This window comes from Salvelinus namaycush, chromosome 33 (genome assembly GCF_016432855.1).
Source record: "Salvelinus namaycush isolate Seneca chromosome 33, SaNama_1.0, whole genome shotgun sequence".
NCBI lineage: Eukaryota > Metazoa > Chordata > Actinopteri > Salmoniformes > Salmonidae > Salvelinus > Salvelinus namaycush.
The window spans coordinates 29,340,959-29,485,137 of record NC_052339.1 but is presented as its reverse complement, the minus strand read 5'-3'; the positions used below and the strand labels follow the sequence as shown (position 1 = coordinate 29,485,137).

The window sequence follows — 144,179 nt, the reverse complement described above, 5'->3', positions numbered from 1 at the left end:
CTATATCTCTGTCTATATTTCTTCATCTCTGTCTCTATCTCTCTGTCTCTATCTCTCTGTCTCTATCTCTCTCTCACACACACACACACACACACACACACACACACACACACACACACACACACACACACACACACACACACACACACACACACACACACACACACACACACACACACACACACACACACACAAAACTCAAGGTCAATGTTTCTGCTTTTCAACCAGGTCAATTAGGCTTCCTACACAGCCTCTGGTAATGATATACTGTGGTGTCTGTGAGGGGTTCTGAGCTTGCACTGACGTTGGAATACTAAAGAACTATGGTCTGGCGGAGACACTCACTTTATCCTGAGACAGCGAAGGAACACCTTCATGCCCAATCAGTCTGGGCTAATGAGACATGATGGGGCTGGATGTAGAAACAGCAGTACCAGGCTAATGAGACATGATGGGGCTGGATGTAGAAACAGCAGTACCAGGCTAATGAGACAAGACGGGGCTGGATGTAGAAACAGCAGTACCAGGCTAATGAGACAAGATGGGTCTGGATGTAGAAACAGCAGTACCAGGCTAATGAGACATGATGGGGCTGGATGTAGAAACAGCAGTACCAGGCTAATGAGACATGATGGGGCTGGATGTAGAAACAGCAGTACCAGGCTAATGAGACATGATGGGGCTGGATGTAGAAACAGCAGTACCAGGCTAATGAGACATGATGGGGCTGGATGTAGAAACAGCAGTACCAGGCTAATGAGACATGATGGGGCTGGATGTAGAAACAGCAGTACCAGGCTAATGAGACAAGATGGGTCTGGATGTAGAAACAGCAGTACCAGGCTAATGAGACAAGATGGGTCTGGATATAGAAACAGCAGTACCAGGCTAACGAGACATGATGGGGCTGGATGTAGAAACAGCAGTACCAGGCTAATGAGACATGATGGGGCTGGATGTAGAAACAGCAGTACCAGGCTAATGAGACATGATGGGGCTGGATGTAGAAACAGCAGTACCAGGTTAATGAGACATGATGGGGCTGGATGTAGAAACAGCAGTACCAGGCTAACGAGACATGATGGGGCTGGATATAGAAACAGCAGTACCAGGCTAATGAGACATGATGGGGCTGGATGTAGAAACAGCAGTACCAGGCTAATGAGACATGATGGGGCTGGATGTAGAAACAGCAGTACCAGGCTAACGAGACATGATGGGGCTGGATGTAGAAACAGCAGTACCAGGTTAATGAGACATGATGGGGCTGGATGTAGAAACAGCAGTACCAGGCTAACGAGACATGATGGGGCTGGATATAGAAACAGCAGTACCAGGCTAATGAGACAAGATGGTGCTGGATGTAGAAACAGCAGTACCAGGTTAATGAGACAAGATGGGGCTGGATGTAGAAACAGCAGTACCAGGCTAATGAGACAAGATGGGTCTGGATGTAGAAACATCAGTACCAGGCTAATGAGACACGATGGGGCTGGATGTAGAAACAGCAGTACCAGGTTAATGAGACATGGTGGGGCTGGATGTAGAAACAGCAGTACCAGGCTAACGAGACATGATGGGGCTGGATGTAGAAACAGCAGTACCAGGCTAACGAGACATGATGGGGCTGGATGTAGAAACAGCAGTACCAGGCTAATGAGACATGATGGGGCTGGATGTAGAAACAGCAGTACCCGGCTAATGAGACAAGATGGGGCTGGATGTAGAAACAGCAGTACCAGGTTAATGAGACATGATGGGGCTGGATGTAGAAACAGCAGTACCAGGCTCAGCAGCCTCCTGCATCTTCTTTCCTCACACAGTCAGCATTTGGAGAGAGATCATGGAGAGTGTAGCGATGGAAGAACTATCTAGAACAGGGTTTGATCCAGTCATTGTGGTTTCAGGGCAGGTGCATTTCCTCCTCTGCCATAAAGGGCCAGACCTCTTGACTGAGTATGTAGTACACTTTCATAGAAGTTTAAAGCGGCAATCTGTAGTTCAAACAATAACAAAGAGGCCACTGATTTGGTAAATAGCTGAGTGATGGGGCTGCAGAAATGTAACCATTATCAAAATCATAGACAGAGCTATGGATGGAAGTCCAGGAGGTCACAAAATTATTGTGTTTTAAGGCTATGCAGTGTTTGTTTAGAATTATATTGTTTACCAACAAGGTAAACAAGGTAAAGGTCAAGCTTATATTTGGGGTTCTGATCGGGTAATACATTTTAACTAATGAGGCATATATAAGTTATATTCTTCAAGAATCAATGGATATATATCTGTCCCACCGTGATCTGTTTCACCTGTCTTTGTGATATTCTCCACCCCCCTCCAGGTGTCGCCCATCTTCTCCATTATCCCCTGTGTATTTATACCGGTGTTCTCTGTTTGTGGCCCCGTGTGGCTCAGTTGGTAGAGCATGGCGCTTGCAACGCCAGGGTTGTGGGTTCGATTCCCACGGGGGGCCAATACAAAAAAAGTATGAATGTATGTACTTGTAAGTCGCTCTGGATAAGAGCGTCTGCTAAATGACTTAAATGTAAAATGTAAATGTCAGTTTGTCAAGGCAAACAGTGGTTTTTGTATCAGCTCCTGCTTTTCCCCAGTCTCTCTTTTCTCGCCCTCCTGGTTTTGACCCTTGCCTGTCCTGGCCCTGAGCCCGCCCGCCTGACCACTCTGTCTGCCCCTAACCCTGTGCCTGACTGTTGTCCTTTACCTTTGCCCCATCTCTGGATTACCGACCTCTGCCTGACCTGACATTGAGCCTGCCGTCCTGTACCTTTGCCCCTGTTGCTGTAATTAACATTGTTACTTCGACATGGTCTGCATCTGGGTCTTACCTTTTCCTGATAATATCGTTCATAAAAAAATGAAAAATTGGACGTAGCCAACGCACATTGCCCCTTTAAGATGTGTGAAATATCTTGAGGGGTCTAATGACACTTTCAGCTCTTGATGTTTCCTGAAGGGATAATGATGTTAATGTATTACATTTCTATAGCGTTATTCATTACAATCTCAAAATGCTTCAAAATTTAAAAAATGAACAACCAATACATCATCATGAGTAGCCTAGCTATAGTAAAGGTCAACCAATAGAGGTCAAGTCTTTGAGTGCATGCATCCCCCAAAGATGGAAAGGGACAGTTCATGGCTTGATCAGAGGAAGTTGGTCAGGGAGATGTCTGGTGATGATCTTGTAGAGGGCTACTCTAGGAACCAGAGTAGTGTAGCCACTGGACTTCTTCACAATGTATGGCACCCACTTGGGTTATGCTTCAGCAGCTCGAGTGGCCAGAAAGCTCACCACACAGTTCATAGTTGTAGCCAGTCATCCTCACTACAAGCCCTCTGCCTCAGCAATTCATTCCTCTACTGCATATCCCATTCCCCTCAAGCTTCAGGTGACTCTTCAATTTATGTTTTTAAAAGATCCGGAACCAGCAGCCAGGTAAAACTAAAAAGCTGGTATAGTGTCCAGACACATCATTAAAAAAAACAACAACAATGAAATTATACAAATAAAATAAAGGAACAAAACTCAATGTTATCCAAAACAAAGCAGCTGATAAAAAAGCAGAACTAAAACCACTGTTGCGACTTTGTACTTGAGGTAGTAAAGGTAGTCAAGCACAGGAGAGCAGAGATGTCAATTTAGCGTCTTTAATAGGCAAGTCCAAAAAATGTGTCAGGTACAATACCAATAAACGCCCAAGACATAGGAACACACAGTCACTAACGGAAGGAGAAAAACAACTCTCCTTACTATTCTACAACACTGTACACAAGAGAATAAACTGAGGAAAACCTCAACGAGCAACATGAAAATAATCCCGCACAAACCTAAGCGGGAAACAGGGGTAAATATACACACAGAAATTAAAGCAAATGAAAATCAGGTGTGAATTAACCAAAGACAAAACAAACGGAAAAAGGAAAATGGATCGGTGATGGCTAGTAGGCTGGCAACGCCGACCGCCGAGCACCGCCCAAACAAGGAGAGGAACCACCTTCGGTGGAAGTCGTGACAGTACCCCCCCCCCCTTGACGCGCGACTCCCACAGCGCGCCGACGCCGGCCTCGAGGACAACCCGGAGGACGAGGTGCAGGGCGATCCGGATGGAGGCGGTGAAACTCCCTCAGCATCGATGGGTCTAATACGTCCTCCACCGGCACCCAGCATCTCTCCTCCGGGCCGTACCCCTCTCAATCCACGAGGTACTGAAGGCCCCTCACCTGACGCCTCGAGTCCAGTACGGACCGAACTGCATACGCCGGGGCCCCCTCGATGTCCAGAGGGGGCAGAGGAACCTCCCGCACCTCAGCTTCTTGAAGCGGACCAGCCACCACCGGCCTGAGGAGAGACACATGAAACAAGGTGTTAATACGGTAATCAGGGGGAAGCTGTAACCCATAACACACCTCGTTTATTCTCCTCAGGACTTTAAATGGCCCCACAAACCGCGGACCCAGCTACCGGCAGGGCAGGCGGAGGGGCAGGTTTCGGGTCGAGAGCCAGACCCGGTCTCACTGCGGTGACGGTCAGCGCTCGCCTTCTGCCGCCCTTCGGCCCGTTTAAGGTACCCGTGGGCTGCCTCCCAGGTCTCCTTCGAGCGCCTCACCCATTCGCATGTATAGTCATATATTTCAAGCAAATTGATAGGGAGGCCCTGGAACAGAGCCTCAATTTCAGATTTTTCACTTTCTGACAGGAAGTTTGCTGCAAAATGAGTTCTGTTTTACTCACAGATATAATTCAAACGGTTTTAGAAACTTGAGAGTGTTTTCTATCCAATAGTAATAATAATATGCATATTGTACGAGCAAGAATAGAGTACGAGGCCGTTTAAATTGGGCACGATTTTTCCCCAAAGTGAAAATAGCGCCCTCTATCCTCAACAGGTTAAGAAAAAAGGTAGGGGCATGGATCAGAAAACCAGTCAGTATCTGGTGTGACCTCCATTTACCTCATGCAGCACGACACATCTCCTTTGCATAGAGTTGATCAGGCTGTTGATTGTGGCCTGTGGAATGCTGTCCCACTCCTCTTCAATGGCTGTGCGAAGATATTGGATATATGCAGGAACTGGAACATGCTGTCATACACGTCAATCCAGAGCATCCCAAACATGCTCAATGGGTGACATGTCTGGTGAGTATGCAGGTCATGGAAGAACTGGGACATTTTCAGCTTCCAGGAATTGTGAATCTCTGTGTATTCAAATTGCCATCAATAAAATGCAACTGTGTTCGTTATCCGTAGCTTATGTCTGCCCATATCATGACCCCACCGCCACCATGGTGCACTCAGTTCACAACGTTAACATCAGCAAACTGCTCTCCCACATGACGTCATACTGCCATCTGCCATCTGCCCGGTACAGTTAAAAATGGGATTGAACCCATGAGAGCACACTCCAGCGTGCCAGTGGCCATCAAAGGTGAACATTTGCCCACTGAAGTTGGATACAACAACGAACTGCAGTCAGGTCCAGACCCTGGTGAGGACGACGAGCACAGAGATTAGCAGTTTGTGCAGAAATTCTTCAGATGTGCAAACCCAAAGTTTCATCAGCTGTCTAGGTGGCTGGTCTCAGACGATCCCGCAGGTGAACCTGGATGTGGAGGCCCTGGGCTGGCGTGGTTACACATGTTCTGCGGTTGTGAGGCCAGTTGGTCGTACTGCCAAATTCTGTAAAACGACGTTGGAGGTGGCTAATGGTAGAGAAATTTAAATTAAATTCTCTGGCAACAGTTCTGGTGGACATTCCTGCAGTCAGTATGCCAATTGCAAGCTCCCTAAAAACTTCAGGCATCTGTGGCATTGTGTTGTGTGACAAAACTGCACATTTTAGACTGGCCTTTTATTGTTCCCAGCACAAGGTGCACCTGTGTAATGATCATGCCGTTTAATCAGCTTCTTGATTGGATTATCTTGGCAAAGGAGGAATGCTCACTAACAAGGATTTAAACAAATTTGTACACAATATTTGAGAGAAATATGCTTCCTGTGCGTATGGACTATTTCTGGGATCTTATCTTTCAGCTCATGAAACATGGGACCAACACTCTACATGTTGTGTTTATATTTTTGTTCAGTGTATATACAGCACCTGTCACGCCCTGACCTTAGAGAGCCTTTTTTATTCTCTATTTGGTTAGGTCAGGGTGTGACTTGGGTGGGCAAATCTGTTTCTATTTCTTTGTTGGCCTAGTATGGTTCCCAATCAGAGGCAGCTGTGTATCGTTGTCTCTGATTGGGGATCATACTTAGGCAGCCATTCTCCCACCTTAGATTGTAGGATCTTGAGTTTGTTTAGTTACTGTGTAGCCTGCAGAACGGTGCGTTTGTTTATATATATCTTTTTTTGTTGGTATTTATCAAATAAAGAAAGATGTACGCTTACCATGCTGCACCTTGGTCTCATTCCAACAACGGACGTGACAGCACCAGTCAAAAGTTTGGACACACCTACTCATTCAAAGGTTTTTCTTTTTACTATTTTCTACATTGGTAAATATTAGTAAAGACATCAAAACTATGAAATAACACATATGGAATCAGGTAGTATCCAAAAAAAGTGTTTGTCATGCCCTGACCATAGATTGCTTTGTATGTTTCTATGTTTTGTTTGGTCAGGGTGTGATGTGGGTGGGCATTCTATGTTGTATGTCTAGGTTGTCTGTTTCTATGTGTTTGGCCTAGTATGGTTCTCAATCAGAGGCAGGTGTCAGTCGTTGTCTCTGATTGGGAGCCATATTAAGGTAGCCTGTTTTTCATTGTGTTTTGTGGGTGATTATTTTCTGTTCAGTGTTTTTTTGTATTCACCGTTCAGGACTGTTTCGTTCTCGTTATTTTGTTTTGTGTTCATGATAATAAATTATCAATATGGACACTTACCACGCTGCGCATTGGTCCTCCTCTTCTCATTCCAACGACGAGCGTTACAGTGTTAGTTAAACAAATCAAAATAATGTTAGATTCTTCTAAGTAGCCACCCTTTGCCTTGATGACAGCTTTGCACACACTTGGCATTCTCAAAACCAGCTTCACGTGGAATGCTTTTCCAACAGTCTTGAAGGAGTTCCCACATATGCTGAGCACTTGTTGGCTGCTTTTCCTTCACTCTGCGGTCCAACTCATCCCAAACCATCTCAATTGGGTTGAGGTTGAGTGATTGTGGAGGCCAGGTCATCTGATGCAGCACTCCATCACTCTCTTTCCTGGTAAAATAGCCCTTACACAGCCTGGAGGTGTGTTTTGGGTCATTGCCTTGTTGAAAAGCAAATAACAGTCCCACTAAGCGCAAACCAGATGGGATGGTGTATCACTGCAGAATGCTGTGGTAGCCATGCTGGTTAAGTGTGCCTTGAATTCTAAATAAATCACTGACAGTGTCACCAGCAAAGCAACCCACACCATCACACCTCCTCTTCCATGCTTTACAGTGGGAACCACACATGAAGAGCTCATCCGTTCACCTACTCTGCGTCTCACAAAGACACGGTGATTGGAATCAAAAATCGCAAATTTGGACTCATCAGACCAAAGGATAGATTTTCACCAGTCTAATGTTCATTGGTCGTGTTTCTTGTTCCATGCAAGTCTTTTCTTCTTACTGGTGTCCTTTAGTAGTTGTTTCTTTGCAGCAATTCGACCATGAAGGCCTGATTCACACAGTCTCCTCTGGATAGTTGATGTTGAGATGTGTCTGTTACTTGAACTCTGAAGCATTTATTTGGGCTGCAATTTCTGAGGCTCTAATGAACTTATCCTCTGCAGCAGAGATGACTCTGGGTCTTCCTTTCTTGTGGTGGTCCTCATGAGAGCCATTTTCATCAAAGCGTTTTTGCGACTCCACTTGAAGAAATGTTCAAAGTTCTTGACATTTTCCAGATTGACTGACCTTTATGTCTTAAAGTAATGATGGACTGTCATTTCTCTTTGCTTATTTAAGCTGTTTTTGACATAATATGGACTCTGTCTTTTACCAAATAGGGCTGTCTTCTGTATACCACCCCTAACTTGTCACAACACAACTGATTGGCTCAAGTGCATTAAGAAGGAAAGAAATGTGGCAAAGGGTGGCTACCTTGAAGAATCTCAATTGTAAAATATATTTTAATTTGTTTAACACTTTTTTGTGACTACATGATTCTGTATGTGTTATCTCATAGTTTTGATGTCTTCACTATTATTCTACAATGTAGAAAATTGTTAAAAATTACGAAAAACCCTTGAATGAGTAGGTGTGTCCAAACTTTCGACCGGTACTGTATATATATATATATATATATATATATATATATATATGCAATTCACCCACAAATCAAAGTTTGTCAGAAACCTTCATACCTCAATAGTGGACCATAGTAGTCACTATTCCAGTTACACACAATAGGTACAAATTCAGTCTTCAGACTGTGTTTTGGTTTTGTCTGCATCCTCCAATTGATCACTCTACATCGACTACTAAGTAACTGTCATCTCACACACAGTGTTTCCTTTGCTGAGGGAAAACCCATTGCCAATATTTTTCTCTATCTCGTTTGAGTCTTACTGTAGTAAGTAATGTCTACCACAAGGTGGAAGACAACACCTAGTATGAGGACAGCTATGTTTTTAATGGTGCAATGGTGAATAAACCACTGGAGATCTTAGTAAGAGTAGACATGTTTAGGAATTATATAAATCCGACATAATTCTATGCAATTTAGAGGAGATTGAAATTCATGAATGGACAATTGTTTAGTTTGCATGATTTCCCAACTCATGAACTGAATTATATTTCACTTCCTCAATGTTCTGAGTTGAAATGGAACTTCTGGTGTCCAGCCATGAATATCAATCGATATGTGTTAATACTTATTTGATTTTTTTTTTATTAAATCACTTTCATATCTGTTGTGTCATCCACAAATGTTTTGTTGCATGGCAACACCATCACATAAAGATATTTATTTTGTATTGATTAGCAATTTCCCCAAGTGGTCACTTCAGACCAATTACTGTTTGTGCTTCTCATCTTAGAGGAGGTCATGTTAGGTCAGTGGGGCTATTCTCTGTGCCAGGTCCTGCCCTGAGTGCAGGGCCTACAATAGCCTTTTGGTGGCCCTAAGTGAGATTTGGTCGTGGATCCCCCCACCTTGAGGCAAAAAAATCAGTGGATTACTACAAGTTTAGATAGCTGGCTAGCTGACATGGCTAATTGAGTGACTGTCACTGACTGACACAAAGGAAAAAGCTGCTGATGCACAACAACATTTTGAAATTGCACCTGGTGTTTTCTACTATTCTTACCCATCAATAGTAAGTTGAGACCACGACTGAGTTACAATATACACCACATGACCAAAAGTATGTGGACACCTGCTTGTCGAACATCTCATTCCAAAATCTTGGGCATTAATATGGAGTTGGTCAACATTTTGCTTCTATAACAGCCTCCACTCTTCTGGGAAGGCTTTCCGCTAGATGTTTGAACATTGCTGTGGGGACTTGCTTCCATTCGGCCACAAGAGCATTAGTGAGGTTGGGCACTGATGTTGGGCGATTAGGCCTGGCTCACAGTCGGCGATCCAATTCATCCCAAAGGTGTTCGATGGAGTTGAGGTTAGGGCTCTGTGCAGGCCAGTCAAGTTCTTCCTCACCGATCTCGACAAATAATTTCTGTGCTGACCTTGCTTTTTGGACAGGGGCAAGAAAGGGCCTTCCCCAAACTGTTGCCACAAAGTTGGAAGCACAGAGTCGTCTAGAATGCCATTGTATACTGTAGCATTAAGATTTCCCTTCACTGGAACTAAGGGGCCTAGCCCGAACCATGAAAAACAGCCCCAGACCATTATTCCTTCTCATCAGACTTTACAGTTGGCACTATGCATTGGGGCAGGTAGCATTCTCCTGGCATCTATCTGCCAAACACAGATTAGTCTGACGGACTGCCAGATGGTGAATTGTGATTCATCACTCCAGAGAATGCGTTTCCACTGCTCCAGGGTCCAATGGCAGCGAGCTTTACACCACTCCAGCCAACACTTGGCATTGCCCATGGTGATCTTAGGTTTGTGTGCGGTTGCTCGGCCATGGAAACCCATTTCATGAAGCTCCTGACAAACAGTTATTGTGCTGAAGTTGCTTCCAGAGGCAGTTTGGAACTCGCTAGTGAGTGTTGTAACCAAGGACAGACCATTTTTACCACTTCACAATAACAGCACTTACAGTTGACCGGGGCAGCTCTAGCATGACAGAAATTTGACGAACTGACTTGTTGGAAAGGTGGCATCCTATGACGGTGCCACAATGAAAGTCACTGAGCTCTTCAGCAAGGCCATTCTACTTCCAATGTTTGTCTATGGAGATTTCATGGTTGTGTGCTCGATTTTATACACCTGTCAGCAACCGGTGTGGCTGAAATAGCCGAATCCACTCATTTGAAAGGGGTGTCCACATACTTTTGTATATATCGAGCACACAGCCATATTGTAACTCAGTCGGGGTCTTAACTTACTATTAAGAGTAAGAATATATATAGGCAATCTTTATGTTGCTGAGGTCATTCATAGAGGCCCATTATTTTCTACAGCAGTAGAATAACCTAAAAGTTCTCAGGAAATGTGCCATTATTTTCTACAGCAGTAGAATAACCTAAAAGTACTCAGGAAGTGTGCCATTATTTTCTACAGCAGTAGAATAACCTAAAAGTTCTCAGGAAATGTGCCATTATTTTCTACAGCAGTAGAATAACCTAAAAGTTCTCAGGAAATGTGCCATTATTTTCTACAGCAGTAGAATAACCTAAAAGTTCTCAGGAAGTGTGCCATTATTTTCTACAGCAGTATAATAACCTAAAAGTACTCAGGAAATGTGGCATTATTTGCAACACCCATACATTATACACCAGAATGACTACAGACCAGGGCTGGGATCAATTCAGGAAGTGATTTTAATTAAAAATTCGAAAATTGAATAACTTTTGAAATAAATGGCTTCTACTCCTTAGTTTATTGATAAATCATTAAAAATATATTTTTTATTTTTTATTTTAAATGGTTATTTAAGCTACCTTCCTGAATTGCCTTCAATTCGAATTGACCCTAGCCCTGCGAGAGATAACCCAGTATATGCTTTTATATGACTATCTGTCTACCACACTATGCACAATCTATTTTTCTTTCTTTGTTCCCTGCCTCCATCCCTCCCTTTCTCTTGTCTTTCTCAGCCTCATTATAATGACGTGTGCAGTGTCTGAAAACGTATCAGCCAAGATCCTGTTATTTCCTACTGCTGACCAAAAGAGTGGGAGGAATCCTAACTTAATTCAGGGCAAACCACTGGTACCCAAGGGTAGTGAAATGGGTATTGCATCACCTAGGAGGGCCTTCTCTTCTTCCTATGGTGCTTTGTGATTGTCAGATAAAGATACAGCTAACTTAAATTCTGATTTAAAATGTGGATACTGTATACCTATAGACCTATCAAATACAAATTCCCACAGAAAATTCTGATGAATTGTGGTGTATATTGTTTGCTAGTGATTACCCTGAAACCTTGTCAACTTCATAAAAGGATTCGACATGAACCATGTATGTTTACCCTCACTCACTCTGTGGCGTGTAGCCTACAGTGGTATACAATGTATTCAAGCCTGCCCATGTATGCAATGGCCACCAGGTGGCAGAGCAACCCTATGGGAATTATTGTAAATCTACAAACAGGGAAGAAACGATTCAACATAGACCTAGATTTGATTGAATTTGAATAAATGCTTTTGACCAATGCATATCAATATCTATTCGAAATTGTGGAGATGCACTATATATTTGAATCTGGATTATCTGTCCAGATTCTGAGTCAAATGATCCTAGAATGGACGGTTGAACATGCTGGCCTACGGATGAGTGTATGTAGGTTAGGACTATCCCGTGTTTGGCTGGCTACAAATGAGTTGGTCGTTACATTAGGCTATGTTATAGAAAGAAAAATGCACTGCTTGCAAATGTCAAGTAATCTTGTTCGACTAGGCTTATATCATTAAGCTTACACGTAAACCTCAGAATTAGACACGATGCAATGTAGAACTGTGGCTATACATGTTCCTACGTGCATGCTTGTGGCGTGTGTGTTTCTGTGCCTGTTTGTGAGTGCTTATGCATGCATACAGTGCCTTTGTGTAAATAAATCCGGTTGTGCCCTACTTTCGTGTATTCAATAGAATGAATTGCATTTGTTTGAGCTTACTGTATATTTCGTGTATAATATTCTTCTGGAGCGTTTGCATAGCGCAGGCCTACTAAAACAAAGGGCTGCTCGTCTCGGCGGCTAGCTGGTTTCAGCACCAGTAGAGGTGGATAGCGCCTTCAGAGCAGGCGGTGAATAAGCAAGGCCTCTGCCAAAGGTCAACATTCATAGACACTCGACCACAGCGCACGTTCACAACATCATCCCACCTATTTTAAGCTGCATATGTTTCAGATGGATGTGTTTAAGCATATCATGTTGCATATCGACCGTCAAAAAAGTAAGACATGAGCTGGTAATATTGGGTACAATTTCTTTATTCTGAAAAAAGAAAACAATACAAAATAGAGGGCAATTTACAGACAACAATTGCAGACACACAAAGCGTTTCCGTTATCCCTTTAGCGTGTTGTTTTAATGAAAGCTGTGTGCTCTCGCGCCGACGATAGCAGGCTCCGCTCTTGGCATTCACCGCGTGCCTTAATTGTAAGACATTAAATCAAGGTCCGCTGTGAACACGGAAAGCCAGAACCAGAACTGTGTGTGTGCGTGTGTGTGTGACCACTTCGACTCATACTATTCCTTGTTCAATGTACCCACCCGTTCCTTCAGACCTTCAGTGCGAATAGTTATGTGGATATACATCTTGTCAATGTCGATGTCATTGTTCTTTGAAGTTGGACTCCCAAAACAGCCAATCATTCTGTAATGGTAGACAAAGTTGCTGATAAATGTATATACATTACCCCACCGTGAAAACTGAATGTAATTTGGCAAAATTTGAAAAATGTTTGCAATAGGCTAAGCCTATTGAAGGCCCGCGGGCATTGAACTTGGTGCGTAATGGGTTAAAGTCGTCACTAGCGCTGTTTTTTGGTGGCGAGTTTCAAAATGATGGTTAGTCCGAATTCATCTCGGGAGGCAAAAAAAGAGAGCCGGGCCGTTTGATCGTCTCTTCAAAAAAGCTTCGGACAGATGTAGACTTCAACCTCGTCGTATTCCTCCATCAAATATCTACCAAAAAAAGAAGAAAACACAAAATGCGTCACAAACCTTCTTAGAAAGTCAATACTGCAATCATCTTATTTTTTTAAATAATCTTACAGAGATCCATACATGTCGCTGTCTGCGTAGAAAAAAATGGATGGCCCTTTACAAGAGAACGCATAGCACCGCACACGTCTAGTCGCAGGTCAAGTTAAAAAAAAGAGAGATGCCGCAAAGCGCGAGCGGTACAATTGAAAAGCTTGCTTCCCTCCCGCATACCGTATTCCATCAACGCACCGTGGAACCACCGAAGGCAAAGGTATATAGGCTCCTCTCCTCACAAATCCATCTGGGACCGAGGACGAGCTGAGCTGAGCTGTACATGTCCCGTTTCCAACACCGCTAAATGTGACTGATCGCCCTCAGCCCGGTCTTTTCCACTCGCTGGATAACTTTAGGATTAATGGCGCTCTAGCCAAACAAATAAGGCATCTGCCTTCAGCGCAAGAGGATTGCATGGGGGGCGGTGACGTCACTGGGCAAACAGATGTTCCCTCTCTCTCTCTCTCTATAGCCAACGTCCCCGATCAGCTTCCTGTGCCCTTGAAACTAAGGAAAAAGCACTTCAATCCCAGTTTAAACCTATAATCTCCCTGTTTCTTAGCTGTTGCAATTAGGCTACCCAACGCACCCAGTTAAGATATAATGGTGATGGACATAATGGAAATAGAGGATTTTAAATATTGTTTTGGCATTTCAGTGCACTGTGATCTGGATGAGTAGTTTGATAATATATAGCCTAAATTAAAGGTTTGACACTTATACAATGTTATACTATTCTAAAAATGAACACGCACACACGTACACACACGCACACATTCCGATTCCGAGTTAAGCAGAGAGCGAGAGGTATTTTCTTTTTTTTACATTTTGCCGAATTGTTTCATATCTGTCAGCCATTGACAACAATTTGGTTAAACAATTTGTTTAAGTCCAATGCAATGCTGGAGCCTATCTGCTGTTGGTGGTTTTGAAACAGGTGCATGCACCTTGCAAACTATTTTACATTTTCTCTTGAAAGCAAGATAATGTGTGCATTAATTAAATTAATTGTGCACAGCAGGCTAGCCATGTGCATAGCATATCAAAGGCATAGTGTTTATAGCGCATTATAAACGCGTTTGAAACTGCATTCCAATAAGCTATTGGATGTAATCTCTGGTTGTGTTGAATTCAGTCTTTATGTCCATTAATTTACCTCATGAACCAGTGCAAAGTATCCTGACATTTCAATAATCAATGATTGAGTCATTGCTACAATACTGCTATTACCTCCGCCACTAATATTACGAGTAGCCTATCTACTACAGCAAGTAGGCTACTGCTACAACAGTGCTTCTAAGCGATCCACTAGACTTTGGAGGCTATTTCTGCCTTTAGACAGATTATATTCATTCATAAACATACGCTAGGATGCAGTGTGGATCCTGAAGGTTACCGAATATGATTATTGAACTGCATCACCCATTCAATGGAGAAACAAAGGGAAACGCCATTTTAGATGGGGGGAAAATCCCCTCTATCATATGAAATATCTAAATGAAGCCGTCCTTTATGAACCGATATTTGGAGTGTATGACAAAACCGTATGACAGTCTTCGCATCCGTTAACCATTGAGAACGCAACCCAGTTGACCCAATGTGCGCGGACCTATTGTCTTCAAGCGCTGCGCGACGAACAAATAAACAAGTGCATAATGACCATGCATCCATGCCGTCGTTGTTATCGATTATATAACTCTATTCATATGTGTCCAGTTGCACTGTAATGTTTTCTGTCTCTTTGTCTGGCTCTTTGTCAGCCTTATTCATATCCATGAATACTTTAGGTATTTTTTTCTGAACGCCCGCAATAACAATGGCAAGTGCAACGTGGGAAGGAATGTCCGTTATCTTTGAGCACATATGCCTAGAGCGAACCATGCCGACAACACGACCCCATACAGGCCTAGTGCATGGTCCGTTTTTATGTTACACAGTGACCAGACTTAAAAAGCACATTTATTTTCATCTAATTTATGATATAAGACACGGACCTAGTCGAAACATGGACCATACTCACCATCTCTCGCCATATGGTCCATCTTATAGTCTTTTCGTGTATCCATTCGTTTGTGTTGTCTTTCACGTCACTGTATGGTGTAGTTATTTTTGGTTTTAGCAAAGCAACTTGTATTCCCGGTTATTTCGGTGTAGCGATGGACAATCGGACGACTCCGGCAGGCGAGTAGTGGATACCAGTATGAGCAATGCTCTAGCTTCTGCAAAGCATGGCTGCGTTTTTTCCTTTTTTTCAAGAGGGCAGGTCGTTCTGTGCATTACAATGAGTTAAATCCCCCTCTCTCTCTCTCTCTCCCTCTCTCTCTCTCTCTCTCTCTCTCTCTCTCTCTCTCTCTCTCTCTCTCTCTCTCTCTCTCTCTCTCTCTCTCTCTCTCTTTTTAATATCAAATTTCAATATAACATGTAAATAATTTGGTTAAGTTTGTCATCTGCCCATGTTGTTCGTCGTGTTTGTATCTTTCATGGTGTTAAATATAGCCTAGCAGTGCACTAAATCATAATGGACTAGATATATGGAATCAACTATAATCTGAACCTAGATTAGGAGTGTGTGTAATAACGGTACAGCATTGAATCGTCGTCTCCATGTGCTGGGCGCAATTTGTCATGTTTAATACCGTTTGTCCTGAGAGCTCCATTAGTACGTTATAGTTATGCCTCTGGACCGCAGCTCAATCTCACTGCATTTGATCCTGTGAGATAGATGGTGAGCCCTCAGACCGCACGTGATTCATGGGCCATATATAAATGTAATTTTATTACACGACCTTAAAATAAGTACAAATTCATATTTACAACTTCTAACGATTGTAGATGTTTAAGCATACCCCTCGACCCAGAGTATCGTTATGCACTTAACCTATGCATGAAGGTCTTCTAGGTAGCCTATTGTAAATAAAGGTAGGTAGCCTATTTTAAATAAAGGTAGGTAGCCTATTGTAAATAAAGGTAGGTAGCCTATTTTAAATAAAGGTAGGTAGCCTATTGTAAATAAAGGTAGGTAGCCTATTTTAAATAAAGGTAGGTAGCCTATTGTAAATAAAGAAGGGCCTTATTCACGCAAGTGCATTTATTTACATGCATACCATTCTTCATATATTTCTAAAACACTATAATGTTGCATAGGCTTGCATTTCCTCTGGATAAGCCATGCTTAGCACCATGTTACAAGCGCAGATGTCATGGATATTTTGGCGCATGTAACTCTCCAGTGTAGAGTTAGGCAAACTGCTGCAGCTTTCCTAATTAGGTCAGATGAGATAAGGTGGATTCAGCACTTACAGTACCATCAAATATGGCAAAAGGCTATTTCTGCTTCATAGCACACCAGGTTTTTGAAAATGTCAAATATTGTAGACCCAAGGCCAGTAAAATGTGAGGGAACATAGGCGACTATAATTCTCCAAACGCGTCATCAGTCAATGTCTGACTTGATATGAAAAACGCAGAGACATTAATATCAGTCACATTATGGATAGTAGCTAGCCTACTTCTAGGTCTATAGGCTTGTGATTTTGGTTAAACAAATTTGAAATGGGTGTGAAAAATCCACTAGGCCTATACAGTGCGAGCTATTCAATATCGAATGAATAATTAATTGAAGTAAGTGCCACCCATGTGTTCTGTGCTACTGGTTTGTATTCCCTGCAGTTCCTGTGGAGGTCGACGCAGGGGCAAAATATGCAATCGAAAGACAACACAGTATGGATCCCCACACTGGGCCCCATGGAAAGATGATGTCACCCTAGCCTGTCTAAACTCACTAAAGCCCTATAGGCTCAATGAAATGACCCGCGTACACAGTGAATCACACACACACACACACACACACACACACACACACACACACACACACACACACACACACACACACACACACACACACACACACACACACACACACACACACACACACACACACACACACACACAGAGAAAAGCAAATTGTTACATACAAATATATTTCAGTTGACTTGATTTGAACATCTGATATGTCACTAAAGCATGTGTGTCCTCCACTTGCTCTGAATACAGAAGCTGCTGCATGTTCAAAATGCACCAGCCTTTAAGAACAAAACACCCCCTCTATTTCTCTGCTTCTTCTCCCTCTGCTTTCCCTCTGTTCTCTTGACGCCGTGGAGGCTGCAGGCCTTCTCCTCTCCATCCACAGGACCTTTACCTCCCAGCCTGCCCTCTATAGAATTGTACTATAGGCTACTACTACATTATATTACAACGGGCCTTTAAACACACGATTGCTGTGAAAATTCAATTCTCGTTTGATGATGCCACATTGGCGGATAATGCATGCCGCTACAAATATTAATACCGTATCTGGAAGGCATGGAATATAATTAATTTGTTTCTACAGTTTTAGTATGGATTAATCAATATGTGAAAACGCATTACTGTAGCAGCAGTGGTATAGTGCAAAACAGGTTATTTAAAGCTAAATGGACAAAGCCATTCAGGCCAAGCTACATCAGGCTACATATCTGGATAGCTGCCACTTCAGAGCGACATTTTAAAGCCGCCTATTTTATCTGTGAGGGCGTAGAAAAAAACTATTGTTCCTCCTGAAACAATGGAAGCTGCGGGCGACATGCAGCAGTGCGAGCATTGAATGGCGAGGCTACGGGATGTGCGCGGGTCAGTGCCCGGGGTCCCCCTCCCAAAGCCCCTTTCCCAGCGCGTCACAATGAGCCAGCGCGAAGTCTGGGCTCTGCGGGGTCACAGGCCATCCCTTTTGTCCTGCACTTCAAAACAGACAAACATTTATTAACCAATGGCCGAACGGAGGGTCAACACAATGGAAAGGGTAAAAACAGAGAAAACAATACCTAGAGGGGAGGGGGGGACTACTCCTTAAAATGACTACTCCCTGCAGATGCAAATTCCACCATCAGTTAGGCCAGAGGTGGGCTTGTAAAGTTTGAAACCTTGCCCAAGTCCAACAGTCGGTGTAGAGAAATTTCTGCAGACTGATCTGGCTATTAATCGGAGGATGGTGATACTGCTAAAGCACGGCCTCTCAAGTAAGACAGAATTTCGACTTTTAGGTATTTTTTTTACTTTTTACATTTCGTTCAATTTTACATTGGATTGTGTTGTGCAGAATAGCCATGGTCAAGTCGGTGTGAGGTTGTAGTGCTCGGTTTAACTATTTGCTAAGGGTCATTGTTTGTGTAACCTAGACTAGATATCAAATGGGCCATAATGGAAAGTGGTGCTTTGCAATGTGGCATTACCCTGATTCACACGTCATTCTTCTCAAATTTGACGGGATTGTTTACAAAATACTCGAAAATATTACTTGAAAAACATTGGTTTAGGTTGTGTATAACTAGTCATGTGCAGCTGAAATTGGTCGCGACATATTCTGAGTGACACAAAAAAGAGCTATAGTAGCCTATGCCAGTTCAGTCATTTACAATTATTCGTTAAACATAAACACAATACCATGAAAGGCTGAATTAAATCAAAGTCAAGTGGTTTGTCAGGCTATTGGTCATTAAATGTAGCCTGTCTCTAAATGAAGTAACCTCTAGTTGTACTTGAATAACATTTTATCGGGCATAGAATATTGATGAATTATTGATTATTTCAGGAAACCGTTACTATGGGTTATACCGGCACGCACAGTAGGCATATGTATCTTTCGAATTGTAAGTACTTTACCGATTGTGGTCTATTTGTGTAACAATAGGCTCCATATAACATTCGTTTGTAGTAGGCTAAAGCATGTTAATAGGTATGTAAATAGGTGAAAATCTAAACAAATCTAACTTTATTTAAAGTGGTGTTATCAGTCTGAGAATATTCATATTCAATTTAATAGCAATCTACCCGGCATGTTCCAGCCGAAATGTGGGGACATTTTCTGTAAATTAGCAACATCCAGACACAACTCTCTCATGTAAACAAATTCGTTTGTTGTCTGATGTAGTATGATACATAGACTACGATAAAACAACGGACATGTCAAATAGTCGCGGTGTAAATGTGCTGTTATTAATGCTTATAGAATTCTTCTTATTACAGTCGATAAGCGTTGTGGTTTTCTGTATATCGAATTGAACAACGGGGTATATGTAGCCTTTATGACCCCTCCTCCTCCCTAGCCTATACAGACACAAAGACCCACAGGCTTCTATCCCCTAACCGTGTAGCATCAGAGCCTCACTGAAATACTTGACACATACAATAGGTTACCTCAAAGGTTGTAGAAGCAATGGCGTGGATCTTATCAATACCAATTTGATTGGCTAATTCATATTATCAATAGCATTATCCATATTAGCATTGATTAACCCCTCAGTAAGAACATTTGACTGCATCAACCCATATCATAATCTTTTGATTTCAGACATCAATCTTTCAATGAGAAACTCATTGTCAATATTAGCAATATGATTATTAATATTTGCATTGATCAACCACTCAATTATATAATGGAATTTGGATTGCATTATTGTACAAATCATAATGTAAATATTTGAGACCCAGAGATGAGCTTGAGATTCCTGTTGTTTGATCGCTGAGAACGTTGATCAGTAGGAAGTGGGGGATGAGGTGTCTGATTATATATGAAGATATATACAAATAAATATACTTTCAAAATACATCTCATGTTTTGCTTAAGGAATACATATCCATTGTAATAACCTTATATTTTATATTTCAATATACTAATAAGATACAAACACATTCAAAGCTAAATTAATGGAATCAGCCCAGTGAAGCTCCATTATTCCATTTTGCTATTCAAATAGAGGTAACAATTATTGTTAATAATTATATTGTTGTCAATGATAACCAAGATGTATCCACCATGCTCTAGTTTAGTGAGTTTTTGATTAACAGAAAGTATGAGATTGTATCTGGGAAATACTGTATGGAAGCATGATCAAATCGTCATGGTGGTCATGATACAGGTCAATGGCAGGATGAGGTAGTGTTTCAGTGAAGTCAGGTAGATTGCTGCAGTCATCACATCAAATTGTATTTGTCACATGCACCGAATAGAACAGAGGTTGACTTCACCATGAAACGCTTACTGACGAGCCCTTTCCCAACAATGCAGAGTGAGTAAAAATGAGCAAATATATATATTTGTTAAATTAATCTTATTGCCTGACATGTTCAGTTCTGTAGCCATGACAATGTGATCATCGGTATATACAATCCTTCTTGAGGTTGCTCTGCTATTTGTGTTTATGCATTTTGTTACTACCCATAGATGGTATTTCCCAGAGCCATATATGGATGGCTATACAGATGTAGGATCCTCATTTGACCTATACTGTCACAGCAAAATGCATCAACAGAATTTGAACATTTAGTCCATAATGTTGCTTGATCGGTGGTTAGGCTATTAGCTGGCCAAAAGTAGGCTACATAAAAAGTGGAATACTGTTATTATAACCATGTGTTAGTGGGGGTTTTCAGTGAACTCATGTAAATCACCAAGCTCCTATGCATTTCCTGTGATGCACAAACATTCTCAGCAACAAAAGAGTGGTCAAACGAAGATCCTATATATGTATGGCTCTGGTATTTCCTAGAAGATCATTGTAATGAATGGAGTAAATATTAGTATACAGACTATGAGAGATGGCTTGTCATGACCTGGTGTTTTCATTTTTTTATTACTAGGACACATAATGAGCAGTATTCTCTCCACTAGCAATGTATGTATGCTTCATGCTCATCATGTAATTACATAGGTCAATATTGCACTATAGTTAGGCCTACTCTACTCTAATGAAATGTATCATTATTGTACAGTACTGGCATCCAATCTCACCAGTTGTATTCTGTTTTGTTTTGGGTGATATACCTAGATGGCTTTCTTATCACAACTGTATTTCAATGAAATTCTGATCTGAGTTGTCCCCCTATATTTAGCCCAGATAGGCCTGGATGTTATCCCAGGCAGGGCAGTGTAGCACCAAACACCAAACAGTTGTTGTGTTGTTGTTGGTTGCGTGCGAGCAGAACCAGGTCATCTGCAGTACAGACCTTCAGGCTGTGTTTCTACAGATGTATGATCTTAATTTGAGCCTGTTTGCTACAGCATGAAAATGATCCTGTAGCAACAGGAAATGTTGGATTTTAATTATGTGGATTTTAATTAATGGACCTTTTTGTAGGGGTTGACACATTTTTCGTAAGGGAAAATTAAGTCTGATATTTCGAAGTGAAAATTACAAACCTTTTTAAAACAAAAAATATAAAGTTCTCCTGCAACAGAGTGATCAAATTATGATCCTACATCTGTAGCATCCTCCACGTACCACCACAATCACAATCATGTCTCTCCTCCGTTTAGGACTGCTTTTTAATGCAAATTAATCTTCAAATACAAAGTTGAATGGTATTCAATTGTTAATGCTAAATACAATAGCTTGAGTGCAAAGCCATGTGCAGATGTTTATTCTGAGTGGTAAATCATTTGAACTATGAAAAATATTTTAAAAAACATATAAATCCATGTACTCTAGGTTAAAAGTAATTAACGGTACCAGTTCCAGCAACCCACAATTTGTGCCATTCATTAATTTTGTTTCAGCCAGCTGTAGTTTAAAGGGGCCATTCTTAGCCTGCTCTAAAAAGCATGTCAATAATTATGTCCTCAAAGACAATTGAATAGCACCATGATACCTTCAGGGGCGGACACTCTGGAGTCGTTTAGTACATATATACACTGAACAAAAAATATAAACGCAACATATAAAGTGTTGGTCCCATGTTTCATGAGCTGAAATAAAAGATCCCAGAAATGTTCCATACGCACAAAAGGCTTATTTCTCTCAAATGTACAAATGTCTTTACGTCCCTGTTAGTGAGCATTTTATTCTTGGTCAAGATGATCCATCCACCTGACAGGTATGGCATATCAAGAAGCTGATTAAACACCATGATCATCACACAGGTGCACCTTGTGCTGGGGACAAGAAAAGGCCACTCTAAAATGTGCAGTTTTGTCACACACCACAATGCCACACATGTTTCAAGTTTTGAGGGAGCGTGCAATTGGCATGCTGACTGCAGGAATTTCCACCAGAGCTGAATTGATTGAATGTTAATTTTTCTACCAACGTCGTTTTAGAGAATTTGGCAGTACATCCAACTGGCCTCACAACTGCAGACCATGTGCAACCACGCCAGCCCAGGACCTCCACATCCGGCTTCTTCACCTGCGGGATTGTCAGAGGGGGAGGGTGGAGTTGCGGAGGTGTATTTCTGTTTGTAATAAAGGTCTTTTGTGGGGAAAAAATCATTCTGATTGGCTGGGCCTGGCTCCCCAGTGGGTCGGCCTGGCTCATAAGTGGGTGGACCTATGCCCTCCCAGGCCCACCCATGGCTGCGCCCCTGCCCAGTCATGTGAAATCCATAGATTAGGGCCTAATTTCGTAGTAACACTTTACTTGACACCCAGTGTCAAAACATGTTATGACACGGTCATAACCATGTCATAATATGTCATAACAGCTGAAAACTTGTCATAACCTGTCATAATATGGTCATAACACTGTCATGACCTATATATTTACACCAGTTGTGACATATGTATAGCATTATGTTATGGCTGGTTATGACACCTACATAAGAGTGTCAAAACCCACATTTATTCAAATAAGTTTTCCCCTACCGAGACGTTTCCTTTCGTTTGAATGTTTGTTTCTTAAATCCTTTGTTGTTGTTGTAATGAAATCTTTACAGTCATGTTTTTTTATCAGATTTTAAATAACTTGCAGAAAATACATTTTATGACACTGTCAAGAAGCATTATGACCATCATGATCTTGTAAGCCAGATAGGCCAATCACGTACATGCCCTTAGATCAGTCATCAGTCTAAAAGAGGGTGTCTTGTCCTGCTCCTGAAATCTGCTCCTGCATTCATCCCAGTCATCAGCAACAGAGCATTGGGGTAGGCGCATGTCTGACATCAATGTGTGCGCAATTACAATGATAATTTAATATGGTCAATTAAAAGAATAAAGTATATAACATAAACATACTGTTGACAAGTAGGCTATAGTGTAATGGAATGTTTTGCCTTGTGTGGGAGGTTTATATGTCACAACAGGTATAAATATATGCCATTACAGTGTTATGACCATATTATAACAGGTTATGTGTGACAAGTTCTTCTTCTTTTTTTATTATTATATATTTTTTAAATTCATGATACAAAGTAATCCATCAAAATTATCCATCAAAATTATCCATCAAAATTATCCAACAACTTCCAACGCTACATCAAACACATCTAACAAAGCAAAACACAGGTATAAACAAGAAAATACAAAATACATACAAGAAAGAAAGTACAATTCTTGTGCAATTGTATTCACTTTGAAAAAATCTCATGATAATGATTCAGGAAGATGTTATTCTTGTTGTTATTCACTAGGGATAATGTCTTAACAAGATGATTCAATTCAATAAAAAAAACTTGGAATTTTTGGTATAGAATTCTGGAATTTTTGTTTCTGTATAAAGTATTTGGCAACAAGAATTAAAAAAAAGGTTATGACAAGTTATGTGTGCTGCTATGACATATCATGACGTGGTTGTGACCATGTCATAACATGTTATGGCGCTGGGTGTCAAGTAAAGTATTACCGGATTTATTTAAATCGACTGATTTCCTTATATGAAAAGTAATTTAGCAAAATCTTTGAAATTGTCGCATGTTGTGTTTAGATTTGTGTTTCAGCATATATTGAAACATATACACTGAGTATACAAAACATTCTCTTTCCATGACATAGATTGACCAGGTGACTCCAGGTGAAAGCTATGATCCCTTACTGATTGTTAAATCCACTTCAATCAGTGTAGATTAGGATTTTTCAGCCTTGAGACAATTGAGACATGGATTGTGTTTGTATGCCATTCAGAGAGTGAAAATATTTAAGTGCCTTTGAAAGGGGTATGGTAGTAAGTGCCAGGCACACCGGTTTGTGCCAAGAACTGCAACGCTGTTGGGTTTTTCACACCCAAAAGTTTACTGTGTGTATCAAGAATGGTCCAGCACCCAAAGGACATGTAGCCAACTGTGGGAAGCATTGAAGTCAACATGGGCCAGCATCCATGTGGAACGCTTTCAACACCTTGTAGAGTCCTTGCCACAGCAAATTGAGTCCGTTCTGAGGCTAAAAGGGGTAGTTGTGCAACTCAATATTAGGAATGTGTTCATAATATTTGGTATTATGTATCATTGTACACCGTAGCATTATCAATGGGCTGAACTATTATTTTATAAAGTCATAAAGTAGTTATTTAAGTATAGGCTACATAGACGATGTAGTAAAGATAGACCTATTTGTTACATCATTAGCCTATTCAAATGCTTTATACATTTGGAATCTTAATGAATTGCTGTTCAAGATACCCCACCAAATACCAATCACACCGATAATATTTCACTACCATAACGTAAATGGATTTGAAAATACAAAAAACTGCCTAGAGTAGTCATAAACAGTATGGTTTCTATTTCACCCTGAAATAAATCATTTTCTCCACTATTTCTCTGAGAGACCCAGCCCAGGGCCTTGCGTTTGGGACCTTCTCCTCCTCTTACAGTACATCAGCGGGGGGTCAAACGTGCATGTAAGGGCACCTGGTCCCCCACCACCTCCTCCTCCTCCTCCACCTCCTCCTCCTCTCTCTCTTTGTGATGCTGAATGTCAGCTGAACCAGGAGAAACCCTGCTCCCTTCTACTGCTGATGTGGAGAGATGATCACATTTGACTCCCTAAGCCGTTTTTCTCTTTAGTAGGCCAATTAAAAGCCAGGGGGAAATGAAATGTTACACGTTACATGAACTCTTTTGGTGTCATACAGCAGTTGGAGAAATGTAAAACATTTGACTGTAAATGCTGTAATAGTAGACTCAGCATTGTGTCAATCTTCCCCATCAGAGAAACCTGTTCTTTACCGAGCATAGTTTAAATGACAGCATGCCCTACAGGAGGTTTCTACACCTTATAGTTCAGCTATATGTACTATCACCTTCCTGCAGCCACACATTCATCTTGTTGTTCAAACAAAGTTCAATCATTTCATTAAACAAATGGATGAATTCCTTGTGCACCCAGGTGCTCGTATGTGAGGTTGTTCTTCGTGCTCTAGTAACGATGGTATTTTCAGACTGCAGCACTCCATTGGCTAAACGCAGATGCAGTTTTCAGCAACACCAGAGTCATTGGTTTTGCGCTGAGTAGTGTGCTTTGAAAGTATTTAATATCACATACTTATTCAATTGATAGTGCAGTTTGACCCCAATATAATGTAGTGTTAATGTTCTGCTCAGAGGTGGTGTGTATAAAAAATGCCCATCTGAAACAAAGTATTTACATGAGTTATTACACCGTATTCTGGTTTAATAATACTGCTGGAAAGTTATGTAGATTGGACATTTGCATGATCGTCTTGCAATACTCTTAACAACTCAAACTGCCACAGTTCAACACCTAGAACTTCCACTGTGTCTATTAGTGTCCATTGAAGCCCAATTAGTGGGGTTGATGTGTGTGCGTGTTCGCGCGTGCGTTCCCGTCTGTAAGTAGATCTCGCCCATATACCCCCAAGGGTTGTGAAATGGGGGTCAACAAGTCTTTTATTGTTTTTCACTGCCTTTATCCCAGCTCTTCTCAGTGATGTCAGCTGTGAAGTGACACAGAGAGAGAGAGTCGGAGAGCCCTGAAAACCCAGAAAGGAAATACCTGTTATTAGGATCTATCTGTGTGTGTGTCTACTCGCAATAGAGAGACTCTGTACAACAGGGCTGTGATTGTTCCAATGAGTATAGAGGGGTGTGTTGCATTGCATACCCATGCAAAATTTGGAAAGAGGAAAATATCAGTTATCACCCACAGCTTTTGAAATGAAAGGCTGCCACAGAGCTCTGTAAAATACTGTCAGGAAGGATATGCTTCAAGCTTATGCAAAGAAGATCATTTCGGTTGAAATAAGTGAGCAAGATGATTGACTCCAAATTTCAGTTCAGCTCTGAAAATAATGCGTTGACATTCTATATGGAGTAGTGTTGGTAAATTATGTAAAATGTTTTTTAATATAGAAAATGGTATTATGTCCCATGATCTCTTAAAACCTGATACATAAATATGTAGTTATTCAATACTGTTTGGTTTATATCAGCTAAACAGATATGCCATTATGAAAACCGGGTCTATTTATCATATGGACTAACCTACACCTTTTTAACTGAATACCACATTTGACTAATATAAATGTGCACCTATATGCATTGAAACTCTCAATGTCAATGTATTTTTGAAGGCATCACCCGCCCTTGCATGCAACTGCATTTCTAATGCATACAAATCCTTGACTGAATGTAGGGGTCCGCCATAAAGAGGGGAGAGGATGATATGCTGCTGCTGGCTGCACCAAGCACAGCAGTACATTTAAAAACTATTGAATTGTATTAAGGCAGCGAGTAATGGATGACAATATGTTTCACACTGATTACTATCCCTCTCTGACTGCAGTGTCCTACTTGCCTTCCGCATCCCCAGCCCCAGCCCCTTCCCAATCCCCCCCCTCCCCCCTTCCCTTCCCTTCCCTATCCCATTCCCTCCCCTTCCCCATCCCATCCCTTCCCTATCCCTTTCCTTCTCTTCCCCTCCCCCATCCCCATCCCCATCTTCATATCTTCTCCTTCCCCTTCCCCATCCCATCCCCCCTTCCCCATCCCTTCCCCTCCCCTCCCTTCCCCATCCCATCCCTCCCTTCCCCATCCCATCCCATCCCATCCCTTCCCTACCCCTTTCCTTCCCTTCCCCTTCCCCTTCCCCTTCCCCTTCCCCTTCCGCATCGTCGTATCTTCTCCTTCCCCATCCCACCCCCTCTTCCCCATCCCATCCCATCCCTTCCCTACCCCTTTCCTTCCCTTCCCCTTCCCCTTCCCCTTCCCCTTCCCCTTCCCCTTCCCCTTCCCCTTCCGCATCGTCGTATCTTCTCCTTCCCCATCCCACCCCCTCTTCCCCATCCCATCCCATCCCTTCCCTACCCCTTTCCTTCCCTTCCCCTTCCCCTTCCCCCTCCCCTTCCCCTTCCCCTTCCCCTTCCCCTTCCCCTTCCCCTTCCCCTTCCGCATCGTCGTATCTTCTCCTTCCCCATCCCACCCCCTCTTCCCCATCCCATCCCATCCCTTCCCTACCCCTTTCCTTCCCTTCCCCTTCCCCTTCCCCTTCCCCTTCCCCTTCCCCTTCCGCATCGTCGTATCTTCTCCTTCCCCATCCCACCCCCTCTTCCCCATCCCATCCCATCCCTTCCCTACCCCTTTCCTTCCCTTCCCCTTCCTCATCCCCATCATCATATCTTCTCCTTCCCCATCCCATCCCTTTCCCCATCCCTTCCTCTTCCCCATCCCATCCCCATCACCTGACTATCGGAATGAGAATATGTGCCTTGAGTTAATGCTGATTGCAGCAGCTGCCAACACATGAATCTCCATGGCAACAATAAGGGGTTGCCAGGCAACCCTGTTCTTTTAGGGACACCGAAAGTGCCCAAAGGCTTGCTAAAAATATATAAGGGGTATAATACTCCATCAACGCCTCAGCTGCGCTCATGCTATATATGCCAGCAAACGGCAAACAATGGAAGACACTGGCAGACACACATGTGTACCAATTGGAATGAGTGAAATGGTTTCTTTTGTGGTACCTTGGCATCGGTGTCTATATGGTGGAATTTCTAAACCACTACATCAAATAAATATGCCATTCATGAGAGCAAAAATACATACTAGACAAATGAGTCAGTGCTTTCATAAGGGAGTGGATTGTGGAATCAGGTCTCAGTGAGCTGCCTATCTAGCCACATCAGATACGTTAGATACAGTAGCAGTGGGTTTTTTAGACTCCAATAACATGGCAAGGAAAACTGTCGTCCATCTTGGCTCCCGCAGCGTAGCTCCCTTCTCCCTGCAGCTCCCTCAGCCTCAGACCCAGGTGGCATGTGCACACGCTGTGGAACAAAGCATTCCATCAGCACCAAGTGACATCACTGCAGTCAGCTCAGCTGTTTCTGCCCAGTCTATAAATAGTATGGCAGAAAGAGAGAGAGAGGGTGAGAGAGGAAGCGAGAGAGGGAGAGAGAGAGCGAGAGAGAGAGAGAGAGAGTGAACTGCCTATGCAGAAAATATTTAACTCCCTGACCCCATCAATGCCTTGCGAGATGCTGAACAGTTTTCTCCTGTGTTTAGGAGATGTAGGGATGTAGCTATGTGCACTAATCATGAGTGTGTTTTGTCTGTGTTTTGTGTATATATGTATGTCTTTTGGATTAGTTCACAGGTTTAGGAAATAGTGCTGTAGATTGTGGTATAAATATCAGGTATATGTGAGAAGAACACTGAGAATCATGCAAATAAAGGAAGACATTTTGAAACATTTTGAAACATAAAATGACTAAAGGCTTATTATTATGCTGTTGTCTTATTTGACTTGTGTTTTGTGTGGTATTGTACAGCAGTGATGTTTAGCCTTGCAACGATACAGATTATGATATTGTACAGCAGTGATGTTTCGCTTTGCAACGATACAGATTATGATATTGTACAGCAGTGATGTTTAGCCTTGCAACGATACAGATTATGATATTGTACAGCAGTGATGTTTAGCCTTGCAACGATACAGATTATGATATTGTACAGCAGTGATGTTTAGCCTTGCAACGATACAGATTATGATATTGTATAGCAGTGATGTTTAGCCTTGCAACGATACAGATTATGATATTGTACAGCAGTGATGTTTCGCTTTGCAACGATACAGATTCTGATATTGTACAGCAGTGATGTTTAGCCTTGCAACGATACAGATTATGATATTGTACAGCAGTGATGTTTCGCTTTGCAACGATACAGATTCTGATATTGTACAGCAGTGATGTTTAGCCTTGCAACCATACAGATTCTGATATTGTACAGCAGTGATGTTTAGCCTTGCAAACATACAGATTCTGAGGATATAAAACATGTATTATAGTAGTATTCACATTATGTTTCATATGAATATGTGAACCAAATGTGATTAGAGTAATGCAAAAAGATTAAATACAGGAAAGGAAATGTGTTATAATCTATTCTATATTGAACCACACAATTGTACATGTCTGAAAAAATTATAGTTCCTCTGCTAATTTGATTTGATTTCAAAAGAGCTGCACTCATGCAGCTGTGATACACGTAATTTTATGAATAGCACAGACGAGCAAAGGCGACCATAGGACTTCAAGATGATGGCCGACTTCCCAGGATGCCTTGCAAGATTCCTATTAAAGTGGTGCACCTGGTTGGTGGCTGATAACAGCCTGGTGTGTGTCACAGACAGTAGTCCTCCACAGAACCTGTCTACCTATAATTCATAGGAAAGTCACTGCAGGTCCTACATGGTTCCAAAAGTTCCAAAGGGGTTTTGCGGCTGTCCCCATAGGAGAACCCCATAGGAGAACCCTTTTAGGTTCCTTTACCTCTGTGGAAAGGGTTCTACATGGAACCCAAAATGGTTCTGCATAGACCCAAAAGGGGTTGTTCAAAGGGTTCTCCTATGAGGACAGCCAAATAACCCTTTTTGGTTCTAGATAGCACCTTTTTTTCTAAGAGTGTAACTAACTGTTTTATTATAGGCAGGGTGAAAATAAATACATTTCTAAATAGGATGTACAAAGGCAAACAATGGGAGGTTGTCTAAGCATGGGAGCATAGGAGGTAGGAAAATTGTTCTACACTCTTAGAAAAAAGGTTTCCAAAAGGGTTCTTCTGCTGTCCCTATAGGATAACCCTTTTTGGTTCCAGGTAGAACCTTCTGTTGTTTCAGGTAGAACCCTTTTGGGTTCCATGTAGAACACTGTGAAAAGTGTTCCACCTGGAACCAAAAGGGTTTTACCTGGAACCAAAACAAATTCTTCAAAGCATTCTCCTATGGGGACAACCAAAGAACCCTTTTAGGTTCTAGATAACACCTTTTATTCTAAGACCATATCTGACACAGAAGCGGGTTTGAAGAAGAAGAGCGTTTAACCGACGCATGCACATACAGTAGTATTTAGGAAAACAAGGATTAACCAAAACATTGGGATGGCTTCGAATGAAAAAAAGGAATGGGTTAATGGACACATTTAGATGGTTTTAGTAGAGAGGGAGGTAGAAAATATAGGATGTCTCTAGTAGAAGTGAGAGAAGCAGGAAGATACGATGGGTGTAGGAGAGAGGTTTTAGCGGACAGGGAGGAAAGGAAGGGATTATATTCAGCAGGCGTAGCAGCTCAAAATGCAGAAACAGTGACTGCAGTGACAGTACAGTTTAATACAGTTCAGTACAGTTCAGTACAGTGACAGTCAAGTTCAGTACAGTGACAGTACAGTTCAGTACTGTTCAGTACAGTCCAGTACAGTGCGGTACAGTAACTGTAAAGTTCAGTAGAGTTCAGTAGAGTGACAGTTCTGTACAGTTCAGAACAGTTCAGTACAGTACAGTGACAGTACAGTTCAGTACAGTGACAGTACATTTCAGTACAGTTCAGTACTGTTCAGTACAGTCCAGTACAGTGCGGTACAGTAACTGTAAAGTTCAGTAGAGTTCAGTAGAGTGACAGTTCTGTACAGTTCAGAACAGTTCAGTACAGTACAGTACAGTGACAGTACAGGTCAGTACAGATCAGTACAGTGACAGTACAGTTCAGTACAGTACAGTACAGTGACAGTACATTTCAGTACAGTTCAGTACAGTGTGGTAAAACTACAGTGAAAGTACAGTGACAGTACAGGTCAGTACAGATCAGTACAGTACAGTTTAGTGGCAGTACATTGACAGTACAGGTCAGTACAGATCAGTACAGAGACAGTACAGCTCAGTACAGTACAGTTCAGTACAGTACAGTGACAGTACATTTCAGTACAGTTCAGTACAGCGTGGTAAAACTACAGTGAAAGTACAGTGACAGTACAGTTCAATACAGTTCAGTACAGTGCAGTACAGTGACAGTACAGTTCAGCACAGTGACAGTACGGTTCAGTACAGTGACAGTACAGTTCAGTACAGTTCAGTAGAGTTCAATACAGTTCAGCACAGTGACAGTACAGTTTAGTGGCAGTACAGTTCAGTTCGGTACAGTGACAGTACAGTTCAGTAGAGCTCAGTACAGAGACAGTACAGTTCAGAACAGTTCAGTACAATGACAGTACAATTCGGAACAGTGACAGTACAGTTCAGTGCAGTTCAGTACAGTGACAGTACAGTTCAGTACAGTTCAGTACAGTTTAGTGACAGTACAGTTCAGTACAGTTCAGTACAATGACAGGACAATTCAGTACAGTGACAGTACAGTTCAGTACAGTACAGTACAGTACAGTGACAGTACATTTCAGGACAGTACAGTATGATAGAAAAATTATATATTTACCTGATTCGTTTGATACTAATAGTTAGCAATTAATGCTTAATAGATGGATATTTCTGTCCTGCTAGTGTTTGTGTTTTCATGGGCTCCACTCTAGATCCCTGCAGCTAATCTGGGCATATGGTCACTGGAGATGGCTTGAGCTGACAAATGGATTTAAGACTGCATTACATAGACAAGAATGTGTTTTACTAGAGATAGCTTAGGAGTAGAACAATCCCTCATTGTCTCAAAATCATCCTTGCATCTTGGAAACTAAGTCAGAGTGGGGTTAAGACAACAACCCCGTGCAGATAATGACAGGATGAAGCCAGAGTGGCTTATGATGCCCCAATTTGCATGAGGGGGGGTTGAACCAACCATGACTGAGCATTGTTAGTGTCAGCTATATATAGTACTCTGTGTTTGTGTAAAGGTTAGGTTACTCGGTCCAACACTCAAGGGTGGGGGGTCGACCAGCCTCATTATTACAAAATGTAATCAATATTAAATAAAGATTATTGTTTGAAGAAGTGACCAAATCTCTCTCAGTACTGAACTTCCACTACATTTTTGGCGACGAGGATGGGATCTACAAATTCACCTGTTGACCGCTCTGGAAGATCTGGGTAAACTGTGCACAGGGGATCAAAAATTGGGATCTCAGGGAAAACCACGCTTATTATTGAGCTGCTGGACCTGCCTATGATCTGAGAGGTAGCGGGCACAGGTGGATACCAGCTCTCGGGCATAGTACTGAGAGAGGTAGGCTTGGACAATCTATCAATATGTGTTTTTTTATTATAAAGAAGAAAAAAAAACAGCCCCTATTGAGGGTGCGCTCGGAGAGAGGTCTTCCTTAACCTCTCTTGGGTACGTGAGACGTTAGCGTCCCACCTCTTCAACAGCCAGTGAAACTGCTGGGCGCCAAATTCAAATACAGAAATACTCATTATAAAAATTCAGAAAACAAAACATATTTTACATAGGTTTAAAGATTAACTTCTTGTGAATCCAACCACGGTGTCAGATTTAAAAAATGCTTTACGGCGAAAGCATACCTTACGATTATTTGAGAACATAGCCCACTAGACAAATCCTTACAAACAGTAACCAGCCAAGTAGAACAGTTACACAAGTCAGAAATAGAGATAAAATTAATCCCTTACCTTTGATGATCTTCATATGGTTGCACTCAGCAGTGCATAAAGAGATAAAGTCTCTTTATATCCAAAAACCTCAGTTTTGTTCGCGCGTTTTCTTCAGTAATCCACAGGCTCAAACGCAGTCAAAACAGGAAGACAAAAAAAATCTAAATTGTATCTGTAAAGTTCATAGAAACATGTCAAACGATGTTTATATTCAATCCTCAGGTTGTTTTTAGCCTAAATAATCGATAATATTTCAACCGGACAATAACGTCGTCAATTTAAAAGGTAAACAAGAAAGGCACTCTCTCGGTCGTGCTCATGAAAAAGCTCTGTGACACTTTAGGGTCCACTCATTCAGACTGCTCTTTTTTCCTCATTTTCCAGGATACAAGCCCGAAACAATTTCTAAAGACTGTTGACATCTAGTGGAAGGCATAGAAACTGCAATTTGAGTGGATTGCAGTTTCCAAGTCAATGGATACTGTAATGGCATTGAATAGAAAACTAGAAAACCAACAAAAAAACTACTTCCTGAATGGATTTTTCTCAGGTTTTTGCCTGCCAAATCAGTTCTGTTATACTCACAGACACTATTTTAACAGTTTTGGAAACTTTAGAGTGTTTTCTATCCAAATCTACCAGTTATATACATATCATATATTCTGGGCCCGAGAAGCAGGCAGTTTAATTTGGGCATGCATTTCATCCAAAATTCAGAATGCTGCCCCCTACCCTAGAGAAGTTAACTTCTCTAGGATAGGTGGGACGATAGCGTCCCACTTGGCCAAAATCCAGAAAAAATGTAGCGCGCCAAATTCAAATATATTACTATAAAAATCAATCTTTCATGAAATCACACATGAAAGACACCAAATTAAAGCTACACATGTTGTGAATCCAGCCAACATGTCTGATTTCAAAAAGGATTTACGGGGAAAGCACACCAAACAATTATGTTAGCTCAGTACATAGCCACAGAAAAACACTGCCATTTTCCCAGCAAAAGATAGTAGTAACAAAAACCAGAAATAGAGATCAAATTAATCACTAACCTTTGAACATCTTCATCAGATGACACTCATATGACATCATGTTACACAATACATTTGTTTTGTTCGATAATGTGCATATTTATATCCACAAATCTCGGTTTACATTGGTGCCATGTTCAGAAATGCCTCCAAAATATCCAGAGTAATTACAGAGAGCCACGTCAAATAACAGAAATACTCATCATAAACTTTGATGAAAGATACATGTTTTACATATAATTAAAGATACACTTGTTCCTAATGCAACCGCTGTGTCAGATTAAAAAAAAACTTTACGTAGAAAGCACACCATGCAATAATCTGAGAAGGCGCTCAGATGTAACAACATTTCTCCGCCATGTTGGAGTCAACAGAAATACGAAATTACATCATAAATATTCCCTTACCTTTGATTATCTTCATCAGAATGCAGTGCCAGGAATCCTAGTTCCACAATAAATCGTTGTTTTGTTCGATAATGTCCATTACTTATGTCCAATTAGCTAATTTTGCTAGCATGTGTAGTACACGTGTCCAAACGCTCGCGCAGATGCAGGCAAACGTCGGACGAAAACTTCAAAAAGTTATATTCCAGGTCGAATAAACTGGTCAAACTTAGTAAAGAATCAATCTTCAGGATGTTGTTATCATTTATATCCAATAAGGTTCCAACCGGAGAATTCTTTTCAGTCTCTTTAAGTAATGGAAAGCAAGACGATATAATGAGGAAAGCGCGTGACCAAGAACTGGCAATCTGCCAGACCACTGACTCATTCCCCTCCCATCCGGTCCCACAACACAGTATAAGCTTCATTCCACGTTCTACTGACTGTTGACATCTAGTGGAAGGCGTATGAAGTGCAAACAGATCCATATATTACAGGGAATTGAATAGGCGATGACTTTAACAACGACCACTCTCAGAATTTTCACTTCCTGTTTGGATTTTTTTCTCAGGTTTTTGCCTGCCATATGAGTTCTGTTATACTCACAGACATCATTCAAACAGTTTTAGAAACTTCAGAGTGTTTTCTATCCAATAGTAATAATAATATGCATATATTAGCATGTGGGACAGATTAGGAGGCAGTTCACTATGGGCACGAAATTCATCCAAAAGTGAAAATGCTGCCCCCTATACCAAAGAAGTTAAGTGAGGTATCCTTGGGCATAATTGTTAAATAGCCAGTTGCGGGCAACCAAAAGTCCAGTCCGTGGTACTGACTTGATCTCAGTAGGAATTGGTGAGGTTAATGTAGAGTGAAGGACTAGAATGCGTGTAATCTTGCGAGAAAACTCTACTTGGTGAAACTCATTGAATGAGGGACTATAGCGCAGGTGACGCATTGCGAGGGCATCTGACTTGAAGTTCAAATCTTAACGTGTATGTAATTGATCAAATGTTTTGTTAAATGAGGTAAACAGGTATGTCCTGGGTTACTATTGTTAGGTGTTATTGTAAGTGTTTTGTTATTCCTGATACTTAGAAAATAAGACTTTAGTGCGAAAAATGCAAATCAATCCCAGAACAACAGCAAAGGACCTTGTGAAGATGCTGGTGTCACGCCCTGACCGTAGAGAGCTTTTTATGTCTCTATTTTGGTTTGGTCAGGGTGTGATTTGGGTGGGCATTCTATGTTCATTTTCTATGTTTTGTATTTCTTTGTTGTTTGGCCGGGTGTGGTTCTCAATCAGAGGCAGCTGTCTATCGTTGTCTCTGATTGAGAACCATACTTAGGTAGCTTTTTCCCACATGGTTTTTGTGGGTAGTTGTTTTCTGTTTTTGTGTCTTCACCAGACAGAACTGTTTCGTGTTGTTACATTTTGTTATTTTGTCTCAGTGTTCAGTTTTTTAAATAAATAATCACGCTGCGCTTTGGTCCACACCTTCTTCATACAACGACCATTACAGCTGGAGGAAACAGGTACAAAAGTATGTATATCCACAGTAAAACTAGTCCTATATCGACATAACCTGAAAGGCCGCTCAGCAAGGATGAAGCCACTGCTCCAAAACCTCCATAAAAAAGACAGACTACAGTTTGCAACTGCACATGGGGACAAAGATCGTACTTTTTGGAGAAATTTCCTCTGGTTTGATGGGAAAAAAAATACGCATGTTTGGCCATAATGGCCATCGTTATGTTTGGAGGAAAAAGGGGGAGGCTTGCAAGCCGTAGAACACCATCCCAACCGTGAAGCACGGGGGTGGCAGCATCATGTTGTACACATGCTAGCAAAATTAGCATCATGTTGGCATCATGAGGATGAAAAATTATGTGAATATTGAAGCAACATCTCAAGACATCTGTCAGGAAGTTAAAGCTTGGTCGCAAATGGGTCTTCCAAATGGACAATGACCCCAAGCATACTTCCAAAGTTGTGGCAAAATGGCCTAAGGACAACAAAGTCAAGGTATTGGAGTGGCCATCACAAAACCCTGACCTCAATCCTATAGAACATTTGTGTGCAGAACTGAAAAAGCGTGTGCGAGCAAGTAGGCCTACCAACCTGACTCAGTTACACCAGCTCTGTCAGGAGGAATGGGCCAAAATTCACCCAACTTATTGTGGGAAGCTTGTGGAAGGCTACCTGAAATGTTTGACCCAAGTTAAAAACAATTTAAAGGCAATGCTACCAAATACTAATTGAGTGTATGTTTATTTTATTTATTTTATATCACCTTTATTTAACCAGGTAGGCTAGTTGAGAACAAGTTCTCATTTACAACTGCGACCTGTCCAAGATAAAGCAAAGCAGTGTAACACAAACAACAACACAGAGTTACACATGGAATAAACAAACATGCAGTCAATAATACAATAGAAAAAGTCTATATACATTGTGTGTGAAAATGAGGTAGGTTAAGGGAGGTAAGGTAATAAATAGGCCATGGTGGCAAAGTAATTACAATATAGCAATTAGACACTGGAATGATAGACGTGCAGAAGATGAGTGTGCAGGTAGAGATACTGGGGTGCAAAGGAGCAAAATAAATAAAATAAATAACAGATTGGGGGATGAGGGAGTTGGATGGGCTATTTACAGATGGGCTATGTACAGGTGCAGGGGTCTGTGAGCTGCTCTGACAGCTGGTGCTTAAAGTTAGTGAGGGAGATATGAGTCTCCAGCTTCAGTGATTTTTGCAGTTCATTCCAGTCATTGGCTGCAGAGAACTGTAAGGAAAGGCGGCCAAAGGAGGAATTGGCTTTGGGGGTGACCAGTGAGATATACCTGCTGGAGCGCGTGCTACGGGTGGGTGCTGCTATGGTGACCAGTGAGCTGAGATAAGGGGGGGCCTTTCCTAGCAAAGACTTATAGATGACCTGGAGCCAGTGGGTTTGGCGACGAATATGAAGCGAGGGCCAGGCAACGAGATCATATAGGTCGTAGTGGTGTGTAGTATATGGGGCTTTGGTGACAAAACGGATGGCACTGTGATAGACTGCATCCAATTTGCTGAGTAGAGTGTTGTAAACTTCTGACCCACTGGGAATGTGATGAAAGACATTAAAGCTGAAATAAATAATTCTCTCTACAATTATTCTGACATTTCACTTTCTTAAAGTGGTGATCCTAACTGACCTAAGACAGGGAATTTTTACTAGGATTAAATGTCAGGAATTGTGAAAAACTGAGTTTAAATGTATTTGGCTAAGGTGTATGTAAACTTCCGACTTCAACTGTAAGTGTCAATCTGAAGTTTGGAAGCTGATTTTTTGATAATAAGTTTTGATATGGAGCGTTATCTTGGGGTTCCGTTCAACACTGCCCCTCATAGAATATCACGGGTTGGTATTATTAAGTGCTAGATGTTATTCTATAATTTCTGGAAGACTAGAGAACCGTTGAGCATTATTCCCATAGGTCAGCGTCCCAACGTTTTTGGGTTCCGCTGGGAGTGTATGAAGAGTTGTTGGAAACGGAGTGATTCATTAATGTGAGTACCTAAGATTTCCTACGTTATATATTGATTCTGTGAAGACATAAAACTATTTTTAATGAGAAATTGTATGTGTGCATAATCGATTACTAGAGATTTTTATAAAGTAATACTGGAAATATGAGATGCAACTTAAACAACCCATACGTAGACGTACGTAGAGTTTTTATGGATAATTTGATAGAGATAAGGTTAAAGCATTATATGACTGTCTACAGGATCTGGGAGATAGTCTCAGAAAAAGATTGACATATTGTCACGTTCTGACCATAGTTCTTTTGTGTTTTCTTTGTTTTAGTGTTGGTCAGGACGTGAGCTGAGTGGGTATTCTATGTTGTGTGTCTAGTTTTCCTGTTTCTGTGTTTGGCCTGATATGGTTCTCAATCAGAGGCAGGTGTTAGTCGTTTGTCTCTGATTGGGAACCATATTTAGGTAGCCTGTTTTCTGTTGGGGTTTGTGGGTGGTTGTCTTCAGTCTTTGTGTGTCTGCACCAGACAGAACTGTTTCATTTCGTGTTTTTCTCGTTTCTCGTTATTTTGTTTGTTTGTTTAACGTATTCAATTAAAATGGATACTTTTCACGCTGCGCCTTGGTCCTCCTCTCTTCCTCCATACGACGAACGTTACACATATATTTAAACCGCGAGGAGAGAGGAGTGGAAATAAATGTATTGAGGTACACTATAGCAAAGCCACAAATACACTAATAGAAGCACACCAGCATTATACCAATTAGGCTCGAATATGAAAAAAAAAATGCTAATATAAAAATAAAATTCTGAATGTGAATTGTTTGGATTGATTAAGAATTGGCTGATGTATTTTCTGCATTACAGGTTAATCTTAAAATAATAGACGTTTAACGAGTGTGAAGCAGAAAGGAAATATCCAGCAGAGGTTGGTATTCAAAATATAGAATAATATTGATAAGGAGGATTGATGTTAACTTAGTGATTGTTGACAGTATGTGAATGGTAATATGTTATTAGTGTTTTTTTGTTGTTGATAGCACTCTAATGGTGCGATATTTTAGTAATTCGAAAAACGGAGGTTTCAATACAAGGCTAAATGATGAGTAGAGGGATTGAGCCTTGAGATTGTAACAAGATTAGCTGCGGTTGAAAGCGAGCAGGCAGTGGGACATTTGAAGTAGAGGTATGAGAAACATTCTTTGACAGTTTCTGATTATTGTTGCTTGGTTTTATAGTTAGGTAACACCAGTGAATTTGAGCGGGAAGTTAATGTATTCTAAAATTATAATCTGTTTAATGTAAATTGAAATGACTATTGAATATCCAGGCTGTATCACATCCGGCAGTGATTGGGAGTCCCATAGGGTGGCGCACAATTGGCCCAGCGTCGTCTGTGTTTGGCCTGGTAGGCCGTCATTGTAAATAAGAATTTGTTCTTAAAACTGACTTGCCTAGTTAAAGAAAAGTTAACAGGAGCAATCTAAGGTGAATCAGCTATTACATATGTTGTTGGACATTGGTCTAGTAATGATACCAGGATAATTTGACACGCTTATGGAAAAGAGAGACCATTCATATAATACGATATGGGAGTGAATTGTTAGACTCGGTGGCGAGATACATGTTGCATGCTAAATTAAGCGCACATAAACATTGGGGTACATTAAAACAAACGATTAATGATTTGAGGGAGTACAATGGACTTATCATTATCATGTTTTGTTTGAAGTTAAAACCTTTGGGTTGCTGATTATTATATTAGTATAGTGAAAGCTTAAGAAATTAACATTTCTCTTCCAAGAGAATGGGGATTGTAATTTTCTCTCTATTTGAAATGTTTCCTGTGGCTATGGTCTTGGGAGAGGGGTTAGTGAAATTCAGCAGTTTTATAGGTATAAAGGTATCCGGATTCGGTGGTAAAGAGGAGTTACCAAATTAAATAAGACCTGGCCATTTTTGTTTGTTTTTGCCATATGGTTTACCACACATAAACCAGCACGCACACACAACTTACTGGTTATGAGTATGGGTTAGTACCGAGGTATCTTAAAGGGGCACACACACTTATGGAATTTTCAGAAGTTTTTATTTTCTCAGTTTTAATTGAACACGTGAATTATTTTGATAAAAAATGTACTGAAGAAACTTACTGTAAACCTGGGATACGAAATGTATGAAATGTTTTACTGTTTTTTATTAATTAGTCTATTATAGTAAGAAACATGGGTTTGAATGACCTCTGTTCTGACTTTCTAGTGTGGTTTGATCACCCTCACTGGAATGCCGAGAGACATTGGATGATGATTTTAATACTGATTTGAAGGTCATTCGTAATGCTGATAATTACGGAGAAGTTGTATAACTAATAGGACCACGAGAAGGATAGACCTGTCTCTAGTCTATTTTTACTATGAAGTTATGGGTACAAATATTTTTTGGTTGGAGTTATTAAGAGTAGTAATTTGAATTTGAATTTGTAGTATTGTTGTTTTTACACATTAGTCACTATGTGAATCGTGTCAAAATGGGGAATTACCAGTTTTTTTAGATTTTTGGATCGAAGTTTACACATCTTGAGTGATATATGGAAATGTATTGAGTGATATATGAAGGAGTGTATTGTTGCGTTGTTCGTTCTGTTTCATTTTGATAAATCTCGCCAGATTGGATCTGCTGGATGATCGGGATAATTTCCTGATCCTATGAGGTGAGGTTGACCGTGTGAGGTTCACCGTGTGATAAGGTCAACCTCAAATAAGCTAATTTGGGAAAAGTTGTTTCAACAGAACGTGTTGTTATTTTCTTTAACATGTGTTTTAGAAATGTGCATGAAGAATATTGGTAGAAGTAATAATTTGTCATATAGTCAATGCTTGTCTTGATTTCCTGGATCAGAAATGAACTGAACTGAATTGTTATTTTGATTTGTCTTCTTGAGGTTGTGGTGGAGATGGTATCTAGATGCATGAAAGGGATCATTTGACCAAACAGGGTGTGGACCTCAAAATCCCCTCTAACCGGCTAAAGAAATGGTGTTCACTACGGGTCTGTCCTGCACCACTTCTATCGAGAGACCTGAGTCTGAGCCAGCAACCAATGTACAGCATCCAGTTTTCTCATGTTGCTGGAATACTGGTTGGCAAATGGACAAGACATAATAGGAGTTGTGGTGGGGTTCAGGTGAGACATTGAAATTGGGACATTATCATGGGCCATCCACTTTGAACTGTGAAGCTATCTGAAGAAGAAAAATGAAGAAATGCCAGAAGATTGAGTGCCGGAGAAGGGTAAACTGTGCCCGTAATTGACTTAGACTTGTCTAAAATTGTTATTTGGGGTATCAGGTTGATGGGGGAGGTCTACACTGCTGAATTTATAGTGATGTAGGCTAAAAATGCATTGAGATACTGATCTGTAATTATAAACCGGATGAGAGTTTTAATTGGGTTAATTATAAGGTGAAAATATTGTATGTTAATATGGATGTACATTCTGCCAGTGTTAATATATGTTAAATTGAGGGTTTTCATTTTGAGTGATAGAACCAATGTGAATCACAGAGCAATGTCATTCTACATTTTTGGTAGGATAATTAATTGGGTTTTGAATTATGGTTTGTAAACGGAATGATTTTTAAAACTGACTGATTGATTTGAGTAAGTTTTAGTATGTTAATAACTATATGAGTGGAGCAATGAATGTATTATGGCTTGATTGTTTTGATTGTTGTTATGCTAATTATGACATGGATATAGAAGGTGTGTACTATGTTGAGACTATTCTCAGCATGCCTTGGTGAATGGAGGGGTGAACTCTGATCCTGAGAGTGAAACTGATCCTAATCTATTTGATTTATATCCATTACCAAATGTAAATGTTTAATGATAATGCTCAGGAACTATAGCATGTTAATGTTAATGGCCAATAGTCCATAGGCGATGCCTTATACATAGTGGAATCATGATGCTCGTCCTGGGTCATGTTCATTAAGATCTAAACGGAAGAAATGTATTTTAAAACCTTGTAATTTTACTTTTAAGTTGAGAGACCCCCCTCAAAATGGGGTTAAGACAACAACCCATGTGCAGATAATGACAGGATGAAGCCAGAGTGGCTTATGATGCCCCAATCTGCATGAGGGGGGTTGAACCAACCATGACTGAGCATTGTTAGTATCAGCTATATATAGTACTCTGCATTTGTGTTAAGGTTAGGTTACTCGGTCCAACTCTCAAGGGTGGGGGGTCGACCAGCCTCATTATTGCAATAATTAATCAATATTAAATAAAGATGATTGTTTGGAGAAGTGACCAAATCTCTCTCAGTACTGAATTTCCACGACAACAGTACAGTGACTGTACAGTTCAGTACAGTGTAATGAAACTACAGTGAAAGTACAGTTCAGTACAGTGACAGTGACAGTGACAGTACAGTACAGTGCAGTACAGTGGAATATAGTGACAGTACAGTTCAGTACAGTTCAGAACAGTTCAGTACAATGGCGGTACAATTCAGTACAGTGACAGTACAGTTCAGTACAGTGAAAGTACAGTTAAGTACAGTTCAGTACAGTGACAGTGCAGTTCAGTTCACTTCAGTACAGTTCAGTGACACTACAGTTCAGGACAGTTCATTTCAGTGACAGTACAGTGACAGTACAGTTCAGTGACACTACAGTTCAGGACAGTTCATTTCAGTGACAGTACAGTGACAGTACAGTTCAGTGTAGTTCAGAACAGTGACAGTACAGTTCAGTACAGTTACAGTACAGTTCAGTACAGTGACATTACAGTTCAGTACAGTGACAGTACATTTCAGTACAGTTACAGTACAGTTCAGTACAGTGACAGTAAAATTCAGTACAGTGACACTACAGTTCAGGACAGTTCATTTCAGTGACAGTACAGTGACATTACAGTTCAGTACAGTGACAGTACATTTCAGTACAGTTACAGTACAGTTCAGTACAGTGACAGTAAAATTCAGTACAGTGACACTACAGTTCAGGACAGTTCATTTCAGTGACAGTACAGTTCAGTGTAGTTCAGAACAGTGACAGTACAGTTCAGTACAGTTACAGTACAGTTCAGTACAGTGACAGTACATTTCAGTACAGTTCAAAGGCTGTACATTATGCAGCTCCCTCGGCTCTGGGCCAGGGATCTTTTCTTTCTCCTACTGCCTGTTATATATGATCCTTATACCGGCCTTTCCTGGGCTTGGTAAGACTTAGCTGGTCCTTATAGGGGCCTGGGCTGGGCTTGGTAACACTTAGCTGGTCCTTATAGGGGCCTGGGCTGGGCTTGGTAACACTTAGCTGGTCCTTATAGGGGCCTGGGCTGGGCTTGGTAACACTTAGCTGGTCCTTATAGGGGCCTGGGCTGGGCTTGGTAACACTTAGCTGGTCCTAATAGAGGCCTGGGCTGGGCTTGGTAACACTTAGCTGGTCCTTATAGGGGCCTGTGCTGGGCTTGGTAACACTTAGCTGGTCCTTATAGGGGCCTGGGCTGGGCTTGGTAACACTTAGCTGGTCCTTATAGGGGCCTGGTCCTTGTCTTGGTAACACCTAGCAGGTCCTTATAGCGGCCTGGGCTTGGTAACACCTAGCAGGTCATTATAGGGGCCTGGGCTTAGTAACACCTAGCAGGTCATTATAGGGGCCTGGGCTTGGTAACACCTAGCAGGTCATTATAGGGGACTGGGCTTAGTAACACCTAGCAGGTCATTATAGGGGCCTGGGCTTGGTAACACCCAGCAGGTCCTTATAGGGGGCTGGGCTGGGCTTGGTAACACCTAGCAGGTCATTATAGGGGCCTGGGCTGGGCTTGGTAACACCTAGCAGGTCCTTATAGGGGCCTGGGCTTGGTAACACCTAGCAGGTCATTATAGGGGCCTGGGCTTGGTAACACCTAGCAGGTCATTATAGGGGCCTGGGCTTGGTAACACCTAGCTGGTCCTTATAGGGGCCTGGGCTTGGTAACACCTAGCAGGTCATTATAGGGGGCTGGGCTTGGTAACACCTAGCAGGTCCTTATAGGGGCCTGGGCTTGGTAACACCTAGCAGGTCATTATAGGGGGCTGGGCTTGGTAACACCTAGCAGGTCATTATAGGGGGCTGGGCTTGGTAACACCTAGCAGGTCAAAATAGGGGGCTGGGCTTGCTAACACCTAGCAGGTCAAAATAGGGGCCTGGGCTGGGCTTGGTAACACCTAGCAGGTCATTATAGGGGCCTGGGCTGGGCTTGGTAACACCTAGCAGGTCAAAATAGGGGGCTGGGCTGGGCTTGGTAAAACCTAGCAGGTCATTATAGGGGCCTGGGCTGGGCTTGGTAACACCTAGCAGGTCAAAATAGGGGCCTGGGCTGGGCTTGGTAACACCTAGCAGGTCAAAATAGGGGCCTGGGCTGGGCTTGGTAACACCTAGCAGGTCATTATAGGGGGCTGGGCTTGCTAACACCTAGCAGGTCAAAATAGGGGCCTGGGCTGGGCTTGGTAACACCTAGCAGGTCATTATAGGGGCCTGGGCTGGGCTTGGTAACACCTAGCAGGTCAAAATAGGGGCCTGGGCTGGGCTTGGTAACACCTAGCAGGTCAAAATAGGGGCCTGGGCTGGGCTTGGTAACACCTAGCAGGTCATTATAGGGAGCTGGGCTTGGTAACACCTAGCAGGTCCTTATAGGGGGCTGGGCTGGGCTTGGTAACACCTAGCAGGTCCTTATAGGGGCCTGGGCTTGGTAACACCTAGCAGGTCCTTATAGGGGGCTGGGCTTGGTAACACCTAGCAGGTCCTTATAGGGGCCTGGGCATGGTAACACCTAGCAGGTCCTTATAGGGGGCTGGGCTGGGCTTGGTAACACCTAGCAGGTCCTTATAGGGGCCTGGGCTTGGTAACACCTAGCAGGTCCTTATAGGGAGCTGGGCTTGGTAACACCTAGCAGGTCATTATAGGGGGCTGGGCTGGGCTTGGTAACACCTAGCAGGTCCTTATAGGGGCCTGGGCTTGGTAACACCTAGCAGGTCATTATAGGGGGCTGGGCTTGGTAACACCTAGCAGGTCCTTATAGGGGCCTGGGCTTGGTAACACCTAGCAGGTCATTATAGGGGGCTGGGCTTGGTAACACCTAGCAGGTCATTATAGGGGGCTGTGCTTGGTAACACCTAGCAGGTTATTATAGGGGGCTGGGCTTGGTAACACCTAGCAGGTCATTATAGGGGGCTGGGCTTGGTAACACCTAGCAGGTCCTTATAGGGGGCTGGGCTTGGTAACACCTAGCAGGTCATTATAGGGGGCTGGGCTTGGTAACACCTAGCAGGTCATTATAGGGAGCTGGGCTGGGCTTGGTAACACCTAGCAGGTCATTATAGGGGCCTGGGCTGGGCTTGGTAACACCTAGCAGGTCCTTATAGGGGCCTGGGCTGGGCTTGGTAACACCTAGCAGGTCCTTATAGGGGCCTGGGCTTGGTAACACCTAGCAGGTCCTTATAGGGGCCTGGGCTTGGTAACACCTAGCAGGTCATTATAGGGGCCTGGGCTTGGTAACACCTAGCAGGTCATTATAGGGGCCTGGGCTGGGCTTGGTAACACCTAGCAGGTCCTTATAGGGGCCTGGGCTTGGTAACACCTAGCAGGTCATTATAGGGGCCTGGGCTGGGCTTGGTAACACCTAGCAGGTCCTTATAGGGGCCTGGGCTTGGTAACACCTAGCAGGTCATTATAGGGGCCTGGGCTGGGCTTGGTAACACCTAGCAGGTCATTATAGGGGCCTGGGCTGGGCTTGGTAACACCTAGCAGGTCATTATAGGGGCCTGGGCTGGGCTTGGTAACACCTAGCAGGTCATTATAGGGGCCTGGGCTGGGCTTGGTAACACCTAGCAGGTCATTATAGGGAGCTGGGCTTGGTAACACCTAGCAGGTCATTATAGGGGCCTGGGCTTGGTAACACCTAGCAGGTCATTATAGGGGCCTGGGCTGGGCTTGGTAACACCTAGCAGGTCATTATAGGGGCCTGGTCTTGGTAACACCTAGCAGGTCATTATAGGGGCCTGGGCTTGGTAACACCTAGCAGGTCATTATAGGGGCCTGGGCTGGGCTTGGTAACACCTAGCAGGTCATTATAGGGGCCTGGGCTTGGTAACACCTAGCAGGTCATTATAGGGGCCTGGGCTGGCCTTGGTAACACCTAGCAGGTCATTATAGGGGCCTGGGCTGGGCTTGGTAACACCTAGCAGGTCCTTATAGGGGCCTGGGCTTGGTAACACCAAGCAGGTCATTATAGGGGCCTGGGCTTGGTAACACCTAGCAGGTCCTTATAGGGGCCTGGGCTTGGTAACACCTAGCAGGTCATTATAGGGGCCTGGGCTTGGTAACACCTAGCAGGTCATTATAGGGGCCTGGGCTTGGTAACACCTAGCAGGTCATTATAGGGGGCTGGGCTGGGCTTGGTAACACCTAGCAGGTCATTATAGGGGGCTGGGCTTGGTAACACCTAGCAGGTCATTATAGGGGGCTGTGCTTGGTAACACCTAGCAGGTCATTATAGGGGGCTGGGCTTGGTAACACCTAGCAGGTCATTTTAGGGGGTTGGGCTTGGTAACACCTAGCAGGTCCTTATAGGGGGCTGGGCTTGGTAACACCTAGCAGGTCATTATAGGGGGCTGGGCTTGGTAACACCTAGCAGGTCATTATAGGGGCCTGGGCTGGGCTTGGTAACACCTAGCAGGTCCTTATAGGGGCCTGGGCTGGGCTTGGTAACACCTAGCAGGTCCTTATAGGGGCCTGGGCTGGGCTTGGTAACACCTAGCAGGTCATTATAGGGGCCTGGGCTTGGTAACACCTAGCAGGTCCTTATAGGGGCCTGGGCTTGGTAACACCTAGCAGGTCATTTTAGGGGCCTGGGCTTGGTAACACCTAGCAGGTCATTATAGGCGCCTGGGCTGGGCTTGGTAACACCTAGCAGGTCATTATAGGGGCCTGGGCTTGGTAACACCTAGCAGGTCATTATAGGGGCCTGGGCTGGGCTTGGTAACACCTAGCAGGTCCTTATAGGGGCCTGGGCTTGGTAACACCAAGCAGGTCATTATAGGGGCCTGGGCTTGGTAACACCTAGCAGGTCCTTATAGAGACCTGGGCTTGGTAACACCTAGCAGGTCATTATAGGGGCCTGGGCTTGGTAACACCTAGCAGGTCCTTACAGTGGGCTGGGCTTGGTAACACCTATCAGGTCAAAATAGGGGCCTGGGCTGGGCTTTGTAACACCTAGCAGGTCATTATAGGGGCCTGGGCTGGGCTTGGTAACACCTAAAAGGTCCTTATAGGGGCCTGGGCCGGGCCTGGTAACACCTACCATGTCATTAATGCGGCCTTGGCCGGGCCTGGTAACAGCTGCCAGGGTTGGAGTCAATTCCAGTCAATTCAGGTAGTACACTGAAATTCCAATTCTCTTCAGTACTTTTCATTGAAGAACATTTCAAAATGGAATTTGTTTACTTTCGGAATGAACTGGAATTGAAATAGAATTCACCCTTACCCTGACACCTATACACTGGACTAGTACATGGTGTGGGTATTGGTAAGGTGTTCAGTATATGGTGCATATAATGAGATAATACTATAGTCAAATATACTACAGTATTACCAATGCTATCTGTAACAGAGTTTGCTAAGATTTCTCTAAACAGTGTCTTCCATCTCCTTAATACACACCACCAGCCATCCATTTTAGTCATTTGAAAGACACTCTTATCCAGAGCAACGTACCAAAGCAATTAGGGTTAAGTGCCTTGCTTAAGGGCACATCAACATTTTATTTTCACCGAGTCGGCTCGGGATTCAAACCAGAAAACTTTTGGTTAATGGCCCAATGCTCTTAACCACTAGGCTACCTGCCAGACAGGTAGGCAAGCAGAACCAGAGCCAGGCCATGGTGGATTGGAGGGTGATTCTGTCCTGGCCAGGTGCCAGCAGGACATGTGCAGGGGGGTATGGCATGGCCAGGGCCCTGCAGGCTGGCAGTATTGAGGAGCAGTGGAGGCATTCAGCTGGTAGTGAATGTGCCTTTGTCTAGGAGCGGCGTGCCAGGCTAGCTCTAATGAGGAAACTCTTTGTGACAGGCATCTCAACATGAAGTGGGCTGGTGGACTCATTAACCTGACTACCACAAATAAAGCAGGCAGGCACAAGAGACGCCTATGATAGCACACTTAAGGCTGCTATGCTGTGCTGCTGTATCCCCCGCTTCCTCCCTCCTCTCTCCCGTTCCCTCGTTATCTCTCCCTCTCTCTCCCTCTCTCTGGTCTCCCAGGCTTAGGGGGATGTGCAGCAGGAGTGGATCAGACTGGCCTAGTTCAGGTGTCCCAAATACAGGGATGTGGATGGTGTTAACTATCTGTGGTGCAACCTGGTCCTGTTGGAACACAGGTTGATCTGATGTGGCAGGTGATCATACTTCACCTTGGCAGGTGTTGACATCATGCATCAACAATATCACTGTGACACTTGCAGTTACTGAGTCTCACAAAAAAATGCTTATTTCTGTTTGATGTGTGTGTGTGCGTGTGTGTGTGCGTGTGTGTGTGCGTTTGTCTGAGTACATGCACATCTCTCTGAAGGCAGAGAAAGCTGACTGTCTTGCAACACACATTCCCATAACGTGACATGATAAACTGTCAGGAGCCAACTCTGCTCCGTCTCCATAGAGACAGTATGAGGAATGAACTGTGGTTCGACTTTAGCTGTACTGTAGCGCAGTAGAGAAAGTCACATATAGCCACTGAAAAATTGATTAATCATAGAATGTAGGCCAGAAGTACACTGGAAAACAGGCAAGGACAGGTCAGGCTCCAGAATGTCATCTAACATTACCATGTACAATGCTGTTTTATACTTGTTTTGATTATTTATCTTTGCATTAATAACCCTCTTGGTTATTAACGCTACTGCATTATGGCTTATGGGCGTAGACTGTCCCGATATTGATTTGATGTTAATGTCATGTAGTGTTTAGATGTATGTTCTTTGAAGTTGCCCAAGCATTTGATCAGGTCGCTTTTATGGAGATTAACTCATTAGATATTCCCTTCACTATTTTTCACTGTGTTTCCTCCACATTCATTTTACCACCCCTCATTGTCCTCGGCCACAGGGTAACTTATTTTAATCTGGTTATGCTGTACAGGCTGCACTCGTTAAGCCCTGAACAGATTCATACAGCGAGAGGGAGCGAGGGGGAGAAAACGAAGCTAACGATACAATGAGCACTAATAGTGTCAGAGAGGCTCATTGTCTAAAAAGGAATATTCATACCAACATCAAGGAGTTGCGCTCCTGACACTGAAAAATTGCAGACGAGGTTTCATTAATTAAGTAGGCCGCTAATGTTTATTTAAATAAAATGTACTGTTGTATTATTGATTTGCTGCTGCAAAAGTATCTGACACAATGCACATGGATTGCGAGCAGTGGCTCTCTGATGGTTCGGGCAGGCAGGAAGGCAGTGGGGTGTGTGTGTATGTATGTCGCACGGGTAGAGGGGAGGGGGTCTAGGCACGGTAAAGGCCTGATTTGAGAGGGAGGGGCGGGGGCGGGGGATGCGTGTGCACCTCCTAGGCCCCAGGATGTGTGGCCCCCAGTGTACATAGCTGGAGAGCAGAGCTGGGGATTGTGTGCTTGTGGAGGGACAGAGTCGTTTGCATTTAAACTGCATATGACAGGTTTGGGATGTACAGAAATCACTGCTGCTGCTATTGTTGATTAAATCACTGCTGCTGCTACTGCTGATTAAATCACTGCTGCTGCTACTGCTGATTAAATCACTGCTGCTGCTACTGCTGATTAAATCACTGCTGCTGCTACTGCTGATTAAATCACTGCTGCTGCTACTGCTGATTAAATCACTGCTGTTGCTACTGTTGATTAAATCAATGCTGCTGCTACTGTTTATTAAATCACTGCTGCTGCTACTGCTGATTAAATCACTGCTGCTGTTGATTAAATCACTGCTGCTGCTACTGTTGATTAAATCACTGCTGTTGCTACTGTTGATTAAATCAATGCTGCTGCTACTGTTTATTAAATCACTGCTGCTGCTACTGCTGATTAAATCACTGCTGCTGTTGATTAAATCACTGCTGCTGCTACTGTTGATTAAGTCACTGCTGCTGCGTCATCTGATAAAATCACTGCTGCTGCTACTGTTTATTAAATCACTGCTACAATTGATTAAATCACTGCTGCTGCTACTGCTGATTAAATCACTGCTGCTGCTACTGTTGATTAAATCACTGCTGCTGCTACTGCTGATTAAATCACTGCTGCTGCTACTGCTGATTAAATCACTGCTGCTGCTACTGCTGATTAAATCACTGCTGCTGCTACTGCTGATTAAATCACTGCTGCTGCTACTGTTGATTAAATCACTGCTGCTGCTACTGCTGATTAAATCACTGCTGCTGCTACTGCTGATTAAATCACTGCTGCTGCTACTGCTGATTAAATCACTGCTGCTGCTACTGTAACGGTGTTCCTCCTCCTCTTCATACGAAGAGGAGGAGTAGTGATTTGACCAACGTGCAGCGGGTTGTGAATACATCATGAACTTTATTTAACACGACGAAACTAAACACACGAAGAACACTTGATAATTTACAAAACAACAAAACGAAGTAGACAGACCTGAACGAGAGAACTTACATAAAACATGAAGAACGCACGAACAGGAACAGACTAATACAAACGAACGCTACAGTCCCGTGTGGTGCGCAGACACAGACACGGACGACAATCACCCACAAACAAACAGTGAGAACAACCTACCTTAATATGACTCTCAATCAGAGGAAACGTCAAACACCTGCCTCTAATTGAGAGCCATACCAGGCAACCCAAAACCAACATAGAAACAGAAAACATAGACTGCCCACCCAAAACTCACGCCCTGACCAATAAACACATACCAAACAACAGAAAACCGGTCAGGAACGTGACAGCTACTGTTGATTAAATCACTGCTACTGTTGATTAAATCACTCCTGCTGCTACTGTTGATTAAATCACTGCTGCTGCTATTGTTGATTAAATCACTGCTGCTGCTACTGTTGATTAAATCACTGCTGCTGCTACTGTTGATTAAATCACTGCTACTGCTGATTAAATCACTGCTGCTGCTACTGCTGATTAAATCACTGCTGCTGCTACTGTTGATTAAATCACTGCTGCTGCTGATTAAATCACTGCTGCTGCTACTGTTGATTAAATCACTGTTACTGTTTATTAAATCACTGCTGCTGCTACTGTTGATTAAATCACTGCTACTGTTTATTAAACCACTGCTGTTGCTACTGTTGATTAAATCACTGCTGCTGCTACTGTTTATTAAATCACTGCTGCTGCTACTGTTTATTAAATCACTGCTGCTGCTACTGTTGATTAAATCACTGCTACTGTTGATTAAATCACTGCTGCTGCTACTGTTTATTAAATCACTGCTGCTGCTACTGTTTATTAAACCACTGCTGCTGCTACTGTTTATTAAACCACTGCTGCTGCTACTGTTTATTAAATCACTGCTGCTGCTACTGTTTATTAAACCACTGCTGCTGCTACTGTTTATTAAACCACTGCTGCTGCTACCACAGATGTATTTACTGAAGGCCTTAGTAGTGAAATATAGCAATGTGCTGTTTATTGGTAGTGAAGGAAATTGCTGACATCGTTTACATTCACTCGTTATCTCCAATTGTTTATTATCTTGTAGCTACATTGTCTCCATTTCATTTTCAAATCATCCTCCCTGTTTTTCTTTCTTACCTGGTACCTGTTCAGATCTTTAAAGACATTTTGTAACATGACATCTATTATTACTCTCAATTTCTATTCTAAATATGAGAAGAGGGTGTGATATATTCTATTGAATGTGTTTCTAAATATGAGAAGAGGGTGTGATATATTCTATTGAATGTGTTTCTAAATATGAGAAGAGGGTGTGATAGATTCTATTGAATGTGTTTCTAAATATGAGAAGAGGGTGTGATAGATTCTATTGAATGTGTTTCTAAATATGAGAAGAGGGTGTGATAGATTCTATTGAATGTGTTTCTAAATATCAGAAGGCATTTGACATTATGCACGGTGCAACTTTATTGCCAGGATTTAGAATGCATTCTCTGCAAATCAGGAGTAAAAATATCTATGTGTTTTTACTATACTGTAAAGCGGTTTAGTGACATTTTTATCCCATTGTTTCCAAGGGCAGATCAATGATACGAGAGCAGTCTAGCCATACATCCCTGAATGCCAGAGGGCCCTGCTTTGTGTGTGTGTGTTTGTGTGTGTGTGTTTCTGTACGCTTGTGTATGCAGTACAATACTATAGCAGGGTTAATATGCAGCAACTTGTCCACAGAACAACTAGATGAATTGGTTTTCTAGACATGTACACACGACACACCATGGGCTACAGAGAAGACCCAATAAAAGTGAAGGATAGCCTTGTTGGGATGCTCGCTCTTTCTAATTTCCTGTAATAGACTTCTTTGCTTTACAACGACATATAGGTTGAACCACTATGGTTCAGCACTCTGATAGTACCTTTGCCCATCGCTCCTGTCTGTCGCATAGTTGTGGAGCATAAGTCACACACACACGCACACGCACACGCACACGCACACGCACACTGCTAGTTTGAGTATCCAAGCTGTCAAGGTGAAAAATCTGTCGAAGCGTCCTTGAGCAAGGTACGTAACAATACTACTATGGCTGACCCTGTAAAACAACACATTCCACTGCACCTATCTGGTGTATGTGACTCTCAAACACAGGACCATGGCATAACTCAGGTTGATACTAATAAAAACCAGTATCACAAGTACTACTGCCCTCCACATCTCCTACCTGGTTTATCTGAGCCTCAAAAACAACCTTTTATTTTTATGAAACTATGGGGATGAGATTCTGTGAGACGTAGTTCATAGGGATTTAGAAAAATGAAGTTGAGTCAGTGTTTCCCCTACATGTATTTAGCATCCCCCCCACGCTAACTCTTCCAGTGTAATGGCAGGCAGACAAGCAGGAAGACAGACAGGCAAACAGTTAGACAGGCTGTTAGACAGGTGGGCAGGCAGGGTCCTGTGGAAAGACAACCTGCCATCTGTGCAGGTATTCTGCTCCACCCCTGAGCACTCTCTCTCTCTCTGCAGAAGTGTGTGTGTATTTCTCTCAGTCAAAGCTGTCATCGAGACAGTCCTGCTCCCCTAGTCTTACTCCTACAAACACATACACACACACACAAACACACACACACCTGTTGAACACCTTATCTGTCCATCATAAAGCTACCCAAGGCCTTGGTATGCACAACCTGTCCCACTGCCAAAGGATACGCCAGAGTGTGTGTGTGTGTCCCTTTGTGTGTGATTCTGGAGAAAGAGAGTAAGAGAAAGACAGAGAGGTAGTGTGGTGGCATGGGGTGGGCAGTGGATGACGTTGTGAGAGTGTGTGATTATGAAGAAATAGAGAGAGAGAAAGACAGAGGCAGAAGTAGAGAGAGAAAGACAGAGAGGCAGAAGGAGAGAGAGAAAGACACAGAGGTAGTGTGGTGGCGTTAGGCGGGCAGTGGATGACTTTGTGAGCCAACAAGCAGAGGTCACACTCACTGGGCACAGACCCAGGCTGTATTACCCACTGGAGAGTAGACAGCCTGCCCTGCTGTGATGCTGCTGTTGCCCACATACACTACCACACACACACACACACACACACACACACACACACACACACACACACACACACACACACACACACACACACACACACACACACACACACACACACACACACACACACACACACACACACACACACACACACACACACAGGCTAAGGAGCCATCAGTAGCCGGCCTCAACTTAGTCACTGTCACTCGCCAACTACCACCCGGTTACTCTACCATGCACCTTAGAGGCTACTGCCCTATGTATATAAACATGAAACACTGGTCACTTTAATAATGAAACACTGATCACTTTAATAATGTTTACATACTGTTTTTACAAATGTCATATGTATACTGTATACTGTGTTCTAGTAAAGGCCATCCTATTCAGATATTGCTGTATACATACTATTCTATCCTATGTATTCTACAGATATACAAAATGTTCTATCCACATACTCTCCATAATGTCTATACCTCCCATCACACATATAAGTACAATAATGGAATGAAGAAATATATAATATTAGGACGGAGTCCGGAGTATAAATACAGTACATACAGTACCAGTCAAAGTTTGAACACACCTACCCATTCAAGGGTTTTTCTTTATTTTTTACTATTTTCTACTTTGTGGAATACTAGTGAAGAAATCCAAACTATAAAATAACTGGAATGACTGGAATCATCTAGTGACCAATTTTTTTTTCAACAAATGAAAATATGTTTTAATTTCTTAAAAGTAGCCACCCATTGCCTTGATGACAGCTTTGCACATGCTTGGCAGTCTCTCAACCAGCTTCATGAGGTAGTCACCTGGAATACTTTTTCAATAGTCTTGAAGGAGTTGCCACATATGCTGAGCACTTGTTGGCTGCTTTTCCTTCGCTCTGAGGTCCAACTCATCCCAGACCATGTCAATTGGGTTGAGGTCGGGTGATTGTAGAGGCCAGGTCATCTGATGCAGCACTCCATCACTCTCCTTCTTGGTCAAATAGCCTTTACACAGACAGGAGGTGTGTTTTGGGTCATTGTCCTGTTGAAAAACAAATTATAGTCCCAATAAGCGCAAACCAGATGGGATGGAGTGTCGCTTCAGAATGCTGTGGTAGCCATGCTGGTTGTGTGCCTTGAATTGAAAATAAATCACAGACAGTGTCACCAGCAAAGCACCCCCACATCTCCTCCACCATGCTTCACGGTGGGACCCACACATGCAGAGATCATCCATTTACCTACTCTGCGTCTCACAAAAACATGGCGGTTGTAACCAAAAATATCAGACTCATCAGACCAAAGGACAGATTTCCACCGGTCTAATGTCAATTGCCTTTGTTTATTGGTCAAGAATGTTGGAAAAGCATTCCAGGTGAAGCTGGTTGAGAGAATCCCAAGAGTGTGCAAAGCTGTCACCAAGGCAAAGGGTGGCTACTTTGAAGAATATATAAAATATATTTTGATTTGTTTAACTTTTTTTTGGTTACTAGATGATTCCAAATGTGTTATTTTATAGTTTCGATGTCTTCACTATTATTCTACAATGTAGAAAATAGTAAAATAAAGAAAAACCCTTGAATGAGAAGATGGTCCAAACTTTTGACTGGTATTGTATATACAGTATACACTGGATTTATACTCTGGACTCCGACATTCTTGTACTTTTAGATTGGTGTGTATTGTTGTGTATTGTTAGATATTACTGCACTGTTGGAGCTAGGAATACAAGCACTTCTCTAAACCCGCAATAACATCTGCTAAATATGTGTATGAGACCAATAACATCTGCTAAATATGTGTATGAGACCAATAACATCTGCTAAATATGTGTATGAGACCAATAACATCTGCTAAATATGTGTATGAGACCAATAACATCTGCTAAATATGTGTATGTGACCAATAACATCTGCTAAATATGTGTATGAGACCAATAACATCTGCTAAATATGTGTATGTGACCAATAACATCTGCTAAATATGTGTATGAGACCAATAACATCTGCTAAATAGGTGTATGTGACCAATAACATCTTCTAAATATGTGTATGAGACCAATAACATCTGCTAAATATGTGTATGAGACCAATAACATCTGCTAAATATGTGTATGAGACCAATAACATCTGCTAAATATGTGTATGAGACCAATAACATTGGATATTGCTGCCATACTAACCCTCTTTCCTGAATCCAGCTACTTAGATTCAGGGTGGAATCTAAACTTGTTGGCTAGTAATAAAAATATGTATTGTATGTGTATGTGTGGTTGTTTTTCATAAAATAACAATTGGTTCCCATTTTGAATTTGTCTGTTCTTCCCCTCAAATCATTACAATAAATGTTAGTTTTTTATATTTATGTCACAGTAGTGTATAGCTGTAAAATAATCTTCTTTGACAGTGTGCATCATATATTTAGTCATACAGATATGTCACTCGGGTCACATGCCTCTTTCATATGGTAGAATTATAAATAATGTTCAAATAGCTTAAATATATAAAAAATTTCTTTGTGTATCTATTGTATGGTAGAACCATATGTCATGTTCAAATAGCTCAAATCTAAGAACATGAATTAAATTGTAATGTGATGGGAAGTCTTCAGCATTGTCTTGTCCTTTTCTCTATCTTCCTTATAAAGCCAGAGAATACTCTTCCGACGCGTAGAGATGATTTTGCAGCAAGTCATTCCTCATCCCAGGAGCACGGTAAGACTTGACCCACTTTACAGCATCACAGGCTCACCGTACGTTGTCTCACAGTAAACCATGTTACCATGGCTCAGTCACATAGAACAGAAGCACATTGATACAGGACATACTGCTACATTGATATAGGACATACTGTTATATTGATATAGGACATACTGTTATATTGATATAGGACATACTGTTACATTGATATAGGACATACTGTTACATTGATATAGGACATACTATTACATTGATATAGGACATACTATTACATTGATATAGGACATACTGTTACATTGATATAGGACATACTGTTATATTGATATAGGACATACTATTACATTGATATAGGACATACTGTTACATTGATATAGGACATACTGTTATATTGATATAGGACATACTATTACATTGATATAGGACATACTGTTACATTGATATAGGACACATTGTTACGTTGATATAGGACATACTATTACATTGATATAGGACACACTATTACATTGATATAGGACATACTATTACATTGATATAGGACATACTGTTACATTGATATAGGACACATTGTTACATTGATATAGGACATACTATTACATTGATATAGGACATACTGCTACATTGATATAGGACATACTGTTACATTGATATAGGACATACTATTACATTGATATAGGACATACTATTACATTGATATAGGACACATTGTTACATTGATATAGGGCATACTATTACATTGATATAGGACATACTGTTACATTGATATAGGACACACTATTACATTGATATAAGACATACTTATATGCTTACAACCAAGAATGACAATGATGTGGCATTCACACAATCAGGAATGATATTTTTAAATTATATGATTTTTATTCACATAATATTTCACATCGTCTGTCTCTGAAAAGTATTTAGATTTATAGTGCATTATAATATCACTGAAATCCTACATAGTGCATATGATTGGGTTTATACAGAAGAGTAAATACCGTACCAGGCAGACACATCTTCCGTATTTCCTGATGTATCACATGCTGATCACCGCTAGTTATTTGCCTCCCGCTCTGAAGCAGAGGGGGTCACCAGATCTGACAGGAACACTTTATGATGTTACCCCTGGCAAGGACTCCTGCAGCACACACCACTGGCTCCATGGCCTCACCAGGAATCCCAAATACATTCAGGATAGGGGAAAAGATGGAGAGAGGGGGGAAGGGATGGAAAGAGGAATGAGAGAGAGGGGGATGGAGAGAGGGGGGGGTGGAACAGCTGCTGGCTTTCTTTTTCCTGTCATTATCCTCGGTCTCTGTCTCACTCAGACCCGTCTGATGAAAGTCAAATAGTACACAAGCCCTGATTATGTGACGAATGGAACTCACCTACTTAACTCAGTTAATCCTGAGTCTGGGGTTAGATTTCATTTAATTTCTCTCTCTGGTTGCTCCGTCCTCTCAGGGTGTGTGTGTGTGTGTGGGGGGGGGGGGGTCTTATGGTGGGATGGGAGGCTGTATGCTGCTGTGTGGGGGGGGGGGTCTCATGGTGGGACGGGAGGCTGTATGCTGCTGTGTGGGGGGGGGGGGGGGGGGGGGGACAGTATGATGAAGAGGATGGGGGAAGGGATGACATACATACAAAACACAGAGAGATGGAGAGAAAAAAAATGCCGGAACAGCAAATTCAAAAAGTCCAAACAAGGCATCGAGATTGTATTCCTTCAGTGACAGAAATTGTGATGTCAGTGTAACAGAAATATTCATCTGAATGGACAAAGCGTTGATAATAAGATGAAGATCACTTTAAATTGGACGATTACACACAAGGTCCAACTGAAATGTTACTTCCACTGTTAACACAACCTCTCCAAAAGACACACAACCAGGTCTTTTGGAGAGGTGCCGGGGGGCTGCCACCCTGGGTGCCTCGGGAGCTGTTGTTTGGGGGGTGGGTTAAGTGCCTTGCTCAAAATAATAACTGCGGGCAATGGCATCTAGGATTTGATACCAGCAGGTCTCACACACACTCTATAAAGCTACATATTGATCAGGTCTCAGGGCCCTTTTAGGGGATCAAACCACCCAGGTTGTGATTTTCAACCATTAGTTTTACGAGGCTGAGGAGACTGGGACTGGGACTGGGACTGGGACTGGGACTGGGACTGGGACTGGGACTGGGACTGGGACTGCATCCCTCCATAACAGCTGAGGCTGAGGCTGTTACACAGAGGGAACAGGGAACCATGCTACTCTATCGTATGACCTCCTGCATTTCCCCTCCCCTAAGACTCTCCCCTTCATCTCTCTCTCTCTCTGTCTCTCTGTGTCTCTGTGTCTCTCTGTGTCTCTCTCTCTCTGTCTCTCATTCTCTCTCTCGCTTTCTCTCCCCCCCTTTCTCTCTTTCTCTCTCTCTCACTCCTCCCCTCTTTCTCTCTTCCTCTCTCTCTTACCTATCTGACATTACTTGACATTCGTCTGAGGAGCTGAGATAGAATCTCCTCCCTTGTCGTCATCGCCATGGTAACTCTTACGCCATATGGCGTCCGGTCACACTCAGAGGGGGAATGACAGGCAGAGCAGAGCACCGGTGTGATGCATTATTGCACATCCATTTCTGAAATGAGAAGGTGAATTTTAAAAAGCCCTGGGTACAGCACAAGTCACCTCTATTTCTGGCCTGGTATTTTCTGTTATTGGCTTTTTTTATAGAAGGTGGATTCCTATTGCACTGGGATTATTTGCAAACTGTCTTTTTTGTTTAAAATATGTTCATGTTAAATCATCTACATTTCCCAATAATATGTAATTACGTTTTCAAAGCATTTAAGCTATATCCATTATTATTTGCAAAGTCAATTAATTATAGTACACTACATTTTAATAAGGTAATTCAAATGTTTTCCAGTGGGTAAGGGAACAAAAATGTCTCTTAAAATTCATGTAGGAAAATTCATTCATTTTTGTGTCGGAATTCTTATTGTATTGAGAATTGGTTTAAATTAAATTAAATTCCTTTCTGCGCCATTAAGACCTGCATGGAAGAGCAGTAGCAGGAATTTAGTCATTTATTGTAAAACATTTACCCAAGATTGAATTTAGAAGACTGCATTAGGAGCTAGTTTTATTGGTCTCATTTCACTTCTTTCTCCACAACATTAAAACATCCACACTGGGTCTGGATTGTATTTGAAAAATTCACACAGTAATGTTAGCCTACTGTAGAAAATGGATTCTTCTTCTTGCACTCAAAAACATGCTCATGTTTTAGGTTAAAAATATACTGTATATATTTCCGGCAAGCCATCGTTTCAAACTGACACATGCATTACGTTGTCACTTTGATCATGCGATACAATAAAACAAATATCCCTTGTTAATTTGTCAATGAAAGCCACATACTGCAGTAATACAATATTGCATTCAGTGCAGTATCTCGAGTGGAAAAACTGGCACAATATTGTGAATCTTATTTGATATGTACTATAACTATGAATGTCTCCTCACTGTGTACTTCTCTCTGTATATATTGGAGATATTGTATTCCTGCAGTGCTTTCTTACAATGCCACGGTGTATATTGTGTCTCCGCTACGTAGTGTTTGATTGTTTTTCTGTGCCTATGTTCAATATACCATATTTTATAAATAGTATCTCCACAAAATTAGTAGTTGTATTATGTCCGTCTGTATCGTTATGCTAACAAACAGTCAGTCTGTAAAATGTACTTCCTCAGTGTAACTGAGAACATCCATAAATAGAGTTGTCTAATGCTGCCTGCTGAAGCTAAGGAAAGCTAGGCTACGTGGATCTCCTGCAGAGCTGCAGACAGACTCCTTGCCCTGCCTGGGCTGTGATTAGCATGGTCGGGGATGTTGCTGTGGTGTAAATGAGGCTAGCACTCTTATCCTGCGAGCCCCTAATCTCATTTAATCTGTAAAGGACTATGAGTCGTGGATCTTCCTACTGCAGCTTTGCCTTGCCTGGTCTTAGTCTTAACACTTCCCATAAAAAGTCCCTTAACAATTGTCCCTTAATAATGTGGCTTTAACCCGGCCTCTGCTGTCTTGTCGTGTTCTATCTGGCCAAGCTCAGCTAATGTCCTCCCAGCACTTCTCTCCACACAATTAGCCAAATATTTCAGATCTATTACAGTTCAAAGACTATAATCTCAAACACTCAAATTCTGTGTGTGTGTGTGTGTTAGTGCACTCCTGTAATGGCTGCCACTGCCATCCTCTTCCTTCTCCCCCCTCTTCCTCCTCCTACTCCTCCTCTTTGGTGAATCCACCCTGTACAAACATGCAGCACAGCACAGGGTACACATGCATGGATTCCCTTGTCCTCCTCCTCTGCCTGCCTCCTGCACCACTCTGGTTGCTATTTCAAGGAAAGTGCAACCTTTGCCTTGGGCCTTAATTATGTTCAACGGAAAAGATCTCTGACCTATTTATCAATACAGCTTTCCCTTCTCTGCCAGAGAGAGAGCTTTATAAACAGATTAACAGAGAAGGGCTGCAGCATCGTCTGACTCAAAAAATAAAGAAAATAGTGCGTCCGCATCAAGAAATGTTCCAGATGATTCCGCATGAGGCAAAGACTGCACGATAACTGACTAGTCTTGTTGTCTGAATGAGAAACATTTTAAACTGCAGTGATATCCATGTAGTGTCTAAATTGAATAGGAGCATTCTGTGTGAAGCGAGAACGTGAGCGCATACATGTCTGTGTGCTTACCGTGTGTCTGTGTGCTTACCGTGTGTCTGTGTGCTTACCGTGTGTCTGTGTGCTTACCGTATGTCTGTGTGCTTACCGTGTGTCCCGTGTGTCTGTGTGCTTAGCGTGTGTCTGTGTGCTTACCGTGTGTCTGTGTGCTTAGCGTGTGTCTGTGTGCTTACCGTGTGTCTGTGTGCTTACCGTGTGTCTGTGTGCTTACCGTGTGTCTGTGTGCTTACCGTGTGTCTGTGTGCTTACCGTGTGTCTGTGTGCTTACCGTGTGTCTGTGTGCTTACCGTGTGTCTGTGTGCTTACCGTATGTCTGTGTGCTTACCGTGTGTCTGTGTGCTTACCGTGTGTCTGTGTGCTTACCGTGTGTCTGTGTGCTTACCGTATGTCTGTGTGCTTACCGTGTGTCTGTGTGCTTACTGTGTGTCTGTGTGCTTACCGTGTGTATGTGTGCGTGTCTGTGTGCTTACCGTGTGTCTGTGTGCTTAGCGTGTGTCTGTGTGCTTAGCGTGTGTCTGTGTGCTTAGCGTGTGTCTGTGTGCTTAGCGTGTGTCAGTGTGAGCAGGAGGCTGCAGTTGTGCTCTCTATCCCCTCTGGCTCTTCCTCCTCTCATCCCTGCTCCGTCGTCTTCCTCGACACATTTGAGGCTTGCTCTGTGAATAGGGCTAAGTGAGCTAACGTATCAGTTATTATATTTAAATAAGGCCAGAGCCACAAAAGCATAGTGCACTCAATGGGGAATAGGTGGTCATTGGAGCATAGCCAGTGACATGGCATATCGTGCTGTTTCACCTTTGACCAGCAGCTTTGCTGTTTTATCTCCTGAGCAGGGCTGTGCTATTTCAATAGGGGCTGGAGGAGAGAGCTTCTTCAAACTACATTAGTGGACGCAAACACTGAGGAGGCCATTGACCTTTCATTACAGCTGTTGAAAAGGCCAACTCTCTCTCTCTCTTCTCTCTCTCTCTCTCTCTCTCTCTCTCTCTCTCTCTCTCTCTCTCTCTCTCTCTCTCTCTCTCTCTCTCGCTCTCTCTCTCTTGCGCTCTCTCTCTCGCTCACTCTCTCCCTCCCCTGTCTCTCTCTCTCTCTCTCTCTCTCTCTCGCTCACTCTCTCTCTGTCTCTCTCTCTGTCTCTCTCTCTCTGTCGCTCTCTCTCTCTCTGTCTCTCTCTCTATGTCTCTCTCTTCGTATCGGCATAAATGTCAACTCACTGTATGTGTTACAATTAAACTGAAAGGCTATTTTCCCATTTTCTAATTTTTCTCCTCTTTACATGTCAATGCAGGGAGCAAACACAGCCTTCTAACACAGGTGATCAGAGGAATATGTTGTGTGTTTCTTACATTTGGCGTCTCTAAAGTCTTGTTTCTATAACGTTAGTGTATGTTTAAGTTGTATCTGAAGGCGGTGTAAACAACACATCTTCACCTCCTTCTACAGGCTGAATAATATGTTCTCATTAAGATGTTTTCCCTGGGACAAATAAACAAATAACCTAATTATTTCCCCACACAACACATCCAGGGACTCTGAATATTCATAATTGACCACAAAGTACAGCAATTATGTAGGATTTTGTAGTAATTAAATGTTATTTGTATTTGCATGTGTATTGTGTTATGTTTATTGAAGCACATAGTCTTTTTGAAATCGTTTTTTTGAAAGTGTAACCAATTATCCACAGAGAGTGAAATGGTAAGATAAAAATGTAGTTTTATCATGAAAAGGAGTTTCTCTTCAAGTAGAGATTGTTATGAAGTGTGTTCTCAATCATAATAGGTTTTTATTTCATTTGTCTATAAATCGTATTGCGGCCTTTTGTCATGGTCCGTTCTTCAAGTCATTTTGGAAAACACTGTACAAAGCCGAGAGTCACATGGGAGTATATATTTAATTGTGTTGTGAGAGAGAATATCCAACGTCCCTCCAATCTTTCCCTATAAAAATTAAATGCTCTCGAAACATTGACTCAAAGCTCCTATATTTGGGTTCCATTGTAATTTGGTATGAAAGCATTGTGCATTACTAATGCAATTAGACTTGGTGGGGCAATTGTGTTGATAGGCCCATTTCCTTGAGAGGCAAGCTAGGCTTTTAAACTGTCACCTCACACTCTCTCTCTCAGTTCAATTCAAAGGGCTTTATTGACATGGGAAACATGTTAACATTGCCAAAGAAAGTGAAATAGATAATAAACAAAAGTGAAATAAACAATTAAGTACTAACAGTAAAAATTACACTCACAAAAGCTTCAGAAGAATAGAGACATTTCAAATGTTATATTATGGCTATGTACGATATTATGGCAATGTACAAAAGGGGAAATAAATAGACAGATAAATATAGTATGTATTTAGAATGGTATTTGTGCTTCACTGGTTGTCCTTTTCTTGTAGCAATAGGTCACAAAGCTTGCTGCTGTCATGGCACACTGTGATATTTCACCTAACAGATATAGGAGTTTATCAAAATTGGATTTGTTTTCAAATAATTTTTCTTTTTTTCTTAATAAATGTATTTTTAGAGGAAGGATCAGCTTTAATATTGCAGATAGATTGTTGTTTCCATCAATGTAATTGTTTGCATCATTTCCAGTCCCCCATATAGTTTTGGGGTAAATATATCTATATGTATACATACATACTGTACAAACACACGTGCACATACCCACATATATACATATATAAACATGCATATGTATACACATACATACACACATATACACATATACACATATATACATATACAGTGATCCCTCGCCACTTCGCGGTTCACTTATCGCGGATTCGCTATTTCGCGGATTTTCATAATGCATTTTTTTTTTTTTTTTGGTGCATTGTGCTCTGCATTCTGATTCGCTAAAAACTCACTCCCGCTTCTTGTATCAAAACATGCTACGAATTGTGCTATCATTTTGTCGTCTCGTGCAGTTATGTGTACGTACATAAAACAGCTTGGCAAATTTACATTAAGTTGGCCAAATTATCTTGTAATTTCGAACATCTCCTAAACCCATAATGTCGACGAAACGGCCTGGACCGACAAAAGCACCTGCGGATGGGCCCAAACGGCGGAAGATGCTACCTATCTCAGATAAAGTTAAACTTCTGGACATGCTAAGGGAAGGTAAAAGCTATGCAGCCGTTGCTCGCCATTACGGAATCAATGAATCTTCCGTTCGTTACATAAAGAACCGCGGGCTTCAGAAGAAGAGAACACTGCAGAGCGCAGTCAGGATGCAGCGGCCCAGTCTGAAGAGCAGTGAAACGGCCTACACGTGAGTCACTGTATTTGTATACATGTAATAGTTGCTAATTGTAAAAAAAAAAAAAGTTTTCTATTTCGCGGATTTCACTTATCGCGGGTCATTTTCGGAACGTAACCCCCGCGATAAACGAGGGATTACTGTATACATATATACATATACACATATATACATATATACATATATACATATACACATATATACATATACACATATACATATACACATATATACTTATACACATATACACATATATACATATATACATATACACATATAAACATATATACATATACACATATACACATACCCACATATATACATATATAAACATGCATATGTATACACATACATATACATACATACACATACATATACACATATATACATATACACAACTTTTTAGAATATACCTTCCTGTATTATTCCCCAAACCCTACCACCCCTCCCCAACTGGAGTAAACGAATTAACAATAACACTTTGGCTTCTACTTCCAGCTTATACAGTACATTCTATACACATTTTACAGACACAATCTATTTAACCATAGTAATGTTTTGTTCATTTTTAGTCCTGGCCCTCCTATATTTCTGATGTCCATCCAGTGTGATTTCTATTAGCCATACATTTGTAACTGTGCTATTTCACAAACGTTCTGAACGTACAGTTGAAGTCGGAAGTTTACATTCACTTAGGTTGGAGTCATTATTAAAACACGTTTTTCAACCAATCCACAAATTTCTTGTGAACAAACTATAGTCTTGGCAAGACGCTTAGGACATCTACTTTGTGCATGAAACAAGTATTTTTTCCAACAATTATTTTTACAGACAGATTATTTCACTTATAATTCACGGCATCACAATTCCAGTGGGTCAGAAGTTTACATACATTAAGTTGACTGTGCCTTTAAACAGCATGGAAAATTCCAGAAAATGATGTCATGGCTTTAGAAGCTTCTGATAGGCTAATTGACATAATTTGAGTCAAATGGAGGTGTACCTGTGGATGTATTTCAAGGCCTACCTTCAAACTCAGTGCCTCTTTGCTTCACATCATGGGAAAATCTAAAGAAATCAGCCATGACCCCAGAAAAAAAATTGTAGACCTCCACAAGTCTGGTTTATCCTTGGGAGCAATTTCCAAATGCCTGAAGGTACCACGTTCATCTGTACAAACAATAGTACGCAAGTATAAACACCATGGCACCACGCAGCCGTCATACCGCTCGGGAAGGAGACGCGTTCTGTCTCCTCGAGATGAACGTACTTTAGTGCGAAAAGTGCAAATCAATCCCAGAACAACAGCAAAAAGACCTTGTGAAGATGCTGGAGGAAACAGGTACAAAAGTATCTATATCCACAGTAAAACGAGTCCTATATCGACATAACCTGAAAGGCCGCTCAGCAAGGATGAAGTCACTGCTCGAAAACCGCCATAAAAAAGACAGACTACGGTTTGCAACTGCACATGGGGACAAAGATCGTACTTTTTGGAGAAATTTCCTCTGGTCTGATGAAACAAAAAAATACATGTTTGGCCATAATGACCAAGGTTATGTTTTGAGGGAAAAGGGGGAGGCTTGCAAGCCGTAGAACACCATTCCAATCGTGAAGCACGGGGGTGGCAGCATCATGTTGTGGGGTTGCTTTGCTGCAGGAGGAACTGGTGCACTTCACAAAATAGATGCATCATGAGGATGGAAAATTATGTAGATATATTGAAGCAACATCTCAAGACATCTGTCAGGAAGTTTAAGCTTGGTCGCAAATGGGTCTTCGAAATGGACAACGACCCCAAGCATACTTCCAAAGTTGTGGCAAAATGGCTTAAGGATAACAAAGTCAAGCTATTGGAGTCACCATCACAAAGCCCTGACCTCAATCCTATCGAAAATGTGTGGGCAGAGCTGGAAAAGCATGTGCGAGCAAGGAGGCCTACAAACCTGACTCAGTTACACCAGCTCTGTCAGGAGGAATGGGCCAAAATTCACCCAACTTATTGTGGGAAGCTTGTGGAAGGCTACCCAAAACGTTTGACCCAAGTTAAACAATTTAAAGGCAATGCTACCAAATACTAATTGAGTGTATGCAAACCTCTGACCCATTGGGAATGCGATGAAATAAATAAAAGCTGAAATAAATAATTCTCTCTACTATTATTCTGACATTTCACATTCTTAAAATAAAGTGGTGATCCTAACTGACCTAAGACAGGGAATTTTTACTAGGATTAAATGTCAGCAATTGTGAAAAACTGAGTTTAAATGTATTTGGCTAAGGTGTATGTAAACTTCCGACTTGGACAGTACCAAAATAATTGATCTAGTGACTCTGCCTCCTCGCAGCAAAATCTGCAGAGCTGGGATGGTTGTATCCCCCATATATATATATAACATTTTATTGTTTGCAAGAATTTTGTGTAATAATTTACATTGAAAACTTTCAATATGAATTGACATGTTTTGTGTGTCAACTCATAAACCATGTGCCATGGAATCGGTACATCGAAAATCTCTTCCCAACTATTTTTCAATTTATATGGCACAGCTGTCAATTTTTTGGTCCTTAAATGAAACTGGTATATATTTTTATTTATCACAATTTTCTTCAACTAGTTTTGGTCTATAATGCAGGGACCGACAGACACGGTACTTACTTTCTCCCCCTTCCACTTGCCTCTTCCATTTTTTGTGGCAATGCTGCAATTAGTTGGTTGTAATTTTGGGTAGAGCAGACATTTCCATATATCGGTTTTAGCTGCATGTGTGACATAACTCCACCTGTCCTGTTTATGATATCATTTACATAGATTATACCTATTCTAAAAATATATATATACTGTATATAGAAAAATAACGTTTTTTGAAATCAAATAGAATATTTGTTTAAAAAATAACAATATTTTGGAGATTATTTCATTTTCAAATAACCAAAAGTGAGCGGTTGTAATCTGAATAAAGGGAAAAAGGCCATTCTTGAACATGGGGTGAGACATTCTTACTAATTTACTAGAGAACCATTTCGGATTTAAGTATAACTTTTGTACGACTGATGCCTTTAGTGATCGGTATAATGCTTTCATATTTAATAATTTCTGCCCTCCGAATTCATATTACTTATATAAATAGGCCCTTTTAATTTTGTCTAGCTTGCCATTCCAAATAAAATTGAATATTTTTTGCTCATATAATTTCAAAAGTTGGTCGCTAGGTGTGGGCAAAACCATAAGCAAATAGGTAAACTGTGATATGACTAAAGAGTTAGTCAGGGTGATTTTTCCACAAATAGACAGGTATTTTCCTTTCCATGGTAGCAAGATCTTATCTATTTTTGCTAACTTTCTATAAAAATGTATTGGAATGAGATCATTTCTATCTTTCGGGATTTGTATACCGAGTATGTCCACATCACCGTCGGACCATTTTATTGGTAAACTACATGGTAATGGAGAAGTTGTATGTTTTTGTGATCTAATAAGTAATATAGTACACTTATCATAATTTAGTTGCAATCCAGAGTGGTTAGAAAAAGTATCTAGATCCTCTATGAGGCTGTTGGGGGATTCTAATTGTGGATTTAAAAAAAACATGAATCATCAGTGTACAATGACACCTTTGTTTTTAAGGCTTGTATTTCTAATCCCTTAATATTATTGTTGGATCTGATTTTAATAGCTAACATTTTGATGGCAATAATAAATAGATATGCTGATAGTAGACCACCTTGTTTTACTCCTCTAGACAGTTTAAAACGTTATGCGATGTAGCCATTATTTACTATTTTACACCTAGGGTTACTATACATAACTTTAACCCATTTTTTTAAGAGATTCTCCAAAATTGAAATATTCCAGGCATTTATATATAAACTCGTCATACTTTATCAAAAGCCTTTTCAAAGTCAGCTATGAAAACCAGGCCTGGTTTCCCCGATATTTCATAGTATTCTATTGTTTCCAGTACTTGTCTTATATTATCTCCAATGTATCGTCCATGTAAAAAACCTGTCTGATTAGGATGAATAATATCTGACAATAACCTTTTTAATAATATGCGCTAAGCATTTAGCTAGAATTTTTGCATCACAACACTGAAGAGTAAGAGGCCTCCAACTTTTTAAATGGAATGGATCTTTATATATACCACTTGGATCCTGTTTCAGTAATAATATAATCAGACCTTCTTGTTGAGTGTCCGATAAACTACCATTTATATAGGACTTTTTCAAATTCTTTGTGGGTCTGTGTAATCTAAGGGAAATATGTGTCTCTAATATGGTCATACATTTGGAAGGAGGTTAGGAAGTGCAGCTCAGGTACCACCTCATTTTGTGGGCAGTGGGCACAAATCCTGTCTTCTGCACAGCGGTCTCTCTCAATAGCAAGGCTTCTCTCGCTCTCTCTCTCTCTCTCTCTCTCTCTCTCTCTCTCTCTCTCTCTCTCTCTCTCTCTCTCTCTCTCTCTCATCCACGGAGAAACCTTTTAGCAGTCCTCTCCTCCATGTTGGACAATAGAGGCCTGAAGAGAGCTCTAATAGTATTCCCCTGCCTGCGTTGTATTCAGAGGTAGTAGTTAGTTCAATTACCGATAAGGCGTGTGTATATTGTGTGAAATGCATGTGGTTGAGTTACTTAGGAGAAACACTGTAAAAGCTTCAATCCAGAAGGTGGGTGAAGAGACATCATATTACTATTCTCCCAGTCAGCTCTCCTTCCTGGTGAGTGGTTGATTTCTTGCTGATATAATCAGTTATTTAAACAGTGAACTTGAGAGGGGGAATCAGTGTTCCCAAATTCTTACTGTGATGTAATTGCAAGCAGCAGCGCATTAATCTCTCTTCGCAGTAGCGCTTTATCTGACTCTCTCTAACTTGGCTAAAAACTATGTGATACTTATGAGTATAGTCACATTCAATTCAATGATTTTCTGTAAGACGAGGAACAAATAGGTGCACTGCCCACTTGGCGGACACTGAGTGAATTAATGAAATAATGATTTGCGGTGACAAAGCTTGATATGTGCCGCACGCCAACAACAGCTCATGAATATTGCAGAGCAGCCGTGGGCTATAGATTAAGTGTGAATATTCATTCATTTGCTAGCCCCTTGGGAGGTGATGCATATTCAAACAAAGCCATAGTTGCCCGCCACCCGGCACAGCCAACTCGCCTATTCCCGGCTCATGTGAGTGAATACAAACAACAAGGATCATCAATGGCACAAGTTATTTAGCGTTAAATACCAGCACACATCCGACACACTTCTTGTTCTATTGGAGGACAGCACGTCAGCTCACTAAGTGGGTAAATGGTTTAAACTGGGCTTTACTCTCCCCTCTTCCTCAAGTAGTTGTGACCCCCCTAGCTCTTAAGTGCTAAGTCACCGGTGCAGGGAAAGCCCATTAGCGTGCAGGAGGGGGGAGACAGGAGTTTGAGCGATTAGGCTGATTGGATGTAGCAGCACTGGATTGAGCAGGTCAGGAGTAATCAGCCTCAACGCGAGAGGAGAGAGAGAGAGGGGGAGAGAGAGGGGAGGGGGAGAGAGAGGGAGAGAGGTGAGAGGAGAGAGGAGAGAGAGAGAGACAGGGGGAGAGAGAGGGGGAGAGAAAGAGGGAGAGAGAGAGAGAGAAGGAGGGAGGGAGGGAGGGAGGGAGGGAGGGAGGGAGGGAGGGAGGGAGGGAGGGAGGGAGGGAGGGAGGGAGGGAGGGAGGGAGGGAGGGAGGGAGGGAGGGAGGGAGGGAGGGAGGGAGAGAGAGAGAGAGAGGGAGAGAGAGGAGAGAGAGAGGGGGAGAGAGAATGAGAGAGAGAGGAAAAGAGAGAGGGGGGAGGGAGGGGGAGAGAGGAGAAAGAGAGAGAGAGAGGGAGAGAGGGGGAGAGAGAGAGGAGAGAGAGAGAGAGAGAGAGAGAGAGAGAGAGAGAGATAGGGAGAGAGAGAGAGAGGGGGAGAGAGGGGGAGAGGGAGGGAAAGAGAAAGAGAGAGAGGGAGAGAGAGAGAGAGAGAGAGAGAGAGAGAGAGAGAGAGAGAGAGAGAGAGAGAGAGAGAGAGAGAGAGAGAGAGGAGAGAGAGAGAGGGGGAGATTGGGGGAGAGAGAGTGAGAGAGATGAAGAGAGAGAGTGAGAGAGAGAGAGAGAGAGAGAGAGAGAGAGAGAGAGAGAGAGAGAGAGAGAGAGAGAGAGAGAGAGGGGGGAGAGAGAGAGATGAGGGAAAGGGAGAGAATGAGCAAGAGAGAGAGAGAGAGAGAGAGGGGGGAGAGAGAGAGACGAGGGAAAGGGAGAGAATGAGCAAGAGAGAGAGAGAGAGGAGAGCCAGTACTGCTGTTCCTGCTGCTGCCGAATACAAACAGGCATCACGTCATCCACACACACACACACACACGTGCGCACACACGTGCACACGCACACACAGTGGAGTGACTGAGTCAGCAGGGAGGCCAAGCGTGATCTGCCAATGAGAGAAACACAGCCCTAGTTTCGATCGATCGATTGATCCACTACAATGACTGATAACAGTTTTTCCTTCTTGATGATACATGCCTTTTGAAATGAGATAGAGGAGATATGGAAAAGGTACAACATATAAATCCTAGAGAATCCCAGTGATTTTCTTTAGTGTATTATTATGTTTCACACAATGAAACCTAAAACTAAAGAGAACCTTTAATGTTCCCACATTACAACCCTCACCACCTCTGTGTCCCTGTACACCTCCTCCTCGACCCCTGTCTTCCCTCGTTCCTCGTCCCTGCAACCCTCCATTAAGGAAAGATTGCTTTTGTTTAGGAGATGATTTGAACATTTAGTCACACTTTATCAATGACCTCTAAGCACGTGTCGCCCCGGCAGCGCGGAGGCAAGAGAAGCGTTGGGATTGGACGGATATAAACGACTCATTAGCCCCAGATTGATCATGAGCCGCTAGGATACTGAGGACATTTCATCATTAATATTTAAATGTAATTATTTGCGCTCGTGTTGACTCTGAGCTCCTCATTTAGGCATCACCACAGTGATATATGAATTATTGTAATGAAGAGTGTTTGGATTGTTATTTTGTCTCACCTCTCTCCCCAACCCCCCTCTCCATCTCCCTCTCTCCCTCTCTCATTATCTCTCTCTCTCCCCCTCTCCATCTCCCTCTCTCCCTCTCTCATTATCTCTCTCTCTCCCCCTCTCTCTCCCTCTCTCCCTCTCTCATTATCTCTCTCTCTCCCCCTCTCTCTCCCTCTCTCCCTCTCTCATTATCTCTCTCTCTCCCCCTCTCTCTCCCTCTCTCCCTCTCTCATTATCTCTCTCTCTCCCCCTCTCTCTCCCTCTCTCCCTCTCTCATTATCTCTCTCTCTCCCCCTCTCTCTCCCTCTCTCCCTCTCTCATTATCTCTCTCTCTCCCCCTCTCTCTCCCTCTCTGAGTGTTTATCTCTCTCTCTCCCCCTCCCTCTCCCTCTCTCCCTCTCTCATTATCTCTCTCTCTCCCCCTCTCTCTCCCTCTCTCCCTCTCTCATTATCTCTCTCTCTCCCCCTCTCTCTCCCTCTCTCCCTCTCTCATTATCTCTCTCTCTCCCCCTCTCTCTCCCTCTCTCCCTCTCTCATTATCTCTCTCTCTCCCCCTCTCTCTCCCTCTCTCCCTCTCTCATTATCTCTCTCTCTCCCCCTCTCTCTCCCTCTCTCCCACCCTGGTAAATCATTTGGCTTCATAAACATGCTGCTCTGCATCAGGGTTCATGCATCTTAGATCGTGTCAGTCAACAGACCTGGGCCGTTTGTGATGTCAGTCAACAGACCTGGGCCGTTTGTGATGTCAGTCAACAGACCTGGGCCGTTTGTGATGTCAGTCAACAGACCTGGGCCGTTTGTGATGTCAGTCAACAGACCTGGGCCGTTTGTGATGTCAGTCAACAGACCTGGGCCGTTTGTGATGTCAGTCAACAGACCTGGGCCGTTTGTGATGTCAGTCAACAGACCTGGGCCGTTTGTGATGTCAGTCAACAGACCTGGGCCGTTTGTGATGTCAGTCAACAGACCTGGGCCGTTTGTGATGTCAGTCAACAGACCTGGGCCGTTTGTGATGTCAGTCAACAGACCTGGGCCGTTTGTGATGTCAGTCAACAGACCTGGGCCGTTTGTGATGTCAGTCAACAGACCTGGGCCGTTTGTGATGTCAGTCACTCATAAATCAGACCTTACACACAAGGAGGACAGAGGTGTACGCCTGTGGTTAGAAGTCAGGATATGCTGTTGCTTTCCAACTACTCTAGGGGAGTTTGTTAAGAATCAGAAATACACATTAGAAAAGAGAACATCTGGATGGGGTCCCCGTTTAAATGACATGCAGCTTCTAAAGGCTTCATAAAGCCTTCATAAGGCCTTCATGAACACTTTTACTGTGGCACAGTTTTTGCTCTAAGCCAATATGTATTCCATATGCAGTGATTTGCATAGGGGGCATTTATTTGACCTTGGAACATGTTTTAAAATCCAAATGTAATTGAAATATCACCTAAATATGAACAAATATGAATCATTGTTAATGTTTAGACAATCAGTTTTCATATATCATGAATGGTTATTGACACTTTTCTACTATTACGTAGGGGACTTTTAGTTAGAACATTTCCAACATTTCGTGACTTGGAAGCATTTTTTTTGTGTTGCTGACAAGAAGCTGATCATGTGGTGAGTTCACAAATCAAATGCCCTGGACAGCAAAAAAAAGAGCAAATTAACCTTTATTTATTGTAATTTAAATTTGTTGGTAGTAGTTAAGTGTTGAGTTGGATTACAAGCATTATTTCAAATAACTATGGGGACTTCAAAGCAATTGCTAGCAGGCTCAGCTAAATACAAATCCCCCTGAATACAGCCACATCTCAGTCACATCATGAGATTTGTAAATGAAAGACATATATAATAATACGAATTGAATGGAGTTTCCCATCTTCCCATTCAGAGTTTCTGGCGCAGCACAGGAATGCCCTTATCCAGAAGGTGTGACGAAGGCATTTGCTAACAGACCTGCTAACTTTCTTTGTTGTTACTTTTAAGGTTGGAACCAAAATGCAGTACTTCCAGCAGGAAGAGAGGCCGTAACCATTCGTCCAACAGATCAAGGACAAACTGCGCTATTCACAGCCCTGTGTAATGTTCAATGTAATTGCATTGCTGGACTTTTTGATACTTCATGTATTTGTATTGTAAAAAAAAAAAAGTACAAATAAAAGGAAATGTGTAGTTTGAACACATCTTTAATGTTTATTTGTTTTAACTGTTAGTGATAATTTCCTAAGTGTTAATGCATTTGGGTTTACATCACTAAGCCTTTAAGTGTGTGTTATGAATGACCAAAGCTGTCTGACTTTATAGTAAGTACAGCGTCATGGGATATAGAGTCTTTATGGATGTGTTATGAATGGCGAAGGTGTCTCACTTCAAACTAAGAATTACAAGACACTACATAAAGTGTCAATAAAGGTCATTTATGTTCTGCTGATTTATGAAGGTTCTCTCATGATCCACAGGTTACTGTAGGGTGTGAGGTATTTAAATGGGTTGATGGACCTGCAACACTTGCGTTTGTGTGTGTGTGTGTGTGTGTGTGTGTGTGTGTGTGTGTGTGTGTGTGTGTGTGTGTGTGTGTGTGTGTGTGTGTGTGTGTGTGTGTGTGTGTACATGTGTGTGTGTGTACATGTGTGTGTGTGTGTGTGTACGTGTGTGTGTGTGTGTACGTCTGTGTGTGTGTGTGTGTCTGTGTGTGTGTACGTGTGTGTGTGTGTGTGTATGTGTGTGTGTGTGTGTGTGTGTGTGTGTGTGTGTGTGTGTGTGTGTGTGTGTGTGTGTGTGTGTGTGTGTGTGTGTGTGTGTGTGTGTGTGTGTGTGTGTGTGTGTGTGTGTGTGTGTGTGTGTGTGTGTGTGTGTGTGTGTGTGTGTGTGTGTGTGTGTGTGTGTGTGTCAGAACCAAGATGATTGGGAGTAGTCCAACCTGAGACCACTGCACCAGGTATTCCTCTTCCCATGCTGGAGACCAGGGCTTGATTACAACCTGTTACAATGGTGCCAACATTTTGTGGCTGACCTTTCAGCAGGGGAGTGGGTGAATGTGACCTGACTGGGCCCAGCACCCCACGGTACGGCTTGTTTTTGTTGTGTGAATGTGTGTGTCCTGAGGAACTTGGTTCCAGAAGAAAGACTATTTCAATGTCTTTGGGTTGGGGGCTTTCATCAAGGTACAGTAAGTGTTTATTGGTGTAAAATCGTCCCCCAGGCTATTGCACACACAACACATACAGTATAATCCTGGGATATCAACCATTCAAAGTTTGCCTTAGTGGGAGTGACCATAGAATTTTACAGGAGGAACTTACTGAGTAAAGTATTTGCTATCGTCACTACTTAATACAGTCAGAAAGTCATAATTATTGATAAACCTGCCCATTTCCACAATTTATCTTTATCAATTTAACTCTAACTAATGGAGGCCAAGTTTGATGTGTTGGTCCACCAGACCTTCCGCACATTAGGTGTAACACAGCTAACAGGACATCACTTTAGAGCGTGTGCCATCCTTCAGCTCAACACTTCACCCTTTATAAAGCACATGTTTATATCATATTCAACATAGTGGGTATGTCACATTTGACATTGGCGATTGTCACACAGTTATGCCACATTTATGGACCTTTTATAAAGCCTGACATATGGTTATAGATGATTTGTAGATTACATTTATTTAGTGCTTAAGAAGGCATTATGAAGGATTCATGAAGCCTTTATAAAAGGAATGTAATTTAAAGCGGAACCCTGGATGGAAACATTATAACGTCTACAGGAGAGAGTCTTATCATACCACAGCTTTTCAACTGCTTTGAGGGAATTTGTTGGTTTCAAATGACATTTTATTTGTCACATGCGCCGAATACAACATGCTTACTCATGTTTCGGGTTAAAAGTATGCATTACAAAATAACAACTTTTGCTAATGTGTGAAATGTACATCTTGCCGACACAGACGTAGAACAGCATGAAAAACAAAAGTAGAGTTATGACCTGGGATTGTGTCCGTGTTTGTGTTCATTTTACCTAAGACATTTTCTGTGTTTTCTTCTTCTTTCCACTCTATGAAGTGATGTGTTATCCCATCGTTTGTTTACCTCTCTCCTGCCCCGTGTTATCCCATTGTTTGTTTACCTCTCTCCTGCCCCATGTTATCCCATCGTTTGTTTACCTCTCTCCTGCCCCATGTTATCCCATCGTTTGTTTACCTCTCTCCTGCCCCATGTTATCCCATCGTTTGTTTACCTCTCTCCTGCCCCATGTTATCCCATCGTTTGTTTACCTCTCTCCTGCCCCATGTTATCCCATCGTTTGTTTACCTCTCTCCTGCCCCATGTTATCCCATCGTTTGTTTACCTCTCTCCTGCCCCATGTTATCCCATCGTTTGTTTACTTCTCTCCTGCCCCATGTTATCCCATCGTTTGTTTACCTCTCTCCTGCCCCATGTTATCCCATCGTTTGTTTACCTCTCTCCTGCCCCGTGTTATCCCATCGTTTGTTTACCTCTCTCCTGCCCCGTGTTATCCCATCGTTTGTTTACTTCTCTCCTGCCCCGTCACGTCTGCTCACTCAGACAGTGAAGACAGACAGAAACATTCATTTCCACTAACCCACTGTGTTCAATGGGAGACTGCAACAAAACACACACACAAGTATGCATGCATACTGTGCAAACACAAACACACACACACACACACACACACACACACACACACACACACACACACACACACACACACACACACACACACACACACACACACACACACACAGACAAAAACACACACACACACACACACACACACACACACACACACACACACACACACACACACACACACACACACACACACACACACACACACACACACACACACACACACACACACACACACACACACACAATCAATCTCAGTCATTCATTCAGTCGACTTGTGATTTCAGACCAGAATATGAACAAAACATCTCCCTCCACAAAGCAGACATGGTCTGATTGGTACGTGACAGCACCTTAGACAAGATATCTCATTTCAGGCACCACTGACACAAGCACAATGCATTTCCATTGGAGTTTCAATGAAACACAAAGTGCGAATGCAAATTGAAACTTTGTGAATGTATGGCGTCAGATGGAGAGATTGAGAGGTTGGGGATTGGATGTGACTAGGTATGGTAGTAGGCTGCAGACCTGTGCATCAGCATGTCTTAATCCCTCAGAAACCTAATCTGGGATTACCAACGCAGATTAAACCCTGTGATCACGCTGCATGCTCTCCACCAATCACTGACGCTGGGCCTAGTGTAGCTGGAGCAATAAAATGCAGTGTAGCGTACTGATTGGAGGAGGTGCCGGTTTACCTGTATAGAATGTGGAAGGAGTTGCCAAGACGATCCGGTTGGCTTGCAGTGATTGGTTGTGACAGAGCTCAGGATGCCTGATTGTCTTCAGACCTGCATTAGGCCACACCTTCAGGTGGCATTTATACAATGTAAAGACTACAGACATACAGGCACAACACAGGCACACACCAGACCAAACTGCACAGGTCTAACCTTACCCTCAAAATCAATTAACCATATGATGAAGAGTTTCAAGGTGGGCAACGTTGAATAATAACTATTTTGATGGAAAATGTATTGATTTTGTGTGTTCTATCAATGAAATAGGAGAGGACATTTTACTGTAGGTTCTCAGTGATCCCTGTTCGGGATGTGTGTTGTTTTGAGCAAACACACACACACACACACACACACACACACACACACACACACACACACACACACACACACACACACACACACACACACACACACACACACACACACACACACACACACACACACACACACACACACACACACAGAGAGAGAGAGACAGAGGCACACCCAGGTCAATCTCATCACCCTGCTCAGCAGCACATAATCCCAGGGGTCAAAGGTCAGCTTCACACTGCTTCCCTGACTGAAAGGGCAGATGGGACACACACACATGCATGCACGAACGCTTGCACGCACGCACACACACGAGTCAACCCCGTGCTGCCAGGCTGGTTGAAAGGCAGATGGGTTCTCTCTGTGTCATTATGTGAGCTGGGCCTCAGCCTGTCTGTGCAGAGGGAGGACACATTGTCATTGAGAGGAGACACAGGGTCAGAGAGAGAGAGAGAGAGAGAGAGAGAGCACGAGGAGATACATACAGAGAAAATGTGTTGGAAAGAGCTGTTTAAATTCCTTAAATTACATCTGTGCTGTAAATACTGCAATAGCTGTTAAATTCAATAGAAAGCACACACACACACACACACACACACACACACACACACACACACATAAACACTTCCTTGGAAGCACACTAAATAATACATTTGGTGCTGTGAATGTTTTTAACCTTGTAATTATTTTAGACAGAACCTGATTTCACAGAAAAAAAATATTATAATGAATTTACTACAATTGTCCAGGTGCTGACATGTCACTGCATCCTCATTCAGTTGTTCTGATAGGTAGATTCTTTGTTTGGTGTTTAGATGTTTTTGGTAATCTGCTTCCATTGCATTTCCAGTGCAAATGTGGAATTAAAATAACTGCAATTTTAAAGAGTTTAATACATGTTTAATCTGCTTTTCTAGATTACAGGCTACCACATTAGAACAAATAGGGAAGGCACAGAGATCAGAGACAGCATGGTTGGGTGGTTTAAATGTATCCATTTGTATCCCCACTGCATCAGACCAGGGCTGTTCTACGAGGTTCTACTACTTCATAGGTTCTTATTTGGGAGACAGAATTACAGAGTCTTTCAAATAAATGCTACACTGCTGTTATTTCAGTGAGTGTAACACTTTTAATTGGTAAAAATGTAACGCTAGTTCCACTATTCCTCTGGTATTGCACAGTAAGAGGAAAAATGCTAAATAAACAATTGTTATTCTAGCAGATTCTGTACATTTATCCATAGATGAAACATTTTGAAGCAGATTTCAAACTCACAACCCCATTATACAGGGTGAAATGATGATGTTGTATATTCAGCTCACTGTGTTGACGGAGAGGTATATGTTATTTCTTTCTAAATTATGTCACGGGTCAACTGTCGTACTGCTTTGGGGGGCAAGTGAAAGCCGAGTGTGTTTATATGCTTGTTTGTATGTGTGTGTGTGTGTGTGTGTGTGTGTGTGTGTGTGTGTGTGTGTGTGTGTGTGTGTGTGTGTGTGTGTGTGTGTGTGTGTGTGTGTGTGTGTGTGTGTGTGTGTGTGTGTGTGTGTGTGTGTGTGTGTGTGTGGATCTGCTCTGAGAGAGGTTGGACATGGTGACGGCCATCGGTTAGGCCTGTCAGACCAGGGACTCGCCTATAGCTGTCAGTCCCAGGATAAAGGAGAGAAAATGGAATAGATTTCATCCCTGGACCCTGCAGCTCAGCAGTGACTGGTCTTCAGTTACTGACTATCAGCGCTACCTCTCTCTCCATCTTTCCTTCTCTTTCTCTCCATCCCCGTGCGGCTCTTTTCTGACTCATTTTCTCCCATTCCCACCCAGTGGGATTTTCTTTAGTCATACATTTTTTTTGATCCTATCGACTGAAAATATGTTTTTCCATTAGACACAATTGTTGAATATTTGCTTGGTATTGTATTATGATATACTACATAATGCATTTTATGTATGGATAGGGCTACTGCATTTAAACACAACTCAAACGAATTGCAAAAATCACTGAAGTTGGAGACTTATATCTCCCTCACTAACTTTAAGCATCGGCTGTCAGAGCAGCTTACCGATTACTGCAGCTGAACACAGCCCATCTGTAAATAGCCCATCCAACCAACTACCTACAACATCCCCATATTTGTTTTTTTGTTTTTTTTCTGCTCTTTTGCACACCAGTATTTCTACTTGCACATCCTCATCTGCACATCTATCACTCCAGTGTTAATTACTAAATTGTAATTACTTCACCACTATTGCCTATTTATTGCCTTACCTCCTTACTTCATTTGCACACACTGTATACAGATTTTCTATTGTGTTATTGACTGTACGTTTGTTTATCCCATGTGTAACTCTGTGTTGTTGGTTTTGTCGCACTGCTTTGCTTTATCTTGGCCAGGTCACAGAGAACTTGTTCTCAACTGGCCTACCTGGTTAAATAAAGGTGAAATAAAAAATAAATAAATGGTTGACTGTTGTGGTTCAAATGCACCCATTTATGTTATGGTCGTAAAGGTAATGTTTTATGTATTTACCTTAACTAATAAGGTCAATCAGCAGGGAATGGGAGTGACAGAAAGCCATGCATTTTAATACCGCCCCAGAACAATAGCCACACGTCCAATGTAATGACACAGTTCTGAAATCAGTCAATTTTGAGATATAGCGACCAGCTGGACCCCCTCCTCTCTGACCCGGGGTCCTCAACCGCTTCACCCCTCCTTGTCATCCCCCTCTTCTTTCACACTCAGGAACATGCGTGCTGTAGAAAATGGAGAAGGCTTTGTCATACACATATAGGTGGCGTGTGGAGGTCTGATAGGGCACATTATCAAATCCCTTTGGGACAATCCTTCATCACCTCTTGCCGTGTGGCATGGTTTATATGTTTGTGATGGTAAGTAGGGCCTTCAGCAGATGTACAAAGCTGTGATTGGATTGGAACATTAGGACTGGACATTGACCATGGACGCCATTCCCCGAGCTCTGAACACTGATGGAAAAAGGTCTCATTGTTAAACAGAAGAGAAAGCTAGTGTACAGACACACACACACACACACACGCACGCACACACACACGCAAGCACGCACGCACACACACACACACACACACACATAAACACATCCCTGTCCACATGCTGCCTGCTCTCTGCATCCCCTGCCTTCTCTCCCTGTCCTTAATGGCAGTATAAGTCATTACGCTGAGAAGGGACTGTCATGGGGGACAGAGAGAAGGCCTTGAAGGTTTGAGCCCTGGGCTTGCCTGTCAGCTGGGTGAATGCTTGACTGTCTGCAGTGTGATACTTAGAGAGTCCACAGCATGGAATTCAACCAGCCAGCCCTCCATTTAGTCTCCCATTAGAGACTCCTTCTGACAGGTGTGTGTGTGTGTGTGTGTGTGTGTGTGTGTGTGTGTGTGTGTGTGTGTGTGTGTGTGTGTGTGTGTGTGTGTGTGTGTGTGTGTGTGTGTGTGTGTGTGTGTGTGTGTGTGTGTACACTTTCTCTCCACTCTCCACTTATTTTCATATCTCAGAAAATGTATCCACTAAATGGTCTCGCAAAGAAACATCAACTTTTATAAGGCCAGTGAAGAAGCTGGTTTAACCCAGTAAGTCATGGTACAGTATAACAACTTCCATGTTTGATTTGAATAGAATCTACAATAGAAATAGATTTCTCTCTATATTGGATTCACAGCGCATCTTTTCAATCTGGTGTCCAGTCTGTAAACTCTCTGTGTGTGTATTCCCTGAACATCTTCACATGATTGTCAGAGCATTGGTTTGTTCATGTTCCCTACGACGAATGAGAAATGATGTAGAAGCAGAGAGACCAAGACCAACATCCATGGATATCACTGCTCCTTGCCATTCATAGTCTTATATTTCCAGGGTTAAAAATCAATAGGAGATTTGCTGCACCTGTCGAACTCAGCTCTGAACCGGGGTGCTTTTCTCCCTTCCAACAGTTTCCACTTTAGTCCGTTGTGGTTCTCGATGCAAAAGGGGATTTTATACTTTCTATTTTTGCTCTAAATCCTGCATTTGGAGCCAGGGCCTAGGGGCAAAGTAAATGTGATGTATCACCACAGGGTTTGTCATCTGTGCTGGTCTCTCAGGAGTGGTTTGGTAACACAAAGGGCTGTGGATCCATCACTCAGCCTGATCTGCTATTGTTCACTTCACAGGTTAGGAGTCAGGGCTTCACTATACACTGTATTACACCTTACAGAAACACAGGTCTTTCCTGTGCCATTAACTACAGTTTGGGGCAGAAATGAAGATGTATACAGTTCAGTATATAGGTTGCGAAGAGGACTTTATAGGACTCTGTAAAAGCAGTGCAAGGTTTGGAGTTCCGACTGCTTGGTCCGGCTCAATTACCCTGTGCCTGATAAATAAAGCTTTACTGAATTGAATTGAGCTGAAGCAAATCATAAAACCAAAGATGTTTATTAGACCACAGTTTATTTAACTTGTATTTATTGCAACATTTGTCCACTAAAACAACCAGAGAGCAGCCAGGCTGTGTCTAAAACGACTCAGCTTGTCTCATTTCCCAAATCACCCGGTTCTCCCTAACACTGAGGGGGAGAATGCACGCGCCATGCCAGCGAGCCACAAACCCAGCCTCTCCTGTCATCTGCGCCAAACAACCTTTTATTTCCTCCACACTGACTTGTCAGGCCGGACTAAAAGCAATTTGTTTATGGCCCACTTCTCCCGGCCCGTGCCAGGTGCAGGACTCAGAGAAAGAGAGAGAGAGAGAGAGAGAGAGAGAGAGTGAGAGAGAGAGAGAAAGAGAAATAGAGAGAGTGTGAGAGAGAGAGAGAGCGAGAGAGAGGGGGACCAGTGTGGCATGTTGTTTAAAAAAAAGAAGGGAAGAGAGGGGGGAGAAAACAGAGCTTTAATCTGATTAGGTTTGGCTAAAATCCCAAACAGGGGCTGAAGTGCAGTGCTTGTGGTTTCTGAAGGGCTTATGCTAAGTCTGTACCATGGAAATAATCTACTTTTAAAACCCAGGAAACAAATCAACTATACTAAGGACATAAGTCGCTGTCATTATGGAGTGATTAGGATAAACATTTCTATACACCATGCAAGCCAACCCAACTGGCATACGGGGGCACAGTGTATGTGTGTGTGTGTGTGTGTGTGTGTGTGTGTGTGTGTGTGTGTGTGTGTGTGTGTGTGTGTGTGTGTGTGTGTGTGTGTGTGTGTGTGTGTGTGTGTGTGTGTGTGTGTGTGTGTGTGTGTGTGTGTGTGTACATGTACACGCTGTATTGCTGTGAGATTGATTATTTATCAAAGCCTGGGAGAGGAGTCAATGCAGTTCCCGCTCTCTCTGTCTTTTAATCTCTCTGTCTCTCTCTCTCATACTCTCTCTCTCTCTCTCTCTCTCTCTGTCTCTCTCTCTCTCTCTCTCTTTCTCTCTCTGTCTCTCTCTCTCTCTCTCTCTCTCTGTCTCTCTCTCTCTCTCTCTGATCAGATAGATATATACCAGGGATGACTGTACTGCAGTGGTTCCCCATCTTTTTATAGTCCCGTACCCCTTCAAACATACAACCTCTAGCTGCGTACCTCCTCTAGCACCAGGGTCAGCAGACTCTCGAATGTTGTTTTTTGCCATCATTGTAAGCCTGCCACACACACTATATGATACATTTATTAAACATAAGAATGAGTGTGAGTTTTTGTCACAACCTGGCTCGTGGGAATTGACAAAGAGCTCTTATAGGACCAGGGCACAAATAATAATATAATAATAATCAATAACTTTGCTCTATATTTAACCATGCTACATATAAAACCTTATTTGTTCATCGAAAATGGTGAATAACTTACCGCAGGTTAAGACTGAGACTCTCTCCAATACAACCCAACATTGCAGAGTTATGTGCATCCTTTCAAGCACACCCTTCTCATTAAATAATTTTCCACACACAGTCTGTGTCTGTATTTAGTTTTCATGCTAGTGAGGGCTGAGAATTCACTCTCACATAGGTACGTGGTTGCAAAGGGCGTCAGTGTCTTAACAGCACGATTTGCCAAGGCAGGATACTCTGAGCGCAGAAATCTGGCAGTGGCTTCTGATTAAATAACATTTTCACAGAACCGCTTGTTGCAATTTCGATGAGTCTCTCTTGTTCAGATATCGGTAAGTGGAATGGAGGCAGGGCATGAAAGGGACAACGAATCCAGTTGTTTGTGTCATCAGTTTCGGGAAAGTACCTGCGTAATTGAGCACCCAACTCACTCAAGTGCTTCGCTATATCACATTTGACATTGTCCGTAAGCTTGAGTTCATTTGCACACAAAAAAATCATACAATGATGGAAAGACCTGTGTGTTGTCCTTGTTAATGCTCCAACTTCTTAATCATAGCCTCAATTTTGTCCCGCACAATGAATATAGTTGCGGAGAGTCCCTGTAATCCTAGATTCAGATCATTCAGCCGAGAAAAATTATCACCCAGACAGGCCAGTCGTGTGAGAAATTCGTCATCATGCAAGGGGACAGACAAGCGAAAATGATGGTCAGTAAAGAAAAATTTAAACTCGTCTCTCAATTTAAAAAAACGTGTTAGGCCTGTGTTTAAGTCTTATTGATTGTCAGTGAGCAGGCCTGTGTTTAAGTCTTATTGATTGTCAGTGAGCAGGCCTGTGTTTAAGTCAAATCATATCAAACGTTATCTGTCACATGCGCCTAATACAGCAAGTGCAGACTTCACAGTGAAATGCTTACTGACAAGCCCTTAACCAACAATGCAGTTCAAGAAGAGTTAAGAACATATTTCCCAAGTAGACTAAAATAAAAAGTAATAATAAAAAGTAACACAACAAGAATAACAATAATGAGGCTGTGTACAGGGGGCACTGGTACCGAGTCAGTGTGCGGTGGTACAGGTTAGTTGAGGTAATTTATACATGCAGGTAGGGGTGAAGTGACTGTGCATAGATAATAAACAGCGAGTAGCAGCAGTGTACAAAAGGGATGGTGGGGTCAATGTAAATTGTCCGTTGGCGATTTTATTAATTGTTCAGCAGTCTTATGGCTTGTGGGTGGGGTTATATCCTAACTGTTTGGCCCTGTCTGGGGGTATCATCGGATGGGGCCACAGTGTCTCCTGACCCCTCCTGTCTCAATCTCCAGTATTTATGCTGCAGTAGTTTATGTGTCGGGGGGCTAGGGTCAGTCTGTTATATCTGGAGTATTTCTCCTGTCTTATCCGGTGTCCTGTGTGAACTTAAGTATGCTCTCTCTAATTCTCTCTTTCTCTCTTACTTTCTTTCTCTCTCTCGGAGGACCGGAGCCCTAGGACCATGCCTCAGGACTACCTGGCATGATGACTCCTTGCTGTCCCCAGTCCACCTGGCCATGCTGCTGCTCCAGTTTCAACTGTTCTGCCTGCGGCTATGGAACCCTGACCTGTTCACCGGAAGTGCTACCTGTCCCAGACCTGCTGTTTTCAACTCTCTAGAGACAGCAGGAGCGGTAGAGATACTCTGAATGATCGGCTACGAAAAGCCAACTGACATTTACTCCTGAGGTGCTGACCTGTTGCACCCTCGACAACTACTGTGATTATTATTATTTGACCATGCTGGTCATTTATGAACATTTGAACATCTTGGCCATGTTCTGTTATAATCCCCACCCGGCACAGCCAGAAGAGGACTGGCCACCCCTCATAGCCTGGTTCCTCTCTAGGTTTCTTCCTAGGTTTGTGCCTTTCTAGAGAGTTTTTCCTAGCCACCGTGCTTCTACACCTGCATTGCTTGCTGTTTGAGGTTTTAGCCTGGGTTTCTGTACAGCACTTTGAGATATCAGCTGATGTAAGAAGGGCTATATAAATACATTTGATTTGATTTGATTTTGGTCCTAGACTTGGCGCTCCGGTACTGCTTGCCGTGCGGTAGCAGAGAAAACAGACTATAACTTGGGTGACTGGAGTCTCTGACAATGTTATGGGCTTTCCTCTGACACGCCTCTTGTATAGGTCCTGGATGACAGGAAGCTTGGCGTCAGTGATGTACTGGGTCGTTCGCACTACCCTCTGTAGCACCCTACGGTCAGATGCCAAGCAGTTGCCATACCAGGCGGTGACGCAACCTGTCAGGATGCTCTTGATGGTGCAGCTGTAGATCCTTTTGAGGATCTGGGGACCCATGCCAAATCTTTTCAGTCTCCTGAGGGGGAAAAGGTTTTGTCGTGCCCTCTTCACGACTGTCTTGGTATGTTTGGACCATGATAGTTCGTTGGTGATGTTGACACCAAGGAACTTGAAGCTCTCAACCTGCTCCACTACAGCCACATCGATGTGAATGAGGGTGTGTTCAGCCCTCCTTTTCCTGTAGTCCACGATCAGCTCCTTTGTATTGCTAACATTGAGGGAGAGGTTGTTGTCCTGGCACCACACTGCCAGGTCTCTGACCTCCTCCTTATAGGCCGTCTCATCGTGGTCAGGGATCAGGCCTACCACTGTTGTAGCAAACGCAATGATGGTGTTGGAGTCGTGTTTGGCCATGCAGTCGTAGGTGAACAGGGAATACAGGAGGAGACTAAGTACACACCCCTGAGGGGCCCCAGTGTTAAGGATCAGTGTGGCAGACGTGTTGTTGCCTACTCTTACCACCTGGGGCCGGTCCGTCAGGAAGTCCAGGATCCAGTTGCAGAGGGAGGTGTTTAGTCCAAGAGTCCTTAGCTTAGTGATGGGCTTCGTGGGCACTATGGTGTTGAACACTGAGTTGTAGTCAATGAACAGCTGTTACGTTCCCCAGTTTCTGTGTTGTATTTGAGTGTGTGTGTTTCAGGAGATGGCTTCCTGGAAGCCTCCCCAACCAGCTGATTGGTCGACTCAATGGCTAATGGATGATTAGAGAGCTGACCCCGCCCCCTCGTCAAGATGCAGCTGTATCCAATTAGACTCCTGAAGCTATATAAAAGCCAGTGTTCTGTTCAGGAGGAGAGAAGATTGAATATTTTGGAGCGATTAGAGAGAGAGAGAGAGGAGATTGAATATTTTGGAGCGATTAGAGAGAGAGAGATTTTTTTCTGGAGAATTTGATTGTGATAAAGTGTTGGTTGTTTCTCAAAGAGATTTGGTATGTACTATGTAAGTTGTTACTGAGGGAGCTGATTGGTTATGTCTGTTATGTGTTATAGGACGCACTGTTTTGATTATTGAAATTGTTTGTTGTTCTGTTTCATTTGTTCCCAGGGGGGAAGGAGAAGGCACTTTGGGAGTGCTTAGGCAAGAGGCCCGCGGGCATACATATACCCGTAGTATATTCAATGTCTAGGCACACTAGGTAAGACCTGGGCGGACCACCCCCTGTATTTTGGTTAGGGCACCAGGTGGTGCTAAGATAGGTAAGTAGTGGGTAGGCAGGTTAGATAGGAGAGGGGGAAGCTTTGATATTTACTTTCTTTGCTTTGGTTCTGTCCAGCCCCTTTTCCCCATATTACCGTTTAAGGAAATAAATCCTAGTAAACGGTAAATTCTGACTTTTGTCATCCTTACTCGCACCTACAGTCCATACCTCTTTCACTTCACGGGGAGTTGAGTTGTAGCAGGGTGTTGCGTTCCCTCTTCTCAGAGGCGTGCGTAACAACAGCATTCTCACATAGGTGTTCTTTTTGTCCAGGTGAGAAAGGGCAGTGTGAAGTGCAACTGAGATTGCGTCATCTGTGGATCTGTTGGGGCGGTATGCAAATTGGAGTTGGTCTAGGGTGTCCGGGAGGATGCTGTTGATGTGAGCCATGACCAGCCTTTCAAAGCACTTCATGGCTACTGACGTGAATGCCACAGGGTGGTAATCATTTAGGCAGGTTACCTTCGCTTCTTGGGCGCAGGGACTATGGTGGTCTGCTTGAAACATGTAGGTATTACAGACTCGGTCAGGGAGAGGTTAAAAATGTCAGTGAAGACACTTGACAATTGGTCCGCGCATGCTTTGAGTACACGTCCTGGTAATCCGTCTGGCCCAGCAGCTTTGTTAATGTTGACCTGTTTAAAGGTTTTGTTCACGTCGGCTACCGAGAGCGTTATCACACAGTTATCCAGAACAGTTGGTGCTCTCGTGCATGCTTCAGTGTTGCTTGCCTCGAAGCAAGCATAAAAGGCATTTAGCTCGGCTGGTAGGCTCACGTCTGGGTTTCCCTTTGTAGTCCGTAACAGTTTTCAAGCCCTTCCACATCTGACGAGCGTCAGAGCCGATGTAGTAGGATTCAATCTTAATCCTGTATTGACACTTTGCTTGTTTGATGGTTCGTTTGAGGGCATAGCGGGATTTCTTATAAGCATCCGGATTAGTCTCCCGCTCCTTGAAAGCGGCAGCTCTAGCCTTTAGCTCGATGCGGATGTTGCCTTTAATCCATGGCTTCTGGTTGGGATAAGAACGTACAGTCACTGTGGGGATGACGTCGTCGATGCACTTATTGATGAAGCCGATGACTGAGGTGGTGTACTCCTCAACGCCATTGGATGGATCCCGGAAAATATTCCAGTCTGTGCTAGCAAAACAGTCCTGTAGTGTAGTATCCACGTCATCTGACCACTTCCATATTGAGCGAGTCACTGGTACTTCCTGCTTTAGCTTTTGCTTGTAAGCAGGAATCAGGAGGATATAATTATGGTCAGACTTGCCAAATGAAGGGCGGGGAAGAGCTTTGTATGCATCTCTGTGTGTGGAGTAAAGGTGGTCTAGGTTTTTTTTTTCTCTGGTTGCTCATGTGACATGCTGGTAAAATTTGGTAAAACTGATTTAAGTTTGCCTGCATTAAAGTCCCCGGCCACTAGGAGCGCCGCTTCTGGGTGAGCATTTTCTTCTTTGCTTATTATAGAGTTGGTTGAGAGCGGTCTTAGTGCCAGCTTCGTTCTGTGGTGGCAAATAGATGGCTACGAATAATATAGATGAGAACTGTCTTGGTATATTGTAACGGTTGTTCTCCTCCTTTTCATCCGAAAAGGAGGAGTAGTGATGGAACCAAGGCGCAGCGGGTTGTGAACACATAATTTATTTAAAGACAAGACGAAAAAACACGAACTTCACTATAACTAACAAAACAACAAACGGAGTAGACAGACCTGGACGACGAACTTACATAAACACGAAGAACGCACGAACAGGGAAAATAGACTACACAAAATGACGATGTACAAAAACAAACCGAACAGTCCCGTATGGTGCGACAAACACTGACACAGGAGACAACCACCCACAACGAACACTGTGAAACAACCTACCTAAATATGACTCTCAATTAGAGGAACGCCAAACACCTGCCTCTAATTAAGAGCCATACCAGGCAACCCTTAAACCAACATAGAAACAGAAAACATAGAATGCCCACCCAAACTCACGTCCTGACCAACTAACACATACAACAAACTAACAGAAATAGGTCAGGAACGTGACATATATAGTGTGGTCTACAGCTTATCATAAGGTACTCTACCTCAGGCGAGCAATACCTCAAGACCTCTTTAATATTAGACATCGCACACCAGCTGTTATTGACAAATAGACACACACCCCCACCCCTCATCTTACCAGAGGTAGCGTCTCTGTTCAACCGGTGCATGGAAAATCCCGATAGTTCTATATTCTGCATCTTCTAGATGCTACAGTTTTTAATGTCCCGCTGGTAGGATAATCTTAGTCGTAGGTCTAAAATTTAATTTTCCAATGATTGCACGTTAGCAAGAAGAACGAACGGCAGTGGGAGTTTACTCGCTCGCCTACAGATTTTCAGAACGTTGCGTGGGTCTGGGCCTGTTCCAGTGAAAGCAGGATTTCCTCATCATCGGACTCGTTAATAAAGGAAAAAGTTTCTTCCAGTCCGCGGTGAGTAATCGCTGTTCTGATGTCCAGAAGTTATTTTTGGTCATAAGAAATGGTAGCAGCAACATTATGTACACAATAAGTTAAAAAATAAGTTACACAATACGCAAAAAAAATAACAGATTAGCACAATTGGGGGGGAGAATGTAAAACGTCAGCCATGTTCTTGGACGCCATCTTGGAAGGAGAAGGCCTGTGTTGAAGTCTTATTGATTATCAGTGAGCAGGCCTGTGTTTATGTTTATGGTATGTGTGTGGTGAGTGTAGTAGGCCTATATCGCTGTCAGCTATTGCCACCCTCCCGTAAATAAACAACATTTCACTACAGGCAGGTTTCAATATCAGTTCTCTCTCATTATCTCGTTTCCTGATATTGTTTCATTTTGCGGCAGCTAAATTAATTGAAAATAAAAAATAAAATAAAACATTACTCAATTGTGCTGGAGGAGAACATGCCAGCTAAATACATTAGAGGCTGAAGCGAGTGTTGACGTCGTCACTGGCAGGCAGGCGGCTGTAGAGACGGCTATGGTCCCCATCACTCTCCTGCAATTAGCGCTCCCCTAGCTAGCTGCTCCGATATAGCAGCAGGTGGGGTTTTCCCCGTGGCAGCACTCCACCAGATTAGCTGCGGTGCTAGCCACTCCTCATCCGTCTAGTTTAGAGACAGAACACAGTGAAGATGGCTGTGCTAGTGGTTTGCAGTATATAGATTCCCAATTACATTACTTTACAATCCACAGACAGATAGATACAGGTCCAGATAGTGTATGGGACTGTGGTGTGGTTAGCAGAGGGGTGGGTGGATAACTGTGTCCTAAGGTTAGGGAGGCATTGTTAGGGAGAGGTCATTAGGGTGGAAGAGAGCAGGCAATGCTCTGTTAGAGGGTCAGAGGGATAGAATACACAGAGGACACACACACACACACACACACACACACACACACACACACACACACACACACACAGCCTAGAGTGGGCAGCATTCCAACAGACTCAGAGAGCAGTAGGGTAAACCAAATTATATGCAAACAATAATTAAATTGCGTCTCCAATTGACTCACTCACACACACACACTCGCTGTAATGGAAAACTGTATTTTATACAGTAATTAGCTATTATCAACAGTAAAAAAAATATGTTTAAACGTTTTACTGCATCATACGTGGTGCATTGTGGGAAAATTGCTGTATTTCTAATGGTACTGTAATTCCACCCCACAGAATACAGTACTGTACCGTATCTTTGGAGCACCAAAAACCTTTTGACCAGTAATGGATGCATGGTATTGTTGTTATTGTCTCATTAGCATATTTTGAGGTGTGCCTTGTAAGAGGGTATATTTGTTGCACCCGTGAGTGAAAATGCTGTACCAATTCAACTGCTATGTTTTTATAGTGCCCCATCAATTTAAAATGTATAGGGTACCGATTGTAGTTGCAACTAGTCTTCAACCTTAATAAATGGTCAAGTATTTTGCTATGTCCTTTTGGTCTGTTCTCTGTAGTCGCTGCATGTGTGAAAGCCTTTGATAAGGCCTCTAGAAGTGTGTGATATAAACACAAAATATTAATTAATATGCTGTATTGTGTAAACACTTTACCTAGCAACCAACCTTGCTTTCACCAATCCCTTGTAGTTACAGGAAGAAAAAAAACACCGCCCCCAATGAATTACATTCATTAATTCATTTTTTTCAATTACAGTAGCATTAACTTAACTACAATCCATTTTACAGTACGTCATTACACAGTACTTGCTTTGATACAATATTTATATTAAAGTAGGTGTACTGTAATATAAAATACAGAATTTTACTTGCCATGGAGCCTCCTGTAAATTACTGTCAAATTCATGTTAACCCCTTTACAGTGCACACACACACACACACACACACACACACACAGCGGGAGACAGCGGGAGAAATCTGCCACACGGCATTGAACCCACTACACAGGCAGCAAGCAATGCCTAGCCTAGTCATACTAGTAAGACTTCTGATAAATAAGTACTTTTAAAAACTCAAACTTTATTTTGATCCCTTCACATATTCTACATCTCTGGTCCAAGGCCACCATAAATTCCCAAACTGAACCAATCATGTTTGAAACACGCCCGCGTATAATATCCCAATTGCAGGTCTCTGTGTGTATGGTTAGTGACCCACCTCTCTTTCCGTCCTCTGGCCCGTTAGCATGTCATTGATTAGCATGCTGTGCCCTGCAGTGCTGCTGGTATCCATCTCCAGGGTTACAGGCAAGGCTGGTGACATGGCTCACAGCTCAGAGCAGTGCTGGCTGCTACAGTGGTAATTTGAAAATGTACAGGAATCATCCCACTCACCCAGCTGTGATAGAACATAAATCCCTATTCTACAGAACCACACAGTATCTGTTACAGAGATACGTCTTGAGGCCTGTATGTGTGTATGTAAAGACAAGGCACCACTTCTACCTTGGACAATTCAAACCTAAGTTCTACCATACTTTTGGAGAACTTTAATTCAATAGCACCACGTTGATATGTCTATCGATGTTCAATCTATTGTGTACAGATTAGCATCTGAACAAATTACGTGAGATTTTAGTTCTGAGTTAACCTAGATATATAGACGTTCAACAAGCTAACCATAAATAGTGATGGTTATATTTCCCAGGGGGTTAAATGGCCTCCTGGTTGTGTGGCTGAGAGGCTGAGAGGCTCCAGGAGGCCCAATCCTGCAGTGCCAGCGGCCCATTCAGAGGCACTCGGAATGGGCAACAATATATAGAAACAGCCATGGAGCTCAAGAATGGCCCTGCAGGCCCAAAGCCAATTTCTAGGACCAGTGCCTAAAAGTAAAGCAAACACACACACACACACACACACACACACACACACACACACACACACACACACACACACACACACACACACACACACACACACACGCGTGCGCGCAGACATGTGTCCACGCATGAATACACACCAACACGCGCTTGCTCATTCACTCACTCACTCGCTCTCTGCTCCCAGCAATCTTTACAAAGGGCCAATTGACTCCCCCAAGTCCCCATTAATTCTTCAGCCAATTTGTAAACATCACTCTGGCATTACGTTGGATGCCCACGAGCCACAAACATCTTTAAGCCCATAAGTTGTGAATGCTTAACGGAACAGAAACACATCCATCAGACGCAGTTGTATCTTGTCAGATAGCCAACAGAATAATCTGGGTACAAATGAGAGGGTTGTAAGTGGCTAATCCATGGCTATGATTGTTAAAACACAGCAGGAAAGGGTAGAATGGTTTGCTTTAAAGATATCTGTTACAGATCTGCTATCTTAATTTGATCAGTTAGTTGTCACAGAGAAATGTTCTGCACAGCAGGAAATGCAAATTGTAGTGTATTGAAGGTTTAAAAAGGCTTCTAAAGTTTGTGATTTCCATTTAAAAATGTCAGACTTGATTTGCCATAACAAAAAATGTATCAACCCCTACAAAAATGCCCATGAATTAGAATCCACATTATATATCACGTTTCCTTTTGCTGCAGGATTATTTTCCTGCTGTGAGAAGCAGGGTCAAATTAAATTTAGACCAAATGACAAACATTTCTGTAATGCTTATAGTGGTTGTGTGATTCTGTGAAAATATACCACAACGACGGGGTGTGACATGGCTCCCGCGACCTAGCCGACAGTCATAACGCCATCCAACCAATCGGAGCCAAGTGTTCACCAAAGCATAGTACAGCAGTTGCTAATCACTATCATATAGATTGAGTCAATTAACAAAAATGATCATGGCATTAGTAGCCTATGAATATAATGATAGCGATAAGACCAATCCATAGCACACCAATCGATAGCACAGTCAAAACACAATATGTGTACTAATAACAGCCCTAGAATTCCCTCATTTAGCCTGGTCCTACTGCTGAGGCCACGTTGTGTTGGTATGCTGTTTTTCCTCTCTGTGGGCAGCGGCCATTCCGTGCCTGCACATGTCTCCCATGGCGGCAGCCTGCTCTTGGCCCTTCCTGTGGTTAATTGCTGCTCCTGCTACTCCACTAGTTTTCCTATATCTACACCCAGACAATTTACATCTCATTACCTCTCTGTCTGGTTGTCTGGCTGGAGGAAGACCGCCTATCTACAAATAGAGAGACAAATGTTTCACTCTCACTTTGGTAATAAAAGGAGTCATTTTAATTCAGTTCCGCTGTGTTATGTCACAGAGTCAGAGGTGTCTAAATAGATTTCTTCACTCTGTCCGTGTGGTTTTCCCTCAACATACAATGTCACACGTACATTTTCCCATTCTATCGTTCTAAACGGTGTTATCATTGAAAATAGTGTGCAAAATGACTGAAACATTTAGAAATTATTTAGTGGGAAATGTAGGAATGTTTGCTAGGAAATGAGGTCAACTTTGTCACACAGTTGTGGTACTACAGGATGCCAATAACCCATAGTGGCATTCTCATATAGTGGTAACGTGTATTGTATATTTCTTCCTAACCTACCAGTACAACTTTAAATGACGTGGCTTAACATTGTTTCCTTGATGAACTAAAAGATATAGAGACATCAACCTGAGATGAAGTCTTTTTCCTCCCCTCCTCTCATGTGGTACGACTCAGGGCTTTTAATACAACTAGATAATTAGTCACGTGCATAACCCACAGTAATTATCTCAGGCAGAAGGTTGTTAACACTACCTTGCCTTATTTCCCCATAGAGTTCCCTTTTAATTAGAGAGAGCATTGTTCATTTTTCAGCAGGCAAGCCTTTTTTTGTGCCGGATGATGAAAATAGCTTTTGGTTGGTGAGATGTGAAAGGCTCGCTGAAAATACATAAATACAAAATCAGAGTGAAAACATTTATGTCAACGATGTATAAAGACATTAACATACCCACACACACACATTCTTTATTTTTATCAAGACAGAAATGTGTACAAGAACAAAACTACCTTATAGAATATCCTATACAGTACACTGGTACAGTGACATCAGTGGATTATGAACACAGACAGGCACCTGAACAGTGGAGCAGTAGATATGTTGGCTGGCTGATAGGGGGTTGGACAGGAGATGCTGAAAACCTCTTTGACACGGTTATTCATTGTGTTGTGAGCACTCACCCCAGGGTAGAGTAGGGGGAGAGGGGATGCTGAGAGGGGGATGGTGGTGGTGAGAGACAGAGAGAGAGAGCAGAAGAGAGAGACAACGTTTCCACTTAGTCACCAGGAGTGATTGACACGCTGAATCTATTAAAGAGGTCCGAATTTTATCAGCGTTCACAATCGATCCAGTGCATGGCTAAGGCTGCCAAATAATACATGGTAATGATCTGGGAATCCTTGATGAACAAGAGAGACAGGCAGAGGGACTAGTTAGCTGGTAGCTCACCTGATAGGGAGATAGGGCCAGGCAGAGGGGATGGGGAGAGGGGATAGGGAGATAGGGCCAGGCAGAGGGGATGGGGAGAGGGGATAGGGAGATAGGGCCAGGCAGAGGGGATGGGGAGAGGGGATAGGGAGATATGGCCAGGCAGAGGGGATGGGGAGAGGGGATAGGGAGATAGGGCCAGGCAGAGGGGATGGGGAGAGGGGATAGGGAGATAGGGCCAGGCAGAGGGGATGGGGAGAGGGGATAGGGAGATAGGGCCAGGCAGAGGGGATGGGGAGAGGGGATAGGGAGATAGGGCCAGGCAGAGGGGATGGGGAGAGGGGATAGGGAGATAGGGCCAGGCAGAGGGGATGGGGAGAGGGGATAGGGAGATAGGGCCAGGCAGAGGGGATGGGGAGAGGGGATAGGGAGATAGGGCCAGGCAGAGGGGATGGGGAGAGGGGATAGGGAGATAGGGCCAGGCAGAGGGGATGGTTCTTTTTTTGTTGTTTTAATTTTTATTTGGAATGTATTTTATTTCCCCACCAACAGTTCTGTTGTTTAAGGTTATACAGATTGAAATGTAGATCTCAATAAGTAATTGTGTATAGTTGCTGTAGTTCAGGCTACACAGGAATACACATGCATGACTAGTGCGGTGAGACAGCATTGTTGTCTGCGGTGTGATAACCTCCAGGTCATGATTTCAGATGCTAATGAATATGGAATTAGAAAATAACAATATATTATATCTGAAGGATGTAGAACAGTGATGTAACTTCTGTATAGTCACGCATCTCTCTTTCCATCTCTCTCTCTCCATCTCTCAATCTCTCTCTCTCCATCTCTCTCAATTTCTCTCTCTCCCTCTCCATATCTCTCTCGCCATCTCTCATCTCTCCATCTCTCTCTCCATCTCTCTCTATCCATCTCTCATCTCTCCATCTCTCTCTCTCCATCTCTCATCTCTTCATCTCTCATCTCGTCATCTCTCATCTCGTCATCTCTCTCTCTCCATCTCTCTCTCTCCATCTCTCTCTCTCCATCTCTCATATCTCTATCTCTCTCTCTCTCCATCTCTCATCTCTCCTCTGTCTTGCTCTCTCTCATCTGCATGTTCACACAGCCGTGGTCAAATGGGACCCTCCAATTCAGCAAATCAAAGCCCCTCTCCCCTCCCTCTCCATATTATCGATGCTGGAGGGCCATGCACGGTGGAGGATGATGAGCTGAGAGAGGAGAGGAGAGGCAGGGCGGGGGGTGGGATAGGATGGGATGCGATGCACGGTGCAGGATTTGTGGGGGGTAGGGCTGGAGCTGCTGCAGATTATTCTGGAAATTGCCAGCTGCAGTGTCTGCAATCAGGATCAAACCGGTTCCGGGGTGGGGGGAGGTGAAAGTCACTGTCGATTTTTGTCAAGCGAGCCCCGTTGCCTTGCCTGGCTGTGTCTCTCCTGGCAGAGCGGGATGGGATGGCGGTGTGGTGGCGGTGGCAGTGAAACGTCCCACCACCTCATAGTCCATTTAATAATTAATCCACACTGCCTCGCCTCAATCATGCTTTGCTGGCTGCCTGACTGACTGGTTCTCTGCAGGGTTGCTGCGGTGGGACCGCCCTGCTTTTAACGGCCCCTTACTGAGATTACCTACACTGACGTCTTAACATTTAAATAATACAGGGATGCCTGGCCACAGGAAAATCATTGAGAGTGTTCGGAGTGTGCACTGTACTGTATGACTCAGGGGAGCCTCGTACCGTCATCTTGGATGTTACTGTATAGAGCAAGCCGAGGCAGAGATCCACCCACAGCCCTCCCCCCTCTCTCATACACCACCCGGTTGTACAGCAGATCCCTCATCTCAATCTCTCTTGTTCTAATTCTCATCTCTCACTCTCTCTCTCTCCTCCCTCCTTCCCTCCCTACCTCCCTCCATTTCTCCATTTCTCCCTCTGTCTCTGTGGATGTGGCTCACGCTCCTGAGGTTAGCAGAGCCCTGGGAGAGACCCTGATTAGTACTCACTATTAATGACAAATGCCCCAACACACTCTGGTTTAATCCTAATCTGCAGGCATTTGCATCAGGGAGATTTCCTGCCTGCTCTGCTCTGCTCTTCTGTGACATCAGCCAGAGGGACATAGCGGCGGGCGGCCATTTTGGAACCGCTGCATGGAGTGGAGAATGTGTAATGGAGGGAGCTCTGCTCAGAACACCGCCTGGGATGAAAGCCTCTGGAACCAATCTACTGAGGCTTCCGCTCTGGCCGTGACAGTCCTTCGCCAAGCCTGGAACATCCCTGGATTCCACCTCACAGAAACGGACACATGTATCGTCAATGTTATGTATAGTAGACCGTTTTTGAAAGGGGAAGAAACGCATTTTGATGCAGCTTCCAATGATCATCTCACATCTATGCAGTTTTGACTCATTGACCCAATAGGAAAAAATGTAGATGGCAATATTCAAATATGATTTAAAATCTAGTATGTGAACTTGAGTCAAACATGAACAGCCATCGTGGCTGCTGGACGATTTAGGGTTTACACTGAATCCCAATGAGGGCTCTGGTTTGCAAATCTTCAGGGAGACACAGAGACAGAGATAGAAAGCGAGAGAGAGATCCCTCCTCACCTGCAAGAGGAAGTGATTGGGCAAGCGAGATAGAGCAGCAGGAGGGAGGCAGGAGGGAGGTGATGGTTTTATTTTAGGGATGGGGGGGTGTCCTCTCCGCTCATCTCCAGTGATGCGGGGGGTGATTTCTTTCAGAAGGGCAGCAAGTGCCCCGAGGCGTAGTGGAGGAGAGAGAGGGGAGACAGATAGAGAGGAGATAGGGAAGAGGAGAGAGAGAAAGAGGAGAGATGCAGTATACAGAGAGAGTCAGGCCTGAAGTGATTCCCTAAACCGACTGCATTAGCGCACATTCACCATTGAAAATATAACAAGGGGTGAGGCCGGCCCATTTAGATTCTAGGAGAAGATTGTTGTGTTGTGCAGCAGATTTTTTTCTGGTCACAGCTGGAGACGGAAAACCAAGCAAAAATGTGTTACAGTCATGGCAAGGGAACAAAGTCAGCAAGGCAACAAAAGGGGAGCTGAGGTGTGTAGATAAATGTCTTTTGGTTACATAAAAAGATAAAGACCACAGTGAAAGGAAACAATGTGGATGAAAATTAATTCAGGGTATTGTCATCCTTTTGGATGGTGCTATTGGTGGAAACATGATGATTGGTGAGAAAGAGCCCTGCTCGGGAAAAGGTGGGAGGATACAGGATTCTGGATTTCAGCAAATGGCAAGACAACATGTGGAGGAATCTCAGAATCTCTCTCTCTCTCTCTCTCTCTCTCTCTCTCTCTCTCTCTCTCTCTCTCTCTCTCTCTCTCTCTCTCTCTCTCTCTCTCTCTCACTCTTTTTCTCTCTCTCTCTCTCTCTATCTCTCTTTCTCTCTCTCTCTCACTCTCTCTCTCACTCTCTCACTCTCACTCTCACTCTCTCTCTCTTTAGTGGTTTCTCAGATGGAACACTCTGCCTCACAGGATTTTCTGTGCTGTAATCCCTCGACATTTGAGAAATCCACGCCCGCTATTTTCTATTATCACGATACACAGCCCTCTACTTACCTGGTTGGGACCAACATGGCTTCCAGTCGCACATCCCATGCTCTTTCTCTGGGGAAACAATAGCAGGATAGATCCATTTTGAGCCACAATGGTTAAGTGCTACATTTTAAATGTATTATTAAAATGTATTTATTAAATGTATTATGGCATGATATGACAAGGAAGTGACATAAAGTGTGAGTTAAGGGATGACTCTATAGGAGTAATTGTAAACATTTAACTAACTTGTATTTAGTTAGGATGTGGCAACCATGGGTTGACTTGTATAAACAGGTATTTAACTGATTATAGATACAATCGTGACAGAAATGAAAGGGAAGAGTCATTTTGCCACCGGTAAATCATAATTATTTTTCATTGGGTCATATTGTTATTGCAAAATTATGTATCATACAATAATAATGACCTTCCTGCAATAATGACCTTCCTGCAATAATGACCTTCCTGCAATAATGACCTTCCTGCAATAATGACCTTCCTGCAATAATGACCTTCCGTCATCTACAGTATATTGATAAACATGATGTATTTAATTGTACATCTCATGCAGACAAACATGACAGTTTTAGATGATTCTATTTTCAGACACTGAGGTCAGATTCTCAGTGAAATGGACTGTGGCATATTTAGCATAAGTAAATCTAGAGTATTTGTTTAATACAGTGGTATGATGTGATTGATGATAGGTGTTTGAGCAGCCTCCCTCCTCCCTCCATCTCACAGAGACATTGGAATGTTACTTCTCTTTTCATTTACATTTTTCATAAATGGACGTGTTATGACTTTTTCTTGTTTTTAATTTGATGGAAAACGTGAATAAATGTGATAGAAAACAATCAGGTCATGACTATGAATACAATGTCCTCTCATATCCATCAGAGGAAGAGATTAGCCTTTTAATTCACTCTCCTGCTGAACGTACATGTTCACAATTACAGAGTTCAACGTACAGTATGTGATTGTAGGACCTCAGGGTATCAGGGGAGAGCAAGGTTCAAGCATCTTGATATTTCCAACAGAACTAAATATAGCGTGTTACGTGTACGTACTGTATGAACCTCTGTCAATCCCCTAGAGAGGTCTACCACTCAGAGGGCCCTGCTTGTGGAGAGTCGGGGACATGATTGGCTGAGCACAGAGGGGTTGTGGGAGTTTGTCAGGAAGTGGCAATCATACAGAGATCAAGGGGCGGAGGATCTTTAGTCCCAGCAAGAGGACATGTTTGTATGACAAATGAGCCTGGAGAATTGAGCAGATCGGAGGCGAGGAGAGGAGAGCTATAGTAAAGCCAGGTGCCATTTCAGCAGCGATTGACTAGGCTCTCTTTCTCAGCTGGGTAGAGGTGACTAAAGGAAGTCCACTGGATCGGGGAGGGGCTAGAGAATGTGCAGAGTATTATATATCCCAAAATCAGGAGAAGACAGTTCATGTAATGCTTCTAGAAGACAGCTGTGGGCTGGAGTGTCCACTTGCAAGTCTCTTAATTCCATTCATGAAATGTAGAGACATGTTATGGGTAAAACAATGTCATTCATAATGGTACTTGGCAATGACAGGGTAATAATTTTTATACAAAGCCCCATTACAAGTGATTCTCAGATATTTCCCTTTTAAAGTAATAGCACAGTAGTGCGTATATCAAATATAGAATTTTTCTCATTTGCAGCTTAAATAGTGTGAACTTGTAGACAGGCACAGAAGACAAGTCCTTATCCTAGCTCTTCACATGTGTAATTTAAAGCAGCGATCTCCATTTTCTCCCTCAATTTGCAATCAACGCAGAGGACTGTGAAATGTGCTCCATTCAAATGAGGCTATTTGAATCTGAATAATATAAAAGAAGTGCATTTTGATAATAGCTTTCAAATTACAAACACATATCTACATATCTATTTTCCTTCACTTCTTAAATGTTGTAGAGAGGAACATAAGACCTTGGAGGACACTCAGGACAGAAGAGGCTGCATTTTTTAAATCCCATTTTCCCTATACTTCTACAGGTCGATGTGCTGTTTGAGCTCAATACCTGCTTCCATCAATATATATGAATTATCATATCTGCTGAGCACTCTGAAATTATGAATGCATTTTCAATTGTCAATGCACTGATCAATAAGCTCACAATTACCATGCTAATATTTCCCTCATAATCTGCAGCAATCGATGGGTCAGAATTTCAAAGGCTGCTATTCACAATGAAGAGGAATGATAGGCTGATCAAGACGGAGAGGAGAGAAGAGGCAGTGTCAGCTCTTAACTTACTGAGAGAGAGAGAGAGAGAGAGAGAGAGAGAGAGAGAGAGAGAGAGAGAGAGAGAGAGAGAGAGAGAGAGAGAGAAAGAGAGAGAGAGAGAAAGAGAGAGAGAGAGAAAGGTCCACCTGGACAGTAACTCTGTGTCATAGAATAGAGAACATAGACATGACGACACTGCTGTAGGCCTATTTGTGAAATGCCACTACTTCACTCACAAATAATTTACATATCATAGGGCCCCGTGTGGCTCAGTTGGTAGAGCATGGCGCTTGCAACGCCAGGGTTGTGGGTTCGTTTCCCACGGGGGGCCAGTACAAAAAAAGTATGAATGTATGTACTTGTAAGTCGCTCTGGATAAGAGCGTCTGCTAAATGACTTAAATGTAAATGTAAATATCATCAGTGCACCATTTAACCGAGGCTGTACAAGGTAACATAGTCGAGTCAGAGTTCACATCTAGACAACACTACAATACCATCTCTGACTCGCCAACTATGGTTCAAGTCAAGTGCCTCTCCCCCGTCAACTCATCCTGGTCTTGTGACGAGGCCTATGGTGACCTCATGTGAAGCGTGGCTGACCTCTGGGGGTCAGTGTGACAGGGGGACAGTGACAGGGGACACTGACTCCACACCTTTGACTTCCGCCATTTAAACAGATATAGACGAGTGAAACAGAGTGGCTTCATGAATGTTAAAAAGCAGTACAATATATGGGGGATTGGAAACGGTGCAGACAATTACACTGATGGACGTTACAATCTGTCTGCAATATTAAAGCTGATCTACCCCCCCCCTTTTTAAATATTTCAAACACATAAGTGCAGAGGATGTGTTTGGTGTGTGTTGATGTGATTTTGAAACAAATCAAATGTATTTAAATTATGAGATTCTGATTAAAATTGTAGATATAAAATCTGAAAAGATAGGTATATACCATGAAAATTAAGATTATACATTTATTTTGATTTAGGAATACATTTGTGACAGACAAAGGCTTATCTTATTCCACTAAATCAAGATTTAGCTTCCTGTGTTTTCAAAATGGCTGCTCCATCTGTTATTCTTTGTCTGAGGGGCCCTTGTCTGTTTCCTGGTGGCCCCATCACATTTTATAAAACATTTACATTATACAACTAAACATTTAACCAAAGAGAACATTTTGAAATGTGCCCAAATACCAAAAATTATATTCACCGCATAATTAGCTCCTCCCACACTAGCTAGTTGCGTTGTCTTGACTATCAGTTACCATTTCAAATAATGCATAGTCTATGATTGAGTGCACCTTTGATTTAGAGAGGTCAAAACTGCAGACAAAAAAAGTTATTTGGGATCAAGGTTTAAGACAGTGTAATGACATGAATAAAGTATATGAATATTCATTAGCAACAAAATGGAAAATAGCAATTCCACTGTATAGTGTTTTTTCTACTTTATTTTAATCATTAAAAACAAAGAGGTTTATGTATATTCAAATAAACACCGTTACTTCTGAAGAGGGGGTAAGTTTTGTTTTTGCGTTAGAAATTAAGAAATCTGGTGTTTATTTATTTTTTCCCTCAATAGAATATATTTTCTCTTGATGCGTATTTACTTAATTTGGAGGAATGGTGTTAACGCTACACTAATTCTCATAATTATACAGGTTTCTATGGAAACCCACTAATCCATTAGTTTTGATTCATTATGTTTTACCTTCCAGACGATTTTAATTGTTGTGATGCGAGATAAAAGGATATGCCTGCAAGCATGACAACAACTAGCCCACAATAAGGTTTTTAATAGCTTCTGGAAGACTCTTGGTGTTCAGAAGACTCTTGGTGTTCAGAAGACTCTTGGTGTTCAGAAGCACTGTTAAGGGTGGCCAGAGCTACGCTGACCAAACAAAAGCATACACCATTCTGTTGGTTAGCAACACATCTTAGATAAGGGCTGGATCCAATCAAAACCCTGCCATGGTAATGATGATGTAGTATGTATCTTTGTTTACCCAACTACTACCTGCAAACACATCTTTCTCATAAAACTGGAAGCTTCTAACTGGGAGGGGACTCTACCTGCTATTTTTACAGTTCTCAAAACCATTCTGCCATTTCAATTTGACAACAGGGGAAAGTTAAGTGTAGCATACGCTTCTGTAAAAATACTCTAATTTGTATTTACATACCACTTATCTCTACTCAAATAATGACTATATTGTTTTTTATAAAACCAATAGAATTGGTTAATTAAGGTGACATTAGAGTTAGTATTTCTGGAAGTAAATATATGTAGCTCCAGATGTGTCCAGTCAACATGTACTGCACATTCCAAGCAGCTCACCAACTTTAAACCTCTTTCATTCATAATAATAATTGCTATAAATCAAAATGGCCTAGATAGAACATAATTATTATTAAGTAATTATTGGCGTTATTTGAGGAAGAGAAGAAAGTCATTATACATCACAAAATTGAAAATATATCTCACATTATTTAAAAATAATAATGATCAGCCAGGCCTATATTTTGAAAGTTTCACAGAAAGCAATCTACAGTAGCTAGTGATGGTGACTGAGCCTTACTGACTGAGTATCTCCTTCCTACAAACCTGCATGTCCTCTAATTCTGTCATTATGTCCACAGAGGACAGCGTTTAGATTTACACTGACCAGATAACTCATCTCAATAAGACCTGGCAGCTAGAGTTGAGACCTGGATACATCTCTCAGTAATACTGTCTTATTGACCACCTGATTAAAATGTCCCCTGATAGATGACACTGCAACAAAAAAAAGAATAAAAGATAGAGGTGATAGAAAGAGTGAGACAGAAAAAAAGGGAGAGAGGAAGAGAAAGGGGGTAGAGAGAAAGATAGAGGGTGTGTGTGAGAGGGAGAGAGAGAGAGAGAGAGAGAGAGAGAGAGAGAGAGAGAGAGAGAGAGAGAGAGAGAGAGAGAGAGAGAGAGAGAGAGAGAGAGAGAGAGAGAGAGAGAGAGAGAGAGAGAGAGAGAGAGAGAGAGAGAGAGAGAGAGAGAGAGAGAGAGAGAGAGAGAGAGAGAGATAGAAGAGAGAGAAATAGAGAAATAGAAGAGAGAGAAATAGAGAAATAGAAGAGAGAGAGAAATAGAGAAATAGAAGAGAGAGAGAAATAGAGAAATAGAAGAGACTGTATGAAACACGCTGGGCCTGGTACAGACTCAGAGAGTAGACTGCCATCTTCTGGCCCCATTAAAATATGTCCCAGCAGCAGACTATTAGAGAGATATTGTAGATGCAAGACTCAATCTGATAGGTCTGTTTAATCTGCTCAATACATACATGACTGGTCATACATGATATATACACTGTATAGCATACATGATATATACACTGTATAGCATACATGATATATACACTGTATAGCATACATGCAGAGGTGATTGAAGTAATGATGTAATGTGCAAGAATAACATGTATAGAATTTGTAAATTAACTGTGAACAAGAAAGAGCTGTATAAATGTTTATTCTTTTCAGTATGTTCAGATTTGGTGCCCAGGTTGGCCCGTAGGATTTGTAATTCAAATGTGGATTCCCCATTTTAATTCTCTGGGCAGGCCCGTGTGCCTCTGAGGACTGTAGAAAAGAGTAGTGAAGAACTCCTTCACAACAGTCAGACAGGACTGGTGGCAAACTGTCAATTCAATTCAATTCCATCTGACAAATAACAGTTCCAATAGTAGCTCCCACAATCATCACCTTCTCTGTGGAGCTGTGGAGCTGTGGAGCTGTGGAGATGGGGAGCTGTGGAGATGGGGAGCTGTGGAGCTGTGGAGCTGGGGAGCTGTGGAGCTGTGGAGATGGGGAGCTGTGGAGCTGTGGAGCTGTGGAGCTGTGGAGCTGTGTAGATGGGGAGCTGTAGAGAAGGGGAGCTGTGGAGCTGTGGAGCTGTGGAGCTGTGGAGCTGTGGAGATGGGGAGCTGTAGAGATGGGGAGCTGTAGAGATGGGTAGCTGTGGAGCTGTGGAGCTGGGGTGCTGTAGAGATGGGGAGCTGTGGAGATGGGGAGCTGTGGAGCTGTGGAGCTGTGGAGATGGGGAGCTGTGGAGCTGTGGAGACGGGGAGCTGTAGAGAAGGGGAGCTGTGGAGATGGGGAGATGGAGAGGTGTGGAGATGGGTAGCTGTGGAGATGGGGAGCTGTGGAGCTGTGGAGCTGTGGAGCTGGGGAGATGGGGAGCTGTGGAGATGGGGAGCTGGGTGATGGGGAGATGGGGAGCTGTGGAGCTGTGGAGCTGTGGAGATGTGGAGCTGGGGAGATGTGAAGCTGTGGAGCTGGGGAGATCGGGAGCTGGGGAGCTGTGGAGCTTGGGAGCTGTGGAGATGGGGTGCTGTAGGGATGGGGAGCTGGGGAGTTGTGGAGCTGTGGAGCTGTGGAGCTGGGGAGATGGGGAGATGGGGAGCTGTGGAGATGGGGAGCTGGTGAGCTGTGGAGCTGGGGAGCTGTGGAGATGGAGAGCTGGGGAGCTGTGGAGCTGGAGAGCTGTGGAGATGTGGAGCTGTGGAGCTGTGGAGCTGGAGAGCTGGGGAGATGTGGAGCTGTGGAGCTGTGGAGATGGAGAGCTGGGGAGCTGTGGAGCTGTGGTTCTGGTGAGCTGTGGAGATGGGGAGCTGTGGAGCTGGGGAGATGGGGAGCTGTGGAGCTGCAGAGCTGTGGAGCTGGGGAGATGGGGAGCTGTGGAGATGGGGAGCTGGTGAGCTGTGGAGATGGGGAGCTGGGGTGATGGGGAGATGGGGAGCTGTGGAGCTGGGGGGATGGGGAGCTGTGGAGATGGGGAGCTGTGAAGCTGGGGAGATGGGGAGCTGTGGAGCTGTGGAGATGGGGAGATGGGGAGCTGTGGAGCTTTGGCGATGGGGAGCTGTGGAGCTTTGGCGATGGGGAGCTGGGGAGCTGTGGAGCTGGGGAGATGGGGAGATGGGGAGCTGTGGAGCTGGGGTGATGGGGAGATGGGGAGCTGTGGAGCTGTGGCGATGGGGAGCTGTGGAGATGTGGAGCTGGGGAGCTGGGAAGATGGGGAGAGGGGGAGCTGGGAAGCTGGGGAGCTGGGGAGCTGTGGAGCTGTGGAGCTGGGGAGCTGGGAAGATGGGGAGAGGGGAAGCTGGGGAGATGGGGAGCTGTGGAGCTGGGGAGGTTGGGACCTGGGGAGCTGGGGAGCTGTGGAGATGGGGAGCTGGGGTGCTACGGAGCTGCGGCGCTGGAGATCTGTGGAGATGGGGAGCTGGTGAGCTGTGGAGATGGGGAGCTGGTGAGCTGTGGAGATGGGGAGCTGGTGAGCTGTGGAGATGGGGAGCTGGGGAGATGTGGAGCTGTGGAGATGGGGAGCTGTAGAGATGAGTAGCTGTGGAGCTGGGAAGCTGGGGAGCTGTGGGGATGGGGAGCTGTGGAGCTGGGGAGATTGGGGAGCTGTGGAGCTGGGGAGCTGTGGAGCTGGGGTGATTGGGAGCTGGGGAGTTGTGGAGCTGTGGAGATGGGGAGCTGTAGAGCTGTGGAGATGGGGAGCTGGGGTGATCGGGAGATGGGGAGCTGTGGAGCTGTGGAGCTGTGGAGCTGTAGAGCTGTGGAGCTGTGGAGATGGGGAGATGGGGAGCTGTGGAGATGGGGAGATGTGGAGATGGGGAGATGTGGAGATGTGGAGCTGTGGAGCTGGGGAGATGGGGAGCTGTGGAGCTGCAGAGCTGTGGAGCTGGGGAGATGGGGAGCTGTGGAGATGGGGAGCTGGTGAGCTGTGGAGATGGGGAGCTGGGGTGATGGGGAGATGGGGAGCTGTGGAGCTGGGGGGATGGGGACCTGTGGAGATGGGGAGCTGTGAAGCTGGGGAGATGGGGAGCTGTGGAGCTGTGGAGATGGGGAGATGGGGAGCTGTGGAGCTTTGGCGATGGGGAGCTGTGGAGCTTTGGCGATGGGGAGCTGGGGAGCTGTGGAGCTGGGGAGATGGGGAGATGGGGAGCTGTGGAGCTGGGGTGATGGGGAGATGGGGAGCTGTGGAGCTGTGGCGATGGGGAGCTGTGGAGATGTGGAGCTGGGGAGCTGGGAAGATGGGGAGAGGGGGAGCTGGGAAGCTGGGGAGCTGGGGAGCTGTGGAGCTGTGGAGCTGGGGAGCTGGGAAGATGGGGAGAGGGGAAGCTGGGGAGATGGGGAGCTGTGGAGCTGGGGAGGTTGGGACCTGGGGAGCTGGGGAGCTGTGGAGATGGGGAGCTGGGGTGCTAGGGAGCTGCGGCGCTGGAGATCTGTGGAGATGGGGAGCTGGTGAGCTGTGGAGATGGGGAGCTGGTGAGCTGTGGAGATGGGGAGCTGGTGAGCTGTGGAGATGGGGAGCTGGGGAGATGTGGAGCTGTGGAGATGGGGAGCTGTAGAGATGAGTAGCTGTGGAGCTGGGAAGCTGGGGAGCTGTGGGGATGGGGAGCTGTGGAGCTGGGGAGATTGGGGAGCTGTGGAGCTGGGGTGATTGGGAGCTGGGGAGTTGTGGAGCTGTGGAGATGGGGAGCTGGGGTGATCGGGAGATGGGGAGCTGTGGAGCTGTGGAGCTGTGGAGCTGTGGAGCTGTAGAGCTGTGGAGCTGTGGAGATGGGGAGATAGGGAGCTGTGGAGATGGGGAGATGTGGAGATGGGGAGATGTGGAGCTGTGGAGCTGTGGAGCTGTAGAGCTGTGGAGCTGTGGAGATGGGGAGATGGGGAGCTTTGGAGATGGGTAGCTGTGGAGATGGGGAGCAGTGGAGCTGTGGAGCTGTGGAGCTGTGGAGATGGGGAGCTGTGGAGCTGTGGAGCTGTGGAGATGGGGAGATGGGGAGCTGTGGAGATGGGGAGCTGTGGAGCTGTGGAGCTGTGGAGCTGGGGAGATGGGGAGCTGTGGAACTGGGGAGCTGGGAAGATGGGGAGAGGGGAAGCTGTGGAGATGGGGAGATGGGGAGCTGTGGAGATGGGGTGCTGTAGGGATGGGGAGCTGGGGAGCTGTGGAGCTGTGGAGCTGTGGAGCTGTGGAGCTGTGGAGCTGTGGAGCTGTGGAGCTGGGGAGATGTGGAGCTGGGTAGATGAGGAGATGGGGAGCTGTGGAGCTGTTTAGCTGTGGAGATGGGGAGCTGTGGAGCTGTAGAGCTGTGGAGCTGGGGAGCTGTGGAGATGGGGAGCTGGGGTGATGGGGAGATGGGGAGCTGTGGAGCTGGGGTGATGGGGAGCTGTGGAGCTTTGGAGCTGTTGAGCTGTGGAGCTGGGGAGATGGGGAGCTTTGGAGATGGGGATCTGGGGTGATGGGGAGCTGTGGAGCTGGGGTGATGGGGAGCTGTGGAGCTTTGGAGCTGTGGAGATGTGGAGCTGTGGAGATGGGGAGCTGTGGAGCTGTGGAGCTGGGGGGATGGGGAGCTCTGAAGCTGGGGAGATGGGGAGCTGTGGAGCTGTGGAGCTGGGGGGATGGGGAGCTGTGAAGCTGGGGAGATGGGGAGCTGTGGAGCTGTGGAGCTGGGGGGATGGGGAGCTGTGGAGCTGTGGAGATGTGGAGCTTGGGAGCTGTGGAGATGGGGAGCTGTGGACCTGGGGAGATGGGGAGCTGTGGAGCTGTGGAGCTGTAGAGATGGGGAGCTGTGGAGCTGTGGATCTGTGGAGCTGGGGAGCTGGGAAGATGGGGAGGGGGGATTTGGGAAGCTGGGGAGCTGGGGAGCTGTGGAGCTGGGGAGCTGGGAAGATGGGGAGAGGGGAAGCTGGGGAGATGGGGAGCTGTGGAGCTGGGGAGATTGGGACCTGGGGAGCTTGGGAGCTGTGGAGATGGGGAGCTGGGATGCTAGGGAGCTGCGGCGCTGGAGAGCTGTGGAGCTGGGGAGCTGGTGAGCTGTGGAGCTGTGGAGCTGGGGAGCTGGGAAGATGGGGAGAGGGGGAGCTGTGAAGCTGGGGAGAAGGGGAGCTGTGGAGCTGGGGAGATTGGGAGCTGGGGTGCTGGGAGATGGGGAGCTGGGGAAATTGGGAGTTGTGGAGATGTGGAGCTGTGGAGATGGGGAGCTGTGGAGCTGTGGAGATGGGGAGCTGTGGAGCTGTGGAGCTGTAGAGATGGGGAGCTGTGGAGATGTGGAGCTGTGGAGCTGTAGAGATGGGGAGCTGTGGAGCTGGGGAGCTGGGGAGCTGGGAATATGGGGAGAGGGGGAGCTGGGAAGCTGGGGAGATGGGGAGCTGTGGATCTGTGGAGCTGGGGAGCTGGAGAGCTGGGAAGATGGGGAGAGGGGGAGCTGGGGAGATGCGGAGCTGTGGAGCTGTGGAGCTGGGGCGATTGGGACCTGGGGAGCTGGGGAGCTGTGGAGATGGGGAGCTGTGGAGATGGGGAGCTGGGGAGATGATGAGCTTGGGTGCTGTGGAGCTGTAGAGCTGGGGAGCTGTGGAGTTGGGGAGCTGGGAAGATGGGGAGAGGGGGAGCTGTGAAGCTGGGGAGAAGGGGAGCTGTGGAGCTGGGGAGATTGGGAGCTGGGGTGCTGGGAGATGGGAAGCTGGGGAAATTGGGAGTTGTGGAGATGTGGAGCTGTGGAGCTGTGGAGCTGGGGCGATTGGGAGCTGTGGAGATGGGGAGCTGTGGAGATGGGGAGCTGGGGAGATGATGAGCTTGGGAGCTGTGGAGCTGTAGAGCTGGGGAGCTGGGGAGCTGGGGAGATTGTGAGCTGGGGAGCTGTGGAGATGGGGAGCTGTGGAGATGAGGAGCTGGGGAGCTGTGGAGATCGGGAGCTGGGAGGATGGGGAGCTGGGATGCTAGGGAGCTGCGGCGCTGGAGAGCTGTGGAGCTGGGGAGCTGGTGAGCTGTGGAGCTGGGGAGCTGGGAAGATGGGGAGAGGGGGAGCTGTGAAGCTGGGGAGAAGGGGAGCTGTGGAGCTGGGGAGATTGGGAGCTGTGAAGCTGGGGAGAAGGGGAGCTGTGGAGCTGGGGAGATTGGGAGCTGGGGTGCTGGGAGATGGGGAGCTGGGGAAATTGGGAGTTGTGGAGATGTGGAGCTGTGGAGATGGGGAGCTGTGGAGCTGTGGAGATGGGGAGCTGTGGAGCTGTAGAGATGGGGAGCTGTGGAGATGGGGAGCTGTGGAGCTGTGGAGCTGTAGAGATGGGGAGCTGTGGAGCTGGGGAGCTGGGGAGCTGGGAATATGGGGAGAGGGGGAGCTGGGAAGCTGGGGAGATGGGGAGCTGTGGATCTGTGGAGCTGGGGAGCTGGAGAGCTGGGAAGATGGGGAGAGGGGGAGATGATGAGCTTGGGAGCTGTGGAGCTGTAGAGCTGGGGAGCTGGGGAGCTGGGGAGATTGTGAGCTGGGGAGCTGTGGAGATGGGGAGCTGTGGAGATGAGGAGCTGGGGAGCTGTGGAGATCGGGAGCTGGGAGGATGGGGAGCTGGGATGCTAGGGAGCTGCGGCGCTGGAGAGCTGTGGAGCTGGGGAGCTGGTGAGCTGTGGAGCTGGGGAGCTGGGAAGATGGGGAGAGGGGGAGCTGTGAAGCTGGGGAGAAGGGGAGCTGTGGAGCTGGGGAGATTGGGAGCTGGGGTGCTGGGAGATGGGGAGCTGGGGAAATTGGGAGTTGTGGAGATGTGGAGCTGTGGAGATGGGGAGCTGTGGAGCTGTGGAGATGGGGAGCTGTGGAGCTGTAGAGATGGGGAGCTGTGGAGATGGGGAGCTGTGGAGCTGTGGAGCTGTAGAGATGGGGAGCTGTGGAGCTGGGGAGCTGGGGAGCTGGGAATATGGGGAGAGGGGGAGCTGGGAAGCTGGGGAGATGGGGAGCTGTGGATCTGTGGAGCTGGGGAGCTGGAGAGCTGGGAAGATGGGGAGAGGGGGAGCTGGGAAGCTGGGGAGATGCGGAGCTGTGGAGCTGTGGAGCTGGGGAGATTGGGACCTGGGGAGCTGGGGAGCTGTGGAGATGGGGAGCTGTGGAGATGGGGAGCTGGGGAGATGATGAGCTTGGGAGCTGTGGAGCTGTAGAGCTGGGGAGCTGTGGAGCTGGGGAGCTGGGAAGATGGGTAGAGGGGGAGCTGTGAAGCTGGGGAGAAGGGGAGCTGTGGAGCTGGGGAGATTGGGAGCTGGGGTGCTGGGAGATGGGGAGCTGGGGAAATTGGGAGTTGTGGAGATGTGGAGCTGTGGAGCTGTGGAGCTGGGGCGATTGGGACCTGGGGAGCTGTGGAGATGGGGAGCTGTGGAGATGGGGAGCTGTGGAGATGGGGAGCTGGGGAGATGATGAGCTTGGGAGCTGTGGAGCTGGGGAGCTGGGGAGCTGGGGAGATTGTGAGCTGGGGAGCTGTGGAGATGGGGAGCTGTGGAGATGAGGAGCTGGGGAGCTGTGGAGATCGGGAGCTGGGGGGATGGGGAGATGGGGAGCTGTGGAGATTGGGAGATGGGGAAATGGGGAGCTGGGGAGCGAGGGCGTGGGGCTGTGGAGCTGTGGAGATTTGGAGCTGGGGAGATGAGGAAATGGGGAGCTGGGGAGATGGGGAGCTGTGGAGCTGGGGAGATGAGGAAATGGGGAGCTGGTGAGATGGGGAGCTGTGGAGCTGGGGAGATGAGGAAATGGGGAGCTGGGGAGATGGGGAGCTGTGGAGCTGGGGAGATGAGGAAATGGGGAGATGGGGAGCTGGGGAGATGGGGAGATGAGGAAATGTGGAGCTGGGGAGTGAGGGCGTGGGGCTTGTATACAGTAATTGTAGGGTTACAGTTAAATGTTGGTATTTATTATTTTGGTTGTATAAGGCGTCTGATGTTCATTTACCTTACAGCATGTCATTGAAAAAGAAAATCAATGGAACTCACTTGAAGTGGAGGTCTCGTAGGAGTGGGGCCAGGCTGGGCTGAAAATGAATAGATATGTGTAGGATGCTGGTCTGTGTGTGTGTGCATTTGTGTGTGTGGGTGTGTGTGTGCGTGTGTGTGTGCGTGCGTGTGTGTGCGTGCGTGTGCGTGTGTGCGTGCGTGTGTTTGTCTGCCAGGTATTTCTCAACAACAAAACTTACAGTGTTTACATGTCCACAAATTGTCTGATATTACTCTGAAGAAATCAATGTTTAAATGTTTATCAAATAAGTACTGTATATGGATGGATATGCTTGGATGGATCTGACTGTGTGTGTGTGTGTGTGTGTGTGTGTGTGTGTGTCTGTGTGTGTGTGTGTGTGTGTGTGTGTGTGTGTGTGTGTGTGTGTGTGTGTGTGTGTGTGTGTGTGTGTGTGTGTGTGTGTGTGTGTGTGTGTGTGTGTGTGTGTATGTGAACAACACAGAATAATACTCGGTGCATATCCAGCGGTAGCGGCCTCTGTGTTTGTTTGGGTGGATCGCGGAGGCGTTTGATGTTATAGGCGAAGAGGCGAGGCATATTGATCAGGGGATAATCAGAGTCAAGCTGGCATGCTCCCTGCTCCCCTTCAATAATTCAAAGACAGGATTTGGGACAGGATTTCTCAGGATTAGAGGTGTGATGTACATTCAATCTGTGGGTTGGGGGGGGGAATAAGATGGAAGAATTTTCACAATGTATGAGAAACAGCGCTCTACCGATGAGAAGCTACCTAACTGTGTCTCTCTCTCTCTCTCTCTCTCTCTCTATCACAAAATAATGTTTGTGGCCATCTTGGATAATGTGTGTCTGACAACTGTATGTCATCGCATTGATGACTATTGATGTATTATTCTGCAAGCCTGACACAGAACAAGAAAGATAAATTCTGCACGTGTGTGTGTACTGTATGTGCGTGCATTCACTTGGGTGTGTGTGTGTGTGTGTGTTTGTGTGTTTCTCAGATGTTGCTTGACCCTTTGCTAATGCTAACAGTCGCGGTAACTCTCTCGCTAGCTGACCCTGAGGTTTTTACTTTGCGTCCTCCCATTGATGTCCCACTGACACCTTAAAGCCCTGTCTCCATGGCGACGCTTCTTTTACTGCCCATGACGTTGCCATGACAAAGAACAGAACATAAAAGCAGCAGTACATCCATGAGAAAAACAAATAGGAACATGGTCAGGCCTTTTAAGGAATTGTTGAAAATAGTAATGCTGTGGAAATGTGTAGTTTTCAAAAGGCAATGTAACAATATGCCACACAGGCAACGCCGTGGGATGTAGGGGTGCTGAGGGTGCAGCAGCACCCCCTGAAAATGTTCTTCACAAAAGTAGTGCACTGGGCCTTTAACACACACGCCCCACCCAAACCCCACCCAAACCCACCCAACTCGGTAGTGCTTTATGGCGCTATATGACGCTATATGGCGCTATATGGTGTTATATGGTGCTTTATGGCGCTATATGGTGCTATATGGCGCTTTATGGTGCTATGTGGTGCTATATGGTGCTTTATGGTGCTATATGGTGCTATATGGTGCTATATGGAGCTATATGGCGCTATATGGAGCTATATGGCGCTTTATGGCGCTTAATGGCGCTATATGGCGCTATATGGTATGGCGCTATATGGTTCGGCGCTATATGGTATGGCGCTTCATGGTGCTTTATGGTGCTTTATGGCGCTTTATGGCGCTATATGGTATGGCGCTATATGGCGCTTTATGGTGCTTTATGATGCTTTATGGCGCTTTATGGTATGGTGCTTTATGGCGCTTTATGGTGCTATATGGTGCTTTATGGCACTATATGGTGCTATATGGTATGGTGCTATATGGCGCTATATGGTATGGCGCTATATGGCGCTTTATGGTGCTTTATGGTGCTTTATGGCACTATATGGTGCTATATGGCGCTATATGGTATGGTGCTATATGGCGCTATATGGTGCTTTATGGTGCTTTTTGGCACTATATGGTGCTATATGGCGATATATGGTATGGTGCTATATGGCGCTATATGGTATGGCGCTATATGGCGCTTTATGGTGCTTTATGGTGCTTTATGGCGCTTTATGGTGCTATATGGCGCTTTATGGTGCTTTATGGCACTATATGGTGCTATATGGTGCTATGTGGCGCGTTATGGTGCTATATGGTGCTATATGGTGCTATATGGCACTTTATGGTGCTATGTGGTGCTATATGGTGCTATATGGCGCTAAATGGCGCTATATGGCGCTTTATGACGCTATATAGTGCTATAAGGCGCTTTATGGCGCTATATGGCATGGCGCTATATGGTATGGCGCTATATGGCGCTTTATGGCGCTATATGGTATGGCGCTATATGGCGCTTTATGGCGCTTTATGGTGCTTTATGGTGCTTTAAGGCGCTTTATGGTGCTTTATGGTGCTTTATGGTGCTATATGGTGCTTTATGGCGCTATATGGTGCCATATGGTGCTTTATGTGCTTTATGTTGCTTTATGGCGCTATATGGTATGGCGCTATATGGCGCTATATGGCGCTTTATGGTGCTTTATGGCGCTTTATGGCGCTATATGGCGCTTTATGGTGCTTTATGGCGCCTTATGGCGCTATATGGCGCTTTATGGCGCTATATGGCGCTATATGGCGCTTTATGGTGCTATATGGCGCTATATGGCACTTTATGGTGCTATATGGCGCTTTATGGCGCTATATGGCGCTATATGGCGCTATATGGCGCTTTACGGTGCTATCCTCTGGCATGGTGTTTTGTCTCCATGTGGACAGCATATTAAAGGGTGGTTACTGTGATAATGTGCTGCTGTGTGTATGACCCAAAAGCTTAGCAGTGAGATTGTATCAGTGTCTTAATTGCATGTTTAAAGGTCAGGCGTGGGGGAGGGTGGCCTCTTCTCTACACACCGTTTACCCGTTAACGCTTATCTCCTAATCACTGCAATTACCACGGCAACCCCTGTTTGTTTGTTTGTCGGAATGCTGTATTAGTGTGTTTCTATCCCAATGAGAATTATAGTAGTGTGTGTGTGTGTGCGTGCACGTGTGTGCGTGTGCATGCGTGTGTGTGTGTGTGTACATGTGGGTGTGTGTCCTGTGCTAAGATTACTACAGAAGTGGGAGGTAGATTGGATAGCTGTGCAGCTCTGAAGTCTCAGAGCAGACATGACAAAATGATTCAGGCAGAGAGAGAATGTAACTAAACACACACTACGGAGGAGAAAATACTGCATTGGGTCATCTATCAGTGTCTCTGTTAGCCCACACCCTACACACAACATGACTGGTCTGAGAATGCAGAGACGGTATGGGATCACCCATATATCTATATGGTGACTTTTCTCCTCCCCTCCTCCCCTATACTGTAGTTATTTTTGCTAAATTCTGATGAACGCACACATACAGTGCATTCGGAAAGTATTCAGATCCCTTACCTTTTTCCACATTTTGTTATGTTACAGTCTTATTCTAAGGCTGTAAGGTAAATGTATTTGCAAAAATAACAGAAATACCTTATTTCCATGTATTCAGACCCTTTGCTATGAGACTCGAAATTGAGCTCAGGTGCATCCTGTTTCCATTGATCATCCTTGAGATGTTTCTACAACTTGATTGGAGTCCACCTGTGGTAAATTCACAGGATGTGAGTTGTGTAAGTGTAGTGAATTTGTAGTAGTTTATCTAGGGATTCTGTCCACCAACACCCATCGTAGTCTGGGACTACTAGCACGAGGTGTTATTATATGTGTATAGAAAGTAGAGGCAAGAGAACCGTTGAAGATACATATGATGTATAGGATGATAGAAAAGTCGATGTGGTCTGAGAGCCACTGATAATAGCACGAGGTGTTATTGTAGGCATTTAGGGATTGTTAAAGATGCACATGTGGTGGTGTGGATGAATACCTAAATTGATATAATGTTATATAGGGAATCAGTGTATGTGAAGATATGAAAGGAGAGATTATCCAAATATGCTTTATGAATGTATAATGGGTTACTATAGATTTGATAAAGTAACATACGAAGAGTATAATGGGTTACTAGAGATTTGATAAAATAATATATAACTTGCAAACCCACATGTAGACGTGTGTAAGTGGTGTAAAAAGTATTCTGATGTGAAATGTTCAGAGTGGTCCCTTTATGGATAATTTGATAAATATAGGGTTAAAGCATTGTACGGCACTTGACTTGCGCATAACCAATGAAACTATAAACGCTTGTGAGATATCATCCACCCTGGTAATACATCACCTACTCAACCGTTTAACTTGCTAGGTAGAGACTTATTATGGACAGAGCACCATGCCACCTACAGGGGATTGATAGACAGTGCCAGCCCAGTTACTATATATTGATCCTTCCAAAGCAATACATATGATCCTTAAAATAATAGACATTGAATAAATATTGAAACAGAAAGTGAATATCCAACATATACTGGTAATAAAAATATAGAATAACATTGTTAGGGTATACTAAAATTAAAACAATGCCTTCCAATACGGAGAAAGTTATCATGTTTGTGTTGTTTTGTTTTTAAACCTTGCAATAGAGGGAAAAGCAGAACATTGTTTGAGAGTGATCCGTGTGTATTAGCAGTAGTGATTGGGAGGGTCTTGAGAGTCCTAGTTGAGGGAAACAGATATGGAGACTAGTGAAAGTAACAAAATGAATGGTAATATTAGTGGCTTTCAGATAGCACTCTAATAATGCAATGTCAGAAATTTGAAGAGTAAATGTTTCAATATAAGGTCACATGGCGAACAGATTGATTGCGCATAGGGACTGATATTAAATTAGAGGATGCCACCTGGTGTTTGGGTTAGAGATACGTTTCCCATTACGTGGAACTGTGTCCAGTGATTTAAGTAAGAAAGTAATGTCATCTAAAACAATAATCTGTTTCCATGGAACTCTGTCTAGAATTGAAGTAGATTCAAGTAAATGTTTTGGCACCGAATATTGAGCTGATAAGCCAGCACCAACTTTTTTAAGGTCCTAGCAGATTTGTTAAACAATAGTTTTCATATTTTGGCTAGTTGATGTCACTGGAACATACAGTGCATTAGGAAAGTATTCAGACCCCTTGACATTTTCCACATTTGGTTACATTACAGCCTTATTTTAAAATGGATTAATTTGAACCCCACCTCAAAAATGGGGTTCAAGTTGATCAACTTTCAAAGCAGAATTACTTTCCCATTGTTCCTCAAATGCAGTGTATGATATACAATTTTGTAGCTCTGTGTCTCTGCTTTTATCCAATGTAAACACAATTTCAAATTTTGCTACACAGTACCGAATCGAGGCGGTGGGTCACATGTGTGTAACTGTAAGAAGCAAAGGTCTTAAGCCATGGTTTTACAAGAAGGATTGTACAACCCAGAATGAAAGGTTTGAAATGATGAAGTGTCTGGTTTTATGTGTTGATTTCCCTTACTTTAATAGAAGTATAGAACCTTTTGATAGAAGCTATAGTCTAATGCTTACCTTAAAATGTAATGATAATTATCACAGATTGAGTGATAAGAGGAGGGAATGTGATGGAAAATTGTGTGTTTGTGCCTTTCTTTTAACCAATTTCTGTGATCTATGTTTGTGCTTTTCTAATAATCAATTTCTGTGTTCATGCAACTGACTGATTGAATTAATCCTCACTATCAGTATCTGCAATTTGGCAGTACGCCCAGACCATTGTTTTGAGAATTAAAGATATCTCAGTTTCAAGGTTTTAGCTTAGAGAGAAGAAGCCTTCCAATACTGGTCTATACTTTCTACTTTTAAACTCGGACAAAACAGAGATGCTTGTTCTAGGTCCCAAGAAACAAAGAGATATTCTGTTAAATCTGACAATTAATCTTGATGGTTGTGAAGTCGTCTCAAATAAAACTGTGAAGGACCTCGGCGTTACTCTGGACCCTGATCTCTCTTTTGACGAACATATCAAGACTGTTTCAAGGACAGCTTTTTTTCATCTACGTAACATTGCAAAAATCAGACATTTTCTGTCCAAAAATGATGCAGAAAAATTAATCCATGCTTTTGTTACTTCTAGGTTAGACTACTGCAATGCTCTACTTTCCGGCTACCCGGATAAAGCACTAAATAAACTTCAGTTAGTGCTAAATACGGCTGCTAGAATCCTGACTAGAACCAAGAAATTTGATCATATTACTCCAGTGCTAGCTTCCCTACACTGGCTTCCTGTTAAGGCAAGGGCTGATTTCAAGGTTTTACTGTTAACCTATAAAGCGTTACATGGGCTTGCTCCTACCTATCTTTCCGAGTTGGTCCTGCCGTACATACCTACACGTGCGCTACGGTCACAAGACGCAGGCCTCCTAATTGTCCCTAGAATTTCTAAGCAAACAGCTGGAGGCAGGGCTTTCTCCTATAGATCTCAATTTTTATGGAATAGTCTGCCTACCCATGTGAGAGACGCAGACTCGGTCTCAACCTTCAAGTCTTTACTGAAGACTTATCTCTTCAGTAGGTCATATGATTGAGTGTAGTCTGGCCCAGGAGTGTGAAGGTGAACGGAAAGGCTCTGGAGCAACGAACCGCCCTTGCTGTCTCTGCCTAGCCGGTTCCCCTCTCTCCACTGGGATTCTCTGCCTCTAACCCTATTACAGGGGCTGAGTCACTGGCTTACTGGTGCTCTTTCATGCCGTCCCTAGGAGGGGTGCGTCACTTGAGTGGGTTGAGTTACTGACGTGATCTTCTTGTCTGGGTTGGCGCCCCCCCTTGGTTTGTGCTGTGGTGGAGATCTTTGTGGGCTATACTCAGCCTTGCCTCAGGATGGTAAGTTGGTGGTTGAAGATATCCCTCTAGTGGTGTGGGGGCTGTGCTTTGGCAAAGTGGGTGGGGTTATATCCTTCCTGTTTGGCCCTGTCCGGGGGTATCATCGGATGGGGCCACAGTGTCTCCTGACCCCTCCTGTCTCAGCCTCCAGTATTTATGCTGCAGTAGTTTATGTGTCGGGGGGCTAGGGTCAGTTGGTTATATCTGGAGTACTTCTCCTGTCTTATCCGGTGTCCTGTGTGAATTTAAGTATGCTCTCTCTAATTCTCTCCTTCTCTCTTTCTTTCTCTCTCTCGGAGGACCTGAGCCCTAGGACCATGCGTCAGGACTACCTGGCATGATGACTCCTTGCTGTCCCCAGTCCACCTGGCCTTGCTGCTATTCCAGTTTCAACTGTTCTGCCTGCGGCTATGGAACCCTGACCTGTCCACCGGACGTGCTACCTGTCCCAGACCTGCTGTTTCAACTCTCTAGAGACCGCAGGAGCGGTAGAGATACTCTTAATGATCGGCTATGAAAAGCCAACTGACATTTACTCCTGATTATTATTTGACCATGCTGGTCATTTATGAACATTTGAACATCTTGGCCATGTTCTGTTATAATCTCCACCCGGCACAGCCAGAAGAGGACTGGCCACCCCTCATAGCCTGGTTCCTCTCTAGGTTTCTTCCTAGGTTTTGGCCTTTCTAGGGAGTGTTTCCTAGCCGCCGTGCTTCTACACCTGCATTGCTTGCTGTTTGGGGTTTTAGGCTGGGTTTCTGTACAGCACTTCGAGATATTAGCTGATGTACGAAGGGCTATATAAAATAAACTTGATTTAATTTGATTTGGTCGGTCACATGAATGAAGCAAACGTTAATGATGAATTAATTATGAATGATGAATAAGCTAAATCATGCAAATATAACTTGTCTGCAGTTTATAGAACTAACAGGACTGCGCCGGAGGAGGTCCGGGTCGACATTAGTACTTGGTGCATTGAGTTGGTTAGAACCTCTCCAGCGCGCTGATAATAAAGAATGATTCATCTAAGATTGAATTTGAGTGTCCCTGTGTAGAATTTCCACGACAGTATAAACAGTAAAAGTAAAAGTATGAATCATTTCTAATTCCTTATATTAAGCAAACTAGACAGAACAATTTTACTATTGTTTTTTATTTACAGATAGCCAGGAGCACACTCCAACTCTCAGACATAATTTACAAACTAAGCATTTGTGTTTAGTGAGTCCGTCCGATCAGAGGCGATAAGGATGTGTCACGGTCGTCGAATGAAGAGGACCAAAGCGCAGCGTGGTAAGCGTACATATTCCTTTTATTTAGGATGACGCCGACAAAAACAATAAACAATACAAAAACAACCGTGAAGAATAAGGCAATGTGCCACAAACAAAGTTAACTTCCCACAAAGAAAGGAGGGAAAAGGGCTACCTAAGTATGGTTCCCAATCAGAGACAACAATAGACAGCTGTCCCTGATTGAGAACCATACCCGGCCAAAACATAGAAATACAAAATCATAGAAAAACAAAACATAGAATGCCCACCCCAAATCACACCCTGACCAAACCAAATAGAGACATAAAAAGGCTCTCTAAGGTCAGGGCGTGACAGGATGACCAGGGATGTTCTCTTGATAAGTGCGTGAATTGGACCATTTTCCTGTCAAAATGTAACGAGTACTTTTGGGTGTCAGGAAAAATGTATGGAGTAAAAAGTACATTATTGTCTTCAGGAATGTACTGAAGTATAAATGTAAATAGTAAAGTAAAGTACAGACACCCCAAAAAACTACTTAAGTAGGACTTTAAAGTATTTTTACTTAAGTACTTTACACCATTGTGAATGGTGTTGCCATGGTGCCATAGTGTTCCATTGTTTTGGTCGAGTTCGATTGATCTCTTTACTGCATCTATGTTCTGATCTAATGATATGTTTGTGTGTACTGTTTTATCACAATTGAAAACATCCATATACAGTAGTCCAAGCAGGGAGAGGTCTTGTTCTCTCCAGCTCTGCCTTATTGTTCGACCTATGTTGAACCTGAGATGTTCATGTTCTCTTTACGTTCATTTTCAAATAATCTACACAAGGAGATCACATATTCTTGATACTCTACCACTGTTCTATTGGCTGATTGAAGTTCTTCCTTTCCCAGTCTGAGTCACAGCAGCTCTCTATTCAGGAGAGTAGAGGAGAGGTCATGTTTAACTAGGTTCGTCTCCCATGTCTCCTGTTACCTCTGACTGTGTCCAGCTTCCTATACATAGGCTACACTCATTATCACTCTGTGTGTGTGTGTGCATGTGTGTGTGCGTTCGTGCGTGCGTACATGCGTGCGTGTGTGTCTTGGACAGAACTAGCGTCGGGTTTATATGTAGAGCCAGCAGTGGGTAATTACAATAGCAGATCTCTGGTCAGAGGTGTAAGGGAGCATGGGAACTTCGTTTAACATGAAACAAGAGACGAATCATATCTGGCTACTGTTCTAGATCTGACTCCAGACCTGTCTCTAGGTCCTCCCAGACACAGCGGGCTCTTCTCCTCCCCTCTTTCCCAGTCATTACTTGAGAACATGTAGACCTTTCATAGTGGAGGTGGAAATGTAGATATTGAGACACGGCTTGTTGGTTTAGAGCAACAGCGACTTGCTTTGTGTAACAGTATAACTTTAAACCGTCCCCTCGCCCCGACACGGGCGCGAACCAGGGACCCTCTGCACACATCAACAACTGACACCCACGAAGCATCGTTACCCATCGCTCCACAAAGGCCACGGCCCTTGCAGAGCAAGGGGCAACACTACTAATAGGTTTCAGGGCAAGTGACGTAACTGATTGAAACGCTACTAGCGCGTACCCGCTAACTAGCTAGCCATTTCACATCCGTTACACTCACCCCCCTTTCAACCTCCTCCTTTTCCGCAGAAACCAGTGATCCGGGTCACGGCACCAATGTAACAGTATAACTTTAAACCGTCCCCTCGCCCCGACACGGGCGCGAACCAGGGACCCTCTGCACACATCAACAACTGACACCCACGAAGCATCGTTACCCATCGCTCCACAAAGGCCACGGCCCTTGCAGAGCAAGGGGCAACACTACTAATAGGTTTCAGGGCAAGTGACGTAACTGATTGAAACGCTACTAGCGCGTACCCGCTAACTAGCTAGCCATTTCACATCCGTTACATTTGGAAGCATTTTGTTCATGATATACTGTTGTTAAACCCACTAATAAAAATAATAATAATAATATAAATATATTTTTAAAAGCGCTTTTCTCACATCCAAGACGCACAGAACATAGAACACAGAACACATAACATAGAACATAGAACACTAACAACAAACCCATGTATATACAGTACAGGTATCATCAGATCCAGATGCTTGTAAGTCACTGAAGATAAAAGCATATTTTAGAAAAACTGAAAGGTTATGTAGCCTAAATAGAAGATTGGCTGGCTACAATAATGTCATGTAATGTAATGTTTTGAAAGGTGAGTATTTCAACAACAGAAGACCAAAGCTGCTCTGTGTAATACTGAATGACCTTGACCAGGAAGCTGTTGGTGGGCAGATTCATACACACGCACATCAGTTTGTGCATGTGTGTGAGCACGTGTTGCATGTGTGTGTCCTCTCTCTCCCTCTCTGACCTGTCCTCCTTCCATTATCTTTGTTTTTTTTCTGGGTCCGCCAGGCAGCATCATTCACACTGAAAACCCTTTTACTTATTCTCTCTCTCTCTCTCTCTCTCTCTCTCTCTCTCTCTCTCTCTCTCTCTCTCTCTCTCTCTCTCTCTCTCTCACTCTCTTGTTGAAGAGTGTATATGTCAGCCATTCAGCCACAGAGACAAAGGCCCTGAGTTAATTACCCATAATTTAAAACTGATGGCTGCAGATGATATGTAAATTGTCCTACATGTATGTGTGTGCATCACATGTGCCTGTAAACACACACACACACACACACACACACACACACACACACACACACACACACACACACACACACACACACACACACACACACACAGAGGACATAGGGGTGTGTGGAACAGGTTGGTTGAATAGTATTGTCGATTAATCGATTCCTCACAGATACATTATTCATGACTGAAGCCGTAATTCTAGGTTGTGGTTTTGTGCAATTATACACAGCCTTCTTTAATCCTCTCTGCATACTCAATGTCATTCAGAAAGTATTCAGACCCATTGACTTTTCCCACATTTTGTTACGTTACAGCCTTATTCTAATGTATTAAATTGCTGTTCTTCCCTCATCAATCTACACACAATACCCCATAATGACAAAAAATTAAGAAACGGAAATATCACATTTACATAAGTATTCAGACCCTTAACTCAGTAGTGTGTTGAAGCACCTTGGGCAGCGATTACACTCAAGTGGTCTTGGGTATGAAGCCAAAGGAGATTGCCGCCGTTTTACAATCCCGTAACCAATTGTGCTATTGTGTATGTTTTTTGCGTTATTTGTAACTTATTTTGTGCATAATGTTTCTGCCACCATGTCTTATGACCGAAAAGAGCTTCCTGATATCAGGGCAGCGATTACTCACCCCATACTGGAGGAATTCTTCATCTTCAACGAGTCGGACGGGAAGGATTTACTCCAGACACCCAACAAGGCCCTCATCCCTGTCATTCGAAGGAGGAAAAGATAGAGATATCGTGGACAACGGTCCTAGTGCCTTGTAAGGATCCGTCGCCGAGAGGGTAATCTACCTTTGCCCTCGGCCCTATTAGCCATCGTACAATCAATCGATAATAAAATAGACGAACTACGAGCACGTATATCCTACCAACGGGACATTAAAAACTGTACTATCTTATGTTTCACCGAGTCGTGGCTGAACGGCGACATGATTAACATACAGCAGGCGGGTTTTAAGCTTTTTCAGCAGGATAGAACAGCAGCCTCTGGTAAGACAAGGGTGTATATATACAAATGTATATTTGTAAACAACAGCTGGTGCATGAAATCTAAGGAAGTCTCGAGGTTTTGCTAACCTGAAATAGTGTATCTCATGATAAGCTGTAGACCACACTATTTACAGAGAGTTTAAATCTATACTTTTCGTAGCTGTCTATATACCACCGCAGACCAATGCTGGCACTAAGACAGCACTCAATGAGCTGTGCACGGCCATAAGCAAACAGGAAAATGCTCATCCAGATGCGACGCTCCTAGTGGCCGGGGACTTTAATGCAGGGCAACTCAAATCAGTTTTTCCTCATTTCTATCAGCATGTTAAATGTGCAACCAGAGGGGGGAAAACTCTATACCACTTTTACTCCACACACAGAGACGCGTACAAAGCCCTCCCTTGCCCTCCATTTGGCAAATCTGACCATAATTATATCCTCCTGATTGCTGCTTGCAAGCAAAAACTAAAGCAGGAATCACCAGTGACTCTGTCAATAAGAAAGTGGTTAAATGAAGCAGATGCTAAGCTACAGGACTGTTTGCAAGCACAGACTGGAATATGTTCTGGGATTCTTCCGATGGCATTGAGAAGTATATCACATCAGTCACTGGCTTCATCAATAAGTGTTTTGATGACGTCGTCTCCACAGTGACTGTACGTACATACCCCAACCAAAAGCCATGGATTACAGGCAAAATCCTCACTGAGCTAAAGGTTAGAGCTGTCGCTTTCAAGGAGTGGGACTCTAACCCAGAAGCTTATAAGAAATCCCGCTATTCCCTCCAATGAACCATCAAACAGGGAAAGCATCAATACAGGACTAAGATTGAATCGTATTACACTGACTCCGACACTCGTCGCATGTGGAAGGGCTTGCAAACTATTACAGACTACAAAGGGAAGCACAGCCACGAGCTGCCCAGTGACACAAACCTACCAGACAAGTTAAATTACTTCTATGCTCGCTTCGAGGCAAGTAACACTGAAACATGCATGAGAGCACCGGCTGTTCTGGACGACTGTGTGATCACGCTCTCCGTAACCGATGTGAGTCAGACCAATAAACAGGTCAACATTCACAAGACCGCAGGGCCAGATGGATTACCAGGACGAGTACTCCGAGCATGCGCTGACCAACTGGCAAGTGTCTTCACTGACATTTTCAACCTCTTCCTGACTGAGTTTGTAATACCAACATGTTTCAAGCAGACAACCATAGTCCCTGTGCCCAAGAATACTGAGGTAACCTGCCTAAATGACTACCGACCCGTAGCACTCACGTCTGTAGCCATGAAGTGCTTTGAAAGGCTGGTCATGGCTCACATCAACACCATTATCCCAGAAACCCTATACCCACTCCAATTTGCATACCGCCCCAACAGATCCACAGATGACACAATCTCTATTGCACTCAACACTGCCTTTTCCCACCTGGACAAAAGGAACACCTATGTGAGAATGCTATTTATTGAGTACAGCTCAGCGTTCAACACTATAGTGCCCTCAAAGCTCATCACTAAGCTAAGGACACTGGGACTAAACACCTCCCTCTGCAACTGGATCCTGGATTCCTGACGGGCCGCCCCCAGGTGGTAAGGGTAGGGAACAACACATCCGCGACGCTGATCCTCAACACGGGGGCCCCTCAGGTGCTCAGTCCCCTCCTGTGCTCCCTGTTCACTCATGACTGCATGCCCAGGCCAAGTTTGCCAATGACACAACAGTGGTAGGTCTAATCACCGACAACGATGAGACAACCTCTCCCTCAACATGATCAAGACTAAGGAGATGATTGCGGACTACAGGAAAATGAGGACCGAGCCCGCCCCCATTCTCATCGATGGGGGCGTAGTGTAACAGGTTGAGAGCTTCAAGTTCCTTGGTGTCCACATCACCAACAAACTATCATGGTCTAAACACACTAAGACAGTTTTGAAGAGGGCACGATAAAGCCTATTCTCCCTCAGGAGACTGAAAATATTTGGCATGGGTCCTCAGATCCTCAAAAAGTTCTACAGCTGCACCATCAATAGCATCCTGACTGGCCGCAAGGCACTACAGGGGGTAATGGGTACGGCCCAATACATCACTGGGGCCAAGCTTCCTGCCATCCAGGACCTCTATATCATGCGGTGTCAGAGGAAGGCCCTAAAAATTGTCAAAGACTCCAGCCACCCTAGTCATAGACTGTTCTCTCTTCTACCGCACGGCAAGCGGTACCGGAGATCCAAGTCGAGGTCCAAAAGGCTTCTAAACAGCTTCTACCCCCAAGCCATAAGACTCCTGAACAGCTAATCAAAAAGCTACCCAGACACCTATTTTACGCTGCTGCTACTCTCTGTTTATAATCTATGCATAGTCACTTTAACTCTACCTACATGTGCATATTACTTAAATTACGCCCCCGCACATTGACTGAGTACCGGTACCCCCTCTATATAGCCTCCACATTGACTGAGTACCGGTACCCCCTCTATATAGCCTCCACATTGACTGAGTACCGGTACCCCCTCTATATAGCCTCCACATTGACTGAGTACCGGTACCCCCTCTATATAGCCTCCACATTGACTGAGTACCGGTACCCCCTCTATATAGCCTCCACATTGACTGAGTACCGGTACCCCCTCTATATAGCCTCCACATTGACTCTGTACCGGTACCCCCTGTATATAGCCTCCACATTGACTCTGTACCGGTACCCCCTCTATATAGCCTCCACATTGACTGAGTACCGGTACCCCCTCTATATAGCCTCCACATTGACTGAGTACCGGTACCCCCTCTATATAGCCTCCACATTGACTGAGTACCGGTACCCCCTCTATATAGCCTCCACATTGACTGAGTACCGGTACCCCCTCTATATAGCCTCCACATTGACTCTGTACCGGTACCCCCTCTATATAGCCTCCACATTGACTCTGTACCGGTACCCCCTCTATATAGCCTCCACATTGACTCTGTACCGGTACCCCCTCTATATAGCCTCCACATTGACTGAGTACCGGTACCCCCTCTATATAGCCTCCACATTGACTGAGTACCGGTACCCCCTCTATATAGCCTCCACATTGACTCTGTACCGGTACCCCCTGTATATAGCCTCCACATTGACTCTGTACCGGTACCCCCTCTATATAGCCTCCACATTGACTGAGTACCGGTACCCCCTCTATATAGCCTCCACATTGACTGAGTACCGGTATCCCCTCTATATAGCCTCCACATTGACTGAGTACCGGTACCCCCTCTATATAGCCTCCACATTGACTGAGTACCGGTACCCCCTCTATATAGCCTCCACATTGACTCTGTACCGGTACCCCCTCTATATAGCCTCCACATTGACTGAGTACCGGTACCCCCTCTATATAGCCTCCACATTGACTCTGTACCGGTACCCCCTCTATATAGCCTCCACATTGACTCTGTACCGGTACCCCCTCTATATAGCCTCCACATTGACTCTGTACCGGTACCCCCTCTATATAGCCTCCACATTGACTGAGTACCGGTACCCCCTCTATATAGCCTCCACATTGACTGAGTACCGGTACCCCCTCTATATAGCCTCCACATTGACTGAGTACCGGTACCCCCTCTATATAGCCTCCACATTGACTGAGTACCGGTACCCCCTCTATATAGCCTCCACATTGACTGAGTACCGGTACCCCCTCTATATAGCCTCCACATTGACTCTGTACCGGTACCCCCTCTATATAGCCTCCACATTGACTCTGTACCGGTACCCCCTCTATATAGCCTCCACATTGACTGAGTACCGGTACCCCCTCTATATAGCCTCCACATTGACTGAGTACCGGTACCCCCTCTATATAGCCTCCACATTGACTGAGTACCGGTACCCCCTCTATATAACCTCCACATTGACTGAGTACCGGTACCCCCTGTATATAGCCTCCACATTGACTGAGTACCGGTACCCCCTCTATATAGCCTCCACATTGACTGAGTACCGGTACCCCCTCTATATAGCCTCCACATTGACTGAGTACCGGTACCCCCTGTATATAGCCTCCACATTGACTGAGTACCGGTACCCCCTCTATATAGCCTCCACATTGACTGAGTACCGGTATCCCCTCTATATAGCCTCCACATTGACTGAGTACCGGTACCCCCTCTATATAGCCTCCACATTGACTGAGTACCGGTACCCCCTGTATATAGCCTCCACATTGACTGAGTACCGGTACCCCCTCTATATAGCCTCCACATTGACTGAGTACCGGTACCCCCTGTATATAGCCTCCACATTGACTGAGTACCGGTACCCCCTCTATATAGCCTCCACATTGACTGAGTACCGGTACCCCCTCTATATAGCCTCCACATTGACTCTGTACCGGTACCCCCTCTATATAGCCTCCACATTGACTGAGTACCGGTACCCCCTCTATATAGCCTCCACATTGACTGAGTACCGGTATCCCCTCTATATAGCCTCCACATTGACTGAGTACCGGTACCCCCTCTATATAGCCTCCACATTGACTGAGTACCGGTACCCCCTCTATATAGCCTCCACATTGACTCTGTACCGGTACCCCCTGTATATAGCCTCCACATTGACTCTGTACCGGTACCCCCTCTATATAGCCTCCACATTGACTGAGTACCGGTACCCCCTCTATATAGCCTCCACATTGACTCTGTACCGGTACCCCCTCTATATAGCCTCCACATTGACTCTGTACCGGTACCCCCTCTATATAGCCTCCACATTGACTGAGTACCGGTACCCCCTCTATATAGCCTCCACATTGACTGAGTACCGGTACCCCCTCTATATAGCCTCCACATTGACTGAGTACCGGTACCCCCTCTATATAGCCTCCACATTGACTGAGTACCGGTACCCCCTCTATATAGCCTCCACATTGACTGAGTACCGGTACCCCCTCTATATAGCCTCCACATTGACTCTGTACCGGTACCCCCTCTATATAGCCTCCACATTGACTCTGTACCGGTACCCCCTCTATATAGCCTCCACATTGACTGAGTACCGGTACCCCCTCTATATAGCCTCCACATTGACTGAGTACCGGTACCCCCTCTATATAGCCTCCACATTGACTGAGTACCGGTACCCCCTCTATATAGCCTCCACATTGACTGAGTACCGGTACCCCCTCTATATAGCCTCCACATTGACTGAGTACCGGTACCCCCTCTATATAGCCTCCACATTGACTGAGTACCGGTACCCCCTCTATATAGCCTCCACATTGACTCTGTACCGGTACCCCCTCTATATAGCCTCCACATTGACTGAGTACTGGTACCCCCTCTATATAGCCTCCACATTGACTGAGTACCGGTACCCCCTCTATATAGCCTCCACATTGACTGAGTACCGGTACCCCCTCTATATAACCTCCACATTGACTGAGTACCGGTACCCCCTCTATATAGCCTCCACATTGACTGAGTACCGGTACCCCCTCTATATAGCCTCCACATTGACTGAGTACCGGTACCCCCTCTATATAGCCTCCACATTGACTGAGTACCGGTACCCCCTCTATATAGCCTCCACATTGACTGAGTACCGGTACCCCCTCTATATAACCTCCACATTGACTGAGTACCGGTACCCCCTCTATATAGCCTCCACATTGACTGAGTACCGGTACCCCCTCTATATAGCCTCCACATTGACTGAGTACCGGTACCCCCTCTATATAGCCTCCACATTGACTGAGTACCGGTACCCCCTGTATATAGCCTCCACATTGACTGAGTACCGGTACCCCCTCTATATAGCCTCCACATTGACTGAGTACCGGTACCCCCTGTATATAGCCTCCACATTGACTGAGTACCGGTACCCCCTCTATATAGCCTCCACATTGACTGAGTACCGGTACCCCCTCTATATAGCCTCCACATTGACTGAGTACCGGTACCCCCTCTATATAGCCTCCACATTGACTGAGTACCGGTACCCCCTCTATATAGCCTCCACATTGACTGAGTACCGGTACCCCCTCTATATAGCCTCCACATTGACTGAGTACCGGTATCCCCTCTATATAGCCTCCACATTGACTGAGTACCGGTACCCCCTCTATATAGCCTCCACATTGACTGAGTACCGGTACCCCCTCTATATAGCCTCCACATTGACTCTGTACCGGTACCCCCTCTATATAGCCTCCACATTGACTAAGTACCGGTACCCCCTCTATATAGCCTCCACATTGACTCTGTACCGGTACCCCCTCTATATAGCCTCCACATTGACTCTGTACCGGTACCCCCTCTATATAGCCTCCACATTGACTCTGTACCGGTACCCCCTCTATATAGCCTCCACATTGACTGAGTACCGGTACCCCCTCTATATAGCCTCCACATTGACTGAGTACCGGTACCCCCTCTATATAGCCTCCACATTGACTGAGTACCGGTACCCCCTCTATATAGCCTCCACATTGACTGAGTACCGGTACCCCCTCTATATAGCCTCCACATTGACTGAGTACCGGTACCCCCTCTATATAGCCTCCACATTGACTGAGTACCGGTACCCCCTCTATATAGCCTCCACATTGACTGAGTACCGGTACCCCCTCTATATAGCCTCCACATTAACTCTGTACCGGTACCCCCTCTATATAGCCTCCACATTGACTGAGTACCGGTACCCCCTCTATATAGCCTCCACATTGACTGAGTACCGGTACCCCCTCTATATAGCCTCCACATTGACTGAGTACCGGTACCCCCTCTATATAACCTCCACATTGACTGAGTACCGGTACCCCCTGTATATAGCCTCCACATTGACTGAGTACCGGTACCCCCTCTATATAGCCTCCACATTGACTGAGTACCGGTACCCCCTCTATATAGCCTCCACATTGACTGAGTACCGGTACCCCCTCTATATAGCCTCCACATTGACTGAGTACCGGTACCCCCTGTATATAGCCTCCACATTGACTGAGTACCGGTACCCCCTCTATATAGCCTCCACATTGACTGAGTACCGGTACCCCCTGTATATAGCCTCCACATTGACTGAGTACCGGTACCCCCTCTATATAGCCTCCACATTGACTGAGTACCGGTACCCCCTCTATATAGCCTCCACATTGACTCTGTACCGGTACCCCCTCTATATAGCCTCCACATTGACTGAGTACCGGTACCCCCTCTATATAGCCTTGCTTGTTTTTTTACTGCTGCTTTTTAATTATTTGTTACTTTTATTTTCTATTTCCTATTTTTTGCTTATCAATTTTTTACTTAACACTTATTTGTATTCATTTTTTTCCCCTCCAGAAGTGACGCTTGGCATTCAGGTCAAAGAGTTCAATCTTGTTTTCATTAGACCAGAGAATCTTGTTTCTCATGGTCTGAGAGTCCTTTAGGTTCCTTTTGGCAAACTCCATGTGGGATGTCACGTGCCTTTTACTGACGAGTAAGTTCCGTCTGGCCACTCTACCATAAAGGCCTGATTGGTGGAGTTCTGCAGAGATGGTTGTCCTTCTGGAAGGTTCTCCTCACTCCGCAGAGGAACTCTGGAGCTCTTTCAGAGTGACCATCGGGTTCTTGGTCACTTCCCTGACCATGGCCCTTCTCCCCCGATTGCGTAGTTTGGCCGGGTGGCCAGCTCTATGAACAGTCTTGGTGGTTTCAAACTTCTTCCATTTAAGAAATGGCCACTGTGTTCTTGGGAACCTTCGATGCTGCAGAAATGTTTTGGTACCCTTTCGCAGATCTTTTGGCAGTGTCTCTGACATGCACTGCCAACTGTGGGACCTTATATAGACAGTTGTGTGCCTTTCCAAATCATGTCCAATCAGTTGAATTTACCACAGGTGGACTCCAATTAGGTTGTAGAAACATCTCAAGAATGATCAATGGAAACAGGATGCACCTGAGCTCAATTTCGAGTCTCATAGCAAAGGGTCTGAATACTTATGTTAATAAGGAATTATTATTATTATTATACATTTGTAAACATTTCCAAAGAAATAACTGTTTTTGCTTTGTCATTATGGGGTATTGTTTGTAGATTGATGAGGGAAGAAAAATGTGAAAAAAGTCAAGTGATCTGAAAACTTTCCGAATGTATGTTAAGTGATCTATGGCTTTCTTTTAGAATTCCACTACAAGCTTTTTATAGACTTCATGGTTTTTAGCAGCTGATGAAATGTGTTGTATTTGCGATTTTTTTTATTTAAATAAAAATATTTGTTTAATTTCTAAATGACATATTTTCCATTTTTATTGTGACTAAATCCCTCAAAACTAGTTTGCACATTTCAAGGATGCATAATCATGACAAAATCAGAATTAATCATTCATTTATTTTTTTTATTTTTTTCAAAGACTCATTCTAAAGATCAGTCTCTTCTCATTCTAAAGAATAATCTATTATCATTCTATAGAAGAGTCTCTTCTCATTCTAAAGAATAATCTATTATCATTCTATAGAAGAGTCTCTTCTCATTCTATAGAAGAGTCTCTTCTCATTCTAAATAAGAATCTATTCTCATTCTAAATAAGAATCAATTCTCATTCTAAAGAAGAGTCTCTTCTCATTCTAAATTAGAATCTCTTCCCATTCTAAATAAGAATCTATTCTCATTCTGTAGAAGAGTCTCTTCTCATTCTAAATAAGAATCTATTCTCATTCTGTAGAAGAGTCTCTTCTCATTCTAAATTAGAATCTCTTCCCATTCTAAATAAGAATCTATTCTCATTCTGTAGAAGAGTCTCTTCTCATTCTAAATAAGAATCTATTCTCATTCTAAATAAGAATCTCTTCCCATTCTAAATAAGAATCTATTCTCATTCTAAATAAGAATCTCTTCTCATTCTAAATAAGAATCTATTCTCATTCTAAATAAGAATCTCTTCTCATTCTAAATTAGAATCTCTTCTCATTCTAAAGAAGAATCTATTCTCATTCTAAATAAGAGTCTCTTCTCATTCTAAATAAGAATCTCTTCTCATTCTAAAGAAGAGTCTCTTCTCATTCTAAATTAGAATCTCTTCTCATTCTAAAGAAGAATCTATTCTCATTCTAAATAAGAGTCTCTTCTCATTCTAAATAAGAATCTCTTCTCATTCCAAAGAAGAGTCTCTTCTCATTCTAAATTAGAATCTCTTCTCATTCTAAAGAAGAATCTATTCTCATTCTAAATAAGAGTCTCTTCTCATTCTAAATAAGAATCTCTTCTCATTCTAAAGAAGAGTTTCTTCTCATTCTAAAGAACAGTATCTTCTCATTCTAAAGAACAGTATCTTCTCATTCTAAAGAACAGTATCTTCTCATTCTAAAGAACAGTATCTTCTCATTCTAAAGAACAGTATCTTCTCATTCTAAAGAAGGGTATATCCTCATTTTAAATAAGAGTCTCTTCTCATTCTAAAGAAGAGTTGCTTCTCATTCTAAAGAACAGTATCTTCTCATTCTAAAGAACAGTATCTTCTCATTCTAAAGAAGAGTTTCTTCTCATTCTAAAGAAGAGTTTCTTCTCATTCTAAAGAAGAGTTTCTTCTCATTCTAAAGAACAGTATCTTCTCATTCTAAAGAAGAGTTTCTTCTCATTCTAAAGAAGAGTTTCTTCTCATTCTAAAGAAGAGTTTCTTGTCATTCTAAAGATCAGTATCTTCTCATTCTAAAGAACAGTATCTTCTCATTCTAAAGAAGAGTTTCTTCTCATTCTAAAGAAGAGTTTCTTCTCATTCTAAAGAAGAGTTTCTTCTCATTCTAAAGAACAGTATCTTCTCATTCTAAAGAACAGTATCTTCTCATTCTAAAGAAGAGTTTCTTCTCATTCTAAAGAAGAGTTTCTTCTCATTCTAAAGAAGAGTTTCTTCTCATTCTAAAGAACAGTATCTTCTCATTCTAAAGAACAGTATCTTCTCATTCTAAAGAACAGTATCTTCTCATTCTAAAGAAGGGTATATCCTCATTTTAAATAAGAGTCTCTTCTCATTCTAAAGAAGAGTTGCTTCTCATTCTAAAGAACAATCCCTTCTCATTCTATTCTAAAGAAGAGTCACTTCTCATTCTAAAACAGTCCCTTAGTTAATGAAGGGAGGTGAGTTCAGATGTTACTCAATTTGGGTGCCTTTAATTCTAGACAGGAAGTGAGGAGCATAGAGGATCAATGGAGATGACCAGCGCTGAGAGTACAGTGAGGAAGTGTAATATACCATGTATTTAATCAGACAGAGAGATAGAGCGAGCGAAGAAAGATAGGGAGAGAGCGAGAGAGAGAGAGAGAGAAATAGGGAGAGAGAAAGAGAGAGAGAGAGAGATAGAGAGAGAGAGAGAGAGAGAGAGAGAGAGAGAGAGAGAGAGAGAGAGAGAGAGAGAGAGAGAGAGAGAGAGAGAGAGAGAGAGAAATAGGGAGAGAGAAATAGGGAGAGAGAGAGAGACCCCAAAAATACTAAAATAATGATTTTCCAGAGAAGATCCAGATCTCAGGGAATTAGACCAAAGTTCTCAATTGGTACAAAATATATAGAGTACTGCACACACTACAATTACTTAGGTTTAAAAATAAGCTCAACTGGACACCTTAATGAGGCAGTGAATGAACTGAGAGAGAAAGCACGCAGGGCATTCTACGCAATTAAAAAGCAAATTCAAATTGAAATACCTATTAAAATTTGGCTAAAACTAATTGAATATGTCATTGAACCAATTGCACTTTATGGCAGCGAGGTGTGGGGTCCACTTGCAGAACAAGATTTCATCAAATGGGACAAACATCCAATTGAAACCCTGCATGCATAGTTCTGTAAGATTCTCCTACATGTCCAGAGGAAAACTACAAACAATGCATGCAGGGCAGAATTAGGCAAATATCCACTAATAATAAAAACTAAAAAAAGAGCAATTAAGTTTTGGAAACATCTAAAATACAGTGACCCCCTCTCATATCACTACCAAGCCCTGCAATACCAAGAGCTGAGCAAAGAAAAGAGTCCCCTCATCCAGCTGGTCCTGGGGCTGAGTTCACAAACCTGTTCTACTAACACACTGAAGCCTCAGGACCAGAACATCCAATCAATCAGGATAAACCAAATTACAACACAGTCAAAACAAAACTATATTGCTTATTGGGAAACACAAGCACAAGCACAGAGCAAAATGCAGTGCTATCTGGCCCTAAATCGACAGTACACCGTGGCTAAATATTTGACCATGGTTACTGATCAAAACCTTAGAAAAACCTTGACAAAGTACAGGCTCAGTGAGCACAGCCTTGCCATTGAGAAGGGTAGACACAGGAAAACCTGGCTCCCTGTAGAGAAAAGGCTGTGCAACCACTGCACAATAGCAGAACCTGAGACGGAGCTGCATTTCCTGACAAAATGTAAAGAATATAAAACAATTAGAGAGTGTCATTTCCCCAAATTTGAAACTCTTATTCAAGGTTTCAAAGACCTCTCTGATGAGGATAGGCTACCAGTCCTGTTGGGGGAGGATGCAGAGAGCTGTGGGTTGGCAGCGCACTACATTGCTGCCTGCCATAAGTTGAGGGACAGTGTCTGACAGACCAATCAACCTGCACATGTCCTATGTATGCTTATTGTTATTGTTGAATGTATGGTTATTTTGACCCTTGGTTATTGTTGTTACTGTTGTCCCGTTGACAATTTTGATTCTCATTTTTATATTGTAAATAAGCTTTGGCAATATGTACATTGTTACGTCATGCCAATAAAGCAAATTGAATTGAATTGAATTGAGAGAGAGAGAGAGAGAGAGAGAGAGAGAGAGAGAGAGAGAGAGAGAGAGAGAGAGAGAGAGAGAGAGAGAGAGAGAGAGAGAGAGAGAGAGAGAGAGAGAGAGAGAGAGAGAGAGAGAGAGAGAGAGAGAGAGAGAGATGCAATGGAAGCTCCTTACTGGAGATAAATCTACACATACTGTACAGTAACTGGAATTTGTCCTTTTTCTCAATGGGAGATATGCAGTAGAAATTTGATACAGGCGCATCTGGACAGTAACTCTGTGTCATAGAATAGAGAGCATAGACATGACGACACTGCTGTAGGCCTATTTGTGAAATGCCGCTACTTCACTCACAAATAATTTACATATCATCAGTGCACCATTTAACCGAGGCTGTACAAGGTAACATAGTCGAGTCAGAGTTCACATCTAGACAACACTACAATACCATCTCTGACTCGCCAACTATGGTTCAAGTCAAGTGCCTCTCCCCCGTCAACTCACCCTGGTCTCGTGACGAGGCCTATGGTGACCTCATGTGAAGCGTGGCTGACCTCTGGGGGTCAGTGTGACAGGGAGACAGTGACAGGGGACACTGACTCCACACCTCTGACCTCCGCCATTTAAACAGACACAGACGAGTGAAACAGAGTGGCTTCATGAATGTTAAAAAGCAGTACAATATATGGGGGATTGGAAACGGTGCAGACAATTACATTGATGGACGTTACAATCTGTCTGCAATATTAAAGCTGATCTACCCCCCCCTTTTTAAATATTTCAAACACATAAGTGCAGAGGATGTGTTTGGTGTGTGTTGATGTGATTATGAATCAGTCTAACTTACTTACATTCTGATTAAAATTGTAGATATAAAATTTGAAGGGATGTGTATATACCATGAAAGTTAAGATTATACATGTATATGTGTGCGTGAAAAGTCCTACGGCTATTAAACCACAATCTCAGACTATCCTGGCGAGTCGTTACGCAGCAATAAAAGTCTGTATTAGCATTCAACCATATACACATAGCATCCGTACCCATCACTAACCCTATAAAAGCAAGTTAGCATCTAGACTAGCAGTATCCATCACTCACACAGTACCCATCACTCACCCTATAAAACCAGTTAGCATCTAGACTAGCAGCATCCATCACTCACACAGTACCCATCACTCACCCTATAAAATCAGTTAGCATCTAGACTAGCAGTACCCATCTCCAACCCTATAAAAGCAGATAGCATCTAGGCTACCAGCACCCATCTCCAACCCTATAAAAGCATGTAGCATATAGGCTACCAGTACTCATCTCCAACCCTATAAAAGCATGTAGCATATAGGCTAGCAGTACTCATCTCCAACCCTATAAAAGCATGTAGCATATAGGCTAGCAGTACTCATCTCCAACCCTATAAAAGCATGTAGCATATAGGCTAGCAGTACCCATCTCCAACCCTATTCAAGCCGTTAACATCTAGGCTAGCAGTAGTTATGGCTTTGCAAGAGCAGGCCCCTATGACACAGCCATTTCCAGCCATGATATTCCCTTTGAAATTAATACACCGTAAAATACAGAGAGCCAGCACATCATCAGATGTAGCAGTTTTTTACTAGCACTCTCTCCCACAGCAGGACGTGGTGTTTATAGCTAATATCTGTGATAAGTACTACTGTACATTTGGGCTGTCACAGATGGAGTCCTGCTTATTTTGTGCTCATTACAACCAAATTAATGAGAAGCTACATCCATGTTCCTACACGCAATACAGTGCAATAATTAATAGTTAGAATTAGCTATAATCTGCTGTATTTCAGGTTTTATTTGGCGGAACAAAAAAATATAGCCTACACATGTTTTTTAAATACAATACATTCTATAATTGAATGGAAACATTCCAGTATTATATGAAACCAGGTGAAGGCAGTGAATGAGGGCCATTTAGCTTGCCTGTTGCCTCCCTACTGCATCGTTTAGTGTGGCTCATCTATCCACTGCTCTGCAACATTAGCACTGCTGGCTACATGACAACACATCTCATACTGCTGAAACAGCACCTAGAGGGCCTCTTCATTTACAACAGGAGATTTCCATTACCGGATATATCCCAGAAATCGAATGACTTCCATTCAAGAGTCCTAACAATAACAATGATGTTTTGTTTGTTATTGTTGATGTATAATTGGTATATTGACATTTGTATGTATTTTTTTCTCAGATAAATTAATGCAATAAAGATTTGCTATAATGATCTGTCATCAGGTCTCTTTTGCCAAAGCTAGTCAATCAACAAAATTAAACTAACATATTGTATTTCTGAGAATGTATCACGTTGCTGTTGGCATGTTTCTCTTCTGAGTGTAATAATATTAACTACCCATAAATGTAAAGGACATAAAGCAAATACATGTCTTATGTGCTATCTAGTTCCAACAGATTCAGACCAGCTGAATGATTATTGTTGTATTGCAGATCTATGTGGATGTGAGAAAATTGAACCTATCGTCTCAACACAGTGCATCAAAACAATGAGTGTCTCCAGCTGTACTAACAACACCAGACAGCACCATCTCTCTCTCTCTCTCTTCTCTCTCTCTCTCTTCTCTCTCTCTCTCTCTCTCTCTCTCTCTCTCTCTCTCTCTCTCTCTCTCTCTCTCTCTCTCTCTCTCTCTCTCTCTCTCTCTCTCTCTCTCTCTCTCTCTCTCTCTCTCTCTCTCTCTCTCTCTCTCTCTCTCTCTCTCTCTCTCTCTCTCCTCTCTTCTCTCTCTCCTCTCTTTCTCTCTCCCTCTCTTTCTCTCTCCTCTCTTTCTCTAGCTTCTCTCTCTCTCTTCCTCTCTCTTCTCTTTCTCTCTCTCTGTCTCTCTCTCTCACACATTCACATGTGACCCTGCCTGTGACTGTGAGTGGCACAATAGTAAGTAGTTGTAGACCAAGCAGTAGCTCGGGTGGTTGATGTCCTTGATGATCTTTTTGGCCTTCCTATGGCATCGGGTGCTGTAGGTGTCCAGGAGGGCGGGAAGTTTGCCCCCCGGTAATGTGTTGAGCAGACCACACCACCCTCTGGAGAGCTTTGCTGTTGTGGGCGGTGCAGTTGCCGTACCAGGCGGTAATACAGCCTGACCGGATGCTCTCAATTGTGCGTCTGTAAACGTTTGTGAGGGTTTTGAGTGTTAAGCAAAATGTCTTTAGCCCCCTGAGGTTGAAGAGGCGCTGAAGTTTTAAGTTGAATTGAACGGTATAAAACAATCAATCAGAATGGAGAAAGACCCATTGAAATCACTTAGAATGTATGCGTTTTCACCGTAGGTTAATGCCCTGCTCATAAACCAAATTTTGAACTTTTATTATTCAAAAACATAAAATACCGTCAAATACCATTAAAAAAATATAATATTAAAATTAAAATAACGCCCTGCCCTACCTACACCATTCTATCATAAGTGAGTAATTTATTGGGAGAATAAATAATTTCTCCCACTCCCAAGACCAATTCCAAAAGAGTCAAGCTAGACCTTGAGCTACAGTTCAAGAATACATTTTGTTTCTCTCTCTCCCTCTTCAGTCTTCACAGTTGTCATGACGTTGGCAGTGGGGGTAGGTTTATGACAGTCATAAATACCTCTTTCCCCCTTTTTCTCTTCCCTACTGATGTGACATAATAAAACCCCTTGGTTAACATAGAGATTCTGGGAACATCAGAAGTGGGGGGGAAATGAACTATATTCTGGTAATCCGACCAACTGAACATATGCGGTGGTACTTAAGGTATATTATGTCAGTTCGGTTGCCCTCTGACACATTCTCATCAATGATAGAATGACAGAAACTCTACTGTGGAAAGTCTAAACGTCAGAGGTATCGGATTCACATGGAATTGTTGTTTAATTCAAATGTTTGAATATGACATTATTTGTGAAGAGGTGAAATGTAATTTTAGCTTCCAAATGAGAGATCTGGGCTTTCATAAGTTTTCCTCTGCTCACAGTGGCCCGCCCCTGTGAAGAGGCATGGGTTATAAACTTTTCAGACACACCCCTCTCCCTCCACTATAAAAGCCATTGACAAGAATATAACTTTCTGTTCCGGGACGCTAGGATGACGATCCGGTGTCAGAATGGTTCAGATAATAACTACAGAACTAAGCCAACAGCAGCATGGACTTTGGTTGTGAATGGTATGAACTTTGAACTCGTATTCACTACAGAAGGGATACCTCCTAGCCGTTGAGTTAGCAACAGCTGCTACAAACGTAGGTTAGGAAGGACAGTCAGAGTATCCCGTCTACTACACACGACGTTACTCCAACGTATCCAGTGATCACCAGAGACATTCTTCAAAGGACAGAGGACTCGGGTTGGCGATACGGTCTTCCATCTACCACCAACCTACTGAAGTGCAGCTCAGAGTAAATATTTATTGCATTTTCCTTTTCAAATGGGCGGTAATTTAGAATGCATAAGATACTGTATTTACGATAGCACAGCTTCGCCTCTGTTCCAGTCTCCCGCTCTTTCACTAAAATCCCGCCCCTTTTCTTTGTGTAACAAGCTGTCATATCTATTCCGCCCGCTAGGGACGTTTTTCTGTATGACGTAATTTGTGATCAAGTTATGATTTCATTGTGTATGTGTGATTCTGTGTGATTAGTTAGGTATTTAGTAAATAAATAATTAAACCCAATTTTGTATTGCTGATTCAACTTGTTAGCCAAGAGTATACTCCGTAATCTAAGAATTTAACATTGTTCGATGATCCGGAAAGGATTTGAACATTTATGGAACTAGGCCACACGTCTTGGTTAATATAAACATAATGATGCCCCGTTGTGAGGAGTCTAAGATAGAATGACGCTTTCATTTTGATTCAGCCTGTATAAAATTGAAAAGCAGATTACATAATATACCACGTTTATTATACACATTTTTGGAGTGATAGACAAGCATTGTTGGGTGTGTGTGCGCAGAGGTTCCCCGCCCCGCGCTGTTCTCTGACGTAGTCAGTGGATAACGTAAGCGAATACATTTCTTGTATGAGGCTGAGAAAGCTAATTATAGAAATCTGAGAAATAGTGCGTTTGGCCAAACGCAGGGCTATTTCTGCCTGGCGCGTTTCAACGCGGGTAGGCGAGGTCATTATTAATTTCTCGAGCGAGGACAAAGAGCCAGCCGATTGAAATTCAGGAGATATAGCGCGACCAGCGATAATTATCTCTCTCTCTCGCGCGATTCAACGCGAGGAGACCACGGTGCATTTCGTGTTTACCGCGTGTTCCGGTTAAAACATCGTCAAAAAAACGCCGAAAAGGGTTTGAACATAATACGTTATAAGTAAAACCTTTTCCCTGCCAAGGGACTCCTACGTGCTACATTTTCAGGCAAAAAGGAGGGTTAGCTGGCACAAGGTGCTAAAGCTAACAAGGGAAAATAGCAATTTATTGTTTTTCTGATGCCACGCTGAAATTCCTCCGCCTCGCGGAACGGAAGTCCCGCACCGGGTAGTTCCGTTTTATTTCAGCGTGTGAAGTCAGTGACCGCTGAAGTGTGCCCAGTATATTCGTTCATGAAGAATTATTCAGGTCACACTCAAGTCATTACTTATGATATCCAGACGAATATCAATGTCTTATCCAATTGAACTAATAAGTGTAAATCTGGCCATTTACATTCTGAAATAGATATTTGAAATAATATCCAAATTGTTGAGTTCTCTAAATAAGACATTGCAAACTTTTTCCAAACTAATCTAGATGAAGCAACTTCTCAGGTTAATTAAAGTTTAATTCACAAATCGCCTATACAGGTTTGATTTATCATTAAATTGATCAATCAGTAAAATTTGGGTTTTTCAAAACCCATTCAGTAATCCAGTACTGACAGAAGCCCCGCCCCAGCGGGAATCCCATGTGGTTTCGGCCTTAGGGAGAAGTGCCACAGTGTTGAATGTGCCCAACATTTGGTCTACTGTTTACACTTATGATATCCAATCAACAGAGATTGTATGGATTATCGTCTCATTCAATTTAATAAGTTAAATTGTTGAACATAATTTAATGTTCTTCCAATCAAATGAGACACTTTTAAACTTCTCATATTAACCTAGATGAAGCCACATCTCATGTTAATTAAAGTTTAATACCCAGATAGCCTACACAGGTAGGATTAATCATTGGCATTGATTAATTAATTCAATTTGCTTTTGTAAATTAATTCACGTCCAACTTCCACATTACTGGTACAGTACTGGTAGTTCGTCAACATCTATAAATAGATTAAACTGGTCTTTGCAGCTTCCAATGAATTCCAAACTTTGAATACATTTAGGGAACATTTTTCCTCTAAACTTTTCTAATAATGTGCAAGCTATCAAAGGAGGTGGTCACCACTCCTCCGCTAAGTAGTGAACCTCCACCCATAAAAGGATTGATCTCTGACCTCAGCAGCGATACCAACCCTAATTATGCCATTAGCGAAAAAACAGCCGAAATTGCGAACGCTCTCCAAAATCAACCATCAAACACAGGCTTTGTGACGGTTCTCCCCACTTTTGCACTGATGTATCGCCATAAAAATGTGGCATCGGTCCAATACCACCGTGCACAGCTAAAGCACGATAGCTCACTGGCTAACATCAGGGGACAGGTGGAGAGAACTGAGCCACTATTGACAAAAGCAGGAAATAAAAACATTCTGCTAGTCGAGGAACTGCGTTTGAAATCTGAACAATTGAAAGTAATTGCAAATACTTATGACGATGAACGAGCACAAACTCTTCAACAAAATCGTTGTCTCCAGGAACAACTCGATTTAGCCAAAACTAAATACGAGGTGGTCCACTCCAAACTAGATAAATCTGTTGAGTTATCTACAAATAGGAGGGCGCAATTTGATAACATGCAGGCAGTTTTGTTGAACGTTACTCAGAGTAACACGGCTCTACTCAAAATTCTGCAGACCAAAGACGATCAGTTTATGAACACAATGACGAAGTTGGATGACAAATCAGCAGAACTCATTGAAGTCGCTGACCAAATGAATGATGAGAGAACTCGGGTGATGAAGATGGAAATCTTGATTTCTAAGCAAGCGGAAGAAATCTCATCACTGAATCTCTCGCTCCGTACTCAAGACATCTATCTGCAAGCCATGACAGATAAGTTTGAGACTGAAAAGAGCAAGTGCGACACTCACGTGTCCAAAATCAGTACTCTAAGCGCTCAAGTGGACTCTGCAATGCAGCAGAATACCACCCTTAGGTACCATCTGGAGGAAGTCCAGAAGGGTCACGCTCTACAACGTGACTATCCATCCAAGCAACCGGAGCCCGGTACTCAAAGGAGTGAAGACGATAGGTTTCAGACATTGCCTCCGTCAGGTGTCCCCCAGTCTTCTCCGCTTGGCCATTCGGCACTGAGTAATATGGCGCCTCTTGGCCAACAAAGCCAAAGCTTGGCTTCTCCTCTTGGCCTTTTGGCCCCACTTTCCCCACAGGATAAAGCCCACCCTCTCCGCCCGCTTGACACGGAATACCTTGACAAACTCGTCAAGTATTTCCCCACCTTTGACCCCGTTCCAGGTCAGCCAAACGATACTGAGACGTTCCTAGCTGACATAGAGGACGCGTTGGATGGCTACCCGAACGCTACGGGTTCTGACAGGGTTTACCTGTTGAAGTGAACGTCGAATAGACACGTGACAAGGTTCATTCGCCTACAAGAGCAACACGTGCTAAATGACTACGCTAAACTTGCCACAGCTTTGAAATTAGAATTCAGTGGTTCTGCAACTCGCAAACACGATAGCTCACTGGCTAACACGGTCAAACAAGCTCGGAATGAACACCCACAAGCTTACTATCATAGGCTTCGTTCAGCTTACTTTGGCCTACTCACTGAAACAGGCATGGAAGACCTGTTACCATTTAAACAAATGTTCCTGTCGAACATGTATCCCACCTTCATTACCTACATTGGCTTGCCTATCTTACAACTCAGAGAGCTTGCAAGCACAGCTTTTGAGGCATCAAAAGCTCGCAACGCCAAGAGCCCTGACCACTCGGTTTTGAAGTTTGACCAGGAGCACTCACTCCAGTCAGAGGGTGCATTATCAGGTATTGGAGCGTTAAGAGATGACGCACAACAACAGTTTCAACCACGAAACCATGATTCCAATAACCTCCGCGGTCGAAATAACTGTAAAGCACGTCGCCATCAAAACGACTACCGCTACAATCGACCTGTTCACTACGTTCCTGCACCCAACCCACACAAAGTGTCAGAGCACAAGGGTAACAAAGGGTTGAAGGATGATCAAAACGTAGACCAATGTTCTCCAGAAGTTCCACTAGGTGAAGAACTAAAACGAGAAACATTTGAGAAAAGGGTAAAAGATAAGTCACAAGGACTAGACAGGGAATTACCGGACTCCAGGTCCGCAGGAATTAACACCCATAGCAAGGACGTTAAAATTCAAATCCCTCCTGCTTTCACTCGAGACCCTATCCAAGGCCCGATTGACCAAGAAACAAGCCCACTGGCTTTGTCTATAGACTCTGATACAAAGGTTGCGAAGAAAAAGGTCAAACGCTTCGTTAAAGCCAAGCCCACTCAAAATCTGAAAAGTCGATCTGCTTCCACCGTGAACAGAATTGACACTTCACGTTGTTGCGAACAATCACTCTACTTTGTGGGGAATATGTCCACTAACCACGAATCTAAACGCCCGTACCTGGAAACAGTCCTGGAGGACTGCTTAACTTGTCATCCCCTAATTGATTCGGGTGCGACAATATCACTCATCTCTCAAACATTGTTTGATGATCTAAAAAGGGCTTTGAAGCCAACTAAACGTTGGTTAAAAGTGGAACGATGCGACACTACACTTCGATGGGTCACTCAGACTACCTCGCCTCTCACATTGAGAGTCATGCTGAAACTACACTTCAAGGACATATCGCTCGTCCACCCTGTGTATGTCACTAGCCTCGAAACTGTACCCCTGCTACTTGGAGCAGACTTGATGGATCGGTTACTCCCATTGATGGATTGGAAAACCAACCAGGTATGGTCACAGGCTACCGTGCCTTCTCCACCGACCACACTGTCTTTCCCTAACGCTAGCTACAACGCAGTCATTCACGAGGGGTATCTGTCGAAAGCACCCCTTGGGAAAAAGACGTTTAAAAAACACTTGGTGCAGAATCCGATCCAAGGAGATATTACGATATCTCAACACATTCCATCAGCCAATCTGATTGACAATTCTTTTCATGTTTTCGAGCCAGCTGTCTCTGTGAATGAGCTACTTCCCTCCTCCTTGCAGTCATGCAATACGGTAGTTGAGATGAACTTCTCTTGCCCTTCGGACACTTCCGCAAGCACTGCGGCCGTCTCAGCAAGAAAAACATTGATGCACAGAGTATACTCTGCTTCCGATGACACACCTTCCGCTTTGTGGGGGACTGTCAACCCTTACAATGACACTAATGGCGTCAGTCCAGCAACTGACCCGATGACTCCCACTGGTGAAACACTTTGCGATATCACAGACCGATATCCTCGTCTCAGTTCGCAGGTACTGAAGAGGTTGCCACACGCGGACACGGTGGTGACTGACAGACCTCGACAGCCACTGAGGGTGTTGAAGCACAAACACCAGGAGATTTGGTTGAAAGGTTGCAGCCATTCTCATAATAACGCGGCCACTGACAACTCGTACATAGGGTCCGAACCTTTCGTTTGCGCCTCGGATACCAACACCACATGCTGGTGGGGGGGTCCCGAGACACAAAG

The 144,179-nt window shown here is 43.7% G+C and overlaps 1 protein-coding gene and 1 non-coding gene across 2 annotated transcripts; one reads left to right on the top strand and one right to left on the bottom strand.

Moving 5' to 3' along the window:
• Positions 1-2,398: 2,398 nt before the first annotated feature.
• On the top strand, positions 2,399-2,474 carry trnaa-ugc. Its single transcript has one exon. It is a non-coding gene; the product is annotated as a tRNA-Ala (tRNA).
• Positions 2,475-44,013: 41,539 nt separating this feature from the next.
• On the bottom strand, positions 44,014-111,423 carry LOC120027904 (proline-rich protein 36-like). The gene is made up of 8 exons (XM_038972998.1): positions 111,337-111,423; positions 109,750-110,656; positions 109,159-109,613; positions 108,376-109,077; positions 107,849-108,111; positions 105,789-106,673; positions 104,337-105,600; positions 44,014-44,331 (listed from the first exon to the last, which is right to left on the bottom strand). Exons 1-8 carry the CDS (start codon positions 111,421-111,423, stop codon positions 44,014-44,016), a joined length of 4,881 nt encoding a protein of 1,626 aa, XP_038828926.1.
• Positions 111,424-144,179: the final 32,756 nt, after the last annotated feature.

What these genes read in the sequence shown, in the direction of transcription:
- LOC120027904 (XM_038972998.1), bottom strand. Translation starts at nt 111,423, where the DNA reads ATGCCTCGCCTCTTCGCCTATAACATCAAACGCCTCCGCGATCCACCC. An exon ending in ACAGCTCCCCAGCTCCCCAG is followed by an intron (nt 108,112 to 108,375) that starts GTCCCAATCGCC and finishes CCATCTCCACAG; the next exon opens with CTCCACAGCTCCCCATCTCC. An exon ending in ACAGCTCCCAAGCTCCCCAG is followed by an intron (nt 106,674 to 107,848) that starts GTCCCAATCTCC and finishes CCATCTCCACAG; the next exon opens with CTCCACAGCTCTACAGCTCC.